This window comes from Cuculus canorus, chromosome 4, assembly GCF_017976375.1.
Source record: "Cuculus canorus isolate bCucCan1 chromosome 4, bCucCan1.pri, whole genome shotgun sequence".
NCBI classification, from domain to species: domain Eukaryota; kingdom Metazoa; phylum Chordata; class Aves; order Cuculiformes; family Cuculidae; genus Cuculus; species Cuculus canorus.
In genome coordinates, this window is record NC_071404.1 from 52,719,189 (window position 1) to 52,861,470 (window position 142,282).

Sequence of the window (142,282 nt, forward strand, 5' to 3'; positions counted from 1 at the left end):
TGAGGGTGCGAGGGCAGCCACATGCTGCTTGTGCTTGTCCTGCCGGAATACCGACCTTGGCAGTGTTGATGGCAGCCCCGTAGCCTGTAGAAAAGCCACAACCGAACAAGAAGACTTTGTCCAGAGGTGCAGCAGCGTCTATCTTGGCAACAGCATACTCAGGGACCACGGTGTATTCTGCAAAGGTGCTGGTCCAAAAGAAGTGGTGGATCTGCTTTCCTTTGCAAGTGAAACGGCTGGTCTTGTCAGGCAGCAGGTTTTGGGATTGTGTGAAGCTGTTGGGAGGCGCATGAATTTGTTATTCATCAAATAAAGCATCTGTAGGGGTGTCAGACTTATTGTCATACAACCAATCCCATTTAGGTGTGGGGGAAGAAGGATCAAACTCACTGTCCCCTCAGGCAGTAGTTGGATTCAGGATTCAGGCAGAAGCTGCATTCCCCGCAATGTGGTACGGCAAAGGGGATGACTTTGTCTCCTGGAACAAAGCAGATCCCTGTGAGGTGCCTCTTGCTCTGCAGGCCCTGAGGGTGCTGCCAGTTGGAGCGCCTCTGGTGAGCTTTCCAATGGCACCATCCCACCACAAATCGTCTGCTTTCTCTGCTGGGGGAAGATGCCCAGAGCCCCTCTTGTGTGCTTGAGGAACAGATGAGGGAAGAGAAGGAATGTGCGCTTGGGTTTTTGAGGCAGACACGGGAGCGGTGGTGAATTTCTGATCTCTGGGCAGCCTCATGCGCTTTGAGAGCGGACTCCTGGGTGCGTGTTTGTGTGTGCGTCTTACCTGGTTTCACGGAGGTCACGCCTTCTCCAACGCTTTCCACAATCCCAGCTCCTTCGTGGCCTGGAATGACTGGGAACTTCGCACCAGGAAAGGTACCTTTCAAAACGTGGTAATCCGTGTGACAGATGCCCGTGGCCACGATCTGTTTTAAGAGGAAGGAGGAGATGCTGAGCTTTGGAAATGGTCTCGCCTCTGTTTAACCCCGTTGATGGAAGGAGTTTTCTCAAGGGCTGCCCTGGACAGTGATGGCCCGTTGGTAGACACAGGTTCCTGCCACACATATTCAAGGTGTAGCCACAAGAATTCCAACCAGGGAGAAAAAAATATGAAAACATGGGTTTTTACCTTGATACGGACTTCACCTGCCTTTGGAGGTGCAACCTCCACCTCCTCAAGAGAGAATGGCTTGCCCGCGGCCCAGATGACAGCAGCTCTGCATCTGATAACCTGGAAGCAACAGAGGGGATTACGCTGCATGGGAATGTTTTCTTTTGGTGCACGTCCGGGCACGGTCGTCTTCCAATCACCTAAAGAGGGCTGCAGAGCGTGTGTCTGTGCACGCTCGAGCGTGCGCTGCTGGAACTGCACAACTGCCCTGTGCTGTTTCCTGGAGACTTGCTGGGTGGGTGGGTTTTGGTGGGAGAACTGAAGGACAGGAATACTCAGCTGTGCGTGAAGCCGAGTGATGTTCAATAAATACTGGTGCAGCATGAAGCGTGAAATGGAAAGATGATGTGAGGAGTGCAGGAGGGGTAAGGCTTGTGTTTTCCCTGGGAGTGTAGTCCTTGAAAGCCCGACCTGCCTTGCCTTGTGTCTTTGCTCTTGGTCCTGTAAGGTGTAGGGCTGAAGGTACCTGAGAGGGGTTAAGGCTTGGTCTCTGTCTGTCTGGCATCTGGATCATTTTTTTCTTTGCCAAAGGGATGATTTGGAGTGGTGTCTCCCAAACCCTGATCCGATCAACCCAAAGCTGTTCTGATGTCAGCAAAACGGAGCTTGCAGCTTGAAAGGGGTTTGGCGAGGGACAAGGTTGAATGTAGGAGACAAGTGGCTGCAAGCCTGCACCTCAGAAGAGCCGTGTTTCCCTGCCACAGCGGGAGCAAAGAGCGGGGCTGAGCAGGAGGGTGTTTTTCTGAGCGGTCCCGTTGAGTGTGTTCATTGCTGAGCTGCTGGGCAGAACAGGAGAGGAACGCACTCCGTAACGCAGGTACGGGCGTGTGCAGTTGTGTGAAAGCAGGAGCCTGTGTGATTCCAGGGGGTGTGGGTGGGACAGGGGAGCAAGGTCATAGGAAAGAGGGGGAGCAGTGGAGGTGCGCAGGCTGAGTCATTTGCAGCAATGGTCCCCAAGAGCAGTGCCCCTCGGAAAGGAAGGCGGGAAAGGAGTGGTCCTTACTTTTCCAGAAGTGGCCATGTGGTCTCAGCAGGGCTTTGCTGTCGCTGCAGCAGGCTGGAGGAAGGGTGCTGCGCGTCTGGCCAAAGCTCTGTGTTGTGAAATGGCCCAGCTGCGGGGTCGGAGGCACAGGTCAAGCGAGAGGCAGGGAGCGCGGAGGGGGGTCCTGGTGCGGGACCGTTGCTGGAGAGTGAGGAGCAGAGATGAATTTGTGTCCTGTGCCAGATGCTGAGGAGCTGGATAGCGGCAGGGAGGTGCCAAGAGTGGCAGTCACTCTCTGCACTAGTGGCTGGAGTCCTGTGGGAGGCTTTTATCATGGCCTTCAGGCCATGCCCTGCCCTCCCTGCCTGAAAGATTCTTGCTGTTCAGCAAGATTTTTCTTCTCTGGTTCCTTCCTGCAGGTGTGGAGGGAGGAGATTTGTGGCACTGCTGGGACATCATCGGGTCCACTTGTTGCCAACGGTCAACATTTGACCTGGCAAGAGTTCACACCAAGGTGTTTCCAAAGGGATTAAAAATTAAAATAAGTGAAAAAAAAAAGGAGAATAACAACATGGTATGGTGTAGAGACACACCTGTCCTTCTGATGTGCAGCTGAACCGTCTGCAGTGTTGCAGCTATGTTTTTCTTATTTATTGCAGGCTCATATGGGCTGAGTATGTCAGGAAGGGGGACTTTTCCAAGAACCCATTTGTTTCTCTCTCTCATCTGTAACCAGTTTTGGAAGGAGGTTCACTTCATCCACCTTCCTGTTTCCCAGAGAGGTGTTTTCTGCGAAAGGCATTAGTCAAGGTGCTATACAGGAGATTGGGTGAGTGGGACCCTGCTGGAGGTCCAGCCGTGTGTGACCCTCAGTTTTGGGGGATTTGATGGAAGGGCCTGGAGTATGAGCAAGAGTAGGTGCATTTCAGCATCTCTTGCACAGTGTTTGACAATAATCCATATCGTGCCTTGCTCTATGCGTTCAGGTATCAGACACATTTTAGTAACTGCTCTGTGAGGTCAGATGTTTGTACAGAAAGGCACAGGCCTGAAGGTCTTTTCCTTCATCTTTGTAGCCAGTGCCTGCCCCAATTTATGTATTATTTTCATTTCCTGTCTGTATCAAAGGGATGGAAAATTGGGAAGAATATTTTGACGGAAATCACACTGTGCGGTGGACTGTGAATTGCTCTTGTGAGAGCTAAGTACAAATCTTATCTTTTCCCCCACCGAGGGTAGGTCAAACCCTTTAATAGTTTTTAATTAAAAGGCAAAGGCAAATATTAATGCCTTTATTAATGCATGGGTGTTAAATTTTTGTCTTTAGTGTAATTTGGCAGCAGTTTCAGAGACAACCATTGCCTTTCTACTATGAAGAGTAAACTTGCATTTTGTAACAAGATTGAGAATTCACTCTTCTTTAAGGTGCCCGTGTTGCTTTAATTTCCTACAGGACCAAAATATTGCATAGCTTGTACAAAACAGGGAAGGGGAGGAGGCAGATAAAACAAGGAGAATTAGATCCACCCTGACATACAGTACAGTGAAGAGATGTAACAAAAACAGTGATAGAGCTCTATTAAACATGTACAATGGATTCTGTTCACCCCAGTGAAGGAGAGCGGCTGAGGGATAAAATGTGTTAGAGAACAGGAATCTTACAGCAAATTGCTGATGTTGAGTTCTTGCTATCACAGAATCGTAGAATCCTAAAATATCAGGGGCTGGAAGGGACCCATAATGATCACATCCGTGCATTTGCTTTTGTGCACAGGAGAAAGTAAGTTGCCAAGCTGTTGTGGTCCTGATAGCTCCTACAGAATTGCGCTTGTGCCACGTAAGGAGGAATTTTGCTTCTTACTTTCTGAAAGTCTAGGTGTAGTCCCTCTAGCACCCACATTTCCATACCATGGGGAATGCATAAATGCACTTGTAATTTCTCTTATTGATTCCCATTTGTCTTTTTCTCTGCAGATTTTGCCCAGAACAGAGCAAGGTGAGGAAAAAAGGCAACAGACCGAGCTCAGGAAGAGAGGATCTGAAGAGAACAAATCTAAATTGAAGAAGGGAAAATTAGGAGAGATAAGGACAAAGTAATGTGGTAAGAAAACCTCATGCATAAATGAAAGAGACTGGAGTGACAAATTTTAGCTGAGAATAACGTCATGTAGCAAATCCCATTGTGGTCCTGGGAGTGAGACCAGACTGCAGCAGCAGGTTCACCTGTCGTTTCCCTGCAGTACGTGGGTTGATGTTGCAGGGATCACCCAGCTGAGATGGGGGCAGGGACGGGTGGCCATAGGTGTGTGGGGCGGGTGAAGGCATGGAGCAGCAACAACAGAAGGGGCAAAGGCAGTTGCTCGCTGCTGAGGTAAGGTCTGCGATGGGAGGGCCTGCGGTAGGAGCAAGAGCTCCTCCTGACCCATGGGACCTCTGTTGAGAGAGTGCACTGCCCGGGATGAGTTTGACCAAAACTTTTTATTGGCAAAAGCTTTTGGTTCAAAGAGGCGTACTTCGGGGTCTTGGCCAGGCGTGGAAGCGTTGTCAAGAGGCAGCGGCATCACCGAGTTCATTGTTCTCATCTCCTTGCCCCTGACAAAGGGAGATGCTGGGCGAGAAGGGTCTGTGTCAGGAGAGTGTCTGCTGTGCTGGTTCCTCTGCTGGATGTCGCGTGGCTGTGTCCTTCAAAAGAGCAGGACGCTGCGAATACTGAGAAGTGGAAAGGGAGGGAGGAGTTAGAGGTGCTGTGTCTGGGGGTGTTGAGGAGCAGGCATCAGGCATTTCACAAACAGAGATCTTCAAGGCAGAGATCCTCAAGAGGGTGTTTTGACTCTGATGTTGTGAGCAGGTCTGAAGGAAGAGCAAGAGGAACGGGGAGTAGAGGTGCTAGAGGTTTATATTATGAAAGAAAGGAGTAGTTGGGCAGCAATGCCAACAGTGATGGGATGGGAGGCATGTTAACATCAGAAGATTTAAACTCTATGGACATAATGGAGTTTAAATTCCACTCAGTGAAGATAAACTCCATTAAGCTTTCTCAAGCAAATACCGCTTCTGACACGTGATGTTACTGTGAAGGGATGTTTGCAACACATGCACATGCAGATAAATAATTTGCCCTCTGGCTCTGTGCACAGCTTACTCATAGCCAGGCATGTTTCCAAATCTGATAATGAAGTAACTCAATTGTTCAAGCCAAATTTTCCATCCCAGTGTATGATGGTGCAAAATCAAGACATGCTTTCCACAAGCTTAAATGTAGGTATACACATTAGATGTGTGCTATACATGTATATAAATATATCCATGCAGCAAAATCACCGAAGTCTACCCCTACTGGCTGCTTGGAGTCCATATAGTTATTGTAAATCATTTGCCAGTTGAAAGAGGCTTCCTCCCCCCGTCCTTTTTGTTTAATACCATGACAAAAATTAGCAGGTTGATTATTTGATCTCAGGTTTCTAAGCTTCTAGAAGGAAATCATCATTTCATCTCTACATATACACAGAGAAATTCAGATACCCTGACTTGTTTCATGGCAGGAATCTGTTTCCTTTCTTCAGTAGGCAGAGGTATTACTTTTTCTCCTTCATATCACCTTCCATTTTCAGGATAGAATATGCATAGAGAGTAGTAGTTTTAAAAACCTTGATGATGCTAAAGGGATCGGAAATTCAGTGACAAGATAGCTAGATGATCTCCACAATACCAGGTTATTGTTGAGCGATCTGTGGTACTCTAGTCATTAAGTTGTGGCCAAGCAACAGATTCCATGAGAAGAGGCTGGCAATTTGTGGTGTTACTGTAAAACAGGCACCCAAGGTGATGGGTGTTGTCTGTGAAAGTTTTAATTTTCCCCAGGGTTAAGTACTCACCAGTAACTGCAAGCTCCTGACAGTTCCCATGGGACCCATGACAGAAGTCTTTCTGGAGAAACATTGTTTGAATGCTCCACTGCCCAATCTGTATTCAGTCTTTTGCCAGTTATCACTAATCTAGTAAACAGAAAATGAGACATTGGAAAGACACTCACTGGATTTAAAAAGTGTTGAGTGAGATACAATGTCCAAGTTTTCGCCAGCTGCTGAAATAGATGCTGCTTCACAGTGACATGTTTTTTTGGGGTTTTTTTTTGGACTATGGGATTTAGCAAAATATAAGTTTATGCTAGAAAATTTCATTGATCTTACACTTCTGGACAGTACTTTAGTGGAATTACTAAAAAAAATAAATTCAAGTATATTCCACAGGGGACCATAACATGGAACAATATTTCCATTTAGGATGTAAATAGAATAGTGGAAAAAATTTTTCTCATTTTGTATTTTACTAGGCAAATTTGAGAAAATCAGTCCACAGGGTATTGGCTAAACCAAAAAGATGGATCAACATCCTACAATAAAATGTATTTAATGTTCTCCTTTCTCTAAAGCTGTTGGGCACAATCCATAGTATATTCAGCTCTACTATGTGACTTTGCTGTTGGAGTAGAGAACACTCATTAAATGTGCAGATAGCAGAAGAGTCACAAGTGCACTGAAAGAGAGGATTAGAAAATTATTCTGACAGTTTAGGGCAATGGTTTTAAGGAGTTTGGATGCAATTGAGTGCAGTGATCACCTTAGGTTGGCAAGTTATAAGTCAGTGGCAGTTCTGCAGAAAAAAAGGCCTGCAAAGAATAGTGGATGTCAAAGTGAACCTGAATTAGCCATACCCTGCAGTTTGGGGGTAGAGGAAAGGGAAACACGATAGTGGCTGTGAAACAGGAACAGAGTTGATGAGAAGTAACGTTTCACTATGGGAAGGGTGATGGGTATGGTATAATAGAGTTTGATGGAGTTTGAAATGGTAATGGAACAGATCATCGTTGGAGGACTTTGAGTGCAAATTATCTCTCAGGAATGATACACGGAGTTTATCCCGAACTGGGTAAAAAGCTAAGCTACATGGTCTCTCAAGAGCCATTCGAGATCTGTTTTCAGATTTCATTACTTTCATAATCTTCTTTTGTTGTTGTCCACCACAGTGGATTGTGGTGTTTAAAACACACGTAGGATGTTAAAAAATCGCACATTTGATCAGTATCGTAGGAGATTTGCTTGCAATATCATTTCATTGATATGAATGATATGGCTAGAAGTGAACATCGCCACCAGTTTCTTTAAAGTGGTGGTGGTGTAAATAACTACAATCTTAGGATATGTTGGATTTTTATGGGAAGTGGATGGTAATTAGAATGTTGGTATTGTCTGACAGAGTATTTGGCATGGCTATTTAACATTTGTATAAGTCAGAGCCCAGAGTGTTCAACTTAAAATAAATGCCAAAGGGCTATTAAGATTATATAATACATTTACACAGTATTAGTTTACATGGTTCTAGAAGCAAAGATAGACATTTGTGTTTGTGTTACTTCAGCAATGTGAAAGATGTAGAAAGGAGACACTTGACGAGAAATGGTGTATGACTGTCATCTCTCACATATAATAAAAGAGTAGAGTCACAAATACTCAAACAGAAAATGAAAATAATTTTAAGTGATGGTCTGTTCGGAGCTGGGTAATCTCTACATTTACCTCTAACAATGTTCGGTATGCCAGTGCTTTGTGAATATGTAATGGTGCAAAGCCATACCTGCTAGGATATGATCTAGTTTCCCTTCATAGCAGAAATGCAAAGAGTGTCTCTGAAAGTGGTGCCAGTTACACTGAAGACAAAAATATAATGCTGAGTCATTAATGATGGCATTAATATTTGTGTTTGTCTTTTAAGTAAGAATTATTGAAGGCTTTGACCTACTGCAGGCAGGGGAAAAGATAAGATTTGCACTTAGCCCTTGTAAGTGCATTTCAGTGTCTCTTGCATAATGTTTGACAATAATCCAAACCCTGACTTGCTTTCATCTTTGTAGCCAGTGCCTGCCCCAGTTTGTGTATTATTTTCATTTCCTGTCTGTATCAAAGGAATGGAATAACGGGAAGAACATTTTGACAGAAATCACACTGTGCAGTGGACTGTGAATTGCACTTGTGAGGGCTAAGTACAAATCTTATCTTTTCCCCCACCTGCAGAAGGTCAAACCCTTTGATAATTTTTAATTAAAAGACAAAGGCAGATACTAATGCCCTTATTTATGCCTCAGCGTTAGATTTTTGTCTTTAGTGTAAGTTTCAGAGACAATCTTTGCATTTCTACTATGAAGAGTGAACTTGCCTTTTGTAGCAAGATTGAGGATTCACTCTTCTTTAAGGTGCCCTGTTGCTTTAATTTCCTTTGGGACCAAAGTATTGCACAGCTTGTACAAAATGGGAACGGGAGGAGGCAGATAAGGCAAGGAGAATTAGATCCACCCTGACAATGTGTACAGTAAAGAGATATAACAAAAACAGTGATAAAGGTCTGTTAAACATGTACAATTGATTCTATTCACCCCAGTGATGGAGAATGGTTCACCCAGGTGAGATGGGGTCAGGGACGGGTGGCCATAGGTGTGTGGGGTGGGTGAAGGCATGGAGCAGCAACAACAGAAGGGGCAAAGGCAGTTGCTCGCTGCTGAGGTAAGGTCTGCGATGGGAGGGCCTGCGGTAGGAGCAAGAGCTCCTCCTGACCCATGGGACCTCTGTTGAGAGAGTGCACTGCCCGGGATGAGTTTGACCAAAACATTTTATTGGCAAAAGCTTTTGGTTCAAAGAGGCGTACTTCGGGGTCTTGGCCGGGCGTGGAAGCGTTGTCAAGAGGCAGCGGCATCACCGAGTTCGTCGTGCTCGTCTCTTTGCCCCTGACAAAGGGAGATGCTGGGCGAGAAGGGTCTGTGTCAGGAGAGTGTCTGCTGTGCTGGTTCCTCTGCTGGATGTCGTGTGGCTGTGTCCTTCAAAAGAGCAGGACGCTGCGAATACTGAGAAGTGGAAAGGGAGGGAGGAGTTAGAGGTGCTGTGTCTGGGGGTGTTGAGGAGCAGGCATCAGGGCAGGCAGGTGTGCCTGAGGACTGGCTGCCTTCTTTCTCATCCAGCCTTTCCTAAGTCAGCTGCGTGAGATGGGAAGCAGGAGGGCACCCTTCAAAACCCTGCTGGAGGGAATCTCTCAGGAGCTAAGGCACCTTGTCCCTCCCCAAAGGTCTTGTTCTGCCGCTGTAGGACACGGTCTTCCTTTGGCTTTTCTGCAGTTGTTGCCAAGGACGCCCCTTATTCCACATTCTCCTCTGCCTGTCCCGTGCTTTCAAACAGTGCCCTGAGATGCGGTGTCTGAGGGTCTGTGCTGGCTTCAGGGCAATGTCGGGGCTGTGGTATCTCTGCTAAGCTGAGCCATGGGCAGGAGGGTTCCCTGTGCTGAGCGCGGGCTCTTCCCTCTGGGCTATGGCAGATCCTCCCAACACATGGCTCTGGTCGCTGCATCCTCAAAAGGCTCGAGTGCTTCTTGCGAAGGCACTATTGCCTGCTCTGCTTGCCAGAGTGTTTGGTCTGGTTGAATTTTAGGTGGAGGTGGAGTTTTCTGTCCCTCGCTCCCGCTAGGCAGGGCTCACCTTTTTCCTGCTCGTAACAACTCAAATCCCTCATTCACTTTAGCAATCGGCAGCGTGTGCGTGATCAACAAGTCTGAGTTGATTTTCTTCTCCAAATAGCTGGAAACTAATTTGGGGATAGAATCTCTCATCCTCCAACCTAGAAATGGGAGAAAGCACCTTCAGTGAATAGCTGGAGAAATGCAGTTTTGCTAAGGTAGTGGTACCGTGTGGGTCAGGACTGAGCAATCAGTACTGGTGCCATTATCTTGTGAGAAACTTTTCTCTGCTTGGGAGCTGAGTAGGTTTGCGTAGGCAATTCTATGTGTTGAACTCTGTGATAAATTACAGGTTTATTGGCATGTTTTCTACATATCTAACAGTGGAGGTGCAGTGCTTCTGTTCAGTGGTGTTTTTCTTGAAAGCTCTCTCAAAGGGCTTCCTGAGACATTGCTGAGTTTGAAATATTCTTGGTGAACAAGAGCTTAGTGAATAACCGCTGCGAGGAGGTGTCTTTTATTCTATGGGTAAGGATATTCCTCAGATGAGGAAATTAATTTTGCAAAGGAGAGTTATTCAAATGTGCTAAACAGTACCTTTTCCACTGACATTTGGAAACTACAAATGAAAGGAAAAAGACTGAAAGGTCTAAAATGTTTTCTTGTGTTTCATACCTCCAAGCAGAGTCCCCTTCCAGGTACGCCCAGTCAGCAGAAGCATAGGGTCAATGGAAATTACTGAATCAGGAGGCAGTTCCCCAACCATCACGCAAACGCCAGTGTTCATGTTGCAGGAGGCCAGGGCAGCAATCTGGTGAGACAGGCAGGTGAGTTAGAGAACGCGCTGATGAGTTAGTCAGCAAAGTGTTCTTTCTGTGCAGTTGTCTGCCTTTTGCTGGTAACCTGAAAACACAGACTCCCTTCTGCAGCAGAGGAGGAGAACTCAGTGCCCGTTGTGAGACACGTACACAATTTTCTCCCAAGGCCAAGAGACTGCCTTTCTGAGGAAAGATGTGCCCGGCAGTGCAGGCAGCAGGCAAGGAGCTGCCTGTGGGAGTGCCTTTTTCCAGATGGGAGCCTGTGAATGAGCAGTGAGGGAGGACACGTGCTGAAATGCCACCTACCATGGTATCTGGAAGCCCAATGGCCTCAAAGGAATAGTCCACACCATATCCGGTCATCTCAGTGATCACCTCCTGGATGGGCTTGTTGAAGTCCTGAGGACTGATGCATTCGGTGGCACCCAGCTCCTTGGCCTTGGCAAACTTGTCCTTGTTGATATCAATGGCGAAGATGCGGGAAGCTCCAGCTGCCTTGCAGCCTATGATAACAGAGAGGCCGACTCCTCCAAGGCCAAAGACAGCGCACGTGGAGCCTGGTTTTACCTGCACGACATGGGACCCTGTGAGTCTCCAGTGTAATGAGGAGGGTTGTGTTTGCAGAGGGCTGGTGAGGGTGCGAGGGCAGCCACATGCTGCTTGTGCTTGTCCTGCCGGAATACCGACCTTGGCGGTGTTGATGGCAGCCCCGTAGCCTGTAGAAAACCCACAGCTGAGCAAACAGACTTTGTCCAGAGGTGCAGCAGCGTCTATCTTGGCAACAGCATACTCTGGGACCACGGTGTATTCTGCAAAGGTGCTGACCCACAAGAAGTGGTGGATCTGCTTCCCTTTGCAAGTGAAACGGCTGGTCTTGTCAGGCAGCAGGTTTTGGGATTCCGAAACTCTGTTGGGAGGCGCATGAATTTGTTATTCATCAAATAAAGCATCTGTAGGGGTGTCAGACTTATTGTCATACAACCAGCCCCATTTAGGTGTTGGGGAGGAAAAGTCAAACTCACTGGGACTTCAGGCAAAAGTTGGATTCAGGATTCAGGCAGAAGCTGCATTCCCCACAATGTGGAATGACAAGGGGAATGACTTTGTCTCCTGGAACAAAGCAGATCCCTGTGAGGTGCCTCTTGCTCTGCAGGCCCTGAGGGTGCTGCCAGTTGGAGCACCTCTGGTGAGCTTTCCAATGGCACCATCCCACCACAAATCGTCTGATTTCTCTGCTGGGAGAAGATGCCCAGAGCCCCTCTTCTGTACTTGGGGGAGTAGATGAGGGAAGAGAAGGTTACAGCCAGTGCAAGGAATGAGCACTTGGGTTTTTGAGGCAGTGACACGGGAGTGGTGGTGAATTTCTGATCTCTGGGCAGCCTCATGCGCTTTGAGAGCGGACTCCTGGGTGCGTGTTTGTGTGTGCGTCTTACCTGGTTTCACGGAGGTCACGCCTTCTCCAACGCTTTCCACAATCCCAGCTCCTTCATGTCCTGGGATGACTGGGAAATTCGCACCAGGAAATATACCTTCCAAAACGTGGTTATCTGTGCCACAGATGCCCGTGGCCACGATCTGTTTTAAGAGGAAGGAGGAGATGATGAGCTTTGGAAATGGTCTCCCCTCTGTTTAACTCAGTTGATGGAAGGAGTTTTCTCAAGGGCTGCCCTGGACAGTGATGGCCCGTTGGTGGACACAGGTTCCTGCCACACATATTCAAGGTGTAGCCACAAGAATTCCAACCAGCGAAAAAAAAAATATCAAAACACGGGTTTTTACCTTGATACGGACTTCACCTGCCTTTGGAGGTGCAACCTCCACCTCCTCAAGAGAGAGTGGCTTTCCGACCGCCCAGGCGACAGCAGCTCTGCATCTGATAACCTGGAAGCAACAGAGGGGATTACGCTGCATGGGAATGTTTTCTTTTGGTGCACGTCCGGGCACGGTCGTCTTCCAATCACCTAAAGAGGTACTGCAGAGCGTGTGTCTGTGCACGCTCGAGCGTGCGCTGCTGGAACTGCACAACTGTCCTGTGCTGTTTCCTGGAGACTTGCTGGGTGGGTGGGTTTTGGTGGGAGAACCGAAGGACAGGAATACTCAGCTGTGCGTGAAGCCGAGTGATGTTCAATAAATACTGGTGCAGCATGAAGCGTGAAATGGAAAGATGATGTGAGGAGTGCAGGAGGGGTAAGGCTTGTGTTTTCCCTGGGAGTGTGGTCGAAAGCCCGACCTGCCTTGCCTTGTGTCTTTGCTCTTGGTCCTGTAAGGTGTAGGGCTGAAGGTACCTGAGAGGGGTTAAGGCTTGGGCTCTGTCTGTCTGGCATCTGGATCATTTTTTCCTTTGCCAAAGGGATGGATTCGGAGTGGTGTCTCCCAAACCCTGATCCAATCACCCAAAGCTGTTCTGATGTCAGCAAATACGAGCTTGCAGCTTGAAAGGGGTTTGGCCGGGGACAAGGTTGAATGTAGGAGACAAGTGGCTGCAAGCCTGCACCTCGGAAGTGCCTGTGTTTCCCTGCCACAGCGGGAGCAAAGAGCGGGGCTGAGCAGGAGGATGTTTTTCTGAGCGGTCCCGTTGAGTGTGTTCATTGCTGAGCTGCTGGGCAGAACAGGAGAGGAACGCACTCCGTAACGCAGGTACGGGCGTGTGCAGTTGTGTGAAAGCAGGAGCCTGTGTGATTCCAGGGGGTGTGGGTGGGACAGGGGAGCAAGGTCATAGGAAAGAGGGGGAGCAGTGGAGGTGTGCAAGGCCGAGCCATTTGCAGCAATGGATCCCCAAGAGCAGTGCCCCTTGGAAAGGAAGGATGGGAAAGGAGTGGTCCTTACTTTTCCAGAAGTGGCCATGTGGTCTCAGCAGGGCTGTTGCTGTCGCTGCAGCAGGCTGGAGGAAGGGTGCTGCGCGTCTGGCCAAAGCTCTGTGTTGTGAAATGGCCCAGCCGCGGGGTCGGAGGCACAGGTCAAGCGAGAGGCAGGGAGCGCGGAGGGGGTCCTGGTGCGGGACGGTTGCTGGAGAGTGAGGAGCAGAGATGAATTTGTGTCCTGTGCCAGATGCTGAGGAGCTGGATAGCGGCAGGGAGGTGCCAAGGGTGGCAGTCACTCTCTGCACTAGTGGCTGAAGTCCTGTGGGAGGCTTTTATCATGGCTCTGCCTTCAGGCCATTCCTTGCCCTCCCTGCATGAAAGATTCTTGCTGTTCAGCAAGATTTTTCTTCTCTGGTTGCTTCCTGCAGGTGTGGAGGGAGGAGATTTGTGGCACTGCTGGGACATCCTCGGCTCCCCTTGTTGCCAAGGGACAGCATTTGGCCTGGCAGCAGTTTACACCAATGTGTTTGCAAAAGGATTAAAAATTAAAAAATGTGGAAAAAAAAAAGAGAATAACAACATGGTATGGTGTAGAGGACACACCTGTCCTTCTGATGTGCAGCTGAACCATCTGCAGTGTTGCAGCTATGTTTTTCTTATTTATTACAGGCTCATATGGGCTGAGTATGTCAGGAAGGGGGACTTTTCCAAGAACCCATTTGTTTCTCTCTCATCTGTAACCAGTTTTGGAAGGAGGTTCACTTCATCCACCTTCCTGTTTCCCAGAGAGGTGTTTTCTGCGAAAGGCATTAGTCAAGGTGCTATACAGGAGATTGGGTGAGTGGGACCCTGCTGGAGGTCCAGCCGTGTGTGACCCTCAGTTTTGGGGGATTTGATGGAAGGGCCTGGAGTATGAGCGAAGAGTAGGTGCATTTCAGCATCTCTTGCACAGTGTTTGACAATAATCCATATCATGCCTTGCTCTATGCGTTCAGGTATCAGACACATTTTAGTAACTGCTCTGTGAGGTCAGATGTTTGTACAGAAAGGCACAGGCCTGAAGGTCTTTTCCTTCATCTTTGTAGCCAGTGCCTGCCCCAATTTATGTATTATTTTCATTCCTGTCTGTATCAAAGGGATGGAAAATTGGGAAGAATATTTTGACAGGAAATCACACTGTGCGGTGGACTGTGAATTGCTCTTGTGAGAGCTAAGTACAAATCTTATCTTTTCCCCCACCGAGGGTAGGTCAAACCCTTTAATAGATTTTTAATTAAAAGGCAAAGGCAAATATTAATGCCTTTATTAATGCATGGGTGTTAAATTTTTGTCTTTAGTGTAATTTGGCAGCAGTTTCAGAGACAACCATTGCCTTTCTACTATGAAGAGTAAACTTGCATTTTGTAACAAGATTGAGAATTCACTCTTCTTTAAGGTGCCCTGTTGCTTTAATTTCCTACAGGACCAAAATATTGCATAGCTTGTACAAAACGGGAAGGGGAGGAGGCAGATAAAACAAGGAGAATTAGATCCACCCTGACATACGTACAGTGAAGAGATGTAACAAAAACAGTGATAGAGCTCTATTAAACATGTACAATGGATTCTGTTCACCCCAGTGAAGGAGAGCGGCTGAGGGACTAAAATGTGTTAGAGAACAGGAATCTTACAGCAAATTGCTGATGTTGAGTTCTTGCTATCACAGAATCGTAGAATCCTAAAATATCAGGGGCTGGAAGGGACCCATAATGATCACATCCGTGCATTTGCTTTTGTGCACAGGAGAAAGTAAGTTGCCTAGGCTGTTTGGTTCCTGATAGCTCCTACAGAATTGCGCTTTGTGCCACGTAAGGAGGAATTTTGCTTCTTACTTTCTGAAAGTCTAGGTGTAGTCCCTCTAGCACCCACATTTCCATACCATGGGGAATGCATAAATGCACTTGTAATTTCTCTTATTGATTCCCATTTGTCTTTTTCTCTGCAGATTTTGCCCAAGAACAGAGCAAGGTGAGGAAAAAAAGGCAACAGACCGAACTCAGGAAGAGAGGATCTGAAGAGAACAAATCTAAATTGAAGAAGGGAAAATTAGGAGAGATAAGGACAAAGTAATGTGGTAAGAAAACCTCATGCATAAATGAAAGAGACTGGAGTGACAAGTTTTAGCTGAGAATAACGTCATGTAGCAAATCCCGTTGTGGTCCTGGGAGTGAGACCAGACTGCAGCAGCAGGTTCACCTGTCGTTTCCCTGCCGTACGTGGGTTGATGTTGCAGGGTTCCCCCAGCTGAGATGGGGGCAGGGGACGGGTGGCCATAGGTGTGTGGGGCTGGTGAAGGCATGGAGCAGCAACAACAGAAGGGGCAAAGGCAGTTGCTCGCTGCTGAGGTAAGGTCTGCGATGGGAGGGCCTGCGGTAGGAGCAAGAGCTCCTCTTGCCCCATGGGACCTCTGTTGAGAGAGTGCACTGCCCGGGATGAGTTTGACCAAAACTTTTTATTGGCAAAAGCTTTTGGTTCAAAGAGGCGTACTTCGGGGTCTTGGCCGGGCGTGGAAGCGTTGTCAAGAGGCAGCGGCGTCACCGAGTTCGTCGTGCTCGTCTCCTTGCCCCTGACAAAGGGAGATGCTGGGCGAGAAGGGTCTGTGTCAGGAGAGTGTCTGCTGTGCTGGTTCCTCTGCTGGATGTCGTGTGGCTGTGTCCTTCAAAAGAGCAGGACGCTGCGAATACTGAGAAGTGGAAAGGGAGGGAGGAGTTAGAGGTGCTGTGTCTGGGGGTGTTGAGGAGCAGGCATCAGGGCAGGCAGGTGTGCCTGAGGACTGGCTGCCTTCTTTCTCATCCAGCCTTTCCTAAGTCAGCTGCGTGAGATGGGAAGCAGGAGGGCACCCTTCAAAACCCTGCTGGAGGGAATCTCTCAGGAGCTAAGGGCACCTTGTCCCTCCCAAAGGTCTTGTTCTGCCGCTGTAGGACACGGTCTTCCTTTGGCTTTTCTGCTAGTTGTTGCCAAGGACGCCCCTTATTCCACATTCTCCTCTGCCTGTCCCATGCTTTCAAGCAGTGCCCTGAGATGCGGTGTCTGAGGGTCTGTGCTGGCTTCAGGGCAATGTCGGGGCTGTGGTATCTCTGCTAAGCTGAGCCATGGGCAGGAGGGTTCCCTGTGCTGAGCGCGGGCTCTTCCCTCTGGGCTATGGCAGATCCTCCTAACACATGGCTCTGGTCCCTGTGTCCTCAAAAGGCTCGAGTGCTTCTTGCGAAGGCACTATTGCCTGCTCTGCTTGCCAGAGTGTTTGGTCTGGTTGAATTTTAGGTGAAGGTGGAGTTTTCTGTCCATCGCTCCCGCTAGGCAGGGCTCACCTTTTTCCTGCTCGTAACAACTCAAATCCCTCATTCACTTTAGCAATCGGCAGCGTGTGCGTGATCAACAAGTCTGAGTTGATTTTCTTCTCCAAATAGCTGGAAACTAATTTGGGGATAGAATCTTTCATCCTCCAACCTAGAAATGGGAGAAAGCACCTTGAGTGAATAATTAGAGAAAAGCTGTTTTGCTAAAGTAACGTTTGTAGAGTTTGCTGATGCCAATCAGAGTAGGAGCTCTCCTCTGAGGAGAATAGTAGAGCCGAGCAGAGACATTCCTTCTCCCAGGCTGTGCTGACCTGTTAAACATGTTTGAAGATGTGCCCTTTTAACCGTGGTACCTCCTTCTTGGAATGCATCAAATTAAAAGAATGAGACTCTAAATGTGAGGAAGTCCCGTCTTTGAGCTGGGAGTAGAGGTGGAGGGAGTGAGGAGGTCCCTGCGATGCAGCGTGCCCTCTTCTGGCATAAGACAGAAGCACTTGCATTGCAGTAAATGCAAGCTGAGATCAGTTGTGGGAGGGTTTAAGGTGAGTATGTGTGAGTGACCACCTCTGAAAGTCCAGGTAGTGGGTTTGTGTGCAGCAGAGTGGCAGGAATGAGAGAAAGCAAGAGGATAGGAGAGGGAGGCATCTTGTAGTGGAAGGAAGAGAGCATAGGTGCAACAGGAAGGTGTTAGTGGAGCAGCAAGGAATTGCTCTCGAGGAACCATGTATCATCTTCCTAGACATACTGCAGAGTCAGACCTGAGTGACGACTTGTGAGAAAATTTCCTCTCCTTGAGGACGAGAGTGGTTTTGTGCTTGTGTTTCAGTCTCCAGTTTGCATAGGCAGTTCTGTGTGTTGAAGTATGTGAAAGAGTTACAGGTTTATGAGTGTGTTTCATGCCTACCCGTGCAGTGGAAATGCAGTATTTAGTTGTGGTTTTGGTGTTTTTTTTTTTTTTTTTTTCTGGAAGAACCCTCTTAAAGAGCTTCCTTGTACTCTGCCGGTCTTGAAATATTCTTTGTGACCAAGGGCTTAGTGAATAATGACTGTGAGGAAAAGTATCTTTTGTTTGACAGCTGCGGGCATCACTCAGATGAGAAAACTCATTTCCAAAGGGAAAATTATTCGTATGCCCTGAAGGGTACCTGTCCTACAGACACACTAGTGACAAGCGGCATGGATACCGCTGAGGGACTGAACAATTTTTTTTTGGTGTTTTCAGTGGTAATCTCTCTTCCCACATCTCTCAAGTCCCTGAACCTCAAGGCAGGGTCTGTGGAATGAAATCCCTCTCATCAGAAGTGAAGATCAAATTCAAGACCACCTTGGGAATCTGGACCTAGCTGAGTCATGGGACCTGGCAAGATGCTTCCCACAGTCGTGAGGGAACTGTCTGATGTAGTGGCCATGCCACCCTCCATCCCATTTTAAAAGCTGTGGTGGTCAGGAGAAGCCCACATGACTGGAGAAAGGGGAACACCACATGCATTTTCCAAAAGGGTGAAAAGGAGGACCCTGGCAACTACTGACTGGTTAATGTCAACTCTGTGCCTGGTTAGAAACATATGGGAGACAGGGAGGTGACGTGTCTCCGTTTGCCTGACTAACTTAGTGGCGTTCTACAATGGAGAGGACTGCATCAGCAGAAAAGGGAAGAGGTCTGGGTGTCGTTTCCCTCAACTTCTGTAAGGCCTCCGATCCATTCCCACACACCATTCTTGCCACTAATTTGGAGGGATCTGGGTCTACATCCAAGTGAAACCAGTAACGGAGAGTGTCCCTCAGGGTTCAGTACCGGGACCATGCTCTTTAAAATCTTTGTCAATGACACAGGCAGAGATTGAGAACATCCACAGCAAGCCAGCAGGTGTGGCTGCCTTGAGGAGTGGGCCCCAAAGGATGTCATGAAGTTCAAGAAGGCCGAGTGCAAATACCAGCACCTGGGTTGGGGCAACCTCCAGTACCAGTATAGAGAGGGGATTGAAGGCAGTGAGAGCAGCCCTGCAGAGAAGGAACTGGGAATACTGCTGGATGAAACATTGGCCATGGACTGGCAATGCCCAGAGAAGATACTAATGCCCCATCCGTGGAAGTGTTCAGGGTCAGGTTGGATGGGGCCTTGAGTACCTGATCTAGTGAAAGATGTCCCTTCACAAAGTAGAAGGGTTTAACTAGGTGGTCTGCAAAGTTCCCTTCCAAATCAAACCATACTGTGATGCTATGATTTGTAAACTGAAATGAAAGGAAAAGACTGAAAGGTCTAAAATGTTTTTCTATGTTTCATACCTCCAAGCAGAGTCCCCTTCCAGGTACGCCCAGTCAGCAGAAGCATAGGATCAAGGGAAAGTACTGAATCAGCAGGCGGCTGCCCAATCATCACGCAGACACCAGTGTTCATGTTGCAGGAGGCCAGGGCAGCAATCTGGTGAGACAGGCAGGTGAGTTAGAGAACGCGCTGATGAGTTAGTCAGCAAAGTGTTCTTTCTGTGCAGTCGTCTGCCTTTTGCTGGTAACCTGAAAACACAGACTCCCTTCTGCAGCAGAGGAGGAGAACTCAGTGCCCGTTGTGAGACACGTACACAATTTTCTCCCAAGGCCAAGAGACTGCCTTTCTGAGGAAAGATGTGCCTAGCAGTGCAGGCAAGGAACTGCCTGTGGGAGTGCCTTTTTCCAGATGGGAGCCTGTGAATGAGCAGTAAGGGAGGACACGTGCTGAAATGCCACCTACCATAGTATCTGGAAGCCCAATGGCCTCAAAGGAATAGTCCACACCATATCCGGTCATCTCAGTGATCACCTCCTGGATGGGCTTGTTGAAGTCCTGAGGACTGATGCATTCGGTGGCACCCAGCTCCTTGGCCTTGGCAAACTTGTCCTTGTTGATATCGATGGCGAAGATGCGGGAAGCTCCAGCTGCCTTGCAGCCTATGATAACAGAGAGGCCGACTCCTCCGAGGCCAAAGACAGCGCACGTGGAGCCTGGTTTTACCTGCATGACATGGGACCCTGTGAGTCTCCAGCGTAATGAGGAGGGTTGTGGTTGCAGAGGGCTGGTGAGGGTGCGAGGGCAGCCACATGCTGCTTGTGCTTGTCCTGCCGGAATACCGACCTTGGCGGTGTTGATGGCAGCCCCGTAGCCTGTAGAAAAGCCACAACCGAACAAGAAGACTTTGTCCAGAGGTGCAGCAGCGTCTATCTTGGCAACAGCATACTCTGGGACCACGGTGTATTCTGCAAAGGTGCTGGTCCAAAAGAAGTGGTGGATCTGCTTCCCTTTGCAAGTGAAACGGCTGGTCTTGTCAGGCAGTAGGTTTTGGGATTGTGTGAAGCTGTTGGGAGGCGCATGAATTTGTTATTCATCAAATAAAGCATCTGTAGGGGTGTCAGACTTATTGTCAGACAACCAATCCCATTTAGGTGTGGGGGAAGAAGGATCAAACTCACTGTCCCCTCAGGCAGTAGTTGGATTCAGGATTCAGGCAGAAGCTGCATTCCCCACAATGTGGTACGGCAAAGGGGATGACTTTGTCTCCTGGAACAAAGCAGATCCCTGTGAGGTGCCTCTTGCTCTGCAGGCCCTGAGGGTGCTGCCAGTTGGAGCGCCTCTGGTGAGCTTTCCAATGGCACCATCCCACCACAAACCGTCTGCTTTCTCTGCTGGGAGAAGATGCCCAGAGCCCCTCTTGTGTGCTTGAGGAACAGATGAGGGAAGAGAAGGAATGTGCGCTTGGGTTTTTGAGGCAGACACGGGAGCAGCGGTGAATTTCTGATCTCTGGGCAGCCTCATGCGCTTTGAGAGCGGACTCCTGGGTGCGTGTTTGTGTGTGCATCTTACCTGGTTTCATGGAGGTCACGCCTTCTCCAACGCTTTCCACAATCCCAGCTCCTTCGTGGCCTGGGATGACTGGGAACTTCGCACCAGGAAAGGTACCTTTCAAAACGTGGTAATCCGTGTGACAGATGCCCGTAGCCACGATCTGTTTTAAGAGGAAGGAGGAGATGCTGAGCTTTGGAAATGGTCTCGCCTCTGTTTAACCCCATTGATGGAAGGAGTTTTCTCAAGGGCTGCCCTGGACAGTGATGGCCCGTTGGTGGACACAGGTTCCTGCCACACATATTCAAGGTGTAGCCACAAGAATTCCAACCAGGGATAAAAAAAATATCAAAACATGTTTTTTTACCTTGATACGGACTTCACCTGCCTTTGGAGGTGCAACCTCCACCTCCTCAAGAGAGAATGGCTTGCCCGCGGCCCAGATGACAGCAGCTCTGCATCTGATAACCTGGAAGCAACAGAGGGGATTACGCTGCATGGGAATGTTTTCTTTTGGTGCACGTCCGGGCACGGTCGTCTTCCAATCACCTAAAGAGGGCTGCAGAGCGCGTGTCTGTGCACGCTCGAGCGTGCGCTGCTGGAACTGCACAACTGTCCTGTGCTGTTTCCTGGAGACTTGCTGGGTGGGTGGGTTTTGGTGGGAGAACCGAAGGACAGGAATACTCAGCTGTGCGTGAAGCCGAGTGATGTTCAATAAATACTGGTGCAGCATGAAGCGTGAAATGGAAAGATGATGTGAGGAGTGCAGGAGGGGTAAGGCTTGTGTTTTCCCTGGGAGTGTGGTCCTTGAAAGCCCGACCTGCCTTGCCTTGTGTCTTTGCTCTTGGTCCTGTAAGGTGTAGGGCTGAAGGTACCTGAGAGGGGTTAAGGCTTGGTCTCTGTCTGTCTGGCATCTGGATCATTTTTTCTTTGCCAAAGGGATGATTCGGAGTGGTGTCTCCCAAACCCTGATCCGATCAACCCAAAGCTGTTCTGATGTCAGCAAAACAGAGCTTGCAGCTTGAAACGGGTTTGGCCGGGGACAAGGTTGAATGTAGGAGACAAGTGCTGCAAGCCTGCACCTCGGAAGAGCCGTGTTTCCCTGCCACAGCGGGAGCAAAGAGCGGGGCTGAGCAGGAGGGTGTTTTTCTGAGCGGTCCCGTTGAGTGTGTTCATTGCTGAGCTGCTGGGCAGAACAGGAGAGGAACACACTCCGTAACGCAGGTACGGGTGTGTGCAGTTGTGTGAAAGCAGGAGCCTGTGTGATTCCAGGGGGTGTGGGTGGGACAGGGGAGCAAGGTCATAGGAAAGAGGGGGAGCAGTGGAGGTGCGCAGGCTGAGTCATTTGCAGCAATGGTCCCAAGAGCAGTGCCCCTCGGAAAGGAAGGATGGGAAAGGAGTGGTCCTTACTTTTCCAGAAGTGGCCATGTGGTCTCAGCAGGGCTTTGCTGTCGCTGCAGCAGGCTGGAGGAAGGGTGCTGCGCGTCTGGCCAAAGCTCTGTGTTGTGAAATGGCCCAGCCGCGGGGTCGGAGGCACAGGTCAAGCGAGAGGCAGGGAGCGCGGAGGGGGTCCTGGTGCGGGACCGTTGCTGGAGAGTGAGGAGCAGAGGTGAATTTGTGTCCTGTGCCAGATGCTGAGGAGCTGGATAGCGGCAGGGAGGTGCCAAGGGTGGCAGTCACTCTCTGCACTAGTGGCTGGAGTCCTGTGGGGAGGCTTTTATCATGGCTCTGCCTTCAGGCCATGCCCTGCCCTCCCTGCATGAAAGATTCTTGCTGTTCAGCAAGATTTTTCTTCTCTGGTTCCTTCCTGCAGGTGTGAAGGGAGGAGATTTGTGGCACTGCTGGGACGTCCTCTGGTCCACTTGTTGCCAACAGTCAACATTTGACCTGGCAAAAGTTCACACTAAGGTGTTTGCAAAAGGATTAAAAATTAAAATAAGTGTAAAAAAAGGAGGATAACAACATGGTATGGTGTAGAGACACACCTGTCCTTCTGATGTGCAGCTGAACCATCTGCAGTCTTGCAGCTATGTTTTTCTTATTTATTACAGGCTCATATGGGCTGAGTATGTCAGAAAGGGGGACTTTTCCAAGAACCCATTTGTTTCTCTCTCTCATCTGTAACCAGTTTTGGAAGGAGGTTCACTTCATCCACCTTCCTGTTTCCCAGAGAGGTGTTTTCTGCGAAAGGCATTAGTCAAGGTGCTATACAGGAGATTGGGTGAGTGGGACCCTGCTGGAGGTCCAGCCGTGTGTGACAGTTTCACACAGTTTCAGGGAACTGCTTCTGTGCTTTGGAAGATGTCAGCCTCAGGTATGTTTTTATGAAGCTGCCTGGAGAGGTTTGTGTTGGTGCTTGTTACCACGTGTCCCAGCCTTTTCTCTATCCTTGCCTGTGGGGTGAGGGGGAAGTTTGTCAGCAGCACTCGCAGTTGGGAAGCCAAACTCCTAGCTTGCACATCTCTTGAACCCATCTCCATCTTCAGCGATGCAGACAGGCAATACTACCATGCTGCAGCAGCTGGCTGACTTCTGGCTTGGGCATGGTGGCCCTGTGGTGTGACAGTGGCTCTGGCTGCTGAGCAGCATATTCCCAGCCTTGCTGGTCAAGCCCAATTTCTGGGTGATGATAGTCAGGTGCTGTTGCGCTCGTGTCATGGAGGTGAGGACCTGGCAAGTGACCATGGACTTGTGGATACTTTTCACCTGTATCTCATGTGCACAGGCAGCATGAACAGTTTTTCCTAGGAAACCTACTTTTCATAAGTTTTTTGCACTCCTTTGGTCGCCTCCATCAGACTGTGAGCATTGGTGATATATAATTTCCCAGGAGTAAGGGTTTTTAGAATGAATTTTCTTGAATTTTTCAGTATTCGGCCTGGTATGCTTGCTGCATTAAAAAAATTAAATCTAGCATGACTTCTGCTATGATTTCACTTGTCCCAAGTAGCTGAAATCTGACAAAAACATGCTGTCTAGACCTGCACAATCTCACAAATTCATCTTCAGATAAGTGTGGATGGGGATAAGCAGGGAGAATTACTCTAGGACAGTATGAACTATTTGTTGCCACACCATCCTCACAGTGAAAAAATTCTTCCTAATATCTAATCTATATCTCTCCTCTTTCAGCGTAAAAACATTCCCATCATCGTATCGCTGCACTCTCTGATAAAGAGCTCCTTCCCAGCTTTTCTCTAGGCCCCCTTTAAGCACTGGAAAGCTGCTTTAAGGTCTCCCCAGAGCTGTCTCTTCTCCAGGTTGAACAAGCCCAACTGTCTCAGCCTGTCCTCATAGGGGAGATGTTCCAGCCCTCTGATCGTCTTCATAGCGCTCCTCTGGACTTGCTCTATCAGTTCCACGTCCTTCCTGTGCTGAGGACTCTAGAACTGCCTGCATAGGTAACCCCACAGAAACGAATGGCTGACATTTGGGTTATAACTGCCATGTCAATTTATTGTGTTATACACACACACACGTTTAAAGATCATCATCTGTTGTTGTGGTTTAAAGTTTAATCTCTTGGTAAACTTATTCTCAAATCATTAACCTAGCTGGGTCACTCAAGGTCTATTTGTGCTGACAGAAAGAAGTAGATCATCATTACCGCACAGTCCCCTTACTTCACAGGCTCTTCTACCCAGCTACCGTGCACATGAGTGCCTGTCAGACCTGAGTAGATAAGTAGATAAGTCAATGTTGATCATGTTCGCCAACATAGAAATAGCTTCTGGTCCTGTTTCCACATTACAAATGCATAAAGCAGTAAGATGCTCTATTGTTTGATTTCTTGCAAGTTGTTACCAGCCACTTGCTTTTTCCCATTTAGTCTGTATTCACACTTAAATGTTAAGAAACTTCCTCTTTATTTAAGAGAAACAAATGGCAATACTTGATGCACATTTGTATTTCTTCACATTGTTTCCTGAGTATCAGATGCACTTGTATAAACTGTCCAGAGATCTAAAATCATGCTGATAAAACAACTAACACATGCCAAGAAAGAGATACAAAGTTAAAAAAGCAACCGACAAACAAATCACAACATAGAACATCGCCACAGCAGTTTTATATCAAATGCTTGGAAGTGTTAATTTGGTAAAATATCCAGTAGTGAGATATTCTCCAGTACTTAAGTTTATGATTTACTTAAATATCATTTACTGAAATTATTAATTCAAGCACATGGTCACCATAAATTTTAATCTCTGCAGTAACTTCCTTGCCCATCAGGTAATGGATTAAGGAGTGATTTCATTGCCTATCATGTAATGGGATGCTAAAATTATTCAGGATGGGTACATAGTTCTCACCTAGAGTTTAACTATGCTGAGCTGCGTGTACAACCTAAGCTTGCAGTGTTATGAAGGCCCAAAATAAGTTTCCTTCATTTTTCTTTTATCGAAGATTGCCTACTATATGCCATTTTAAAATTTCCAAACCTTTCATAACACCTCTGACAGCAGCAAGTCCTGTAATTTCTAACTGGCTATTAAAAGAAAATTGCAGCACAACACAGAGCAGTTAAAGCACGAATCAGGTGGAAGAGGTAGAAGGATAAAGAGGATTTCATTTATAAACGCTGAGCTTGAAGTCTGGGTTTTGGGCTTGATCCTTTTATTCAAGGGCAACAGTGGTAGACCTTGCAGAAGCATCTTGGATTTTATTTCATATTGGTTGTGTTGGAAGTTAATGAAGTTTGTACTGGTGGTGAGCCATCTGCTGTTTAACGACTGGGAATCCTAAACCAACAGGACACTGCGAATACTGCAATATCAAATGACAAGTTAGTGACTGTAGAAAAAGCCGTGTGCCAATATCAGCAAAGCATTGCTGTTTTCTCTGAAAACCTTGGCTACTGCTGTCAACCATTGTACTCCCCTCCTCACCCCCTGTCCCAGCTTGCGGCAAAATAACAGAGCAGATGCGCAAACCTTGCTGCAGATGCAGAGAACAAAATTCGTGCAAGACTGCAAAGCCTTCACAAATGAGGCCCGGGGCTCCTGGCAATTCATTGCCAAATATAGCCTGGGAAGTCCTTGGAGAGGAGCTTAGACACATCTTTCCAGTTACAAATGGCTCTAAAGTTAATCTCTGATTGGTACAGCTTCTTCTGGGCTGAAACGCTGAAGGGTTTCACTTAGTAAAAGTGGTCAGCTGCAACATTCCGGGTTGACTGTCAGTACTTTAGCAAAGCTGATGGCGTCTCAACCCTGTCCCGTTTCTTGCACTAAAATCTAAACCTAACATTTACGGCACATCGGTTGAAAAACCACATGTGTGCTGCATAGTTAGAGCCTGAGAACACACCTCTGTTACATGTTTTTTATATTTAAAGCAAGGCACTCTTACAGCTTGGTGTTCCCAGGCTCCCTTTGTTGTGTGCTCTTTTTCAATGAGTAGTGGGCAAAGTGGGTTGTGTGGTCTTTTTGACTTCTCCCACCCAGAATCTTTGTTCAAATTAAAACCTGAAAGTTCCTCTGCAAGGAAAGAAAGGGCCCGCGGCATTTCAAAAGCTAAAGCTTTGCTGTTTTTTTTTACTACAGTTGCAACCCAACGACACACACTGGGTGAGATTAAGGGGCATGGTGGGTTGCCTTCCCCATTCTCTGCTGAGAAGTCATTCTCTGTGTTACCGTCCAGCTCTTTGAGGTTATTTTATAGAGGCTTTACAATCAAACAATGTTTACCTCTTCCCTGTCCTGAGCAGATCAAATCCTTCATTAATTTTACTGAAAGGAAGCGTGTGCGTTATTAAGGGATCCAGAACAAACTTTTTCTTCATGTAGTCAGCAACCAGTTTAGGGACTGAATCTTTACTCTTCCAGCCTGAAAAAAACCACAGACAATGGATAATGAAACATTAAATATTTATGAAAATAGATAAAACTCATGGCAGCTTCAGTTTTTCAGTGAATGTTCTATAGCAGAGTAAGTCAATGAAACGCATTGCATATGCATATGCAAATGCAGCATATCTTTGCCTTTGAAACACAGAGTGTCAGTAGGAAACACAGGACAAACTGCAGCTATTCTACACATGACAAACCCAGCAAGTGCTTCACTGGTAGGAGATGAATTTTCTAGCATTTCAATCTTTACAGAATACAAACTTCCCCCCCATTAAATACTGTTTCAACTTGTCTGTTGTCCACTAAATCACGCATCACACAAAAGCCAGAGTACTGACATCTCTGTTGGTAACAGGAAGCTTGATTGCCTGGTTGAAACTGGAAAGGCTGTGGATATGTGTGTTTACAAGCAATACTAGATAAAGCTGGTTCAATAAAAATATGCCCTGTCTGAGGAACCTAATTTGTCTCTGCTATTTTATTCAGGTGTCTGTCAAATACATCAGAGGGACTGGTTGTGAGTGAGAAAACATGTTGTTGGAAATAAGTCTTCTGTGGCCTTCAGCTTTGTGTTGAGTGAGCTAGCGCTTGCTGAATGTGGGACTGCTGAGAGCTCAGAAAAGAGAAAGAACTGGAAAGAACTGGAAGGGACTGATGGTAGCTTGCAAAGAGCTGAGCTGGGGTCTGACTCCCAGTGTCCTTTAGGGTGCTGTCTCCTGTTCTCTCTTCTCTCCCCCTGCCCCACTTCTGTCTTTCTATGCCTCTCACTCTCCACTTTGTTCTTCTCCTCTTCCCTCTCTCCTCTCCCTCCCATTATCTTTTCTCTTTTTCTGTCCTTATCCTTTTCTCTTGTCTTTCACCATATCTCTTTTTGTCTTCTCTATTTTTCTCTCTTCCCTTTCCCCTCTCACTCCTTTTCTTTTTCTCTTCTACCATTCTCTCTCTCCCTTTCTTTTTTCTCATTTTTTTCTCTCCTTTTTTCCCTGTCTCCTTTTTTGTATTTTTATATCTTCCTTTCTCTGCTTCATCTTCTCTTCCTCTTCTTTCCCTCTCTCTCTCTGTTTTTCTCTTCTTCTTTTGCCCTTAACAGTTCCCATAATTAATTCCCTTTGTCCCTCTTTGTCAGCCAAATAGCTGTTAATACTACTACTGCAAATACTACTTGCAATAGGACAATCTAAGCAATGAATTTAGATATACCTCATTTCATTCAAGATGACTGACAAGTTTCCCAAGCCAGTTAAAACACATCTTTCCAAGTCCTTACCTCCAAAGACAGACCCTTTCCAGGAGCGACCAGTGAAGAGGAGCATGGGGTCAAAAGTGATCTTTTCAGCTGCAGGGGGGACTCCCACAATCACACTGACTCCGTAGTTGTATTGGCAACAGGCCAAGGCTGCACTCTGCGTTTGAAATAGGGGGACAACCCAGAGTCATAAAAGATCTTATAGCGAGCGGCCTTCCAGTACCTGAAAGGGGCCTACAAGAAAGCTGGAGAAGGACTGTTCATGAAGGCTTGTTGTGATAGGACGAGAAGGAATGGGTATAAACTGGAGAGGGGTAGATTTAGGCTTGACGTAAGGAAGAATTTCTTCACCGTGAAGGTGGTGAGACACTGGAACAAGTTGCCAAGGGAAGTTGTGGCTGCCCCATCCCTGGAGGTGTTCAAGGCCAGGTCTAGTGGGATATCCCTGCCCATGGCAGGGGGGTTGGAACTGGATGATCTTTAATGTCCCTTCCAAACCAAACTATTCTATGATTCTAAGATGGGCACAAAAGTGCAAAAATTCAAAAGACAAAAGATTCCTTCCCCTCTCAGGGCTCAGCTTGTGATTATTTTTTTGTAACTGAAACCACAACAAACAATTTCCATTGTATCTGCTCACACCATTGTATCTGCTGTCATGGGTTGGATACATCCTAGCTTTGTTCTCCTTTCCCATTTTACCTTAGTCATTAGTGATAAACCACTGTTGAAATAGATAGTGGGCCATGTGAAATTTAGCCACCGTAGTTAGGCCAGGGGTGAAGTTCCATTTCCTAAGTCTTTGAGCATGCTTCTGTCCCTTCATCTCAGTGGTAGATAGCTGGAGTTAACTGGTCTGAAGTTAGCCTGCCACTTTACCAGTGGCTCTTAGCTCCTCAGCCCTGGTGCTTAGTGGGATAGTGAAGAGAGAACTAACAAGCCAACGCCTCATTTGACCACATCTTTTGTTTGCATACCATGCTTTCAGTACGCTAACAAGCCAACACCTCATTTGATCACGTCTTTTGTTTGCATACCATGGTTTCAGTACGGCCAATGACCTCAAAAGAGTAGTCCACACCCTGGCCAGTCATTTCAATCAACACTTCGTGAATGGGCTTCTTGAAATCTTTCGGGTTGACACAGTCTGTGGCTCCCAGCTCTTTGGCCTTGGCAAACTTGTCACTATTGATATCAACACCAATGATGCGGGAAGCTCCAGCTGCCTTGCAGCCTATGATAACAGAGAGGCCAACTCCTCCAAGGCCAAAGACGGCACAAGTGGAGCCCGGTTCTACCTGTAATAACCATATAAACATGGCATACTGTTACAGTCCAAGTAAATAAAGTACAATGCATTTTCTGATTATCAACATGTTTTCACTTAAGCCACTTGTCATAATCTAGAGATTACCTGCTAAGAAGGAATTTGCACACCTACTAGTGCAGTAGCCAGTTGTACTGTTCTAGTCCTACGTGTGGCTAAAATAAATTGTTCCTAAAATACATTTCTGAGACAAGTTTTTCATTACACATCTCAGCCTCAGGTTTAAAGACACATTTGTTTTATGATGCTTTATATGCCAGTCATTTTAAGATCTGTAGCGTCACTCCACTGGAGACAGTGCCAGCTGTAAAAGCCGCATTCATGTATTGCTACAAATTATCGGGGTTCCATATAAAGGCTTCCATGTATTCCTAAACTTAAATTACAATAAAACAAATCAGCTCTGTTGTAACATATTTCTAGCAATTATAAAGCAATGAGAAAAAATGTAATAGATGGTATTAAGTATTTTGACTGGATTCTGAATTGAAGAGTTCAGAGTACCTCAGAGACACTGAAGTAGGCAGAGGACTAATATCTTCTTTTCACCCTGAACTCAACAGTGTCCGTACTTCCTGTCTGCCATGCTGATGACCCACTCGCAGGCCACACCGCCTTGAATGGACCCCATGAGATACTAGGAGCACCCACCACGAAGCTTACCTTGGCAGTCTGCACAGCAGCCCCATAACCAGTGGAAAATCCACAGCCAATTAGACAAACTTTTTCTAGTGGAGCAGCAGAATCGATTTTGGCTACAGCGGTTTCATGCACGACTGTGTATTCAGTGAAGGTACTTGTACCTATAAAATGGTGAATTGTTTTTCCTTTACAGGTGAATCTAGAGGTGCCATCAGCCATTAATCCACCAGCTGGACCAATGCTGTTTGAAAGAAAACCAGCAATAATAGCAAGTGAAATATGTTGCACATGATCAATTTTGCAGAAATAAAAATCAAATAAGGGTTGTAGGTAACTCAGGAAAACTCACTCGCTTCTACTGCACAGATTACCCTTGGTGCTTAAGCAACTGCTGCACTCCCCACACTGCGGAACAAACAGTGGAATAACCTTGTCTCCTATAAATAAAACAGTGATGACAGAGAATTAAAAAAAGCAATCAAGAAGCATGCAGGTAAAACCATAAAGCAAATTTATTTAATTCCTAGGCAAATGTGCACTAGGAGTGCAGTGCTGGTCTTATTTCCTTCTGCTGCTCTTGGAAGACAAACCATCTCTCTCTCTCTCTCTCTCTCACAAAGGACATCATTAGTGCAGAGTTATGAAAATGAATTTCAATATGCAAAATCCCTGGTGTCTTTCATAGAACTGAGTCTGAGCTATGTCATAAAATTATGTTAGCTACTGACATTCCCAAAGTACTCATTCAGCAGTTTATTGCATTGTCTACTTAAAAGGAAAATACTAATACATAGATAAAGAAATAGAGATAAAAACTGACAGCAACTAGGACAGGAAGCTAGTGTCCCAAGATAACAGAGCTGTAAACCATACAAAGAATGGGAAATTAAGCATTAATTTGCCAGACTTCTTGAGTATCTTTCCTATTTGCAGTCCTATTACTCTTGCATTGAAGTAAAGGCAGGTAAAATATTTTTCACAGAAGCAGTGGCACATAGAAGCTAAGACAACAACCTGTAATTCTTTAGCAAAATTTCATCCACAATGGGATATGAAAAGATGGACATGAGGTAGCAATGTTCACTTGCAGCCTAGAAAGCCAACCATATCCTGGGCTGCATCAAAATTTGCATGGCCAGCAGGTCGAAGGAGTTGAATCTGCCCCTCTACTCTGCTCTCGTGACCCCACCTGCAGTATTGCGTCCACCTCTGGAGCCATCAGCACGTGAAAGACATGGACCTGTTGGAGTGGGTGCAGAGGAGGGCCACAAAAATGATGGAACACCTGTCCTATGAGGACAGGCTGAGAGATCTGGGGCTGTTCAACCTGAATAAAAGAAGGCTCTGTGGAGACCTTATTGCAGCCATTCAGTACTTAAAGGGTTCTCATAGAAAAGATGGGAACAGACTTTTCAGCAGGGCCTGTTGCAGTAGGACAACGGGTAATGGTTTTAAACTAAGAGAGGGCAGATATAGACCACGTATAAGGAAGAAATTTTTTGCAGTGAGGGTGGCAAAACACTGGAACGGGTGGCCCAGAGAGGCAGTAGATATGCCCTCGCTGGAAACATTCAAGGTCAAGTTGGATGGGGCTCTGAGCAACCTGATCCAGTTGAAGATGTCCCTGCCCATGACAGTGGAGTTGGACTAGAGGACCTTTAAAGGTCCCTTCCAGTCCAAACCATTCTATGATTCTATGAATTATATGATAAACAAAGTAGCATGTATCTTCCCAGTGCTATTTTTTACTGCTGTGCATTTTTTACAACATCAACATATGGTAAGTCTGTAATAATTCCTAAACAGAGAATCCCTAATACAGATAAATTTGTAATTTGGCAGTTCTAAAATGTGGCTGATTTTCAATGTACTGAAAGTCAAAGGAAATCTTTGATTTGCAATAAAAAAATGGAAAATACCGACAGAACAGAAAATGCCCCTACCACCTGAACTCTGAGTTAACTTAGAACTGTGACATGGGTTTAGTAATCAGTCTGCTAAACAAACTTTGCACATCTTGGACCCTTTTTCAGAACTTGAAGGTGTAGATTAAGCCACATCCAAAAAATGAGAGAGAGTTTGTGTGTTTTTTTTTTTTTTTCAGGCCTGATGTTTCAGTTCACATCAAAACACATGGCAGCTAGAATTAGACAACAGAGTGGTTTATAAACCCTGATGTAGGAGAAAACAGAGCTACCGCTGAAATTTACAATACACATATTGTTCTGGAGTTAAAGAAGAAATCACTAATAAAACTCTTATCATATATACTTGGAGACGTTCAAGGCCAGGTTGGATGGGGCCTTGGGCAGCCTAATCTAGTGAGAGGTGTCCCTGCCCATGGCAGGGGGGGTTGGAACTCGATGATCTTTGAGGATTCTTCCAACCCAAACTATTCTATGATTCTGTACCAGCCTGCTTTGTACAGACTTTGTACTTGTTGCCAGTAGGAACAAAGGCACTGGAAGTATGGAGGTGTTAAAAGTGAACGATTTAGGTATTGTAACATGCTGCCTAGACAAAATGGAGCATTTCTATTCAGATTCTGTCCGCAGCATATTTTGTCTTTATATCTCAGCCCTTGTTAGAATTTGTTCAGTCCCATAAAAGTGTGTAAAAAATCCCATTGAGTCTTGCAGCAGTTGAAGGAAAATCAGCATCTTTCACTGACTTCTCTATCTACCTGCTGTGGTTCAAAGAGGGTGTAGCAAGAGGAGCAGCTGATCCAGGTAGGTGTCCTCAGAGGGATCCAGCTTTCAGTGAGCAGTGCTGGCTCACCTGCCCTAGTGCTGCAGGCGAGGAAAGCCTGCGGCAGGGTGAGCACTCCAGTCATGCCCCAACACGTTTCAAGGGAGGTAATTGAATCAAAACACCTAAGTTCTGCTCTGCTGAAGTCAATGGATTGTTTAGCTGCCAGGAGAACTAAAAGAAGGTGTTTTGACATGTTGTCTAGCACTTTGCTTTGCCCCTGCGGTAAGAGTAGAAGATGAATATACCTGTATTATTCTGTAAAAATATGTAAACTGTGTTTAAAGAACCTACCGATAATAGCCGATTCCCCATGACCAAGAGCAAAGAATCTATGTTCTTAGTCCAATGATAGGAAAAGCACTATATAAGTGGAAAAACAAGCTGAAGATGTTTTTGCTAGAACCAAAAAAATTGAATAGAAAATCTGAAAATAAATGAAGATTAGGAATGCAAAATAAGTAAACAGCACAGTGTCCTTTAAGTATCCTTGTAAACACTCAAAGTTAGAACATCTTCCTCTGCAATACAAATACACATGTAATCATCTCTGACTTAAACAGGAGCCTGGAAACTCATTACAGGGTTTGTCACAGTGCTGTTTCCTACCTGGTTTGATTGAAGTTACTCCCTCCCCAACACTCTCCACAATACCAGCCGCTTCATGCCCAAGAATTATTGGAAAAGGCATAACCAGTGCACCAGTTATCACATGGTCATCAGAGCGGCAGATCCCAGTTGCCACAATCTGATTTAGAGGAAAGAGAAGAATATTTCAGGATTTGACTACGTCATGTCATATATAGAATTGAAATTGCAACATATATTTAGAGATATACCTTATATCAGACTAGATACAAGGAAGGAAGTTTTTACGATGGTGACGGTGAAACGTTGGAACAGGTTAGCCAGAGAGGTGGTAGGAGCCCCATCCCTGGAAATATCCAAGTTCAGGTTGGACGGGGCTCTGAGCAACCTGAACAAGTTGAAGATGTTCTTGCTCACTGCAGAGGGGTTAGACTAGATGATCTGTAAAGGTCCCTTCCAATCCAAACTATTCTATGATTCTAAGTCACTTGCTTCCCTCTAAAATCACGTATCCAAACAATAAACATACAGCTAAAACACTTCTGGCTTTGTGATTTCAAATTTTCATGGTTTGTATTAGTCTTTAATCTACAAAGCAAGGCTCCTTTGTGAATGTTTGCTTGCACTACTGCACTCAAGGAGTCTCATTGACTGTCTGGCAGAATCAATGTTCTAGCAATATAATTACATATAATCAGAATAAATTATTCCTAATATTTATATATAAATACATATATATATAAAGTATATAATAGCATAGAAATATTACAAAATGTGAAAATATAAAATAACTGTCTCATTATGTTGCTTATAAAATATATATATATTATATTACAAGATAGATATATACGTTATAGAAAATATACAATATCATAATACTATATACAATGACATTACAATTACCATGTGTTATTTGTATTTTAATATATATATGTTATATATTAAAACATTTAGGCTACACATAGTATTTTCTATCACATTTTGCATTTTCTTGCAGGTAGCACAGCAGTATTTCTTTTGAAACATTCAGGTATGTCTTTACAATTTTTATTCTGACAAATGGAGTTATCAGCCCCATGAGAGGGCTCTCCTCATTTGTATAACATCTGAAACTGCTCTAAAATGAAAACAGCTACTGAATTCCACTGAAAACTTCCTGAAATGTAACAGATATTCATTAGCCAGTTAAAAAAAGAAGCACCTAGCCCCACTGAGCTATTTCCTAGCACAGATTCAAAGTAGAAGAGAGATTCTTGCTCTCTGCTGCAGGAGATTCAGATATTTGCCTTGTACTGTAATTGGAAGCACAGGTGTCTTAATAAACCAAAAGAAACTCCAATCCTGAAAAACTTCCTTATGGTTTTTTTTTTAACAAAAAAGAACCTTATGATCAAATTCAGGATCTGAGGCGCGTTCTGTAGGAGCTCAGTGAACGGTATCTACTCCCCTAGTGAATGTTTTCTGTCTAGAACCTAAGAATCTACAGAAATAATTCTGACACACAGCAAGATAGAATGCAATTTGTAACAGTTTCCTGAAATTTTATTTTTAATACCTTTATGCGAACTTCATGTGCTTTTGGTGGGGCAACTTCCACTTCCTCAATAGAAAATGGTTTGTTGGCTTCCCACGTTACTGCTGCTTTGCATTTAATAACCTGCAAACAGAGCAAAGGAAAAGGGAGTGGCACTTGCATTTGCAAATAAGCACACAGACAGATTCTTACATTTCTACGAGTGAAACTCCTGCTTCTGTTTGGGGGAGGAGAAGGAAAACTATGAGAAAATAACCCCAAACAACAAACCAAACACAAAACACAACACAAATCCCAACACCAAAGCACAGTGTAAGCCCATCCCCCCCAACGCAAAATCATGTCTTACTTTGTTTACATTTCTATCATATAAAATTTTCACAACATATATCTTAGTCTCATAGGATAACTGGATACCTGCTCCATTCTCATTGCTCCTTTTGTTCTCGAATTGTCCAGTAGCAAACATTGTTCAAGCACACAAGTTATTTTCTAATTTCCTTGGATTATTTTTGCCATATTAGATTACCGGAGTGCTTTTGTACCATCCCACTAAGTGATGCCATATATTAGGTTGTGGTAAAGTCTGCATCACCTTTAACTGCCTGTGTCAGGAACTCACAAAACTGCTAAAAATGGAATTCAGAGCCATAATAGAGGCTCATGAATGTTATCTTACAGTACAAGTTCAGCCATAAGGTGATGGCTGAGAGGGCGCTTGTGTGGAATGATGTAGCACTATGCACACATAATCTTGAAAAAGCAGCAGTGCCTTTAGTGCAAAATTATCCATGCTTAGGTACTTTGCTTCTCAAATGGGCTATTTAACTCAGAGGGGGTTGCTCCCTACACCCGAGACAGCATCTTTTATCCGTTAGGCTGAAGTTTGTCCATTATCTACACAGGCTTTGTCCAGGCGCTGCTGAGCCTCTGGGCTCCTCTAATCAGCTGCTACTGAGGGGAAAATGCACTCAGAAGACAGAGGCGCATTGCCCACTCCTCAGCCCAGGCTCTCCGAGAGCAGGTAATCCCAGTTTCCATCCTGCAAGCTCTCTCCTATTTTATTCACGGATAGTGGGGGCTTCTCTGTCCCCATGGTCATTGCTGTTCTTCCTTGGTGTTCTCTGCCCATCCCTGGGTTTTAAACGACTCCAGGCCATGGAATATGATTTTCCATGTCACCCTTATGGGCTACACTCTATTAAGTCCTCAGTCACTCTATTAAAGTCCTACTGACTGCAAGCATTCAGGTGGCATTATCTTGAGGGGGAAATGGAGGCAATGCAAGAAGTTTGGCATGTGCAGAATTGTCCTGCATGGCTGGGGTCCTGGGACTGGGACAACTTAACACCAGCATGCTGCAAAGTTCTCAGGGAAAAAAAAAAAATAGGGAAACTTTTTAGTATCAAAGCTTTTGAAGTAGAGTAAGGAATAACATCTAACTATCAACAAACTGTCAACTGGTAACAAAGACACTAATACTAGGAAGTAATACTAGGAAACATTTAAGATCGATATGATATGATATGATATGATATAAGATATGATATGATATGATATAAGATATGATATGATATGATATGATATGATATGATATGCACACTTTCAGCAGCCAGACCCAGAGTGAAAATGGGCATAACACTTTGAAAAAGTTTACTCAAGAGATGTTTGTGGTAAATTTCATGTTTCATACGTCAAATGGAGGTGTGGTTAGAAATAAATTCACAAATGAGGTCAAAGATCACATTTTAAAGGGCCACACTTTCAAGAAAACTTACATAAAAAAAGGGTTTATGTAACGATTTCACAACTTGCACATGCAAAGCACGCACAGAGTTTAGACCAAAGACAGGTAAGAACTGTGGATTACTGCAAACGAACAAATATCTCCTACAATTAGACACGGGTTAACTATGTATTGTTCTGATGGTTGTGCTGCTGTGAACTTTTACCAACTTTAACAGGATCCCATGGATGACTATTGCCAATCGTACGCTCTTGCCTATTTGATCTCCTATTTGATCTATTAAGTCAAACATTAGCTGGAGTCACAGGGCTTTTCTGCTTGTGTGTTCCACCAGCCTTACAAGTTACTGCAGCAGGGGGAGGGTAGGTGTAGAAACACACCTATTTACAGAGAACAAAGATTATGCTGCTTATCACTTAAACTGCATGATAACTCACACATTAGTCCAAGACAAATACAGTGAAAACAAGGCAATTCAGTTCCATTGCAACACTTTATCTACCAAGCTCAGTCCAAAGCTAGATAAAGGACTGAACTTGGTGAATCTACTGACAAGTGAACTACAATTATTTTTACATTTGTGGTATCTCAGAGTTAAACAAGGCATTATTTTTTCTTTTCTCTTCTTTTGGTTTTAGAATAGTGAAAGTATCTGGCAGTAATAGCAAACCATCCAGGCACTTTCTCAAGGCACATTCTAGCAAGGTGTATGCCTTTAGTTGTTTTCCATCTATGGTTTCCTCTCTATCGAGCTCCCTTGCATGTTTGTGGGTGTATGTTTGCATTTCTCAAGTAGTGCAAAAAGCAGCGTATACTGACCTCAGCACTAGTATTAACCAACATTTTTCTTGTCACTTACTTTCTAGCTAAGATGTAAATACTCATTTCAGCCCCCGCTTAGTACTGCACTACATGTGGTGTTCATTAACTTAAGGTCGAGACTTGTTACATGCATATTCAAATTTAATGACTGTCCTACCATCAGCACAATTACACCCTGAAATTTAACACAATATTAACAGTATGTCTTTTTTTTTTATAGAAAACAAACCAATATGAATTATAAAGAATCTAAAAATAGTTTAAACCACTCTAGGATCTCAGAATGGAGACTGATACAGCTGATAAATACATTGATCTGAAAGCTTACTACATCATAACATATTTTAAATGTCTAATCAGAGATTAAAAATAGTTCGCTAATCCTGTGGAGAGCTTATTCTGGTGCTGTTACCTCACGTTGCCTCCACGCTTAAAATAACCAAGTAAATTACTGCCTTGGCAAGCAAAACAACCATTTTCTAGGAAAGCACAGTGATCTGCAAGTAAAGGCAGCTCTTCTGTACCAGCTTCCTCCTAAACTCTCCTCTGTGCCATACCACTAGTACTTATGGTGTCTCTGCAAAGAAACTGCATTTAAAAATGCATTACACAGCTGCAGCGAAGAAACTTCTAATATAAACTTTTGCTTACTTTGCCTGCTGTGCTCATGTTGACCGACTTTCCTGTTTTGAATCTTGCCACCACTGATTTCTGGCGCCAAGAATTCAGTCAGCTGCAAAACAATCGGGTTGCTGATACAAGTCCTGTCCAATACACTGGAAGCCGATCTCGTGAAGTGGTCCTTTAAGTGCACTGCTCTGAACTTTTACCCAAGCCTCCCAGCTCAGAGTCCCACCCCTTAATCAGCCAAAGTGGTAGAATGAAAATAAACCACCCGTCTGTTGAATCCTCTCTCTTCCCAGTGCTTCTGTCTTGCCAATTCCTTTGTCATGTTTTTCCTCACTCTTTTCACATCCCACCTATGGTTGTCCTCAACATCATGGGAAGAAAGCAAAAGCGCTGACTGGAAGTTGTCCCTTGTTCCCACATCCCCGGGAGGCTGCCCTCCAAACCTACTGCTCTCAGTGGCACTGTAGGTGCAGAGAGAAAAGGGGAGAGTGGCTTTTGAATTCACATTGGCAGGAACACAGTGAGAACAAGAAGGCTTTGCTGATTTACTTTGTTGACACTCACTGAAGCCCTGCTGACATGTTAAAACATGCTATTGTGCAAGCTGCTTAAGAAACACGCTGTCTGGCTGCACCTTGGTTTTGTAGTCCAGCTACTTATTAATCTGATGGAATGACTTCCAGTGAACAGGATGATTTGCTGATTACACCTTGCTGCAATCTCCCAACCACTTGCCGCTAAAAGAAAGTTTGCCCTTTTCAGCCAGTAGGTTTGACTCTCTGCCATATCCCCTTTCATATTTCCTGCATCTGACACTTTCTTTTCAGGTTCATCAGGCCATAACTTCTTTATTGCCTTTCTAATATCTAATAGATGGGTATAAAGGTCTCTGGATGCTTTCTGCTGTTCAGCAGTTGCTCAGGATTGTTGAGTAATAGTTCTGGCACTACCTGAAAATTTTCAAAGCTCAGCAATGAATATCAGAGCTTTTCTAAGCAAAGAAATGATACCTGATGGTGAAACACTGTGATCATGTTCTTCTAAAGCCTCTGTGCAGCTTTTCTTTTTAATATTCTGTTCTCCATCACCTTGGTGGCCACAGAACAAATTGACTTAAGCTGTAACAAGGAAGATTTGAACTACACTTCAGAAAAAAACTTTTTCTGGGCACAGACAGCAAAAATACAGATTGCTTGGAGATGGTGTGGCACCATCATCTTGGGTATTTGTGAGACCTGGTCAGACAAGGATGTCAGAGCTAATCTTCCCTGGGGACAGCAGGGTGAAGCAGAGTACTTCCCTGCCTATTTTTCTACAGTTTTGTGGAAAGCTGAAGCTGGGACTCAAAGAAGGATCTTTGTTTAAGATACGTTTGAGAGCACTGCATGTATCAGAAACTAATTCCTTGTCTTTTCCTACCATAAAACAGTACAGCAATCCATCTCCACTTCCAATGCAATACTTCAGTTGGCCTTTACTAAAATATGCAAGTGTGTTTATCTTGAAAATCTTGAGATTAATACAGCCGGGCTTGTAGATTGCAAACAAGGAATAAATTTGCTTTCATAAGTAACCTGCCACAAGCTAAAACATGAGAGTACCAACCAGTGCTATAACTTTCATACCTTCCTGTTGAGCCCAAACTACTGGATGGCAAAGATGGTATAGATAACTGATGTGAAGAGATAGATTAGAGTAAGTTTCAAGAGTAACTTAAGATCCTCCATTATGTCTAAACTAGTGGACTCAGGCACAGTTTCCTATTATTTTTCCATTTCAACCTCAATTAACATTTGGAAAATGTTTTTCATAAGGCAACAAAATATTTCTAAAAGAGCTATTCTTTTTAAAACCAAAAAATCATCTTTGTGTTTTTGTAGCACTAGAGTGGAAGAAATATGGATCAAGGAAAGGAAAGTATGAAAAGGCAAAGGGCCAGAAATACTGGCAGATTCTGATATCTTAATAATACTTCATCTTTTCAGCTTCCACTGAAGTCAAAAGGCTGCGCTGAATGAGGGGACTGTACAGTATCCAGACCTCACAGAACACATTACTTTGGCAACTAACACTGCTGCCCTTCACTTGACTCCACCCATTCTCCCTTTTTGCTGTTGTATATGTTATCATATCTTTATAACACACTGTGAGTTGTTGTCTTGCAGCACCAGCAGCAGTACCTCTTTCCACAGGCATACTAGTTACACGATTAGATTGAATTTCCCAGTCAATTAATCTATCCCTCTGCTTTGTAAAAACCCCAGAGGTTTCCCAAATGATCCCTTTCCTCAATTTACCAAAGAAAGTCAAGCTGGTTGTACTGCATCTCATGAAAAACCCTGCCTCAGAACCTTCCTTTCATTTGCCGTATTTGGATAAAGACAATGCTGCACTGTGTGAGATCTTAATGGCAGCTCCCTTTTAACGAGTCCAGCTGGCTATTTGCTTAAGTTACTTTTATAGCAACTACTTGTAGATCCCAAACAATCATAAAAAGCTGCAATATGCTGGAAAAACATAGTTTGCAGCTTGCACTCTGTCCTGTAGGCAGACAGTTGCGGTCCATTTTGTTGTCATAGGTTACTAAAAAATAAGTGAACAACGGTATGAAAGATTTCTACTTTGCAGCCTCTTCCACACCCTTTGAATTTCTTGAATTCTTCCTTCCAACAATGCCCTTCTGTCTCTTACACGCTGTAGAAAAGATACAGGTATTTTCTGCTAACTATCGCTTTCTTGTGCTTTCCCCCCGTCCATAGACACAGAAGATACATAAGGAAAGAAATCTCAGTTTCAGCCCAACTTGATGGCTTTATTTAAAAATAATCAACGCAGGTGATTTTAGTAACAAAGTACACATCTTAACACATGCCCCAGCTGTCCTGGTTCTTTGTCTCCCCATGTGTGACAACTCAAAATCAGCCCATGCTTCATACCTTTGTGCCTTGATGACAACCCTTGCGTGACAAAATCCCCTGTTTGCCCCTAAAATCCCCCAAACATACTGCACCTGCAATTACTGTATGTCGTACTCTGAGGCTGCTAAATAACTAGTGGGATTCTAAAAGTATGTTTCACGAGACAGAGTACCAAAGAAAATCCACTAAACAATTTAGTAAAGAAAACCCTCCCTCATTAATTTAATTTTTAAAAACTTGAGTTGGATATAGTTAGTCCTTTCTAGGTAGCCACCATAAAAACATAAGTAGGGTTATGTAGTAAATCAGAAGCCCCAGAAAAAAAGAAAGTATTTTCTCCTCCTACAAGTTACCTTATACACTATTTTGAGTATTTGATCTTAAGTGTACGGAGGGAATATTTTATGGTAAATACTAGACATTTAAAAAAAAATATAAGGTTTTAGAAAAGCTGGCCTCCCAATTAACTGTATTTTTTTAATCAAAGTTATAAAAGTTGGCTGAGAAATACAAATACAATCAGGATGTTACACAGAGTAGTGTTTTATTATTTTTAGTTATTTCGGTTTTATTATTTCAATTATTCAATCAATCCACTACAATCAAAACCAGAAGATGTGTATTTTCACTTTTCCTATCAAGAGATACAGGTATTTTAAATTTGAAGAAAAAGGTTGATCTTGCCATAAGCTATAAGCCATTGCTATGAACTGTAGCTTTCACCCTGCTTAATCGTGCACATGATGCTTCACAGGTGACAAACACTGACCTTGCCTCGGTTGGTTTGTCAGGGCATAGAATGACCTTAACGCAAGACCTTCAACTCTGGAATTTACGCTTTTTGTTTTCAGATGGGCCAGCCTCCTCATGTCTGTTGACCTTCTGTGAGCATTGCAGAATCTCTTCGTTCACTTGACTTTTTCCCTTAATCAGGTTTAATTACGGAATAAAAATGTAACTTTGCAAAACGTTGAGTTGCTTAACAATATGTCCTGTCCTTTCCCAAACCTCTTCTCTCCACGTAGTCCTTAAAGTATGCTGCTTCCCAACCCCAGCAGATAACTGACAAGCGTTAACTCCATTCACAGTCCATCTAGGCTCTTGTAGCCAGCAGTTCTTACAAGTGAATGTCTTATGTTTGACGAATTTGTTTCTGGATCAGCACAAAATTGATTAGCTAACCTCTCTGTGTGACACTTGCAAGGTGCCTTCAATAAACCACCGTTCTTAGGATGTTCCAAATCTTAGATGTTATGGTACTGAGTATCCTAAGCACCTGCCACAGGTAAAGAACACTGTGAACATTAGTGACTGCTTTAAGAAAGGAAAGAAAACACCCAGGCTGATGGTAATAAAAGCTTCTAGTTGATTAGTCGACCTCTAAAGCCAAAATCTGGGACAAATACCAAGTATTAAGAGACATGGACTGCCTCTCTGCATACACAACCCTTAGTAAAGATAGAAACCAAAAAGGCCTGGACATCTCCTTTGCTATCATCACTTGTCCCTGTACTTCTCACCACAAGTCAGAAAGCAATCCGCTCCCCCTGCTTCAGTATCGTCTGTTACTATAAAAAGCAAAGGGTGGATGTGCTCCAGAGCAGAAACTGCAAGGAAATAAAAGCAGCTGGAAAGCACACAGAAACAGCATTGGTCACCCGAGGTAACTACTTAGGAGTGGAGAAGTAAGTAGCATGCTTCTACCCTCCTGTGCTTATGGCTTCTCCAAATTCTATATAAAAAGAACAAGAAAAACAGTACCTGAAGTTTCCTCAGTGTGCCATTTGCATCAGCAGAAGAAATAGTACTTCTAGAGATGGGCTTCTGTTTCAGAAGCTGACCCTGTATATTTTCACCAAGATATATACCTGGCAGCAGCCAAAAAAAGCCCCAACTTGCTGATATATGGCCAGGTTTACAGTGCAGAAGGCACAGAAGAATCATGAAGGGAAAAAAAGTCTCTGCTGAATTCCTTGGGGACTGTTAGAATAAGTAGATACTGCGTCAGGATTAGTATTGGCAGTTGATGAGTTTGTGACATAACTTTTGCAATAAGGGATGACAGGTGACCCAGGACCAAATCAGTTTTGAATAAAACTTAATTTCTTGCATCTCGGAAGGGATCCCTTTGAAGGAACAAAGCAAGACTCCTCCTTTCAGGCTGATCACTCAGCATACAATGTGCACATTTCTGTGTGTCTGTGTGTGCATATATATGTGTATATACATAATCTACCGAAGGTAAAAATATAGAACACAAAAACCAAAGATGTATTTGTGTCTGTATCTCTTTCTAGAACCTGGTAACAAAGACAAGCTGACCACAGCCAGCAAAGACCAAAGTCTTACATGGCTTGGCCAGATTCACTTGGCGGATATCTTTGTACTGTCAGAAGACTAATTGTTAGCTGTAACTACTTTCTTCTTAATATTTGTCTTAAGTCAGATACTAAACAGAATCAAAGTTCTGAAAATCCTCAACTACTTAACAGTGCTACTTCGCTATGTTAAATCCAGTTCGACTTGGGTTAACGGTAAAAATTGTGGTTCTTTATAAAATTCCTTTTACTCTGTCTAAAAAAGGAGGATTCTAGTTCTTCTTTGAAAGTGGTAACATTAATGGAAAACCAGAAGCTTTTTAAGAGAGGCGGAAGAATGATATTTATCTCCTGACTGGCATTGCTCAATGAGAGTGCTTCACCCGATCTGGCCACTTACCAGATTTTATCTGAAACATCATCACTGTTCAGGTTGTGGGGGGTCACACTGTCCTCTGTAACAGATGGATTATGGCCCTCTGCCATCTATTGAGGTATGCCAAGTTTATTCACTGTTTACTTACCATGTGATAAGCCCTGTATTATCACAGATTTCAGTTTTGATGTCTCTGTTTTCCATGCTTCCAGCACAGGCTGTCCTAGGACATCACCTGATGAGTTACCTGCACGTGTTTAGACACTACCCTTTGGTTTTTTTGCACAGGATTAAACAATGCTTCAGTGCTGTAAGAAGCATCTTTTCAAAAGAGCCCTCCTCTGCTGGGAGCACAGTCATCCCTGAGCAAGAAGCTGATAAAGAACATGTGCTGACTGGGAACGCCACAAGCAACTCATCTGCCAAATGCTACCATCCAAAGTTTGAGTGTTTCATGGGAAGGGAGCCAGGCACTTCACAGTCTACGGCATGTGAGTAGAGGCTCAAACTGCTGTATTACACAATAGCAGAAGAGGAACCTGAGCTGTCAAAGGTGCGGTTGGGTTTCAACCAGGGCAATGTGTCATCACAGCCAGGTCACACAAGGGCAATGAATGTACACTTGAAAGGCAATTATTTATTTCCTTTCTACTTACAAGATTCCTCCCCACTAACTGCCCTTGCATCTTCATAGCTTTTAGAGATTATATGCTCACTAGACATCTAATAATTTCACAATCATCAGCAATTATTCCACCCTTAAGCAGCATTCTGCAGTGGTGGTTGCACAGCACTATAAGCATGGATCTATTGTTTTGTGGAATTCAAACCCTATAACCCAAAAATGAGTTATAAAGCAGGTATGTTTATTTCCAGCGCTGGGGTGCAAGGGGATTCTCCTCCTAGCTTGCACACTGCATAACTTAACAAACAGCTACTCATAGTATAAAGACATATCTGCTTTTGCTCATCACTACAAAACACACTTTCCAGAATTTTCTTCAGATTTCTTAGGCATCTCAGCAAATAATCACATTAATGTACTCCATGAGGTAGTGAAAGCAAACAAAAAAGGAAAGAAATACACCATCTTAGAGATACCTAAAATACAGCTTGTGCATCTTTGTAATTAAAAATGCCCCACACTCCGGTATAACATAACATGTGTCTTACGGCCTTTATTTTTCAACTTGAGAAAACACTCTGCATGTTGATTTCCAGAAGGATGTGCAGATGTTCCTGGAAAGATTCAAAATAACCTTACTTCAGCTGAAAAGGCAAAGGGGAAAAAAGACATAGCTTTCCATTTCGGCACTCTCTCCTTTACTTCTCAACATCATAACCAGAACTGGCAGTCTCAGACTGCTAAGAAGGAGAGTGCTGAACCAAAAAGAGGGATGTGTGGATCCCATGCATAGAACACTAGAGCTTGGAATGGAGATGGTGTCAGGCAGGTTTGTAATCAAACTATAACTGTATCACTTTCAGCTCCATAATGTCACTATGCTTTGCTTGCAAGCAACATGATCATATCCAATGAAGATGGGAATAAAATTCGCTTTATTTCAAACTGCTGGGAAAAATATCAACTACACAACAAACGAGGACAGGAAAAAGCCTCCTCTCCTCACATTACAGAGATTCCTTAGATTACTTATTGCCAAGGGTTTTACTTTTGCTGATACTGCTTTGTAGAAGCAGTGTGCTGAGGTTTAGATCCAACTTTGCTGCTATATTCATAAATTCCAGGAAAATGTTTTTTCTACAATAACTCTTTAGTCTCAAGCTGCAGCTTATCTAATCACTCGTCTCTTCTATTGTGACTGTATGAGAGCTGAGGGATAAGTTAGGATTCCAGTACAAATGGTATCCCAAGGAGGATTGCACTCTAGAAAAATGGAATGCAAGTGCCTGCTGCACTGGTATTTCACAGCAGAGGGCACTACGAAAAGGTTTTGCAGTAACGATGCTAAGGATAAGGACTCACTTTTCTCCCAACCTTTCTATTTATCTGGCAGGTCTATCTAAATGTGGCTATTTGGTTCCTGAGCAGGGTATAAGACCATGTTTTATTTTTACTGTTCACTTATACATGCAGAACACAGTTCTTCAAACTGCATTTTCTGTGGTTTGGCTGCAAAATAACTACACAAAGGACAGATAATGCCATATAGTAAACTACTCTTTCTTAACAGCTGTTAAGTGTCTTTTGCTTTTCCTCTGCATCTACAAACAGAACCTTCTGCCAATCACATTTTGATTCCTTGGCCTTTAATAGACTGGTAAAGCCTGCAAATAGAGAAATGAAGAGTGGTGACTCAGCAGCACACTACAAACCCATGATGGAAAAGCAAACAGACCACAGAGGTCCAGATTTAATCCCCTCCTCGTCTGATTTCCAGTAGTAGCCACCTGTCATCACTTTCATTCTCATCCAGTGTTACTCATTATGCCATGGGTATCTATTACTATTCATTCTCGTTGACTCTATATTGTAACAATTAACCCACACAATTAACCAATAGGTGGCCATATTCAACAAGGTTTAGATGCATTTTCTGCTGCTCACCCTTGATGGTGACCAGTGTTAGCCACATCGGCTTTAATTGCTGCTTAAATGCAGTCACGCTATTCCTTTACGCATTGTTCTCTGTTTTGGAAAAGCTTTTGAAAAAACAGTTCTTTTTATTGATTTCAGGTCACATTCACACTGCCTGTCTAGGATCCCAGTCACCAAACAGCATCGGGACTGTGGATGTTCAGAAGTGCTAACTTTTGTCTTCACAGCAGGACCCAAATTAGAATCATAGAATCATAGAATTCAGTGACAATATGATAAATGACATTTAAAAACTGAATTGAAGTTCTCTAACAGCTAGATACCTAAGACCCTCTGTTCTTGCAGCCATTCAATTGGTCTCTCATGATATGACATTCACGTAGATCTTCTCCTAACTGGTGCACCTCAGAAATATGGCAGGGTGAAGGGTGTGTACAACTGCCTCTACTTCTTTCTGGAAAGAACACAGCAGCAAGAGGTACTGATTTCATCTCATCACTAAAATCTCTTCCTACAAGTTATACACAAGCTAAAACTTCTTTTGCCAATGAACCTTGAGATTTGCCCTTATCTAACATATCTCCCTCACTCTTTGAAGGCTAAATCAAGTTTTCTCAGACTTCTCAGCTACCAGATCCCACTTTTGGATCCTCTACCCAGTCGGGGTAAGCCTGACACTGTCAAGAAACACCATCATCACCTCTCTTGTCCCTTCTGAAGCACACAGAGGTAACAGAAGTCAGTCTCAGAGCACATTATCATTTTAACAAAGCTATTTGTGCCACCTCTAATGCTACCAGCATTTACTATTGTTTGTAGCTACTGAAGGAGTGGGTGAAGAGTAATTTTAGATAAGAACAAGAAGGAAAAAGAAGAAACCTCCAAAGCAACAGTTGCTGCTTTTGAGAAGGATGCTTCTTTGATAAAGAGTGGATGTGCTTCTATACTCTCAGCTGTGGATGGAACAAAGCCAAACCAGTCTAACATAATCCTAAGCCTAGCCTAGTAATACACAGCTTTTTAAAAATACATGCTTTCCAGAAGGGAAGAAAGGATGTCTTTTGCTCTCGACACTGAGAAACAGAGGTCCAGCACAAGCAGACACGCTCTTACAGGGAAGAACTGCACCTGAGAGAGTACTATGGAAACAAGAGACAACCCTGCCTTCATACTCTGTCAGAAGTTTCACCTCTGGGGCTCTGCCACAGCCACCCCCAAACAACAGATATCCCCTTTCCTGGGGAGGCCCTCCTGTTCAGAGCAGGTGAAGCATCTCCCAGTCATCTTCACCCATAGAAATATGTAATCTTAGCACTTATATGATAAAGATATCTGTTCGGACCCCCTATTAAAATAATTTCTTTACCTTTAGTCCTCAAGCTATTCATCCAAATCATGCTGCATATGTACATGAGAAGTGAGCTAAATGAAAACAAGGAGAGTGGCAACACTTTTTGGCATCAGATTCACTTTTTTGTGTGATTCAGCCAGGCCTCACAAAGAGCTTTAATGTGCGGACTTGAATCTACAGTTTCAGAAGATGTATTGGGGTAAGAGCAGGGGCACATACACACGCACACACATTATCTGCAGAGGTGTAAGCCGTAGGCACTGGGAAAAAAAATAGACCTTGGATTTTCAAAATCTGGCCCACAGAGTGACTGCAGATGTCTTCTTCGAAGCAAGCTAGAATTTGCTTCCATATCTCTCCTTATTAGCAGAGAAGCATTCGCAAATTGTAGTATTCAATAGGGAGGGCAGGGACATGGATGAGATGGGATGACACCAAACAAACATTAAAACCATCATGTAAACCTCAAGCTATTGAGGCCAACAATTACAGAAATGTATCTGGCCCTTTTTCAGGTCTTGTGAGTGAACTGTGAAAGCAGGAGAAATGGGGTTTATCTGTTTTAAACATACCTCTGTCAATTTCTTCTCACAAAACCAGAGAAAGGTGATAAACTGACCCTACTTCTATTTATTTCCAGAGTAAGATTATTCAGTGCACATAGACTAATTCAAAACATCTGGCTGTTTGTCAGTCCCCATTTCCCACTGCAGGAGAGGACTATCTCAAGACCTGGGGGGCAGTCTCATCTCTGCTTTCTCTTGGTGCTCACTCACTCCTGCACATCACCCGGAGTGATCGTCACTCAAGTCCACTTGCCAGCTGAGACCACAGATGCAGAAACTCATCTGTACGAAATGATTTAAATGAGTATCGATTACCCAGATATGTAATTGCATATTGTCTACCTAGACAGGCCTTCGACACAGTTTGCCACAGCATTCTCCTGGAAAAACTGGCTGCTCATGGCTTGGACAGGCTGCAGTAAGTGGGAGCAGAGCTGCGAGCAGGAGAGGAGCTGGCAGTGCTTTGAAACTTCCCTTGTGTCTTAGGTGTAAATGCTACAAACCAAATGGGAAAACAAGTGAACTGGAAACCAAACAGCAGGGTTGAGTGACCACACACTGAGTGAGCCGTGGTAATGACTTGTTGAAAGAGCCAGACACTTCACCAAATGCTTCTGGGCCATACTCAGATTGCCTTAATCCTAAATAAATCTCTTCCTTGAGAGTTTCTTATCAGCTATCTCTCAGCATCACACTGCATTAGCCGGTCCTAAAAAACTCAGTTACATCTCAGAGGCTCCCTACTGAACAGAATCGAAATGAAAGCAACCATGTTAAAATAGTCTTTCAACAGCATGGTTACACTTCCTCCATGAAGCTGACAGGTTACTGAGCAAACAAGTTAAAGTCAGAAGGGCCATAGTTTGCAGGGATAGTTACAATCAATTGCATCTTCTTAGTCATTTCCCTTCCCAAAGCATCTGTTACCGTATTTGCTAGATGTCTGAAAACAAAGCTCCCTCAGGGAACTTTACCCCCTGTAGTAGTAAAGGAAGAACAAGGCTATGCTCAATGTGTGAATCTCAAGATCAGAATGAAAATCATCTATGTTGGGAAGTGCCTCAGATACACAGTAAACTGTCGATCCAGCCTAAACTTTGCCATTCCCCAATACTCATGTTGCTCAATCAAGTTTTCAACCTAAGATTAAGTTGTGCACGTATCCTCTGACATCTTCTGTATTGGGTTTGCGTGGCGGGGTTTTGGTAGCAGGGGGCTACAGGGGTGGCTTCTGTGAGAAGCTGCTAGAAGCTTCTCCCATGTCTGACAGAGCCAATGTCGGCCAACTCTGAGATGGACCAGCTGTTGGCCAAGGCTGAGCCAGTGATGGTGGTAGTGCCTCTGGGAGAGTGTATTTAAGACATGGAGAAAAAAACACCTCTACAACAGCAATTTCAGCTGGAGAGAGGAGTGGGACTATGTGAGAGAAACAGCTCTGCAGACACTGAGGTCAGTGAAAAAGGAGGGAGACCAGGTTGCCCAGGCACCAGAGCAGGCATTCAACTGCAGCCCGTGAAGACGATGGTGATGCAGGCTGTCCCCTTGCAGACCATGTTGACCCACCATTGAGCTGATATTCACTTGGAGCCTGCAGAGGACTTGGTGTCAGAGCAGGTGAATGTCCAAAGGAGGCTGTGACCCTGTGGGAAGCCTGCACTGGAGCAGAGTCCTGGCAGAACCTGTGGATCCACGGAGAGAGAGAGGAGCCTGTGCTGCAGCAGATTTGCTGGCAGGACTTGTGACCCCTTGGGGAACCCATGCTGGAGCAGTCTGTTCCTGAAGGACTGCCTCCCGTGGAAGGGACGCATGCTGGAGCAGTTAATGTAAAACTGCAGAACATGGGAAGGACTCACATTGGAGAAGTTCGTGGAGCACTGTCTCATATGGGAAGGACCCCACACTGGAGCAGGTGAACAGCATGAGGAGTCCTCTCCCTGAGGAGGAAAGAGCAGCAGAGACAAGGTGTAATGAAGTGACCACAACTCCCATTCCTCATCCCCCTGTGCTGCGTAGGGGAAGGAGGTAGAGAGACTGGGAGTCAAGCTGAGTGTGGGAAGAAGGGCAGGGGGAATCAGAATTGTTTAGATTGGTAAAGACCTTGAAGATCAACAAGTCCAACCATTCTTCCCCAAGCCTGTAGCGTTGCATGGGGTTGTTGTGACCAAGTGTGGGACCCTGCACCTGGCCTTGTAGAGCCCATACAGCTGGCCCTGACACAATGACCCAGCCTGTCCAGATCCCTCCACAGAGCCTTCCTTCCTTCAAGCAGATCAACACTCCCATCCAAGTTGGTGTTATCCGCAGACTTACTGCGAGAGCACTCAATCCCCTCCTTCAGATCATTGATAAAAAGATTAAACAGAACTGACCCCATCACTGAGCCCTGGGGAACAGCACTTGCGACTACTCACTGACTGGATTTAACTCCATTCAGCACAACTCTTTGGGCCCTGTCATCCAGCCAGATTTTTACCCAGCAAAGGGTATTCCTGTCCAAGCCATGAGCAGCCAGTTTTTCCAGGAGAATGCTGTGGGAAATGACGTCAAAGGCTTTACTAAAATCTAGGTAAACAATACCCCCAGGCTTTCCCTCATCCACTAAGCGTGTCACCTTGTCATAGAAGATCAGGTTACTTAGGCAGGACCTACCTTTCCCAAACCCATGCTGACTGGGCTTGGTCACCAGGTTGTCCTGTACACGCTGGCACTGAAGATGATCTGCTCCATAACCTTCCCTAGGTCAGGGGACAGGTCTGTAGTTCTCTGGATCCTTCTTCTGGCCCTTCTTGTAGATAGGCTTCACATTTGCTAAAACCTCCAGTCAACCAGGACCTCTCTAGTTAGCTGGGACTGCTGACAGACGATGCAGTGGGTTGGTAAGCACTTCTCCCAGTTCCTTCAGTACTCTTGGGTGGATCCCATCTGGCCCCACAGACTTATGCATGTGTGGATGGAGAAACAGGTCACTAACCACTTTTCTGGGTACCCAGAGAACAACTGGTCTTACTATTAAAGACTGAGGCAAAGGCGGCATTAAGTACCTGATCCTTTTCCTTGTCCTTTGTCACTATGTTTCCCTCCACATCCAATAAAGGCTGGAAATTCTCCTTCGCCCTCCTTTTACTGCCAATATATTTATAGAAAAAATTTTAATTGTCCTTTACCTCAGTAGCCACTTCAAGGTCATGATGGGCTTTGGCCTTTCTAATTTTCTCCACATGTAACCACACATCATCCTTATAGTCCTCCTGAGTTGCCTGCCTCTTCTTCCAAAGGCTATAAACTCTCCTGTTTTTCCGTAGTTCCCACCAGAGCTCTCTGTTCAGCAATGCTGGTCTTCTCCCTCACCTTCCAGCACACATGGACAGCCTGCTCCTGCACCCTTATTGACTTTCTCCTTGAAGAATGTCTAGCCTTTCTGGACTCCTTTGCTGGTCAGGACAGCCTCGCAGGGGGCTCTTGTTGATCAGTCTCTTGAACAGGCCCAAGTCTGTTCTCTGGAAGTGCAAGGTGGCAGTTGCGGAAAGTGTTTTAAGATTTAGTTGTTATTTCTCAATATTGTACTCTATTTGATTGGTATTTTTTCCCCAAGTTGAGTCTGTTTTGCCCACGATGGCAATGGGTGAGTGATATCTCTGTCCTTCCCCTGACACATAAGCCTTTTGTCATATTATCTCTCCCCTGTCCAGATGAAGAGAGGAGTGACAGAGCAACCTTGGTGGACACCTGGAGTCCATCTGGGGTCAACCTACCACACCTTCCCTCAATCCCACCTGTCTGCTTTATCAGTGACCTGGATTCACTAGCAGGAGAAGCTGAAGCAGATTTGTACAATTATGTCAGTGTGCAGCAGGGATGGAGAAACTCTTTAGACCACTCCAGCAAGGCAGTTGCACTTCAATGTCATCTAATAAAATTAGATGCCCCATCTTCTGAACTGTCACTTGTCCTTATCCCCAACAGCTGAGAGTCTGCAGTCTTTCAGATCTGTCTGCTGCTACTGAGAAGGTTTGGATAGTACACCAATTTAAATGGTCATGCATTCATATCGAGCATTTCTAAATGCTTCACGAAGTGCTCAGGTTACAAACCCATGTTCCTCTGCCAGTATTTATTTCTACCCTTCTGCAGAAAGGTTATCTGGTCACTGCAGATCTGGCCCATTCAATAAATATGTTAAATCTTTGCATTGTGCAGTGAACACAGAAATAAGTATGAGTTATAGACTTTATCGCAGTAACTAAATATGGGCATGTTTTCAGAGCTTTCTGAAAAAAACAAAGAACTGAGCTCCAGTAGCTGTGCCACCATTTAAAACATTTCAATAAGCTGTTAAGAAAAAGAATAAAATGCATAAAAAGAACAACATTGACTGTCATCAACTTTATTCTATAACTTATTCACCGCAGGTAAGTAAAGAAACATTTTAGTTCTACCTGTCAATGGCAGGAAGCCCTGAGAAACACTAGCAGTGAACTCCAAAGAAAATAAACCATGAAACACATCTCAACTGCACAATTCAATCCGGGTGAACTGTCTTCCCCAAACCACCCTCCACCAGTTTCATAGTAAACGACAAGAAAAAACATGTAACACATATTCCCTGCATCGAGATAACAACAGATTAAAAATACTGAAAAGCTGAATTCCAGGTGCAGGATGTCTGGAGGCCACTCACTACAATTAAACAAGTTTGAGAGCCACACTCAGACTCCCATGGTTTCAAACAAATCCCACAGACTTCTCATCACTTGACTGTTTTCAAAGTTTCCCATTGCTGCAGACATAGGAGGTTTGACTTGGGAAGTCTATGAATTTTGTGCCAGATACATCCAGGGACATGCAGGGTTTAAAAACAAGACAGACATCAGAGTATGTATTTCTGGATTCAAGTGAAATACAGACACAATCCATACTTTTAACAGAAGAGGCTTTTCTATGGTTATTTAAAAAGTATGCAGCGAAGTGCACTGAGTGTCTAAAGTCATAACCAGAGACTAATCACCATCTGAAAGCACTAATTACAGACGGAGGAATACAAATGCATACAAGCTAAGTCATACTTGTATCAGGCCTCTGATTCCAGCTCAGTAAAGATCAACAGTTACCAATGACATGTTCTTACACTCTTCATCCAACCTGTGTGAAAGCTACACTTGTTGAGAAGCTGCAGCTACCTGACTAGTCCCTGAAGAAGAAAGGGATGGAGCAGTCTCTCAGGGGTGAAATGAAGCCACACTTACAAGCTCTCCATTTCAATACTCTGCAAAAGCATTTAAGATAGTTAGAAATAAGTTGAATCAGAACTTCCAGCCAAGACTGTGACTATGAATTTTGTTATTTTTAAAGAAAAATATTTGACAGACAATTCAATACATACATAACCACCTGAAGGAACAGATACGTGTCTTGAAAGAAAGAGTTCCTGTGTCTTCTGGTATTGTTCTGAGACCAAATTTTGCTAAGAGGATCAAGAAGTAACCAAAGGTGATTGTGTCACTTCAACTCAACATGCTCCACCTACCAACCAAGACACAAAATTTGCAATTGTGCAGATATTCATCCCACTCAAACTGAACTATAAAGCTTAACTCAACGCTTGTGTTTCATCTACCCACCCCAGCTAATCAAACATGGTATATCAATCAATGTGGCTCAGCTGACAAAGGCAGTTCAGTTGCTTGTGATTGTCTGTCAACATGCTCAGGAACATTACAATTTTTGTTCATTTTGAGTGCTCATGCTCACTTTGCAATAGGCACTAGTGGTACAGGTTTTAAGGTCACAGGAACACTTGTCATCCACTGCTTTAAAGAAAACTTAGAGCAGAAATGGAGAAGAAAGCATACATTAAAAAAGTAACGACCAATGCTCTTCGGTAATACACCCAAGTAAAAAAAATAATATTTTAACATTAATAAAATTAAATAGCTTCCTTGGGAAACAAAACAAATTCAGCATTTGCCTTTTTTTTTTTTTAAAAAAAAAGCTATAAATATTGAAGTTTCAGGGTAAAAAACCCTGCATTTGTCTTTCCCTTCATGTCCAAACAGCTCTGGGCCAACCATGGAACTACTGAGCACTGAGATGATTCAGTATCATAAGGGCAGCAGATGTTCTTTGGAGTGTAAATACTTCATGTGCCAGCTTTATCCCATGAACTGCAGGTCTTATCTTTCCCACTGTCTCATTCTGAAGCCTAATTGCTGTCCGAGTCATTGTCTTCATCATCTTTTCCAGACAGAGCACGTTTGGAGGAATCATTGGCTTCTCCCAAAGGAACAGCCCCTTTCCGCTGTGGCAAAATGCTGAAAAAGGCCTCCTTCCAGTCTCTCTTCTCCAAGTATGCAAGGATGATCTCAAACACTGCAATGTCAAGAAAGACCATAAGCTTTTTTTACAGGCAGATGAGTGAACTGTTATTAGGAACACACTCCCAAATCCATCCTTACAGAGGTTTACATGCATTCGGTTGTATCATCTTCAGAGTAAAGCTCATACAGGCAGAAGCAGACAAGGCAATTCTGCTACTGTTGCAGTCTAAAGACAAGCACACTTTGAATCTCCAGTTGTTTGTTGGTTACTACAACAGATCTTTTCTACAGTGGCTCAAGTTTGAATTAATTTCTTTCAGGGATGGAGAGAAATGTCTCCCCAGTACTTCAGGTCTTACCCATGCCTTCTATACAGGTACTAATGCTTTCCCATGCTTGTCAGGAATACTGCTATGGAAGTACTTTAACAATGACTTTGTCTCCTTCCCTAACATATGGACAGCCTGAAGTCTTCCTAAAACCTGCTACAATTACTTTCTTTTTAATTTCCATCGGCGCTTATGGCAAAAGTCCTTAATAGTCTCCAATTCTATGACCCCTTATTGCTGTTTGTAATATGCTAACCATATAGTCACCCTATTCCTCCTATTTCAGCTCTCAAAACTTTCCCTGACTGACAATAGCTCCAAATTGCATTATATGCAAAATTCACTGGCAAATTCCTATTTAGAAAAATCCCAGGCTATCAAAAAATCCTCCCAACACAGACTGTGGCTCAGGAGCAGATGGGTAGGCAGGAGGAGGCCCTACGCCTGCTGAGTAAGACAGACTTGGATGACAAATCTGGGACACAGGAGTGGCTCCTCAAACTTGGGGCTACAGGAATAGTGCTAACACTGTCGGAGAATGCCAACTTCAAAGAATGCACCCAGCACAGGCGTTCTCAATGCCAAGCAACACCATATGAGAAAGGATCAAAGGAGCTGAAAAAAAGCTTTACAGAGAGTTAGGCAGACGTTCAGAAAGGGAGGAGCAGAAGGAATCACATACTTGCTAAGAGTCAAGTTACAGAAAAGTGTCACATTTATTACAGGTTTCCTGGGTCCAGGTTTACTGGACAGCCAGCTGCTCTTTGTGACACAGATATTGAAGAGTTGGCCATTTTACTAAGCAGGTTATTCACCTGAAACATAATGTGAAGGTAGGAGCTCTCAAAAAACTGTATTAATATCACTCTAAGTTACTACAGAAAGCATCTATGGCAAAAACACTGGCTTAAGAGACAAGAAGAGTATATGGAACACAATTCTTCTCCTTTGTTTTGAAACTTCCCTTATCTGCATAGTAAAAACAGAACTGATGGAAAAATAGCGGCTTCCATGGGAAAACAGGGGCTTCTATGATGGGCTGCAAAAGCAAAAGAACTATCATACAAGGGCAGAAAAAGGCAGTGGGAACAGTTGGCAGATGTCATTGTAGACTGGAACAGAGCAATATGGTCCCTGTAATACACACTACAAATTATTAGCCTTGGGATACAAGCCTGAACAGAAGGCAAAAAGCTCTCTCAGCTACACTTACAGTTGTGTTTTGCAATATAGTGTTTTACACAGATCTCAAATCTTCCATGTTTTAAAATTCTAAATAGTTAAAAAAACCCACCTCATCCTACACCTTGTCAGTTTTGCAGCATCAAATATTTCACACTATTCTCGTTTCAGATAAAGCAGAATTAATTTTCTAACTTTTCAGCTAAGGTTTGTCTAAGTACCTTCACTCCCTGAAAGTTAACTTCATGTTTTTTTCAGATAGTGTCTGTCTCTGTTAGTGATAACATTTAAAATTTGTGATTACCACCAAAATAACGGAGCACTGGATTGCAGAAAGGACTTATTCCCATGGATACCAAGGCCACAGTCAAGTTGGTAGAATGCCCTGTGTCAGAGGGGCAAAGAAGAGTTGCACTTGCAGGAAGGGGCAGACAGGACAGGTGATGCCAAACCAACCAGAGTATTTCATTCCATATATGTCATACTATGTATAAAATGGATGGATCATGAGGGTCAGGCCCTCTTATTTGATGGTTGGCATCTAACACGGACACCGTCTGCCCTTCTGCCTCTCAGTCTTGGATTTGTGCATTACTGAATCCAGTTCTTGAGCTTAGATCCTGTCTGCTGCACAGTCCAGACTAGGACCCCTTCCCCTGTGCCTGCTCTGCAGCATCACTGGTGACATAATTCTTCAGGGGGGTGTTTGATTTTATATATTTGTATATATTTTATTATTTTCATTTTATATTTTAGTATTTTAATTGCTATTATTATTGTTTCATTAAAGCTGGTTTAGTTTTAGCTTCCAAACCACAAGTCTTTCTTTCCCCTTTTCCCAGGGGGGCAGGAGGGATTGCGATCGCAACTGCTCACACTTGGCTGCTGACTGGGCCAATGTGGGGGCTAAACTGTGGCAGACATATATGTATGTTCCACATGTCATTTAACATGGCAATACAGGCACTGCACTGCCTGTGGAAATACAGGAATACATGAAGAGAAAAGGATTATAAATAAATAAGTAAAAAGCAGCAAGTGGATTCAGCTGTTAACGACATCAATCTCTCACCAACAGAGGGCACATTTAACTAAAGTTCTTCAAAGGCTGACAAGGCAGTTAGTTCATTAAGAGTCTCTTCTTCTACAGGACTTTCCAAATGCACATCTATCTAAAGTAGTTCCACGGGGACTGGGCAGGTCCCACAATCTCATCTGCTGAGCCCATACGGCAGTCTGCCAGCTTCAGCTTCTGCACTGAGGGTGGGAACCCACACGCCATAAGAACCAAATCAAAACAGAAAGGGTAAGCAATTACACATTTAGACAAAGCAGGGAGGTGGATTCTCAGCAAAATACAAAAAATCCTTCTCACCTACACAAAATTTACAATATGTAATTTGAGAGGCAGCTTGATTCTGTCTACCTTACTCATACCAAGTTGCACCTCCCCTGAAAGCTGTCTTTTGGATTTAGGTTGTAAACTATTAGGGTTGGAATGCACACCAGGGTCTAAAATTACAACTGGTAAAGGCACTTCTGCTTTTGGTAGTGGTGGTTTTTCCTCCCCAAAAACCTTAGGCAAAATACTATTATCGTATAATGTCTACCTTGAAAAGGATCTTTGCGTTAAGAGCCTTTCAGCTGCAATTTGAAAATGTTTTAGAAGGGCAAGGGAAGACAAGCTCACACAAAATAAAATTTTGCCAACTAGCTGCAGTGGAATCAGAGCCTAAAAGTCTGGCACAAGAGCCATGCACAAGACCATAAAGCAGACAAATGAAAGCCTCAATATAAGTGGTCCAGTTCATACTCAGTGCTCAAACATGTAGAAGACAGCCTCCAGGAATGTTGACGCTAGAGGTCAGTATAAGATTATTGCAGGAAAACTCCAGTAGAAAGCTACAGCCATCATAACTTTTGATGACTAACACAAAGTCCTATTCTTGTCAACATCAAGGAACATGTAAAGATTAGAAACATGTAAAATCTTACATATGTGGAGTTTGACATCTTTTATTTCCAGTGATGTACTATATTCTGTCATGTTTAAATAATCTTTATTATCATGCAAACACACACCTCACCAATCAATGGCATTCTAAGAAAATAAAGTTATCACCAAGCAATGCATTACATAATAAAATAAACTGGAAATAAAGCAATGTAAGACAAAACAAAAGAACCCAAAGTAGGGCAAAATAAAGACTTGGACACTGTGTCAAAAATTTCTATAAAGGTCTGAGTAGGTTCAATTTTGCACGCATATGGGTTTACTGACACTGAAAGATAATCTAATAATTAAACCAAAAGTTTAATAGGAGTAGGATTCAAGAATTGGTTAAGTAATTGCATACTTCTGTCAGAGACAGGAAATCAGGTAAAAATACAGTTATGGAAGCTCAGCAGATGGAGTACTGCTGACATTAAATGAGATGAGCCTACAGGTGCCTAAGCACTTGCTGTGGAACAAAGCTGTCCTAAGAGCTAAAACATCACATACATTTATCCTCCCCAGGAAGGGATGCAAGGGCATTTTCCAGCCTGGGACAGTTTCCAACATTTTACTTATACAATAAGCCTGGAAACAACACTAGGGTGGTAAGAATGCAAAGATTACAAGTCAACAGAATAGGAGGTGCACTTTTGAGTGGCTAAGACACTGTCCTTTACTTTTAACTGTATCTAAAATATTTAAAGGTCAGGGCAATTATTGTATCCCTAAGGCAACCAGATTCAAGAAATATCAACATAATAAAATAAGAATTAGGCATCTGCACCACAATGCACATTTTGAGGGCTTAAATGCACATTTTGTGATTTAAAACTTACCATGATTGACAGCTAACACTTTCCGACTGTTCATCTTGACAAAGTTTCCAAGTGGGAGCTGTGCATGACAAATTCCCTGCTCTACAGCCTTTTTGTAAGTAATTCCCTGTGGTAAAGACATCGAAACATCTGGACTGAGAATCACTATTTCAGATCGGCCTGTACAGATGATTACTGCAAGTACCAATTTCTGGCAAGAGTTTTTCCAAAGCTGACATGATCTTGCTTTAGAAGATATTTACAAGAAGAAACCCCAGTTAGACGGTATCTGCTTCAAGGGCTACTTCTAGAAAACTTAACTACTTTGAATATATGTCACACTGTGATGTATGGTCACAAAAGGATTGTAAACAAAACTTGTTCATGCAACCGCAGCTCTAGAACTCGTCATCCATAGCCTGGTTTAAAGGCAAGTTTATGCTTAAGTACAAAGTTACTCAGAATGCAGTAACCGGGTATTTTTTGAGAGGAAGAGTAAAGGAGTAAGAAATTTTGTCTGCTTTCTTAAACCTGTGCCCAAGATGGGGAAAAAAGCCCCTTTAAAATTGAATAAACATTAAGGATTAAAATCCACCTCATTTCTTAACGTTGTTTTTGATCAAGTGCTTTAATTTCCCAGCTGAATTCTTTATGACATTCCAGGTCCACACAGCACGATCCCACATACAGGTATGGAACCAGATCTCTAAGGCATTTGTGTTACTTAGCCAAGTTCTCCTGATAAACAAACTTATTAAAAAAGGACATCCATGATTCAAGTGCTCTTCATCTATATTTGGACACATGAACATACAAGTGCATGCACACACACAAGTGCATGAACAGAAACCAAACCCTTCTGTCTGAAAATACAGCTCGCGGTAAGCTGAGCAGTGTTATTAATTCCATTCCTATATTTAAAATGAAAAGATAAAATAAAAAAAACCTCAGCATGTCTGCACTCTGGAACACAAGCCACTGATACCATGACAAGGTTTTTTTTCCCCATTTCTTCAAAATTTTTTTGAAGTCTTTTTTGAAGTTTTCTTGTTACCTGTTTTTGTTAGTTTATACATGAGTAACATTAATGTCAAATAAAGTGCCAAAAAAACCCCAAACTCAAGAGCTGTAAAGAAATGGACCCACAGTTTACCTTGTGGTGATTGTGATCCACCAGTCCTCCAATCACATAGGCTTTCTTCTCATCAAGCTCACTGAGAATGTCTGGAGAATCTGAGGTAAGATATACTAGGTCTTCTTTCTTTATTAGCTCAGTATAGTGCTCTGTTCTAATTTGGATATCCTCAAAAAAAGGTAAGTAAAAGAAGTTACATTCAACTGATGAATTGCTGGGCAAGCTTTACAGACCCAAGATGGAACCAGCAAAAATAAATCCAATAGGATGCAGTCATTCCACATCCCTCATTCATGTTTAGTTACGTAACATAGTGTAGATTGACTTCTGTATAAATAATCCACAGTCCCTACAGCACTGATACATAAAAACCATCAGGAAATTTTCTGAAACTCCAAAAGAACTTTACAAAACCTTAAGTCCTTGCAGTTCCCTTTAAATGTTACCATATTTCTCCTAGTGATCCAAATAATTTTCAAGTCCACCTTTCTAAAAAAATCAAAACCAGACGTAAATGCTTAGTCAACATCACTTGTTTGATAGGTTTATGCTATGCCTTTGCAAAGCAGCTATCGCACAAGACATGCTGAAAGTACAAGTGTTTTTATTTATGCAAAGTGCTCTTCTTTTAAAGTTCTTGGAATTCTGGTTTAACAGGGAGTTGCAAAGAAAACACCAGCATGAGTTTGACCACAAGACAAGCTAGTTATTTAAAGAACACTTCAGTGTTGAGAACATAAGAAAGTCAAGCTGCACACAAGAGTATCATGTCATGACTTCAGAGTCTTATTTTTTGCCAAGAAAAAAAGGCAACTGTCAAGACAAATGACAGTCAGAACTGCCTAAATCAAGCAATCTATCAGAGAACGGAATCCGTTCAATAAAAACAGGTGAAAACCAATATGTATGGAGTTTTTCAAGGAAAAAAACCCCAAATCTTGATTCAAGACAAGCACTCTTTGGCTTATTTAAGTTAAATTTCAAACACAGAGTTCCACATTATTTCTACTATCCTATTGCCCCGATGTCTCAGGAAAAAAAACATGAGGAAAAAGCACAGGTCCTTCACAACTAACAACCTAGTTAGCAACTATAATCAAGATTTCTTTTTCTCATTTTATATAAGTAGACAATTATTCACCTTCCAGTTCACCCATCCTTTGTCATTTTCATTCATGTTACTTTTCAACTGTCCCCCGTGGCTGGTCAAGTAAAACTTCAAAAAGAACAAGAAATACAAAACCATGAAATGTTAATATGCCTACTTGTTTCCTCTCTATGCAAGTATTTTCCTACCCTTAGCTGAAAGTGGTATTTAGATCACATTCATACACTCACTACATAAAAGACAAATAAACACTTACAGTCACTTTTTCTTTGCCCACTGTCACAGATAAAACTGAGTATCAGTATTTTAGTATTTTAGTGGCACCCCAGTATCTGGCACTCTTCATTCGCACGCACATCGTTTTTCATATATATGAAGAATTATATAACGAGTGGGTTGAACATTAATCTATTACAATAGAATTAATTTTCTATGAAGAAGAGGCAGCTCATTTTTTTCTACTATAGTTCTCCTCACTTGGGTCACAGCTGCCTTTCTCATTTGCTCTGTATATGGCAATAGTTAGCACCCAGTTTGTTTAAACTTACCTGCACAGGATGAAATGCTTTGCGGTTTTCTGCATAACACCTCTGAATTTGCTTGTGAAGCTTCTTAACATCCTGCATACAACACAATTTGTTTTTACATAGTCCTTCAGACAGACCACCACCAAATGCTTTACCATGAGCCAGTCACAAGCTAGAGAGAAAAAGGAAGCTTTTAACTGGCAAAGCTTTTAACTCAGGACAGCAGACCCTGAGAGAAAAAACTGACATTGTGAAGGGATTACGCTGACAAGGAAACATATGCATCTTCCACAAAAGTGTATTTAGGCACCTCCATGCATGTGCGCGATTTGCACTATTCTAGGAAACAAACAAAATGAATCAATAAAAATCTCAATGATTTAATTACGTATAATAACATACTCAAAATTAATCTGAGGAATCAAGCAGATTTACCACTGTGACAATACTCAGTCTTTTGCTCATGGGAAAAGCCTGAGAATATACAGTTAATATTTAAGAAAACTAAATATGCATAATTAGCCTGAAGAACCCCAGAACAATGCAAATAATTGAAGGGCTGGCTCCAGCATTTTGAACTGACAATCTGGAGAGCAGTTAACTAGCACTACTTAAAATGCAGCAGACTTAATTTTTAGCCAATTATGAGGTTTTGTAAGGTACATTACATAGCTTAATTCTCAGTGCCCTCAAAGCAGTGTTTTGTTAACATAACTGATTCCCATTTTAAAATGAAACATTATTATATTGCTTTGATTCATGTAGGGCTTTGAGAATGTTTTGGTATCTCCAAAGGACTTCAAGTAAACTAGACTTTATCAGTACAATATTGTAATGCAAGTTTTTACAGACACCTGAGAAAGCATCTAATTAATCCCACTGCTAAAGGCCACAGCCATCTTCACTTACAATGCCTCATCCTTCCTAAAACACCTGCAGAAGTGTCAAGTTTTATATCAGGCCTAACAGGGGCTCTGTTAGGAAAAAGAATATTTGGAAACGAGGAGAAACGAGGAAACTTGTTCTACAAAGGATAAAGCTCAGCGGGAGACACCCAGTCAGCATCTCCAAAACTACGAAGGAGGTCCTCTAGTCTCTTCCGGGGCACCGGAACCAAGTTCCAAAACACCAGCTGGAGCTTCCCCAAAATTTTATGGTGAGCAGCACCAGCCTCCATCATGGCTACAAATGCACTGCAATACACTCAACAAGCCTCAAGATGGGCTTTGCAAAAACTTGAATTCAAGCAGTCTTGCAGGGCAGTGAAGCCCCTGACAGCAGCAGAAGGAAGGGAAGAAGTCTGCCTCAGAAATCGAAGACAGGAGGCTCTTAGAGGAGGCTGCAGATTAACATACTTTCCTCCTAGAGTTAAAGCCATTTTGATCTAAAAACACTGCAACAAGCATCTTGACCACTGGCTGGGTATCACAGAATCACAGAATCACAGAATCACAAGGTTGGAAAGGACCCATTGGATCATCGAGTCCAACCATTCCTAACATTCCCTAAACCATGTCCCTAAGTACTTCATCCACCCGTTCCTTAAACACCTCCAGGGAAGGCGACTCGACCACCTCCCTGGGCAGCCTGTTCCAGTACCCAATGACTCTTACTGTGAAGAATTTTTTTCTGATATCCAACCTGAACCTCCCCTGACGGAGCTTCAGGCCATTCCCTCTAGTCCTGTCCCCTGTCACTTGGGAGAAGAGGCCAGCTCCCTCCTCTCCACAACCTCCTTTCAGGTAGTTGTAGAGAGTAATAAGGTCTCCCCTCAGCCTCCTCTTCTCAAGGCTAAACAACCCCAGCTCTCTCAGCCGCTCCTCATAAGACTTGTTCTCCAGCCCCCTCACCAGCTTTGTTGCTCTTCTCTGGACACGCTCCAGAGCCTCAACATCCTTCTTGTGGTGAGGGGCCCAGAACTGAACACAGTACTCGAGATGCGGTCTCACCAGTGCTGAGTACAGAGGGAGAATAACCTCCCTGGACCTGCTGGTGACCCCATTTCTGATACAAGCCAAGATGCCGTTGGCCTTCTTGGCCACCTGGGCACACTGCTGGCTCATGTTCAGTCGGCTGTCAACCAGCACCCCCAGGTCCTTCTCTTCTGTGCAGCTCTCCAGCCATTCTTCCCCCAGTCTGTAGCGCTGCATAGGGTTGTTGTGCCCCAAGTGCAGGACCCGGCATTTGGCCTTGTTAAACCTCATCCCATTGGTCTCATGCTGATCATTGTATCATTGATCTCATGGTATCATGCTGATCTTTCTAATATTTACTTATCCTGCAATCATCTCACCCATTCTGTCATCCATTCTAAAATTGGAGAGATGGGCTGAACAGCATCCTCCCATCCCAACTGCCTCTCATGTGACTGAGAAAATAAAAGCTTAGTATACTAATAATGCGCAAAATTCCGATTTCCACAGATAAGTTACCAGCACAGTTGGGAGCCTCAGGTACACTTTGGAAGAGAAAGTAACTGGATGTGGCATCTGCAGCCCCTCTAGCAAAGTCATTCTGAGGCAAACTGCATCTAACTTCATGGTGCACATAAAGCATAAACTGTTTCTATATTCCTGTTTTGGCAATCAAAACAACATATCACCTCTCCGTGAAGGCAAACAAAACCTTTGACAAGCTTACATAAATGTACATTCCAAACCCTAAAAAGTTCAGCAACTGATGTAAGTGGGTCTTGGGAGTCATCACAATCTTAAACATGCTAACTGTCCTCTGAAAGCTGCTCTCCAGTTTTTGTACTCTAACATTGAATCAACACTGTCACTGGAGAATCTTTCAACATTTGTTTGTAATGGATAAGTTTGTTTCACCTTTAGCACCATCAAGTCATCAAAGCTACAGTCCACAATGAGCCGAAGCGTACTAGGAACAACTTCCCTTCGCATACGCTTTCTGTCATTCCCTTCGTTATTGGTGTCCAATTTTGACTGACGTTCTAGTCTTCTCTTTTGGCGTTTTTCTTTTCGTTTCTGCCTAAATAAACAAACAAAAAAATCTGCTGAGGTACACGTTAAGCACATAAATGCATACTCTTATGATCAAGGTGGTTGTCCCATGGTTGCAGTAAGTTTAAACTCTTCCTGTTGCTTGCATTCACGCTAGGCTGATACCAGCATGAAACACGTAACCCGTCTCTATGAAGTTCTGTATACACCTAAAAGACCAACATCTAACACAAATTCAACGAAGTCAATAGTGGGAGTCTCTTAGATTTAAAGGTGCTTTAAGTCAGGTCTCAAAACAGAAAACAAGCAAAAAGATTGACAAAATGTACCAGAATCAGTACATGGAAAGCAATTTACCTCCTGTTTCACTGAACAGTTTTTCAAAAGGCTTCTTAAAGCAATTGTTTCTTTTCCTGTTCCCGCAGATGGCAGCAGGCAGTTGGGAGATCAAATTTCAAGAGACAGTAACTTCAACAGCCACTGCCTTGGGAAAGGAACACTTTGCACTCAGCAGGACAAGGATAAACCATGACCAACTCATTTCCAGATAGGCTTTCTCTCAACAACAGAATAATATAGCAGCTCATCGTCTTCCAGAACTATTTTAACAGATTCTAAGTCAAGGTAACTTACAGCACAACTTTTCACATGGCAAAAGAATTTTTTTTATTCACACTCTTGTCTAAGATTCACAAGTCCGACAGCACTATGGAAAGACAGCGCAGCCCACTCAGAAAGGAACAAGGCCACACATTACTTCTTCCTTCTGACAAACCAAAACCATGCAAGTTTGAATCCCTGCTGACATCTTTCAAGTTAAGGAACATTTCCAGTATGAAGAGAGGATACTTATCTTTACAGCTTTTTCATACGCAAATGCAGTACCCTGACTACTGCTTTAAACAGAGCTGGGAGAAAACTGGTTCAACTACCTAGATTTGGTAATTCATGCAAATTCTACTTACACATTATCATTTTTAACACTAAATACTACATATGGTCCCAGGAAAGCTATTTTGCCAACCATACCTCCGTAGATCTTTCTGTTCTTCCCACTGTTTCTGCTTCAATAGCTTCTTCCGTTGCCTCTTGGACAAAGGCTCAAGACATTCTTCCTTGTCTGAGCCTCCCTCCTGTCTCTCTACTGGACTGTCACTTGACTTCACATCAGGAACTTCAGGGAACACGGTATTTTCTGTTGGCACCTCTAGACTTTCTTTCGGCATTTCTGACGACATTAGCTTTTGGCTGGGTTTAATGATTTGTTTCTCAATACGTGATAAACATTCGTTAAAAGCAAGCTTTTCCCTCACCAATTCTGTAAGAAACAAAACAATAGTATAAGTGTTATTAACAAGAAGTTCAATTGGAACAAATGTCACTCTACAGCAAAAATAAACAAAAATTAATAAATAAGATGTGGCCTTTTTTTTCTTTAAAGCTGGGTTACTGGCTTTGAACAATAACACATAAAATACTAGAGAGATTATGGCCTGCATTCAGATGATGTCTAAAACTCTGTCCGCTACATCTGCGGGTTTCAACAGTTTCCAATTAAAAACTGTGAAAACACAACTGCATAAAAGCAGGAAATCATACCAGATTAAACATTAAAAAAAAAATATTAGCAGTACTACTATGTGTACACAAACTATTCTCAAATATACACACCGAAGAAACTGTAGAGGTATCTTGCAATATAACTACGGCAGCATGTTAGAGAAATACATTAAAGAGACTAAAACCACTTTGGAGGGGACAGGGGGAAGTGTGAACAAGATGTATCCTACCAAAATTGACTTTTATTTCTTCTGAGAACCAAAGATCCTGGCCAACCACTGATGACGGACACTGTTAGCAGGCAAAGCACAGCAAATAACTTGAACAGACTAAATTGTTACTCAGCAAAATGATCTGCATTCCAATCAATTACAATTGAACTCTCTCCTATTCAATGGCAAGTACTATCTTTTCCTACTAGTAGCTCCCCTGTTTGCAACAGTGGCATTGTTTTCCAAAGATAACTACTTCACTAGAGAGTCAAAGTGCAGAAAAAAACCAGCCCCCAGGTTCTTCAGGAACAGAAGAGCTGGGAAACATACAAACCACCAGAAAACCAGAAGCCAGGCTGGATGGGGCCTTGACCAGCCTGATCCAGTCAGAGGCGTCCCTGCCCATAGGGGAGGTGGCTGGGGGGTGGGGTGGAACTGGATGATCTTTAAGGTCTCTTCCAACCCAAACTATCTGATGATTCTATGACGTTGTTGGTGTCCGTTATCCATTAAACTGTCATGTTGGGCACAGCAGCTGTGAAAGCTATGGCTTCTGCATACGCATTCAGCTGTCCCATGGGAAGAGGGAGAGTTTCAGAGCAGGGGTTGTGGAAGGGAAGATGATTCAAACTTAACTGTGGACCGTTGCTAAAAGGTCTTCTATTACCCCTGCCAGCTCCGCTCTGGTTCTAGCATAGGCATCCGTCCTGGCTGGATACTAAGTTGGACTCAATGATCCTTGTGGGTCCCTTCCAACTACGGACATTCTATGATTCTAAGTATTTTAGCTCCCGGACCCCAGTTTCCCTGTCTGGGCTGTTTAGCCAGGGGTGGGGATGCTGGCGGGTGCCAAGTGGAATGGAGTGGCCTTGTGTGGGGTGTGCACGCCTGCAGCCACTGCAGGGCCCGCAGATACCAAGCTCCATACACACATCTCTGTGCGTACATATAGACACATGCAGATAGAATCATAGAATGGTTTGAGTTGGAAGGGACCTTAAATATCATCTAGTTCCAACCCGTGCCATGGGTAGGGGCATGTCCCACCAGACCAGGCTGCCCAAGGCCCCATCCAGCCTGGCCTTGAACACCTCCAGGGACGGGACAACTTGTCCCAGTGCCTCACCACTCTCATTGTGAATAAATTCTTCCTTATGTCTAGACTAAATCTGCTCCTCTCCAGTTTATACTCACTACCCCTCATCCTGTCACTACAAGCCTTTGTAAAGAGTTCCTCCCCAGCTTTCTTGTAGCCCCTTCAGGTACTGGAAGGTCGCTACAAGATCTGCTCAGAGCCTTCTCTTCTCCAGGCCGAACAAGTCAAACTCCCCTCCCTCAGCCTGTCCTTGTAACAGAGGATCATCTTCCAACTGTTTCAACAGTTCCATATTCTTCTTATGTTGGATTCTGGAACTGGACACAATGCTCCAGGTGGGGTCTCACAGGAGCAGAATAGAGGGGCAGAAGTACCCCCGTCGCCCTGCTGGCCACGCTTCTTTTGATGCAGCCCAGGACACAGTTGGCCTTCTGGGCTGTGAGCGCACACTGCCGGCTCAATGTCGAGCTTCTTGTCAACCAGCACCCCCGAGTCCTTCTCTGCAGGGCTGCTCTCAATCACATAATCGCCCATCCTGTACTGAAACTGGGGATTGCCCCGATCCAGATATGGGACCTTGCACTTGGCCTTGTTGAACTTCATGAGGCTCACAAAGACCCACTTCTCCAGCCTGTCCAGGTCCCTTTGGATGACACCCCATCCCTCTGGTGTGTCCTTCAAAAATCTTAATTCACAGAACTTCACAGAATTCTGGTTTGGGTTGAAAGGGACCTTAAAGCCCACTCACTTCCAATCCCCGCCACGGGCAGGGACACCTCCCACTAGATCAGGCTGCCCAAGGCCCCACCCAACCTGTGTGTGACCCCACAGGCGGCCACTGCCCCACTGCCCCCACAGAGAGGAAACCCGCGGCCCCTCCTCCCCCCTCAAGGTAACAGACAAGGCGCGCGGAGGGAGAGGGATGGAAGGAAGGCGCAACGTACCCGCGAGCCGCGCCACGCGCAGGACAGGGAGGGGGGAGGAGGAACAACCACCCCCGAGCGCACGCGCGCCTCGCTGCCCGAGCGAGACTACAAATCCCGGCGAGCCGCGGGCGGCGGTCACGTGGCGCTGCCGGGCCCCGCCCTCCCCACGGAGTTGTTCGCGGTGGGGGTTGGTCTCGCCCCTGTACCGCCAGGCCGTGTGGGGTTACACTGGTTGGTGTGTTCTGGGTTAGCTTTGGCTTTAGCTGGCTTCCAGTCATAGAAATCATAGAACGGTTTGGGTTGGAAAGGATCTTAAAGCCCATCCAGTTCCAACCCCCCTGCCATGGGCAGGGACACCTCCTACCAGCCCAGGCTGCCCAAGGCCCCATCCAACCTGGCCTTGGACACCTCCAGGGATGGGGCATCCACAGCTTCCCTGGGCAATCTGTGCCAGTGCCTCACCACACTCACCGTGAAGAAATTCATCCTAATGCCCAGTCTAAATCTTCCCCCTTCCGATTTAAGGCGATTCCCCCTCATTGTATAACTTCATGTGCTTGTAAAAAGTTCCTCCCAAGCTTTCCTGCAGCCCCTTCAGGTACTGGAAGGTTGCTACAAGGTCTCCTTGGAGCTTTCTCTTGTCTAGATGAACAAGACGGACTCAGCCTGTCCTCGTATGGGAGGTGCTTCAGCCCTTTGGTCTTGTAGTCCTCCTCTGGACCTGTTCCAACAATTCTATATCCGTCTTATGTTGCGGATTCCAGAACTGGACACAAGAGAGGAATAGAGGGGTAGAATCCGCTCCCTCGACCTGCTGGCCACGCTTCTTTTGATGCAGCCCAGGATACAGTTGGCCTTCTGTGCTGCAAGCGCACACTGCGGGCTGATGTCAAGCCTCTCATCAATCAGCACCCGGAAGTCCTTCTCTGTAGGGCTGCTCTCAATCCCATCATCCCCCATCCTGTACCGAAATCAGGGATTGCCCTGACCCAGGTGTAGGACTTTGCACCTGGCCTTGTTGAACCTCATGAAATTCACACAGGCCCACTTCTCCAGCTTGTCCAGGTCCCTTCTGGTGTGACAACTGCTCCATTCAGCGTGGTATCAAAGCTACAACCATAACAAATGCACTTGGGGATTGGTCCTGGCTTGGGTGGCCTTTCATTTTAGCCTCGTTCCTTGCAGCAGACGCTGACGAGCTGGGTTTGGCTGTCAGTGTCTGCCACTCTCGGCTCTGCCATGGCAGCGGAGCGAGTGACGTGAATGTGGGTGCCGTGGTCAGGCTTGAGGGACCTTTAGGGCCTGACCTCACAGGCAGGTACACAGATGAGCCGACTGATTTGAAACCAGCTGGAACACACACTGGGGTGCTAATGCAAATTGTGAGGAAAGCTGCACTCCTCCCTTAGGGTTTTTGGTGGCTCCATGGGATTAAGAGGGAATAAAAGTAAGAAAACCTTTTTTTTTATCTGACGGTTTTGATGACACTGCTGAGTTCACACAGGGGCCAGTGAAGTATTTTTAAGTGGTGACATTCCTCAGAGCAGATTTCCAGCTCCAAAGGTCTCCCAGCAATGCTGTGTTCCCTCTGCCCTCTAAAAAGGGGTATGCGCCTTCACGCTTCAATTTTTAAAGTCCTCCACCAATTAGCATTTTAAACTTTAGTGTCAATGGCGACGTTCTTTTGCCTTCACACAGCTCCATGAAAGAATGCTGCCCTGGTACAGGAGTCAGTTCTGGAGACTGGGATTATAATATATGAGAAAAATATATTTTGGGAAGCCTAAGTATGTAGATATCTGTTTGCCCCTGGTTAGTGAGGCACATGAAGTTAGCAAACATATGAGTGTGTGCTACCATAATACCCTTTTCATTTGCATGAATGTTTATCTCAAATTTCATTGGTTCCAGATATACACACTCTTTCAGTTTTAGTGCTGGTTTCAGGTTTACCATGGCTATGTTAAAGTCACAAAACTGTATAGTGTCACTATAGTAAGACACTGACCTCTAACTGCTGTTTATATTTAATATTTGCTGTAATATTCGATTTCATTTGTGATTCCTGTTCCCCATGTTACCTTAAAAATAGCTAGATTTGCATTTGCTTTTGCTAGTATCTATTTAAAACCTCACTTGTGTTACTATTAATACCTATCTTTACACACCAGCATCACATATGTCCAAATGTGCCACTGTCCCCATGAAGAAGCCTTCATTTTCCTTTGGTCATTAAAAGGCTGCAAACTGGTTACCGATAGAAGCCCATTTGCTTGTTTGATTGCTTTTTTAGAAAGATGTGTTTTTTTCTTAGAATGAAGAAACTGCTTACAGATTTTGGTTTATAAACTTATTTTTCTCCTATTTTGCTTTCAAAAGTGGACGATTCTTGTGTCCTCAAACACCAATGCAGGATAATGCAATGTTCTCTGAAGTCTGTGAAGTGCCAAGTAATGACAAAGCAAAATGAAGACCAGAGCAGCTGGTAATATTGAGAAAGAGCTGTCTAACTGAATTTCATTATTTTGATAAATCCATAACATGACTTCTCAAGATGCTCATTCAAATAGTGAGTTTCCCCCAGCAACAAAACAAACTAAATACCCCATAGTTTAAAACTGAACATTGAAGCTTTTTGTGCAAACAGCACTGTGAATCAAGAGGCAGAGTATGGATAGAGGAAAAAAGATCCTCTGTGGAGGCTCAGGTGTGGACTGAGACATCACTCCCTGTGGGCCAGGTCTGATTGCGACACCCTTGAGGCAAAGCTTAGGACATGAGTGACAAGCAAAACTCACCTTTAGCCAGTGGCTTGGCTGTGCATGTCCCTCCCTCTGTCCCCGTGGCAGAAATGGGGGTTGTCTTATTCATCGAGAGAAACAGTAGGAGCTGGAGCACCCAGAGACCACCTGAAGGTTAAAGATGGACTAGGGTGCTTTGATGCACATAGCAGAAAGTTTGAGTTGAAAACCAAGATCTGCACACTATTTCTCTTGTGAAGAGGAGACAAAACCATTTTGTTGACCTCAGAGGATGTGAGGAAATCTCATTAGTTTTATTAGGTGTATAAAGATACGAAACTTATAGTTTGGACTCTGTAATATGTGCAGCAACAGTAATACTTTGACCCCAGCACATATGCCAGCATGGCGTGAAGTGAACATTAGAGGCTGATCCTGCAACCTCTGCGTGTAATGGACTTTGGTGGGCGCAACACTTTTTTCACTGGTGTAATTGACTTCAAGGAAATCACTGCTGATTTACTCTGGGTATAACTGAGGTGAGGCTAAGGCCTCCTGTTTTAAAGACGTTTGAAAAATATACCAAGTATGTGTTATAAGTATGTATGTAGGTGTATTTATGTATCTGCACGTGGAAATATGCGTACACTATTTCTCTACATCGTGGCTACATCCTTAGACCTATAAGTGGCACTACTATACTGGTGTCCAAAGAGATGTACTCATTTAACAGATCTGGCCTCTGATCTTCTAGTATCTAAGAGAGGCCTTTTACAAAATAACTTTATTTTGAGGAAGAAATAAATTTCCTGTGTCCCAAAAGCATAAGAAGCTGACAATTGCTCTTCTTCAGGTTTCAGATCAACATCAACTCTTCCCTGTGAGTGAAGCATGAACACTGCATTTCCAAAGCAGGGCCCATACCTCTGATCTCTATCTCTCTCCAGAGTTGGTTTGGCACACAGCTAGTGTCCTTAAGTTTTTCAAAAAAGCACAGAAAGCCTGGCAAGGCCCTTGTTCACCAAACACAGCAAAAGGATCAGCTGGATCTCCTCTGACTCAGCCTCTTGAAGTCAGGAGCCTGTCACAGCCTGTGCTGGGGAAGCAGTGTGAATAACCACCAAGTGGGAAGACACGGTGGCGGTCCCCAGGGTTTCCTGCTGATCTCCTCCCTCTCATGTGCATACACACACTACACATGGAGAAATCTGGAGGGACCTTCAGAAGATGCAGAGAGATGAGTGCCAGTGAGGAGCATCTGCCTGTACCTGTTGTTTCCCACTGCTGGGTGACATTTGACATCCATGGTACTCTTCTTCTCTTTTACCATAGGGCAACAAAGAAGGAGGTGTTTATATCACCTAAGGCAAAGATAGTTCTCACCTTACAATTCTTCACTAATACAGAGGAGCTGCTTGTGGAAATGGGGTGCTGGGAGCAGCTAAACACAGCCTGGGGCAGCACTGGTTCAATCAGGGTGTTCACAGTCTTAAAGCCGCGTCTGGAAGTGGAGCTAGAGGGCATAGTGATGGCTCATGGGCATGCCTCCTCTACAAGCAGAACCACATCGTCCCTCCCCACATAGCCTGGGAGGCTTTGTATGCTGGGGGAGTGTTCTCTCACTGTCTGTGACATCCAGTGGGTGCTGAGGAATGGGGGTGACCTACTATCCCACTGTCACCTGAGGGACAAGGAGGTCCTTTAGTGAGCCCTGTGGCCTAGAGACTTAGTGTGAGATGGCCTGGGATTTACTCTCAGAAGAAATGGGGAAGCACGTGGGATAGTCAGACAGGGGCTTATCGGCAAAGGTGGTGAAGTGAGCATGAGACAAAGGGAAAACAGAAGTGAGAAGTGGGGCTGGATTTGCCCTCCTCCTAGACCTAGCCAAGCAGGTAATCTTCACTGAGGTGGGACAGAATGGCTGGTTTGTCTCATCTTTTCAGTCTCTAACTTCTGCCACTCCAATGATGTGATTGATACACGGGCTGGGGCTGCTGAAAGAAAGAGAATTTATTTTTTGTGATACCAAATAGCAGGAACTGGCATTGCATCTGAGTCTCTGTAGCAAAGTAGCATCGCTTTTTGGGAGGACGCTGAAAAATCCCATGTACTTCTGCTTCCAGGAAGACTCTTAAAAAGTGTCTGCCTCTGGGTCTCTCACAGAGTTGATAGAACACAGTGGAGACAGTGACAGGATCTGGCCCTGGCAGCAACAGGCCTGAATGCCCTTTCGTTCATACAGAGGAGGAGTGGTAGGAGCTCCCTGTTCTCCTGGCACTGAAAGTGGGCTCAGAAATATGTCTGTGTGGTCTCAGTATTCAAAAATGAAAGCTGAGGCAATTGATAAAATGGGGTAGAGACCAGCAGTTACCTTAGTTCTTAATAATTAACTGGAAGTCCTTTGATGAACTTAGTACCTGAGTGCGGAATTTGGAACCTGACCTTTACTACATCTAGATAAACAGTGTGGCCACCCAGCAGCTCTCTCTGCAAGCGCCTATCCACTCTCAGCAGCTCACTCCTTGGAGGCTCTTACACTTCATGCTGCAGTCAGGGGCTTGGGGGAGTGCACCATGATTCTTCTTACTGTGCTGTTCCTTTGCATCATTTCCACCTACTCAGCCTCTGTTAAAGGTAGGTCTGTATTGGGCTTGGTTCAGCTCTTGACTCAGCAAAGGTGTAATCAGTGTGTGTATGCAGATCTGTTTTGCATAAAAATTGGTCGTCTTTACTTGTCTGTACCTATGTAGTGCAAAATGCAGTTGGTGATCACAAAGACTTAAGTGCTTGTAGCATTCATGTCAGCAGAGGGATGGAACAGACAATGTTTTAAGGTGCACAGGGCCAGCGGTGTGAGCCAGGAGACTGGGGATCTTGACCTTGCTTAGTCAGGACATGCTGCGGGGGCACTGACTTGAAAGGGACTATTCACATGCCCAAAAGTTAAACACACGGAAGTGCTCTGGTGGAGCAGAGTCGGGAAGGGCTCAGGGCTCTCCAGATTTCAGCTTTGGAGTAGACTCAGCTACCGCTGAGGTCAATTATAAGTGTCCCATTAATTTCATGAGGAACTTGCTCTACAGTAAGTCGTGAAAACCTGGATGTCTGCACAAGCCCTGGGAGTAGGGCCTTACTCAGGTGTCCTGACAAAGCCCAAGGGTTTCAAATCTAGAGACTACTTGCTTCAGTAGTGCTTGCTTCCTTCCAGTGTATGAAGGAAGAAAAGATGTCTTTAGTGGTGGCACTCCATGTACAACCTGGCATTAACTTCAAGCAACCTTAAAACACATGAGCTGACACCTAGTTTTTAGTTTAATGAGGGTGTCCTCATCATGATGAGGAGCAGAGAGGGCATGCCTTCCTAGGTTAAACTTAAAAAGGCTGTTGAGGATCTCTCACGGGTGCCTCCACCTGCTCCCTGCACGGGATCCAGGACACTGTCTCTGTGTAAGCACAGAGCAGCAACTTTCTTCCATACCTCCATACCCTTATGACAGGAGTTATAAAGCAGAGAAGTTTGCAGGCAGTTCCTCTAACTATGAGGGCATTTAATGAGACTGCCAAATAACATTTGTGGCTAGATACCAATGTGCCACATTTCTGGTGTCTGCTTTTCCCAGCTTTCTTTTAATATCAATTAAGCAAAGCTCCTTCTTGAAGTGAAGTAGTATTTGCTTGTCACTTTACATCCCCAGGGTACTGAGCAAGCATTTTCTCATTAATTAGTCCTCTCTTCAGCTCTGCTAGGTCTCATCTCTCCCTTGTGCAGAGAGATTAAGAGCTAAATTACTGGCCCAAAGGCCACTTAGTGCCTCAGTGACAGAGCTGGGATTAGGATGAGTGTTTTACCTCTCTACCAGGCCATGCTGCCTTTAGAAATATTGGACGAATATTCTTTTCTTTTAAGTCAGCTAGATCAGTGCACGTGAAAGCTTCCTCCTGCAGTTCCACTTGAAAAACATTTTCAAAGAAGCAGATGGGTTTTGCTTTTTAAAGCTATCCGGTATCAGAAACAGTGGCAAATATAATTTATGAAGGTAGAGCCAGCAATTAGTTAGAGACACACATACTGTGCATGCCATGTGTATTAATAAAAGGCACAGGACTTGACAGCTGTCTCTACTCAGGCAGTGTAACCTTCTGTATTATACAGTATCATGATTTAATTATAGACTTGGCATATTACCCTTAATGACAGACACTTAACATTACCAGTCAAACTATGTGTTATGCACTCCACCTTGAAAGCAGGCACTTCTGGCCCCAAGAGTGCAGCACCGATTGCAGTCTTTATGTCTATCTTTTCCCCCTTATCAGTCAGTGGGACATTTGCCATCATCTGAAAAGGCAATGGCTGTATGGGCAGCAAGGATCCCAATGCTGTGCTATGAATACAAAGGAAAGAGCTTCTGCAAGCAGGGGTGGTGGCGTTAAGAAACGTTTCTTACAGAAAGGTGTTCTTTTTAAATAGTGCTGGTGTTTTCTTCATGCAAGATGGCATGACAATTTAGGTCCACTCTTTGAATACTGATACTGGGCAGTGACATTGTATGTCTGTCCCTCAGCCACCAATATACCTCTTGCCTCTCAAACTGACCAAGCTATTTAATCATCTCTCTTAGCTTCCCCATTTCCACTGGAGTATGTGCTAACTCTTTGGGACTGTCTTCAACACTGCCTCATCCCTGCTGCTTCTCTTATTATGACCCACTGCTGACCACCCTTTTCCATCAGTGAAACAAGCCTTGCAACTAAAGGCATCTTCTGCCCTGGCTCTTGCAGCATTTTCCAGATATGAAATGGTGGAAGCTTTCAGAACCTAATATTCCTCTAGCTCCCAGAAATACTTTCCACTTATCTATCTCTTCCATGACACTTTCAAGAAGCTTCTGCACCATTGGCTCATCTGTTTCCTTCAAGAGAGAACAGCTCTTCTGTAGGTGGGGACTAGTGAATGTTAAAAGGGAGGAAGAGAGAAGGAACTCCTGCAAAAGGAAAAAAAGATGTGGGATGAGCTGTGGGAAAATGAAGAGGATAGGTGAAAGGTGCTTTTAACTGAAAAGAGAGAAGGAGCAAAACTACAAACATTCACCTTAAGTAACATGGCACATGTTTCTCAGCACCTAGATAATTTTTCCTGGTTGTGCTTTTCCCTCACCTTTTATCTTTAGGTGGGACTGTGTCACCTTCTTTGTTTAGAAAGCACTTAGTGTGTGGCATTCCTAAAATCTCAGCCGATACTAAATCAATAGGACTGCCATTTCTACTGCAAATGAAGGACATTTCTAACTAAGAAGCAACCAGCTCTGAGGTCCTGCAAGGAACCAGGGGTGTCCCTGAGAGGAACAGCCATCTCTGGGCAGGCACTGAGTACCCTCTGCTCCCAAGGGCACCGTACCTTCAAAGCTGATAGGAGCAAGGAGAGTTGGGGAAGTGACTAGAACATTCACAGTAAACTTGACGGAAGGGTTGTGTGCCTCTTGGTGACTGTTTTTTGAAGCAGAGACACAAGACATGCGAAACCTGAAGAGCTTAGTTATACCAACATTAATACTTCATCCTCCTTGTAAAAAAATCAATAGTCAGAGCTTCAAGCTCTCACATGCAAACAGACTGCGCCCTCTGGGATTACCAATGTCTCTGCACTGCATCTCCAGCTGGCATAAAGTGTCAGTCAGTTTAGTTCTGTGTAATTTTGCCAATTTATGCAGCTTGCAGACCAAACTTCGTGGGGTCACCATTTTTCCTCACGGGAAGATTCCTTGAAGCTGGCCTTAGCCTACTGCTATGACATCTGAGTGAACAGGGGAAGCAAGTGGGCAAAACCTTAAAAAAAGGGATATTTGGACTCTTCAGGCACATATCTGTACAGCTGTGTTGAAACTACTCTGTGCACCTACCTAAATGGGATTTAAAATCTGAGAGTGAAATAAGAAAATACCTTGGCTTGCCTTTTTGCCAGTGCAGTGATTTGAAATTTAATTAGCAGAGTCAAATAAAACACTGAAGTACATGACGTAAACCAAGATAGCCTGTTGATTCTCTGCAAGGGACTTCGAACACACTGATGACATTGCAGCAAGCTCAAGAATTTGTCTGAGATGTTCTGATAGATTTTTCTTCTTCTCCTCACCTCTGCCCTTGTCATGAGACTGTGATGCATCTCTCTGAGGACAGCACTTTGCTTTTCTTAGATTAGGTCAGTTGTGAAGTTTTTGTTTCTGCTTTGCACCTCCCAAACTCCATGAAGAAATCCCAGTGGATTTAATGGTGTAGCATTCAGGTCCAGGAGTCTAGTGCCATGCTGCTTACGAATAGCACCTAAGGTCACTGTATGTGTATTTACTTTGCAGAGGTAACAGCAGTTTGTGTACAGTCAGCTTCTCCCTTCTCTTCTCTCTACAAACTGATTTCACCAGTTTTTCTTGTCTGGAAGAGACCTTTGTAGCCATCTACGCCAGAGGAGTACTGAAAATTATGTGTACCGTTTGTGATAAAATATTTAAAGGTTATTCAAGAAGAAACTGGTTTTCCTTAGCCACACATTTCAGGGGTATAGTCTTAATTCCTGTGCCTGAGGCTGGGTAGAGAGTTGTGACACTGGTGCCCCACATTCCCCACATGGCTGTGCATTAAAGAAGAGAAAGGGAAGATAGGAATGGATGTGGTACTAAGTAGTTTTATAAAGGAAAAATAAAGTAATTTGTTTACTACAGATTTTATTTACACTAACAAGAGTGCAACTGAACCCCTAGGGAACAGTCTGTCTGAGTTGTTGTTTATGCAGATGGAAATGGCACCATAAATTGAGTATGCAAGCTATATTTATGCTAGAGTTCGGCTTTTATGTCAGTTACAATACATCAATTAACAGCAGAGGCATAGGGATGGGGACAATTATTTAATTTAAAGAACAAGGGCTTAATTATTTAAACTCAAAAGTATTTTCCCTATGTCTTTATTACATTCAGGTCACTCCTCAGCAAAGCTCTCAATGCAGTGGTTCCCAATAAACGTACAAGAGATGCAGAGGTCAATTTCTGTGGGCTCCAACAAATTACACCAGTGCATTTCAGATTGCTGAGCACACAAATTGCATGATGAATTACAGCACTTTGAGTTGCAAATAATTTTGAATTAATTTCTAATTCTAACCTTCCAAAGTAAAGAATTTGACTGTCTTTTATTTCTTCAAGTGTAGAGCCAGAACAAAGGGTTTTGTGGACACATCTGTCCTAAATATCTGATATAAGTGTCAACTTAATTACAAACAAATCCCATCCACTCCAGTAGACAGCCTCTGTAATCAAAGGTAGCAGGATCTTTTGTGGCAATTAAGTTTTAATTTTTATAAAGGTGTTTTTTAGAGAAAATAACAGATTATATGAGTTGATAAATTCTAAACCACTTTGTTTTTGCTTTCCAAACAGGGCACACTACTGGACCAAGCTTAAATAATGACAAGCTATATAAATTTGCATATTCCACTGAAGTGTATGTTGATCAGGTGAAAGCATCACTGCAGAAAAGTGCAGGCTACCGGATTTCTTCTGGTGTGGATGTGAACCTCTTGTGGAGAAATCCTGAAAATGATGATGACCAGTTGATCAAAATTACGGTAATCAATGTCATCAGACAACTTAAAACATGCCCAATCTTTTCTGCATTCATCTAACTGCTAATTTAATCTTGAGGAGCTTGTTTTCAGAAGATTAGCTGAAACTTTTGTTCTTCTCTAGTCTCATCCACTAAAACCAGCTTCTTTGATAAGTTGATTCCTACAGAATAGGACTTCATAAGAATATAGCTGACATCATAAGCCATAACTTCAGAGTATCTGCTATATTTTGAAATCGCTTCATACAGATTCTACAGCTTCAGACAACTGGTGTGCATGCACCTGCACCATGCGCCTGCCTGAGGGGCAATAGGTTGTCTGAAGTCCTCTGTTCGAGCTGCAAATTATGACATTTGCTAAATACAAACTGGGTTTGGTACTTAGCTTTGTGGTGAGCTTTTCTGCCACTTATTTCACCAGTGGTGCGTGCCGGTTTCTTTTGAAAACAGACACAGTAATGATGAGAGGTTAATAATCAGAACAGAAAATGAAGAAATGAAAAAGATATATTAGGTGATTTAATCTATCCAGCCTACTCTAGACCAATGCTAAACTGCTCTCTATATGAATTTTCTCTGTTTTTACTTTACTAGATAAGAGATGTTCAGGTTGAAAATGTGAATGAACGACCAGCTGCTAAAAACATCTTCAAAGGAAAAAGCGCAGAGAAGATCATCGGGAAAGACTATCTGAAAGCTTTACAAAGGCCAATAGTTCTTGAGTTAGTCCGTGGAAAAGTAAGAGCCTCATCTTTTAAAATTCAGTCCCTGAGGAAACCTGGTACAAATCTTTTCTTATAGGCTTGGAGAATTTACCAATTCACTATGCTCTCAGAGTTCTTAATATGGCGTCATGGCCTAACTTCCTATACAGGGCACAATAGTTTAGAACAGATGGTAATTTACCCGTACAAGAGGCCCTTCCAGCCCAAGACTCTTGTGCGTTGAGAACATCAGGTGGTATTGAAGTAAACAGCAGACCGGCCACAAATATGTGGGCACACATGCAGATATATGCACAATTGCTGTGTAAGATTTGTATTGTTGACTTCAGTGAGGCCAGGATTTTATCCATGGCAGAAAAGATATACAATTTTGGTCATGAGAGAGGTTATACTGAGTCTGTGAAGATCAGTGTTAATCACTTTAAACCCTTAGCAAATGCTTTAGCATGACTGTTTTCCCCACCTCTCTGGCTTGCTTATTTACTTCAGTGTCACCAGCAGTTTCAGTGGTCCCATATTAATGAACTTGGTAGCAAACGGCCTTTCATGTACTCCTCTACTGGGAACTGTCTCCAAAAATCAAAAGAGAAGTAACAGTGAGCGGGTATATCTTGGTGTGTGCCTGGGTTTTACCGCTTACCCTGAGAGAGTAAATGAAGCACTGTCCCACTGTAGGAGGACCCATGTCTAACCCAGAGCTCTCAGAGTTCCAATCTTGCTCAGGAAGGGTATCAAGTAAACCTATCTCCTCCTTTATTTCCCCAGGGAGCTGCTGGCTTGTCCCCTTGCACTCAACATACTACTCAGGCAGCAGCAAGACTTGAGCCATGGCAGCTCCTGCCTCCACTCTGTCCTTCTTCACACTCTCATTACTTGTGGATGGACCATTAGGCCAAGAGACTCACTCTCCCCTCCACAGCCCGAGCAAGTGGGCAGGTGGGACGTGGGCAGACGGGCAGTGAAAAAGGGGGAAGGTTGAAGGTCACACTCCCTTTTCTCTTCTGCGGAGCAGAGGGGGCTGTGATACCCTATCCCAGCAGGATCTTTACCTCCTGCTGTAAATAGGCACTGAGCACATACCCTGGCCGTCAGCTCAACCTAATGAATTGCAGCTGCTATCAGGCCTGCTCAGTAACTTTAAGACTCAGCCTTGTCATCAGTTTTACACAACATAAAAAGAAATAGCACTGACTTCCAACTGTACACATCCCTAAATGAGGGCAGAGGTACCAGAAGAGCACAGTCAAAATACGTCTCCTTCTAATACATTAAGCAGTACACACGCTAGAATTCAGATGTAGTATTAAAAACTTGAGCTTTTTCTCAGGTAATAGGGTCTGTACATTCCTTTTAGGATTTCTCTGTGGTGTGATACTTTCATCCCTGGCACACCCATTTCACTTTCCAGGGTTGCCCTGAGATAATACACTGATTGTACTTAGAGTTCCTGAAAAAAAGTGCACTTTTAAAGCACCACGAATGCAAAGTGGAGGTGCAAAGTCTTGTTACCAGAGGAGAGGCTTAAGCACAACAGTTGACCCTGTAGTGCAAAGGTTGTGATGTGTTTGACACGTCATTTAAGTCATTCTGACTAATTTATCTGTGATTCATTCTAGGTTTTTGTAACCTGTGATTAAAGTGCAACAGATATTTTGCCCCCATGGGGAGGAATTACCTGAGGATTATGCAGAAAAATTAGCCACTTGTGAAATGATGTAAAGTTTCCTATTTCCTTTCTAAATTCTCTCTAATTAACAGGAGGAAAGAAAGGTGCTCACTGCACTGAAAATATACTTAGGTAGAGCTGAAGCCCCAAACGTGTTTGTACTGTTATCAGCAGGCCCTGCAGCCTGTGGAGTTTGCTTGAATAAGGGCAACAGGTCCAAATTCAGCTCCCAATCAGAAAAAAAGTAAAGAGAGGTTTTCCAGAGACAATCCTCACAATTCCTTTGTCATTTAACCAGATTTGTTATATACTTGTTTTTTATTTCTACAGGTCAAAACCTTCTACTCGTATCAAAATGAGCCTGGTTTTACTCAAAATATTAAGAGAGGTCTGGCTAGCCTTTTCCAGCTGCAGCTGCATTCTGGTGCTGTCCGTGAGGTATGATGCTATATCTGGCGAGATAATTATCATCAGAGAAGGAGGCAGACCATGGTCTTCTCTGAAAGGCAGACCTGTGTCTCCCGCTGACTTCAGAAGGAATGACCTGTGACAGAAATTAGCCCTTTGATCGCATTTGAGGTTCGGGATGTAAAGAAACTTGTCTGAATATTTGGTGACAAGTCAAGTTGCTGCAATTAATGTAAAGCATTTATGAAATCCATTTGATTTAAAATGCTTTTATCAATTCAGCAGAAGTTGGTAAGAAACCAACTTAAACCAGGTCACTATAAAAGAAATTGTATTGATGTTTAAAGTCAGTTGATTCCCAAGAGCAATTCAATGGATTAGACTATTTTAAATCGAACAGAGTATTCACACGAAGTTAGCAGTTGTTTAGCTGCATCCATTTAACCTGCATTACATTGTTAAATTTCTACATCTGTCTACATGAGCAATGCTGGAATTTAACTCAAATTACTGAATATAATGCCAGCCATGAGATGTTTCTTACATCTTTTCTTTAAACAAACTGTTACTTTCTACCATCCAATGAAAAGCACCCCTGCCCATACAAAGCAGGTAGTTAGAAGCACTGATACTTTCAAAGCTGGTAAATACACCAAAACAGTGCAGCATCTCAGGTACAAGATTCCAACACTGGAGAAAAGTACTCAGGTACAAGATTCCAACAGTCTTTGGAAAGTGTTCTGGGATGCCAAAGATAAATTCAAGAAATTGCCCTAATCTAACTCTTTTTTTCCAAGGTGGATATATCTGGGAAATGCAATACTACTTACCATGTGCGGCAAGATCAAGTTACTAAAGTAAAAGCCCTTGACTCCTGTGAATTAGAAAACCAAGGATTTACCAGCCACAACCAGGTATGATTTCTTTAGCAAAGTAAAATCCATTATGCCTATTTAAAATATATTCCTAGTAGCTGTTACTTGTTTTCTCAGAAGTCCTTTCTTGCATTACAGAAAGCAAAATCTACATTTCCATTTTGTAGCATTCCAGTACAAATTTCATGCATAGTACCCATGGGGAGAATGGGGAATGGATTCTCCTCTTCCGTAAACCACCTTGGCTTTGCTGACATTGAGTACTACACACCAATTTTTGGATCTCGTCCATAACATGTTTTAGTTTCTATGCAGATTTACAGCACTTTTGTCGTGGCTGTACTGAAGTTTTAATCCATGTGAAACTTCTTTATTCTTTGGAGGTAAACACTAGGTACAGTCACAGTCATAGTGACAACTGTAACCTTTTACTCAGCTGCTAAGTCACAGCATTTAGTGTACACAGTAAAAGCCAGGCAACATGCTGACTCCTGACAGGAGCCTGGTCAGGCTTGTCTGGAAGGTCAAAGGCTTTCCCAATGCACAGGTGTAATGTAGGAAATGTGCCGTAGGGGTAACTGAAGCCCTACTGTATGGCCTTAATGGTCCTCCACTACTAGTGAATGCCCTTCTAAGTGGTTACTACTGAGTGCAGGCTGGATACATGCTTAAGGCATTGGGATTCTCCATGTGCGTAATTGACCTTTCTCAGCTCAAAGAAATACAAAGGTAGCACATGCTCTGTTAATAAAATGCCTTAACACTATGACTGAATTCCTGATTTTCACACCTGCCACAAAGATTTCATCTTGTTTACAAACACATCAAGCACAGTGGCTAGTTCTGCTTCCCAGGTGTGATAAGGTCAATCTCATTTACAAGACATTTCCCTTCTGATTTTATTTAAAATGTATTTTTAACTAAGTGTAGTATGAGACATTTTCTCAGTTGCAGCCTGCTCCATAACTTCCTCCCCTCTCCCCTCCTTTTTTCCCATGGTACTTATTGAATTTGAAACACATCATGCAGAAGTGAATGGCTTCTTGTCTCAAAAAGAATTCTTGAAAACCTAGTTCACAGGTTTGAGATGTTGTCAACCCACATGCACTTTTCTCATTAGTCTCTCTTTCATTATGAGTTTTGCCTTGATTTGGAACTGAGAGCTCATTTCCTATTCTGTTGTGTATTGGTCAGCCCTTTTTCTGGTTTATTTTTTATTTATTTGCAGATTTTAGATGTCAGTACAAAAGCCACATCTGCCACAATTTATGTGCTGGAAGACAGTTTCATAAAATCCATTAAGGCAGAAGAAAATTATGTTTTCCTTCTGAATTTCCGGCGAAAAACAGGTGCCAAAATAGTTTCAAAGTAAGTTGGGCAATTTGACTGTCATTGATGATAGCAGGACTACTGCTTCAAGTCAGGTTATATGTGCATGTCTTATAGCATCAAGATCTAAGGCAGTAAGCTCTCCAGGTAAGGGTTTAGGTTTCTTTTGTATCCATATGTTACATAGTCCAACTTTGATTAAGGCCTCTACCGTACTACATACAAATTAAATGAAAACAGCTGGAACTGGCAGAAACTTGTTAGGCATTTATTCTGTTTCTTCTTAAGAAATACTTCCAGTGGATCTCCATTTCTAGTATGTGAAGGTTCAGAAGTACAGAAAAAAAAATCTGCTGCATACAAAGCAAGCAGCAGAGCAACCTAGGTCTGTGTTAGCCTCCGGATTCTAAAACACTGACTGTTTGGAAATATTCATACAAGAGAAATTATTCAGGCATCTCCTTAGAGTTATGATATTAAAAAAATGTACATTCGAAATCTCTCTTTCCAGATCTTCTCATTAACCAATATAGGAAAAATGTCAGAATATATATAGTTACTGAAGGTTGTTTACTGGGTACTATAATCCATACTTTGGCAAGCCTATTATTTGGGTATTTTATGCCACATACCTCTATCGTAATTCTGCTGGTATCAGATACTTCTGTTACCTTAAAGAAGCCATAGACTTGCCATTCTGAACATTTTAAAATAAGACTTCAATAAGTCAATGTTATATATTTTTGATCTCTGGAGGGTTTGTTTGGGTTTTTTTTATCTTGCCATATCTTGCCATGATTTCTGCATTTCTGCTGTAGCAGTTGAGCTCTAACAATGTTTTCACTGTATGGATCCACAGGCAGAGGCTGGAACTGAAATCAGTGCAAGCTGGCCCTGGACTGATCGCTGGGAAGCAAGTCGCCGGTGTTATCAAGACCTTGGACCCCAGTTATGTTGCTGTGCCACTAGTAGCAGAGCCAGTCAAATCTGAATGCAAAAAGTGTCCTTCAGTAAGTAAACATGGGCTCATTGGATGCCAGGTTGGTTAGCTGAGCAGAACAAGTGTGAAGTTTCTGTCCAAGTAGCCCCCTAGGAGAGATCTAACATAGCTATATAAAACACACTGTGGAGTGGGGAGGAAGGTAGTCATGCAATGGTGCTCCACCACGCAAGGGTGTTTTAAGATTTACCTTTAAAAGTACCAACCTTTGCTCTGTTTCAAAGATTGAATGTGGAGTTTCTCAAGCCCACTAGAAAATACAATATCCTAAAGTTTTATCTAATCTTTGGCACCCTTGAGTTGGCAGAAGCTTATTTCCTCTGGGTAACGGAGCGGGAAACTACTTTTAAGGTGGTCGTCCATTGTTTACAAACAATCCTGTCATGTAGGAGCTGAACTACTCCTAGAAATTAAATGTAGTTAGTCATTCTTTAAGCATTTGTTGGTTGTACACCCAGACTCTTCTTACTGCCTGACTCTGAAGGAAGTCTTTTATTTAAAAGATCTTATAGATATTTTGTAAGCATAAGATGGGGCTATAAGATTCTTGGCAAGTCCAAGACTGTTCTTATTCTTCCTGTGGAAAAAAATACTATCTTGTTTTTTTATAATTAACATATCTGAATATGGATAACAGCTTGATGCTGTAAATGCATCATCTTTTGTTTTATTGGTGCTATACATCATGAACTAATATAAATTGCTACACTGATTGTTAGCAAACAGTTTTAATGCCATTACCATTGCAGAATGAATTCAGCAGTGAGTGAGAAGTTTAAAGATTGTTACTCTCAGCCGGTGTTTGCAAGCAAGATAAGGCTTCTACTCAGCTCATCTAATTTTAATCCTCCAGAGATAATCCTTATGAGCACAAATACTTTTATTATACTGCAACTTGTGCTAGTTATTTGGAAGTAGCATTGCACTGTAATATTTTGTCCTGTCTAATGCTTGTTGAGCTGCAGAGAAGATGAAAAAATACGTTGGGGTAGACGAAATGGGAATGATGCTGCATGCATGCTGGAGCAGTTCAGAGCAGGGAACATCAAGGAATCTTAAACAGAGGAGGGACAGGTGCTTTCTCCCTGACTCTGCCCATCAGGATTTGTGCTGACCAGTTTGTCCCTTGGAACTGAGTTTTTCATAATAGTTACAGAGATAATTTCCAGACCCGGATAACGAACACAGGGTATAATTCCAGAGCACTGTCTGGGGACTGAACTATGTTGTTATAAACCTAATGGCACGATGAGAATGAAGTCCCGATTTCTCACTGTATTTTACAGTAACTGCTATGAAAAGATAGAGTCTATAAACAGAACACTGTATCCAAAGCAGCAACATAACATTCAGTACTTATATGTCATAGTATACTTTAGTGCCATGCTGACATAGTATGCCCTATAGTTTTATGTTTTCAAAACTCTTTTAAAATCGTAACAGGTCTTATCTCTGTCTTTATGAATTAGGTAAAATAACTGTTACTATCCCCACTTTACAAATGGTAGCACTAGCTTCTGTGAGGTTATGGTCAACATTTATGTTTAAATTTAGGTCTACATTTCTATGTGTAGGTGTGATAAAACATACTTTTTTCAGAAGATCTCATGGTTCTTACATTTACTTTTATGCTCATGGTTCCTCCAGGAACAGATGCTTGCCCCTTCCATTTGACAGTGAGTTTGTTCTGTCTTGTGCAGCCAACTTTCATGGGTTGGTAAGGCAGTTGTCAGGCACTGACATTCAAAACCAGCTCCTGTTCAGTTTAGGACCACTTGATTTGGCTTGAATTTTCCTAGAGTGTCCACAAGACCTCTGGTCTGATCCCTCTGTCAGAGAGAAAGAGATTCATGTCCAAGCTCAGCTGAGTTGCCATTTGGAAATGCATGCATCTGTGCCTGAATCCTTAGGGTATTCAACCCAAACTGCCTGATATTGACCTCAGGCAAATGCAGTGAATGCTGTTTTTTAAAGTCATGGTCACTGCAGGAGACAGCAGCTGCTCCTTGTCACAGTTGAATTAACCATTCAAAAGAACCCCCCCAAAGAGGAAGACTTGGTTTCCACTCCCTTTTGCTTGAGAAGGCTGCAGCTCACATCTCCCACCTTGCTCCTCTCTAGTGTATGGGTTAAGCTGACTAAGAGCAGCTCACACAGCTGGGCTTCTGCACAGGAGAAAATACAGGATTAATGAGGTTAGAGATTTTTTTGCCAGGCTATGGTGCAACTTCAACAGGTGGAATAGAAAGTGCCCCATATATTTACCCAATTTCAGCTTATAATAGCCACACTGACCTTGGTGCTAAGCACTAATCACCAGTTGAGGTTAACAGACCCATCTGTGCCTCAGAACATGAGCTCCTCCCAGCTGGTCATTAATCCTCAGGAAATATCCTATGTCTCAATCATTGTTGCCTAATTATTGTTTGTTACAGTTGATGGAAATTACACTCTGTACTGCTGAATGATATTTCTATTTGCCAGCAGGTTCAAGTGTTATTGCCTAATACAAAACCCATGAAGAGGGGAAGTATTTTAGTAAAGGTCAAATGGGTGCTAGTGTTATTTCCCAGTTGGGAAAACTGCAGTAAACGTTGCTGCAAAGAACCAAGGAATGTTCTCGATAATTGGAGATAACAGAGGCAAAGGCAAATGAGAGAGGAAAGGTCAAAATACCCACACCAGTTTCGTACGGGAGTGGATATGGAAGGACAGTAAATTTGCAAGACAAGAGAATTCACTGTATTCCAGCAGTAGAAATACTCACATTCTGTTCCAAAATAGATTGCATTTAAGGCAATACACGTTATCTGGAAAATACTAAAATGCTGGAAGAGAGAGAAAGCTGTAAAAATGTTTCAAACATCTTTTTGTTGGAATATCATAAACCAAATCTTTAACTAAAGGAACAGCTTTCTATTGGATTTAACCTAATATAAGCAATAGCTGGTCCACATATCTGCATTCAGTAAGTCTGATTTTGAGAAATTAAACAATCTGAGAGATTTGACATAATGTGAATTATTTTGCAGCTTTCTGAACACTGGCAGACCATCAGAGAACATATGTATCCTGAAAAACTTTCCAAAGCTGAAGCAGCAAGAAGCTTTCTGTCCTTCATTCAGAACATCAGAAAAGCTACAAAAGAGGAGATACTGCAGGTTATTAGAAGTGAAAATAATGAACTTCTGTAAGTCACCATGAACAAGCTTTCAAAAGGTTTAAGTTACTTGAAACTGCTGAAGAGCAAATGGCACGCAAACAGATTCAGTTCATGAGGTGATGTCCTAGCAATGCAAAACCAGTATTCAGTATTGTCTACAGAAAAAGGATACACCTTTTTAAAAGCTGTGTTTGGTTTTGTAATATAATATATTTGCAGCACACTCTTCAGCCACCAAGATTGTATCTACAATGCAAGGCAAACATGCTTTGTAGCTTACTTAAGGGTTCTCAACCCAATAGCTTGACCTGAAACACTGTATAACTTGTTCTTGACTTGCCCATTTGTTTCCTTCAAATGGCAATACAGCAAAGAGGTTGGTGGTTCACCCCTGGATATTGTCCTCATACTAGAGTTTGGGTGTGAACAGTATGCGCACCTAGACTTAGGAGTTGAAAAGCATTTCCAAATCCCACCATACAGTCAGGATCTTTCAAACAAATTATAGCAGTTCTTAACAATAGGGATAAACCTGAGAGTAACTCTGTTAGTGTAGAAGTCTGTTTTCTAGTTGCCATTGTATATGTAGAAATAAAACACTTTTTTTCCATTGACTATCTTGCCCTGTGAATTTTAAGATGGTCTGGATGGATCTGGGTTTTTTTTAATGCTTTTTTGGTCCAGTATTTGCATAAATTCAAATATTATTATCCATGATATAGATAATTTCTGGAGTTCATCTGCCATTTTGAGCTGGAAGTATTCAGGGACAGAGTTTTTTCCAAAAAGAGTAAAAAATTCTGTCTCTTACATGCAATGAAGAGATCTTTCAGCATATTAACTTCTTTAATTTTATACAGCAAAGTCTTTTCAGTATTTTTTAGCTCATTACAATGATACGTTCATTTCCACTTCTTTATAGTCCACAGGTAGTGGATGCTGTAACATCCGCTCAGACTCCAGCATCGCTGGAGGCCATGCTGGAGTTTCTTGACTTTAAGGATGCAAGCACTTCAATTCTGCAGGAGCGATTCCTGTATGCCTGTGGATTTGCTTCTCATCCCAATGAAATGCTCCTGAAATCTTTAACTGTAAGTCAATGGACAAAACAAATACAACTGATTTAATACTCTTGAGTCTTCCTTTCGTCAAGGGGGAAGAGAATAAGAAACAACTGATATTATTTGCAGTTTTATCCCTTTATCTTTATCCCTTCTATGGTTTCCTTTAAGTCTGCCAGTAGCATATAGCTTGGAAACAACCAAAATTTATAAGTCCAGACAGAAAGTCTATTTACTTTGTAAAATGTTACCAAATTTGGTACTTCAAAAACAAGCATCATTCTGAGTGTTAGCAAAATAATTTGAGGATGAAAAAGTTTATCAGAGTCCTGTAACCATTTAATATTCCTTTTTTTTTTTTAAGAAAACAACAACATAGCTTCATAAACAATCTACTGTTTAAGACACTGATCGTCACTCAAGGGGAAAATGTTTTAATGTAAAATGACGGAGCAGTGCTATGCTTAGCCTGAGCCTGGGCCATTGCGGTCATCGCTGCCTGTGCATTGCACTAGTGTTCACGGGCAATGAGGGAGGGTCTTCAGCCCACTACAGATTGTGGTTCATCGTATTTAGACAGAGAAACTAATAGCGTTGCTTTTTCATAACAGGCTAAGTTCAAGGGTGATATCGCAAATGAAGAAATCAGGGAAACTCTTGTTATTGTCATGGGAGCACTCATCAGAAAGCTATGTGAAAGAGAAGGCTGCAAGCTTCCAGTGAGTATTTGCTGTTCACTGCTGGCCAAATTCTGGTCTGCAACACATGTGAATGATGCCTGCTGCTGTTCCTAGGAGAGCATGAGAGACAAGGGCAGCATATTCCCCCCTCTTTTAAAACAAGCCCATAAATGCCTGTGTTTGATGGAGAAAGGATTTTTTTTTAATCAATGACATCTACTTAGTCAGCTTTAGGCTTTAATCTGGTTTCTTTCTTGTGAATTTCTCTGAATTTCTCCCAATTCACCTTTGTTTGACAGAACTTTTTCTCACTGCCTAGTCTGTCAGCAGTGGAAGTACTGTGCTTTGTCGCCCAAAATCTTTGCATGTCCTCAGAGAAACCCTGGGGGACATAAGATCTATTTAATATTTGGCGTAACCTTAGGTTATTTCAGCTCTGTGAAGAAAACTCATTGATCAAGGCTATCAACTGGTCCATGGATTGAGTAGGTGCTGATGATAGAGGAAGAAGATGATAAGGCAAGATGCTGCAGCCTGCTGGATCTGTGCTGTTTGGGATGGCAGCACTCTGCTGAAAAGGCACACAGCACCTGAATGGCCTTTAGGATTCCCTTTTTCCTTCACCTGTTTATTGCCAGGCACCTTTATAACATTATATTATGAAGCACTAAAGAACAGTTCCCTTGTCTTTTTTGGGGGGAACTTGTTGGCCCCACAAGTAAAACCTGTGAAGTCCCTGAGTCAGGGCAGAAGCAGCCAGCAAATGATAAATCTATGGATTAGGTGTCACTGTGGTTATAGTCACTTTGGTTATGCTTGAAGGAAGTAATTGACATACAGTCTACAAATTACACCTTTTCTAACCCTATACAATGATGCTTTGAAACAAAAACGTTCTAAAACCCAGCCCTGCCCCTCCTGTTTCTGCAGGGGGAAAACGTGGATATATCATCACCATTTAAACATACTGTTGATTTTCTTTAGGCTGTTGTGGAAGCCAAACGGCTGATTCTAAATAGACTGGAGAAGGCTAAGAAAGATGACAATGTGAGGATGTACCTGCTGGCACTGAAGAATGCACTCCTTCCAGAAGCAATTCCACTGCTTCTGAAGTATGCTGAGTCAGAAGAAGGGCCCATCAGCAATCTTGCAGCTACTGCCTTACAGAGATATGATCCTTCTCTCCTCACCAAAGAGGTAAGAAACTATACTGCCCAAGAAGTGCCAGAGACAGTATTAACCATAAAGTATAAATTAACAGAGTTTATTTGTTAGTTCTGTTCTTTTTAACGACGTCCCACGTATGTCTTTTTTTTCTCCTGAAAGTTACTATACACACTTCAGTTCTGGCCAGAAAACATTCTATGGTCCTGTTTGCCAAATCCCAGCTCCCAGTCTGTCAGTGCTAGTGAGTGTTTGGCTCCAGAGTCACCCACAGCCATTGAAGGTGGCAGGCAGTCAGCAGGGAAAACCGGGCTCTGTTCACAATAGCATTGCATCTCTGTAATGTGCAGGAGATGTTAGGAATGCGTGGGTACCTGTGAAACCCCTGTTCTTTCTTATGCTTTCACATAGGCAGGGAGAACATATGAAGTAATAGAAGGGTAAAAGACCTAGGACAAGAGGAAATGGCCTCAAGTTGTGCCAGGGCAGGTTTAGACTGGATATTAGCAAAAAATGCTTCACCAAAAGGGTTGTCAAGCATTTGAGCAGGCTTCTCAGGGAAGTGGTTAAGTCACCATGCCTGGATGTATTTAAACACATGTAGATGTGGTGCTTGGGGACATGGTTTAGTGGTGGATCGGCAGAGCTTTGTTGGGGGTTGGACTTATTGATTTTAAAGGTCTTTTCCGACCTAAATTATTCTGTGATTCTATGATTCTGAATGGCTTTCCATGGACTTACCTGTAATGAAGGTGTGTTGCAATCTTCTCAGGGATGTGAGGCCACCACAGGCACTATCCAGAAAATTAAAATTAAAAGATTATTAATTTTTAAAAAATACACATTCCCTTAACAGTCAAGGAAATTTCTCTCTTGACCGTATCACTGCCACAGTATTTGATCTTTGGGCTCCTACTTATTTACAGCCCTGCTGTGAAAATCAGTGTGGAAGGCTGTATTTGGACTGTGGCTACGAGAACATGACAAATGCACCACTTGCCCATGTGGTCACCGAGCTATACACGTCTTGTACATGCCAAAAGGACCATGAAAAACAGGGTGCTGAAAATACATCCTTGTGCATTAGCCCTAGCTATGGAGCTAGCTTAAAATGATACTATAAATGAGATTCCAATCTGTACTTTGCCCAGTAATCTGTATGAGCACTAACTGAATAATCTGTTTCCTGACCAGGTGAAGAAAACAATGAACAGGATATACCACCAGAACCATAAAGTCCATGAAAAGACAGTGCGAACCACTGCAGCTGCTATCATCTTAAACAGTAACCCATCCTACATGGAAGTGAAAAACATCCTGCTGTCCATTGGTGAACTGCCTCTGGAAATGAACAAGTACATGCTTTCCATGATACAAGATATACTTCACTTTGAAATGCCTTCAAGGTACATTAATTTCAGTATAAATAAATACAGCTTATCCTTACTGCTTTGCAGAAAATGAAAGAACACACAGGTTCTCATTATTTAGTACTGTAAAATTTAAGGAGAATATAAAAGGATGCCTGATTTTTGTGTCACTTTTAAGTATTGATATTTCAGAATAAATCCCTGCATTTCAATGCCATTCATTTAATTGCTCGTCACATCTTCAGAGTTACAAATAAGAATTAGGCATCTAACTTGCATTACTGTAAGAAATGTCATCTCTTGGTCTTAATTCCCTCAGTGGGGCCCTTGCTATTATATTTTAAGAATCAGTGAACAGAAAAAAATTAAACATCACAGCACTAGAATGAAAATAATCAAAATATCTCTTCTCAACACAATTAATTTTAAAGCAAGACCTTTGCTTGCCTTTCTACCCATGACTGCAGGGAGTAGCTGAACTTGGAAAAGAGGCTCTAGGTTGGGGTAGATTTTTAGTGGGAAAATGTGACTGTTTTTAAGACCCTCTCTCCTACTGGGAAATTCACCCTCTCTCAAATTTGATACTCTAAGGAACAGTAATGCGTTTGGTAAGGTAACATTTTTATCTCTATGTTTTTGTTTGTTTGCTTGTTTTGAAATACCACAGCAAAACAGTTCGACAAGTTCTGAAGGACATGCGTGCTCATAACTATGATCGCTTCTCCAAGATGGGCTCTTCCTCTGCCTACTCTGGCTATATTACACGTATGTAACCATGAAACTGCCTTTTAACGCTGCTTGTATTCTGAAACATTTGATTAATCCTCTAGTTTAGTCACAGGTACCTTCTTTCTTCTTTTATTAAGGTGGTCCTGATGTATCATCCACATACAGCTTTGACATCCTCTATTCAGGCTCTGGCATTTTAAGGAGAAGTAACCTGAACATCCATGTTTTTGACAGAAGTGCTGAACTTCATGTCAGCCAGGTAATTTCCACACAGTACATAATAAATAAGCCAGGATGTGGTCCTCTTCTTATAGCTTCCAGATCAATTCAGCTAATGCTTAAAACCATCAGGTTTGCTGCACTTGGTAGAGAAAAAGCCATTAAAAGAAGAAAAAAAAATCCCCAACAGCCAATGAGACACGTCTGCCCTAACCAGTAGACAGATGTTTTGTTCCATATCTTGTATCAAGTTCTCTCTCTGGTTAAAGCCTATACTGTTTATCTGCTGCAATCAGTAAAAGATTTGTGAATTTGTAAAATCAAGCCCTGTGTTTTGGATATATCACAGAATGGAATTAAAAGGAGTAGATCAGAAGTATGAATCAAAGAGATTTAAATGAGTTTCCTCTGTTTTGGGCTTTTCTTAATGTTGGCAAGTATCTTCAATATTGTAATCCTCCTAAATTTCTGCAGGATGAAAAATCATGCAGTGGAACATCTTTGGCTTTTTCTCACAAATGTCTGTGGAAATGGATATGAATATGAATGCAGGAAATTTTGTTTGAAAGAAAAGTAGGTTCAGGATTGTGATCTGCATGAGGGCAAATTCTGCCTGCATCTGAAGGGAAAAAAATACACCATGGCACTATTTTACTTTCCATTTTTCTAGCTGCTCTACGTATTTCACTTAAGTCTTAACTTCATACCTTTTCACCTACAGCTACATAAATTAGAATTAGGCTCTTGGACATCAAGAAAATGTGGAGGGTTCTTAGCAGCCTGGGGTAGGCAGAGTTTTTGCATTGATTCTGTATCACTGTTGCTTTTTAGGTGGTGATTGAAGCTCAAGGTCTGGAGTCCATAATCGCTGCCACTCCTGATGAAGGCGAGGAAAACCTGGACTCCTTTGCTGGCATGTCAGCCATTCTGTTTGATGTCCAACTCAGGCCAGTTACATTTTTCGAAGGGTACGGTGATTTAATGTCTAAAATGTTCTCAGCAACTGGAGATCCCATTAACGTGGTGAGAGGACTCATCCTCCTGACAGATTACTCACAGGTACTAATAGGAAACTGTTGGCTTCTTTTTCTGTCTCTTAAGCACAGATGCTCCCTTGCTCACACTGTTACTGTAAGACATTTTATTTCCTTTCTTTTCAATGTTGATAAACTTAATCAATGTTACATAGGCTTCTTTTACTATAGGACCAATAGAAAAGTGATAGGTATTAAAAAGTGGAATGAAATTACATTGAAAACAATCTAGAACAAAGGTGAGAGAAGACACACATAATTCTAGAAAAGAAAATGATACTGAATAGAAGCAAATCCAACTGAGTTTCCTGCAGACAACTCATATTGCTGTCAGCTATAGCTTCCCCTCCCACAGTTTCTTGTAATACAGTATTGTTCCATGTGACCACCTAAGTTTTCCTTTGCACATATTGTCCTGAGACCTTACATCCAATTGGGCAATAACTATCAGGTACTGAATGAATGAATCACTGGTACTTCAAACCTTCAAAGAATAACGCTAAGAGATCCAAATTTCAAATGCTTATGGCTAGGCAAAATCATAGGAATTAAAATAAGCGTTACACAGTTTTTATGCAACTGCCACCCCAAAATAGTCTGTTAATTTTATGGTTAAATACAGACTCATAAACAAATATAACCTGCTAGATAGTGTATTACTGGAGGATTAAAGATCTAGACACCACTCTGAAAATTCAGGGCCAGCATTTGGTTTAACATTTTAATTCTTCCTAAGCAGGGGTCTCCTTAGAACCTGTGAATTTAACAGCAGCACTCAGCTCATGAAACATCTACAGACTCGAACTTTACTTTTTGCTTTTCCCCTTTAATCCTTGGCAAAAGAGAATGCCAAAAGCAGATGATGAGAAAATCCACTCTGATCAAAATTACACAGAAGCACACCCTGCACATGACAGCTGTCCCCGTACTGAACCCAGCTCAGCCCCTTTATAACAGTATTATAAATCTAGAGGGCTTCCCATATAGTGCACAAATTGGCAAACTAAAGCTCATTCCAACTATGCTTTACAGTTCACACACAGATTACGGGCAAAAACTTTACCATGACCTATTTAACAAACAGACTGCAGAGGTGAAAAAGATAATGATGTCCAGCCCTGAGCATATGAGCACAGTGTTTACAGTACTAAATGTTTCCAACTGCACCAAGCTCCATGCATACCCTGCCTGAATCAGCTGGCTGGTAACCCTGAGAGCTCTGCCAGCCAGCAGCTTCTCCACTCCTCATCTTTGGAGAACCTCACAAAAGTCTGGGTCACACCAGGGCTGGGTCTGTGTGCCATTTTTAACAACATCAGGGTGTATGATTTTTGGTTAGTCACTGACTCTCTGGAAGCCTGGGCAGCACTGAGATGAGATGGGGCCCCACTCTGCTTTCTCTGTTGGCTTGCCGCTAACGCAGCTGCTGCCTAAGCTCTTTGGGACTCAAGCAGGGGATGCAACCAAAAGCATGTGTTCACAGCCAAGAAGGCACTTGGTCTTATCTCTAGACTCGACAAAGGCAAAAGTTGTTTAAAGTGCTGTTGGGCACAGCTTCAGGCTGAGCTGCATTTTAAACACAGCACATATTTCTAAGAATGGTTTTACAGCTACATTCCAGGTCAACGTCAACATCAACATGATTTGGGCACTTTGACATAATCTAGTTAACTGTCATTAGAAATGCTTTCACCTGTCAAGTTCTTGAACTGTGATTACAACTGTACCAGAAAACACTGTCAGAATGGAAGTGTGAATGGTGTGAGATTGGCACTGAGGAAAAACAGTGCAAGGAGCCATAATTAATCCAGCTTCTTGGTAGCTGAGTACTACCTCCAGTTTCCCTGGCTGGCCTTGCCCAGAACATAAGCCCCTTTACAAATTCATACTGTAGAGAGCCAAGCCAATTGTGGATTAATCTTCTTTCAAAGTAGAAAACTAGGCATGGGAAAGAGTATCCATTCTATGGTACTAAAACTCAGTGTGCCACAGCTGTCTGCAGTATGATTTCATAACGGGCAAAAAGCAAATGTAAGTTACAGACAGCACAATTGAAATCAAACATCAAAAGGATGACTTGGAAGCCAAGACTGGAACTCAAAAATGGGGCAACGGAATTGTCAGACAAGATCTTATGTGCTGCTTGGGTTACAATTTTTGCATTGGTGTAGCCTGATTTCGAGAAAAAATATTTTTAAATATTAGCAGAGTTCTGCTCCCCTATTGCTGTTCATAAGGATCATTTTGCACAGAAAGACCAAAACTGAATTGTATTCAAAGTGCTGTCAAATATACCAAATAAGTGCTCCCCTGGAAAATAGCTTCCTTTTATTAACTTGACATTTGCAGTAACCACAACAGGCACATTTTGTAGAGGTGATTTCCATGTTAATAGTGAAGAAATGCTTCTAAAGCTTACACTCCTGCCCACTACCTGTAAGGTCTTTTCCCACTTAAATCTACAAACTGAAATCAGAGTATATTTTGCAGCCAGTACCAGTTCTCACAATGTTGATTGAGGGCTAAGAATAACCATCTAAAAGCTATAATTCTCTCTGTAAAATAAACAGCTCTCATGAAACTGGTTTTGAGACTCCTAAGGCACCTGCATTAAAGTTCATTAGTGTTAATGTTTCTCCTAGGCAACAAACCTGCCAAAAGCACAGAGAAATTAAATACTGTATCAATAGGTCAGAGAAACCATTTGAAAGCCTGACCCCGGTGGAAGATAGCCGGTTCCCAAAGTGCCTGGTTCAGCCGTCCCTGCATTGCATTACAGTAGCAGTCAGTGCAGGACACTAACAAACTTTTTTTTTAATTGAAATACAGCACGTTTCAGCATTTTAAACAGTAACAAACTACCAGTTCTGAGCTTTTGGATCACATTCTCCACTACGAGTAACACACAAAGCTTAAAATAGGAAGGGAAAGGAAAACACTGCCCCTGAGGAGACTGGGTCTCTGTGATTTACACCTCCCATCATCCTGGACTGGATTTGCACCAGGCGAAGGACAAGACTGAGCTCTAAATAAGGAAATAGATGAGCTAGTGAAACAAGTGCTCCTTAGCTTCTCTGCTGGTTTCAGTGACAAACCTGACTTAATTCTAGATAGCCTTTAAAGCCTTAAACTTAGCCATTGCAAATCAAGCCTGCTCTAATATTAGATGCAATTTGACAATGCATCTAAAAATATCTGCTCCTCCGGTTGTGTGTACATGTCTTTGCCAGAATGTATACTGTTACTTCTCACTCATTAACAGCTACCACACAAGTCAGTCCAAATTAAAAGCAAAGTAAAGTAAAACAAGCTTTATCTCCACACCTAAACAGACTGGCGAGGAAAGTATTACTTGCCCCACTGCAATCAACAGAAAATCTGCCTTTGATTTCAGAAAGACCACAATTCCAACCCATGATTTTTACTTCGGTGACACTAAGAAATCAGAGCACAACACAACCACACTTGCTGGGGTGTGCTGGATTTATAAGCCACAGCCAGACCACTGCGTTCTTACATTCAATCTCAAGCACACCTCACCGGCAGCTGACAGCCAAGTTGGTTCTGTCAAAGAGATTGTTTCAGAGATTATTTACCCTAAGAAGTGAAGTAACCACATACAGCCACCGGAATTATCCAAGTCCTTGGTTTTGGCAGGAAAACTTTAATGCTCTGAATAAAAAAGACTAAATAAAAAAAAAAATAGCCCAAATGGGGCTCCTGTAGGGATTTGAAAGCCAGACTATCTCTGCTTGCTTCTTTCTTAAATCTTGGGACAGCATTAGCTGGAACCACTGGGTTACTGAATAGCTAAAAAGACAAGAGAGACTTTTAAGGTAGTCTAGACATGAAAAAGGGAGAGGAAATTTGGTATTCTCATGTCCTACAAATGCCTGTGGCTTTACAAGTGCTGAGAATACCACAGGCACAGAAACATGGTGAGAGGGAGAAAAATGACTGGAAGTGAGGAAGAAGAGTCCTGTATGTGACAGACATGATCAAAATAAACTTTTCCCAAATTAATGGTTCTTTTAAAACACTGAATTAATCCACTAGTTCTTAGGGAAGCATGACAACTATATAAAGTGAGTTAGATTGCCAAGCTGAGTGAACCTCAAAATCTTGGCTATATGTCAAAACTAAAAAGTAGTGAGCTGCCATGACCCTGAGCCATATTATCACTTCCGAAATGGACTCTACATGATGTGTTTCCAGTCCAGTTGTCGAGGATTCAAGAAGCCATGAACACACTTGATGGTTAATGGAAAATGCATTAGGTGAAAATTCTTAATGGCAATTAAAGTGTGTTAGCTTATAGGTTTGGCCACCCAGCCACTGAAGACGTAATTCCTGCCATACAGTGCATTTGAAGCCACTGCACGACTGCTTGCACCACTTTGCATCCTACTGCCAGTATGGATCTGCCTTCAGATGTGCTGAAGAAGCCACACTGCACTGCACCATTGCTGGATCTCCAGTGAGGAGTTTAATCTAACTTAGTTCTGTGAGGCTTGTGTAATAGCTCTTGGAGACAGACACCATGATACTCCTTGCAGTCATACTCCTTACAGAAATTGTGCCAGCTGGCACATAGAGAAGAAGGGAAGGATGCAAGGCGCCTTGCCTTAGCCTCATCCAATTTTCTAGGGAGCAAGGTATATCAGGGTTGTTCTGTCCACCCTTTCAGAAATGTCTTCTATTCGTTTTTGTTCCTGCAAAATGATGAGTGGCATGATCAGAGTACAGAAGTGAGTAAGGAAACCACTGAGGTCTGCAATCAATAACAGGGGTGGTATCTGTGCTTTCTGATGGCTCTAGGAGATTCAGCTGCAGTCTGGGCCAAGGGCCAGCACGGAGTTCCTGGGTGGCTTGGCCATTGACATCTCAGGAGGGATGGAGTTCAGCCTGTGGTACAGGGAATCCAAAACCAACGTCAAGAACCGGTGAGATGCTCCCATTGTGCGCTACAGCTCTAGAGAGCTCAGGCTCCTGAGCCCCGGTAGTCTCAAGAAGAAAAATTTAAATATAAAAGACCTTGCAGATGAGTTAAAATTAAACAAGTTACATGCATGGGAGAATATTTGTACTTTTCCTTTCCACCTGAGTACTACCAATGTCTTCTTGTCTCATCTGAATTTATACTTGAAAACAGACTCCTTTGAGGGCAGCTTTTATGTATGGATGATAGGACTGTTTGCAATTAATTTTTCTCATTCTTAATTTGTTTTGAACTAGTTGTAATGCCGGAACTTATTTGCAGGGTCGCCGTGTTTACAGTTGGTAACATCGAGGTGGATTCCTTCTTTGTAAAAACTGGTATAGAAACCACTTTGGAAGTAGAAACAACATTAGACTTCATCTCCACGGTGCAGTTTTCACAGTACCCATTTTTAGTCTGTATGCAGATGGACAAAGTCGAGTCTCCATTCAGGTAAGATATAAGAGCACAAAACTTATGAGGTAGCCTTCTAGCCAGCTGCTGAATCTCAAACTTTTGGTGTTCACCGCCACAAGAGATTAATAGAGGCCAAATTTCAGTCAAATACGATAAGGTGCAATGTAGGCTGTTATGCACACCAAACTCTGCTAACCCATTCTTCCCTGTCTCTCACCTCTGAGATTCAGAAAGGACCTTTTTGAAGACAACAGCTTGCTCTGAATGTGCACTTCAGGCTGAGTTTCTAATTTGATTTTGTAAGTAGAGAGGAGAAGGCTCTGAGCAGATTTTATAGCAACCTTCCAGTACCTGAAGAGGCTACAGGAAAGCTGGGGAGGGACTGTTCACAAAGGCTTGTAGTGATAGGACTAGGGGAAATGGCTATAAACTGGAGAAGGGTGGATTTAGACTAGACATAAGGAGGAATTTCTTCACTATGAGAGTGGTGAGGCACTGGCACAGGTTGCCCAGGGAAGCTGTGGATGTCCCATCTCTGGAGGTGTTCAAGGCCAGGTTGGATGGGGCCTTGGGCAGCCTGATCCAGTGGGAGATGTCCCTGCCCATGGCAGGGGGGTAGGAACTAGATGATCTTTAAGATCCCTTCCAACCCAAACCATTCTATTGTTTCTATGATTCTGTGATTTTAAGTAAACCAACTGAAACAGCAAGACACTGGTGCCCTTGCATACAATTGGTTCTGATGGACCTCCATCCTTGTCAGCAGTAGTTCTCTGTTACACTGTTGAGAGAGGAACGGCATAGCCATAAACTAGAAGTGGAAAGTTTTCTTCATCATCTGCTATTTACTAGTGTTGGCAAAAGTTCCCGGTGTGTTAAGTTCTTGCAGGCCTTGTGTTCTATCATATTTTACTAGGACGCTAACTTTCCTGAAGGCTAAACAACTGCATAATAAGGTAAAAAAGATGCTCTCCAGTAGCCAAAGAGTAGTAATTGCATTGCCATGTGAGAAGCTAGGTTTACTACTCCCTCCTAATCCCTATTTGTTAGGACCTAAGGGCGATGACATTTGCAGAGCCTGTGCTAGCTTTCCAGTCAGGCTTTTCTGATCCAAAAGATGGTGAGCCTGAGAGGAACTAAAGAACTTGAGGATCTCCAGGAAATCCTAAGGAAACAGTATCTGTTATTCTGCAGATTCCCAAACATTTTCTGATTGTACATACACATTGTGGAAGTGCAATCTTGTCTGTAGGTAAAGTGTTTATCCAGAACTTTACCTACAGGGTATGGATTTTGCAGAAATTTGCTAATGCCAGACCACCATGTTGTGTCTCTACAGGCGTTATGTGACGAAGTATGAGAGTCTACGATCTGGCAGAAAGTACACTGCAAGGAGAGGGAAAGCAGAACTGTTGGCAGGTAACGAATACCCTCTCCATCAAGAAAACTCCAACATGTGCAGGAAAGTTTTCGGCGCAAAGTCTGATTCCTCCAGCAACTGGTTTTGAAACGGGCACCCAAGCTTTTGCTTTCCTGAATCCACGGCTCCCTCACTAGCTTAGGCTTGCACGCACTGTGCTAACTTGGAGCTTAATCTTGAACTGCTGCAGTTAATGGGAAATTTGCCATTGATTTCAACAGGCCAGGATCAAACTCTCAGTGCGTGCACAGTGTTTACATATTAACCTATATTTAAGACTTTTGTAGACAAAATGCTAAGGCTAAAGACCAATTTGATAGCATTCCATGCACTCCCTTAAGGGTGATGCTAGTTCTTTGTTTTTACTTTTTTTGTGTCGAAAGCAAAACTAATCCCTCATTTTTCTTTCTTGGGAAATGCAGAAGTCCATGTTTTTAACATGCGGAGAGAACAATTAGGATGTATAAAGAAGATTATTTATGAATATATTTTAAAGTATTTAGGTGTTTTAGGCCCATGACCAATCCTTAGTCAAATATTCAAGTACAATTAATATCTAAATGGGACCATGAATTCCTGCTTACTCAGTATTGCCAGTTTACAAAAAAAGCAGGTTTTATTTCACATGATTTTAAGGATTTTCCCTTTTTTTAGGTAGTCAGAGCTTGATTATTATTATTATTTATCTTTTGGGTTTTTTTTTTATTAGCTGCTATAGTTAAATACAATTGATTACAAGTGTGGAGTAACAGTTCCAGAAGTGCTTACGGTTGCCTTAATCCTGTTTCCATTGAAATCAATGGTATAATTTCTGTAGTATCACCAGGAGCAGAGCCAAGACAACATTGGTTGCTCCTGAAAAATTGTGTGCCTGTGTGTAATCAAGGCAGGTGTATTTAAAAATGAGCACCCGCTAAGGCCATTCTGAACTATGATGACAGAAAAAGTCCAGAAAGAAATCCATTTTGAATACATAGTCTAGCAAAGCCTGTGCAGAGCCAGAACATTTTCTTCTAGGTAAGTTAGGTTCACATTTCAATGCAAAAAAGTAATCACTACTCATATAAGTCCTCTGTTTAAAATGACTTACACCTTTCTGCTTGTTCAAGCAGTGTCTTCATAGGAACTGTGTAAAAAAAATGCAGTTTACATTTACAACAGCATTGCAGATTAAGAAAGAATGGACCTCATCCCAGCTCAGCTGATCTCTAATGTGATCCATCTGATTTAAGTTTTATAGGGCAAGGTGGGTGAGTGCTGGTCACAAAAAAAGTAAAATAAAAAGCCAGTAACAATTGTTTTTCAAAAAAACAAGACCAGGCATGAAAAATTCATACATTGTCACCAAAAAAAAAAAAAAAAAAGTATTACAAGAATTAAAAAAAAATCCAAATCTTTTTGTGTTACGAAAAAACAAGAGTGCAGAAATCTGCAAAAATCAAACTATCAATGGGATGAAACAGTCTGCTTGTTGTCTTTCCTGAAAATGCTGACACACTTTAAGTCAAAGAATAAATAAAACAGGTAAAAATACAGTGTGAAAAAATGTGTTGTTTTCAGTCTTGTTTTTTCTCCATTACCTCCTGGGTTGGGAAAGCCTCTCTTTGGAGAAGGAATGGTGTTGACAGGGGCAAGAGGAACCATTTCATTCACTACCACACAGGAACCAATAATGTAAGTTGGACACCCACTTGTCATGGGTTCCCCTCTAGCCAGGAGATTTGCCTGAAGTGCCCACCAAAATCCTGTGCCCAGAGGAGTGGTAAGACGTAGGCATTCCTCTTCAGTGTTGACACTTAACCTGAAATGAGTTAAGGCCCAAGCGATACCAACACTGCTGGCAGGGACACCACCCTGTAAAATAACGTGGTCAGCACTGCCAGCAAACCTGCTCTAGATCCTCAGCCTTAAATACTCTCTTTCACCCTTCTGCTGCAGATTTTATGCCCTGTCCCCAGGCATTCCTCCTCCCTCAATGAGGGGCGGTTTGTCCCTCCTCCCATCCAAACCTCGCCGCCTTCTCCCCAAGCACAGTCCTTCTGCTTCCAGCAGGACACCCACGAAGCTCCCTCTTTCCCTCAATATCCATGCTCAAAGTCTGCATCCTCTGTTTTATAGACACCATTTGATACCTCCGCTACTGTTTCAGTAACTGAAACCGAACACAAGCTTTTACATTTGTTATTACTACTTGCTATTTGTGCTGTACAAAACAAAAATAATGTCAGAGCTAAGTGTTGACACACCTAAAAGCAGCAGTCTTCTGCAGTGATCCGACGCCCTAAATATAGCATGTGGACAAAGAGTGGCTCAGAGAAATAGCTCTTCACTTGTAGACCATTGAGATATCAACAGATGACGACCTCAGCCCCACATCCTAGTTTACATCAACGATCTGCCATGACTTCACAACCCGAAATCGGAATGAAAAGTTTCCAGATAACGCAATTCACGTCTGTATTATCTGTGTCTGGTATTAGCAATCCCACTGCAAGGTTTAGCCCCTCTCAAACTTATCAAATCTAGGAACATTCTGAACGTGTGCCTGTAAAACAGGGCCCTCTGGCACATCAAAATAATGTGCTTCTTTTGGAAAAAAGTGTAACATAGAATATTTTCTCATTATGAAAGATAATCCACCTATTGCCATGGATCTGTCCAACGACACCAAGATCGCTTCTCTTTCACATGAAACGCATCTGCACTGCTGCAAACTTTGAGAATGGGACAACCAGCCTGCAAGGGCAATTTGGGGACTTCCGCAGCTTTGACAACATCCCTGGAAACTAAATCAAACACAGCGCCTGAAGCCCCTGTGTTGCTCCTTCAGAGTGCTATGTGTCCTAGTGGATACCCCCTAGTATCACAGCAAGACCCTTGCTTCTGAAGCCATCTGACCCTAACAGCTGGACATAATGGGGATTCCAGAAGGGGTTTATTCCAACAGCTGGGCAACGGAAGGCCACGGCTTCCTTATGTGGGCTCCATAGCTACAGAAACAACAAAACCGACCATCTTCTAAAAATAAGGTGAAATCAATACATTGCTTAAGCCTGCATTTGAAGTGAAAACACACTTAAGAGTTACAACCAAAGCAAACACTGTGAGCATTTATCAGATCGGTGGGGGCTAAACACAAACATGCAACATATTTTTAATAATGGCTACTACGTGTACTTTTAAATAATCAAAACTGGTAGCAATTAAACAATAATTTATACGTGACGTTTAGAGAAGCAAACAAACGCTCAGTCTTTTCTAATCGGAAGCCACAGAAAGAACGCTGCAATGATAAACCAGCTAAGTCCAAAAAGCAACCCACTTGCAAAAGAGATTACAAAATCCTTCCCTTGAACTTTCAAGAGGTGCAACTTTTTAAGGAGTGTTTTTCATCTACTCTTCAAAAAAATATTCAGATTCCAGGATTCAGTTTCTCTCTCCACTCCTAAACATATTCTGGTGCAGAAATCACAGAGGACTATAAACATCATTGGTTTGGAAGGCAGACCTCCACAGGAGGTTACGAATTAAGCCACGAGTGCAGTACAGGTGAGCAGATAGGGAGACTAAACATCACTATTTTTGTAACACTTGCCCATAAATAACTCCTAGTAAAATGATATCTTCCTACCGATAATGGACACCAGCCAGAGCTGCCTGGGTGTAAATCAGCACGATCTCTCAGAAGAGCCTGCAATCATGCTGACTGCATCTTCCTTTCCTTTTGTTAGCGGGAACAAGACCATAATTCTAATTATTTGGCTTTCAATAAAATTAATTGACACTTGGTGAAAGGTGCAAGGTTTAACGCACATGCAACAACTTGTGAAATACTTAGTCCGGATTCCCAATGAATACACTACTTGTAAAGCAAACTCTAACTTACTCGCAGTATCTGGTAGAGAACTTGTCTGGCTACACAGCATAGAAGGAACTGCAGTCCTTAAGCAGGGATACATTTTAGGAGTAATAAGCCCGTGTAACACATGCAGCAATTGCACCTTAGGACACAGGAGGATTTGTTAAAAATAGCAAAATAAACACAAACCCTGGTGAGGGAGTTTTTAACCACATTTTAAACTTGAATTGTGTGCCTTGTCCAGCAGAGGTCAATGGACAGCGGAGCAGTGGCAGAACTGGGCTGGCAGGTGCTATTCTGCAGTGTCAGGTTGGAATTTGTGAACTAGATGATGGGTACCTCAAAAATAAAACAGCTGGACAGCCTAGGGATAGAGTTTGGGTTTGGCAAGCAGATGACTTGTTCTCAATAGCAACAATCCAAGACTACAGCAACGATGAAGTACACGGGTTTTTTTGTTTGTTCTTTTTTTTTTTTAAGTGCTTTGTTTTATCCTGGGTAGCTTGCTTAGACCTGACTTCAGGGCATTATCCGTTTCTTGCTTTGCTGTGTTCGCACTCTCTGTGACTAAATGTGCTGCATTCTGGTCTCATCATTCCTATCAGTCATGTCCTGAAGACTACTCAGAGTCTAAAGGAATGCCTCTGTTATCACTCGTTCTGCACAAGAGGGAAGGTAACTACACAAAAATACAACCAAGCAGGGAACTGCAGGCTTACTTGCAGTGTGTCTTTTACTGAAAAATACATTTTATTTATCATAACATTCAAAAAAAATCCGAACATAATACAAATGCTAACTCATTCAGTTACAAACTTTAGTACTCAGCGGGTTCAGACAGTCCGTTCTCACATGGCTGTGACGTTCTGAAGCGTTCCCAACATGCAACGCGCTGTTAGTGCAATTCTCAGAGTGACTCCACTGTCCTTCGATCCCAGGCTCACGGCATCCTGCAGCAGCATCACTTTGGGCTTTGGCTACGAACTTGCCATGGTGTTGTCTACTTTGAGAGCAGCTCAAAGAGTCAATTTTTCTCCAGTTATATATCTTCTTTTTTTTTTATCCCTCCCCCCCAGTCAACAATCATCGACACAAGGCGTTCACAACATTTTCCCCTTTGCCTTATAGCCCACTGCTTTCTCATCAGACATACCACCCACATCCTCTTAACAATCACTATCCTTCACACTTGCAGTTTTAAATATCCTCACACTGATAACTAACCCCCTTAAAAAAAGGCAAGAAAAAGAAAAAAAAAGAAAAAAAAAGAAGAAAAACAACAACAATAACAAAAAAACAGGAAAAGGGGAAAAAAACACAAGCATCTTTAAAAGTATGTTTTCTCGGGTAGCCACAAGTTAATGGTAATTTAGAAGCATAAGGAATGACGCTTTGGCCATCAACACTAGAGAGTAAAGGTAGCTTTGAATGCAGACAAGGGGAAAAAAAAAAAACCCCACACAACCCATAAATACATTTTAAATCATTCACCACGAGATTCACCAAGGATTAAATTTAATTGAGTGAAACCAACCCCGTTGCAAAAGACCAGAACAATACTTGTGCATCACTGCAGTCCCGCTCAAACTTCTAATCGGATCCTGACCTAAAACATGTGGAAGTGGCCGGCTGTGGCAGACCCTGAACCCTGACGGCAGGGCTGGAAAGGAACTTAAGTGTTGCACAGGATTTTGCCCTGCTTTGCACATGAGGTGAATTTCAGCTGTAACATACTATGACTGCACCATAAAACATATAATACTAGCAGCTTGTGCACCCTGACGTGGAGGGCTTGACTTTAATCCAAGATATGTGGTTACACATTACCCCATCAGCTGGAAAAATTCACCACTGGGTATACAAGGAGAAGCACCATATTACCGGACTTTTTTTCTGGCGACCTTTGGTGGCATTACTGGCTGGGTCTGACTAGACCAAAGCCCAAAGCTCTGGTTTTATAGGTATAAAGCGAAGAGCCTGGGACTTGGGTCTGCAAGGCACTCAATGCTCTGGGCCAAGTTCAGGAAAGCACTGTGTCGATGGGTGAAAAACCAAAATAACTGCGCTTCCACTGAAGTTCCCAGGAATCTGCTGAGATATTTGACGTGAGAGACGTGTGTGAAGGCTTTGCTCGACTGGGTCTGTGAAACAAGACTCCTTGCAGAACTGACCCCTTGATGGAGTCTTTAGTAACAGACAAAATAAAGGAAATACTTTTTGTCATTAGGATTGACACGTTCCACTGAAGAAATCTCCCCTGAGAAAATAAATAGCTGTTGGTATTGCCTCATTTCATTGCTTTCGTCTCCACAGGCAATTAAAAAACCCTGCAAAATTTTCCTCCCACAGACACATGTTGAAATCCTGGGCACTTGTTTTCTGCGTATTTTTTTTCCTTTCAAGTACACCAGGTGAAACTGTAAACCCTGAGTTTGTGTGTGCAAACCTGTACCTTGTAAACTGCAACGTGAAACTTCGCTCTGAGCACCGATATAAGAAAAGATAGGACAGAAACATTTTGAAACACGGATGCTAGGATTATCGTGTACATACCACACCCGTGTATGGCACAGTGGACAATCTACTCTGTTACCTGCACCGTCCTGCAGTCTGAAGTTGTGTTTTGTTTAACACCGATACTCTAGTCATAAAGTCTATGGACTTATCAGTCGTGGAAACGGTGAAGAAGCATTCATTTTCTTTAAGAGGCATTCAGCCTGAATCCTGGTAGGAAGTTAAGGCTTGTAACTGCCGAGCGTACAGCCAAAGAGAGGGATTAAGCTAACGTGCTATATGGCCTAGCTGGGTGTGCCAAGCTCTTTAAAAGGGTTAGAATAACACTTTTTCATTGGATTTCCACATGGATGAAGATAAATGAGAAGATAAATGTTAAATCACTCACTATCTGTATACTTGCAGTGCATTTCATCCTGAGGGCAATTTCAATTTGTGCCTGTAAACAAATAAATAGCATTGAAATACAGTCTCATACGTATGGTTAAAGACAGTTGCAGCTGAGTTTTCTTTACCTTACTAGTTACTCTGGAAATGAAAACCTGGAGCTTTCTTTAAGAGTGGAAATCCCTGAAATTTCCTTAGCAGCAGGAAACCTTGAGAACAGGCACGGGAAAATCTTGCCTGTTGGCAAATGCTTAAGTACAGACTTTCGGCTTTTGCATTTAGATTTTAAATTTCTGACCTGTTACCTCAAGAAAGCTTTATGCTAAATAATTTAGGCTTGATCTTACATCTATTAGCTTTCCAAAGTGCTGCACTGAACTGGAATTTTGGGCAGGGAACACATTACTGTATTTTAGTTTTACTGTCATGATAACAATTCTGTTCTGATACGACAAACTGTTGCTGGCGACAGAAGAATCCATTTGAGTTTGACATATCAACACACATATCACTGCATTTTGAATAATCTTGTTTTATATTTTCTTGATCAAAAAGGAAATACTTTCTTAGTAAATATGTATAGCATGGATGTAGCCCTCAGATAAACCTGCCAAACAACAGCTAAAGAAACAACTGCATATTATTGGGGCAGTAACATTAAAAACTCCTCTCATAGACGAATCACTAGGATTACATTTTCAGCAGTGTTGCAATTTAAGGAAGAATTTAAGGCTGTAGTCCTAAAGAAAAAAAAATAAATATTGTTCTCTCCTTTAGAACCAGAATCTAAAAATGTGACATTCCATTTCTGGCTTTTCAGTATTTAAACACTGTTATAATTAAGGCAACTTGTGATGTTCTACACAGTACAGTGGAACAAACAAAAGATGAAAGCAATCAAATGTGTTTACTGGCAGTTACACAATCTGTTTTGAACCATGCCAAAAAAAACCCACTAAAGGTAATCCTAACACTACAGATCTCTCTGTTTGCAATGCCAAGTGCAGAAGTGCAGAGTACAAAATAGACATCCAATCGCCAATTGTCACTGAAACCCGTGAGGAAGACCCTCATTTACCGCAGTGGGAGAGAGCTGAAGGCTTTATTTTTATTTTTTTTGAAGAGCTGCTGGGCTGCACTGGATCATCACAACATATTCCAGCGACCTGGACAAAGCTGTGCACTGATCCGCACTGTAACATTGCTGCATTTACACCCTGTATTTTACAAACAGCTGCAGTGGCACTACTACCGCCAGCCACCAGCACAGAGGCAATGCCTAAAGCTCGCAGACTGGCTTCAATATAAAAACAACTTTGCAGAAAACAATGCAGTAATTTAGCGTTGCTTGCATAATTAAATGCACGTGGACTCCAAAACTGGGGGGTATTTAGGAGAAAACAAGAAACTTACACACTTGTTTTGTATGATGAAGCAAAAAAATGAGAAAACCGTAGAAGCAGTTTATAGGATGAATGTTTAGGGTTACCAAGTGTATTTCAGCTTTAAGGAGCATGATTCTTCATAATTAGCCCTGTAAAAAAACCAAACAAACAGAAAAGCATCATTAATAAAAAGTAGATTGTCAGAGAGCTGCCACAACCATTTGAGCAATCTTTACTGCTCCAGAGAAGTGCACAGTATCTCCATGGTTGTCATGCTATTCTTGCTACTGATTTCCTAAGCTACTGCCAAGAATCAGACAAGAGTGCCTGACTTTTTAAAATGAGTCAGTAGTGGGGCAGCCTTATTTTTTGAGCAGACCTGATCCTTGCTGCTCAAGTTGTGAAACGTGTGGTGCCTTGCAACCCTGAGGTTCCTCGCGGACTGGTTCTGGGGAAGTCCCCCCACATAAGTAGGAAGCTATTCATAGAATCATAGAATCATAGAACAGTTTGGGTTGGAAAGGACCTTAAAGATCATCAGGTTCCAACCCCCCTGCCATGGGCACCTCCCACTAGATCAGGCTGCCCAAGGCCCCATCCAACCTGGCCTTGAACACCTCGAGGGATGGGGCAGCCACAGCTTCCCTGGGCAACCTGTGCCGGCGTCTCACCACTCTCATCATGAAGAAATTCCTCGTCGTGTCTAGTCTAAATCTGCCCCTCTCCAGTTTATACCCATTGCCTTTAGTTCTATTACTACAAGCCTTTGTAAACAGTCCCTCCCCAGCTTTCCTGTAGGAAAGTCCTTCAGGGACTGGAACACAGGATTCCAGATGAGGTCTCACGAGAGAGGAATAGAGGGGCAGAATCCCTTTCCTCAACCTGCTGGCCACGCTTCTTTTGATGCAGGATACGGTTGGCCTTCTGGGCTGCAAGCGCACACTGCCGGCTCATGTCGAGCTTCTCACCGACCAGCACCCCCGAGTCGTTCTCTGCAGGGCTGCTCTCAATCAATCCACTTATGCTAAAGACCTGAGCACTTTACTTACCACCACAGCATCCTGTATGGCATATGTAAGCAAAAGTGAAACAACGTGTCATCATGTGCTCTGAGATTAGAGGAGTCAAGACTCAAATACTGGCCCAGCGAAGCATCCCAGGCAAGAAGGGTAACTAAGCTAACACTTAACTTTCATTGGTATCAAGGCTAAGTGCTATTAAAATGTTTCCCAGACGCTATGGACTTGAACGCAAGCTCAGGCTTATTTCCATTAGTAGACTGATTTACCAGATCAAATGCTGCAGCCCTTTTAATTCCTGGAATATTCCTGTATTTCCCAATAAATCAGAGAGGTATTTTACTAAATTTTGAGTGAAGGCATCAGTGTAAGCAAATTCTACGTACTGCATATTTCACTTAAAGTTGACTTTTGTCCTTAATAACGTAGAACGTACGTTTTGCTGAATAGGGAAAAATATTAAAACAAAGTTCAAAAATATCTATTTATAAGTGCTTAAAAAAGTCATTCATACATGCTATCTACACAAAAATGATTTTTAAAGGCAGGCATAGATTGTCTGATGGCAGGTAGGAAGAAACACAATGATAAGTACATTTGCATACTCTGGCGACAGAACTGCTTACGTCTGGCTTAGCCTACTCTCACCACAAAAATAAATGCCCCATGTATTCCTGTAACTATAAAGTGGCTCAAGTTTAGGCACATGTTTGAACACAACAAGGAAAAATGGCCTTCTAATATCGGCAGTATAATTCACTACCGTTACTTTCTACTTTGGTAGATTATTTAACTAATGCAAGGCAGAAACTTGGAAAACAAGTGGAAATAGATACAAAAGCTAAAACCACATTTTTCAATCATTCAGGCTGGGAATGAGCTCCCTTCAGGCAGTCGCTCACAGCCTGCGTTCAGATGCAAGCAGAGATGGCAAGTTTACTGGAACTGAAAATTAGCAATAGAAGTTTTTCATATTAAGGAAGGAGTGCAGCAGGCATGAGCTGTGTTCCTAAAAGTTCACCAACTACTGTGAGTGAAGCAGAGGAGAGAGAAAAGCGACTTTATGGTATCTGTCAGGAACATGTACATATTCTCTAATATTTGCTATATATATAAAAAAAAAAATTAAGAATTGTTCAGCAATAGCACCTTGGATTTTGCCAGAATCCAAAGCGATAGGATCCATTTTCCCCCCACTGATTATGCAGAGGAAAGCACTAGCCACAGACAGAAGTGCTGGGAGAGCAGCAAACGTGAGGAGGACTCCGTGCCAACAGCGCCAGGGACATCACACCCCCACCAAAGCTCCCAGTCAGCTCTGTCACGCTGATCTCCAAGAGGTGTCAGAGACCAGGATGGAGCAGTCTTTGACACAGTGACACAGTTTGTGAACGAAGAAAAAAAAAAAAAAGAAAAGGAAAAAAAAAAAGAAAGGAAAAAAATTCCAGCAAAGAAGGCAGGAAGAGTTTATGAGCAGTACATAAGGAAGTACATGCATGGAAAGAGCATTCATTCAGCTCATTTTGACTAGTAAAAGAATGGAAACTGGGAGAGGAGAGGAGAGGAGAGGAGAGGAGAGGAGAGGAGAGGAGAGGAGAGGAGAGGAGAGGAGAGGAGAGGAGAGGAGAGGAGAGGAGAGGAGAGGAGAGGAGAGGAGAGGAGAGGAGAGGAGAGGAGAGGAGAGGAGATCCACAGGGACATGAAAGCTGTTTAGATGAATGAAAAAGCTGAGTAGGTACAAAGACAGAATAGAGTAACAGGAGGGTGGCTATAGAAGTGATTCTCCTCTGGCATATGCCTTATTCTCCGCTGACAGATACATAAATAACCAAAATCTGATGACAAGACAAAAGCATCTTGCAGCACACAGTTAAAATTATTTGGTCTACTGGTCTTTGGAACAGATTGAGAAAAAAAGCACACACTGCATCCATTATACACCAGCAGGACACCCGCCTCCGCAGGTCTGAGATGGCAGGGCAGGTGCATCCCTGTCCGTATTAGACAACATGCTTCTCGTCATCATTAATGATGAAAGATGAATGTCTTCCAATTGTTGAATGACCTTCAGTAATGAGTGTGAAAATTTCCACATCACTGATCTCTTGGGGCAGCTTTCACACCTGCGAACAATGGTAGAGTTCCAACATAATGCAAAAAAGCAGAGCATCGATGCAGTTATTAATGCCACCAATAAGAAAGCACCGTTTGCCAAGAGCATCACCCACCACAGCGATGCTGCAGGCACTGATGGCAAGCCACGTGCATGACAAGGCAGGATAACCTCCGGGAAATGAGGGGCAAATCACACCAGGACACATGATGGGTTTCATTTTTAAAGACTGAAATAAGATCAAGAAACTAGGAATTTTTAGTTAAATAGTTGCTGTAAGATCGAAATAGCCTTTTCAAAACCAGCAAGCGTCTAAAATGAAGTCTCACAAATAACTGATTCCTTGTGCCAATGGTCTGAATCCAGCCTACAGGCCAAAAAGATTGACTGAAGTAGTATGGCAGAGCTCTTGATTAACAACTTGGATGAGGGGATTGAATGCACCCTCAGCAAGTTTGCGGATGACACTAAACTTGGAGGAAATGTTGATCTCTTGGAGGGCAGGGAGGCTCTGCAAAGGGATCTGAACAGGCTGGACCAATGGTCTGAGACCAATGGGATGAGGTTTAACAAGGCCAAGTGCAGAGTCCTGCACTTGGGGCACAACAATCCCGTGCAGTGCTACAGACTGGGGGAAGAGTGGCTGGAGAGCTGCCGGGCAGAGAAAGATTTGGGGGTGTTAGTCATATCAAAAATGATGTGGCCAGCAGGACCAGGGAAGGGATAGTCCCCCTGTACTCAGCACCTTGAATACTGTGATAAGTCCTGGGCCCCTCCCTGTAAGAAAGACATTGAGGCCCTGGAGTGTGTCCAGAGAAGAGGAACGAAGCTGGCAAAGGGGCTGGAGAACAAGTCTTGTGAGGAGGGGCTGAGGGAACTGGTGTTGTTTAGCCTGGAGAAGAGATGGCTGAGTGGAGACCTTATTGCTCTCTACAACTACCTGAAAGGAGGTTGCAGAGAGGTGGATTGATCTCTTCTCTCAAGTGATAGGAGAAGAGGGAATGGCCTCAAGCTGTGTCAGGGGAAGTTTTAGACTGGACACTAGGAAAAATTTCTTCACAGACAGCATTATCAATCACTGCCAGAGGCTGCCCAGGGAGGTGATTGAGTCACCACCTCTGGAGGTGTTTCAAAGGCGGGTAGATGAGGTGCTTGTGGACATGATTTAGTAGTAGATAGGTACAGTTGGAGTTGATGATCTTTAAGGTCTTTTCCAACCTAATGATTCTAAGATTCTATGATTAAATCCGTACTTTGCCTATCCTGAGTGAACTTGTAAGGGACAATGAAAACAACTTCATTTATACCCAGGACAAAAGAATGGCATTTCAGAGATAAAACATTTACGAGCAGGTAAGAAGTAAGCACATAAAAGATTTCAGTAAGGTTTCATTCAACAAATAATCTCCTATGTTGTAGTAGATGATGCAAATCAAAAGAACTATGGAAGAAAAAAAACACAACCCAAACACTGAAAGAAAAAATTTACCCTCAAGCACGTGACTAAACTAAACTCAGAGCAAACTGGTGCCAAACCCAAAACTCTAAGTGTCACCGCTGTTTCTCTTTGCTTCTTGATATACACCAAGAACAAACTCCGTGAGTCTTTGGTAAGCCACAAAAGACTTTGGTACCTCTGTCCAAGACTGCATTTGATAAGACAAGTTGTGTGTTTTAGAGCAAGAAGCAAAAGGCGCAGGAATATCCATCCTGAAGGCACTTCCTTAACATTTCAGGTATTTTAAAGTAAAGTGTCACTGTTCCTTGGTTATTTTCTGCAAGATATCCTGCACCCTAGCTTTGGCGTGTGCCACACGTCCAGTCCCCTTCCCTCCTCCTTGCTCCAGCCAGGCATTCGGTGCCCCTGCACGCGCATCCCTGAGTTTGGAGGTTGGCTCTGTGTCACAGCCTTAGGTAACCAGACACTGGAGGGACTGTGGCAGGTCAAGATTGGAACAGCCGTGAGAAATCGTGATTTGCAGTGGTGCCCGCAGGCTCTGCTGGAGCTCTCCTGCAGAGGAGGCAGCTGTGGGCGCCTTTGCCAGCAGCCTCATACCACTGCGGGAGCACATGTAACCTCCTCCCTCATCCTTCCAACGAGAAAGACCCCAAAAAAGGGTTTGCCTCGATCAGGTCCTTCTGCTCTTCCCGAGGACAGGGAGAACCCGGGGCTCAGGGCAGAGGGTCGGGTACTTGCCTTCCCCTGGGAGGAAGAGGCAAGAAGTGAGAAAGGGGGGATGCGCTGCCAAGGTGCAAGGGCTGCTTGCAAGGTGGGTCCAGAGGAGGTGCCCAGTTGGACTCCCTTGGAGGAAGGGGACCCCACTGAGATGGGCCCCCCCAGTCACGTGCTGCACAAATACAGGCTGTGTGACAAGCAGCTATGGTGTGTTTCTATGGAAATTGTCTCTGGGCCAAAAAAAGGGGGGTATTTACCTGCCCTGAGGGATATTGAACTGCACCTATGGGCGCATGTAGCCTTTGTGTTTCTAGCTTATGCTTATATTTTAAGTCCTGGTGAGGGTCTGCCAGTGGACGCTGGCGCCTGTTACCTATCCCCCTCGAGGAGAAGCTGTGGCATAGCTCCACTGTGGCAGGTAACCCCGTCAGCCACCGCCACGCCTGACGTCCCGCACCCACTCACCCGCGCTGTTCACCGGTGCTCCACCACGAAGCGCATGGTGGTGCCATCAAAGGAGGGTGGTGCGACGATCCGCGGGCCAGTGGCGGGGGCCGTGATGCTGATGACGGGCTTCGCTTCAGCTGCCCCCTGCTGCGGTGGCAGCGGCCCCTTGCTGGTGGCCACGTAGTAGGGGCTCTCGGCGAAGGCTGCCTCCGCTGCCGGGCTGCCGGGCTCTGCCGGGGCGCTGGCATCGCTGCCCGGGTGGGACAGCGGGCGTTGCAGGGTGCCAGCAGGCAGCACGGCGGCGGCGGGCAGGAGGCCAGGGTAGAGCATGTACGTGGCGCCGTACGCCCCGGCGTTGAGGGCGAGAGGCGAGAGGGGCAGCGGGACGGGGGCGACGGGCGGCTGCTGGGGCACCGGCACCTCCACGTACTGCCCGGTCTCGGGGTCGAAGAGGCGCCGCTTGAGGGGCTGCTGCACCGGGGTGTCCACCAGGTAGCACTGCCCGGTGCTCACGTCCAGCAGCACCTTGCGCTGCGTCTGCGGGAAGGGCTCCCCGGCGGCGGGCGAGAAGCAGAGCAGCGGCAGCGGCGGGCGGTACAGCGCGGCGGGCGGACCCTCGGCGGGCGGCGGCTCCGCGGGGCGCTCCCCCAGGGGCTGCGGGTTGCACAGCGCCGACACAGCGCTGGGGCGAACGCCGCCTCCTCCTCCTCCTCCTCCTCCGCCGCTGCCGCCGCCCTCGGGCCCCGGGGAGCCGCGCGGGGCGGGCAGCGACAGGTAATTGTCCGGGGCGCGCTCCGCCTCGGCCGCGGGCAGCCGCGGGGCAGCCGGTCCCCGGCGGGCGCCGTCGGAGCGGGGCTTGGCCGGCGCGGGGGCGGCTCCGCGGGGCTCGGCGCGGGGCTCGGCGCGGGGGGGCGGCGGCAGGCGCTGCCGCTGACGGGCCAGACTCTCGAAAGCGGCCGCCTTGGCGGAAACCTTGTCGGCGGCGATGCCGGAGGCGCGGCGAGGCGGCCTCTCGCCGCCCGGAGCCTTCCCCGACGGCTCCTCCGGTTTACCCGGCGGGGAGGCGGCGGCGGCGGGGCTGGGGCGATTCCCGGCGTCCCGCTCCTGGCTGGCGATGAGGGAGAGGACGTGGCTGTCGGTGATGGGCAGCGGGTCGCTCTTGCGCTTCCACTCGCGCTTGTTGAAGCTGTAGAGCTCCTCCATGCTCCGCACCGCCGCCGTCAGCTTCTCCAGCGCGTTTTGCACCGGCGCCGCCGCCTTGCCCTCCTCCCGCGGGTCCTCCTCCGGGCCCCGGCCCCTCTCGGCGGGCGGCGGCGGGGGCTGGTGCCGCCAGGGAGCCGCGGATTTGGAGACGATCTTCAGCACGGCCGGCTGGCGCGGGTCGCTCTTGTTGGGGGCGATGGTGGCGACGGGCAGCCGCCCCGAGGTGCGGTGCACCAGGACGGTCCCCTCGGGGGGGCAGCCCGGCGCCCTGCCCGCCGCCGCCTTGGTCCCCCCCTCGACGGGCTTGGAGCCGGCGTGGCCGAGCGCCTGGCAGGTGATGACCACGGGGGAGAGGGACCGGGGGACGCCGGCGATGACCAGCTGCTGCCGGGGCTTCTGCTCGTCGGAGGCGACGCTGCCCTTGTCGCTGCTGTTGTCGCCCGAGTCGCAGCTGTAGGAGCTCTTGATGAGTTTCCGCACGTCCCGCACTTGGTGGAGGGCGCCCTGGGCTCTGTGCTTGCTCTCCCTCACGTCTCGCACCAGGAATTGCGGCAGCTTGTCGTGGCCGTCGCCGGGCTTGGGCGGCTTGGGCTGCTGCCCTCTGCCCTCCTCCGGCGGGCGGGCGGCGATCTGCGGCGTCAGCAGCTGCGCGATGCTGAAGGCGGCGTCCCGGGGCGGCTGCAGGCTGCCCAGGCTGATCTTGATCTCGGGGGCTTTGGGCTTGGCGGCGGGGGGCGAGGAGGAGGAGGAGGCGGCGGCGGCGGCGGAGCACTTGGTCGCCTTCTTGCCGGGCTCCTTCTCCCGGAGGGTTTGCTGGATGGCGGGGACGAAGAGGCGGGACATCTTGGTGGACTTGCCGGCGGAGATCTCGCCCAGGTCAGCCCGCCAGTCGTGCCTCGGGGAGAGCTTCAGCTTCCCGACGGGCGCCCTCTCCTCCTTCTTCTCCGCCTCCCGCTCCTTCCAGGACCTGAAGGCGCTGTTCTGGCTGCGGAGGAAGGTGGCTTTGATGGCCTCCGAGGCGCTGCGCTTCACCTCGCACGGCTCCTCGGACGGCGCTCGGTCGCGGGGCGTCGAAGCCTTGGAGGGCGGGGAGCGCCCGCCGCCCTCGCCCGGCTCCTCGGCCGCGGCGCCCTCCGAGCCTCCCTCCGAGTGCCGGGAGCTCTGCGCGCCGCCCTCCGGCTCCCGCCCGGCCCCCGGCCGCGCGGAGGAGGTGTCGGTGATCTCTCCCCGCTCCATCTTGAACTCGTGCTCCAGCTGCATCTTCTTGGAGATGACGTTTTTCAGCAGGCTGGAAGCGAACCTGGACTTCTTGCTGGACCCCCCCGGGTCCCCGCCGCCCGCCTCGGGGCCATCGCCCAGGTCCAGCAGCGTCACCACCCTCGGACCCGCCCGCAGCCTCCGCGGCGCCTCGACGTGAGCGATCTCCCCGTCGAGCTTGCTGACCACGAACTCGAGGGCTCTGCTCTGCGAGCGGCCGGAGCGCAGCAGCCCGGGCTCTGCCCGCGGCCCCAGGCTGCCGCACTTGAGGTCCAGGTAGGTGGACCAGCGATTGACGCCCAGCGCATTGTCGGGCAGGGAGGCGGAGGAGGCGCGGGAGCCCGGGCGCAGCGTGTCGAAGTAAGGGTAAGCCAGGCTGCGGAAAGCCCTGGCCGTCAGGTTTCTCACTTCTTTGTCGGCATCGTCCAGCTCGCTGACGGCGCTGGAGGCGCCGCTCGAGTGCTCGCCCGCCCTGCCCGCCCCGCACCGGGTCTGCAGCCGCGCCGGCACCGCGATGAATTTTTTCGCCTGGTCGCGAACCGCGTCCTGTTTGAAACCCGCGTCGCGGCCGGGACCCGCGGGGGCGCGGTGGCTCATGTCGCCTTCATGCTTGGCGGCGAAAACAGTGCTTTGATTTCCGCGCACGTTGCTAGACTCATTTATAGCCCGGGAAGCGGCTTTGATTGATAGGAGAAGCTGGGCGGCCGGGCTGCCCGGCTGCTTGGAGCGGCTCTGCCCCGACCTGGCGCGCCTCTCCGCGCCGGGGGTGTCGCGTTCGGAGGTGAGGCTGACGATCTCGGTGCTGCTGGTGTTGTCGATGCTGTCCGTCTGGTTGTTGGGGTCGCTGGTGGTCGTGCTGAGGTAGCAGCTGTTCTCCTCCTCCTCCTCCGTCGCCGTGTCCCCCGGGGTCTCGTCGCTCCCGAAGGAGGCGTAGTCCACGAAGGAGTAAATCACGTTGTTGTCCTCGAAGTCCCAGCGGGCGGCCAGCCCCGCGTCGAAGTCCATGTCGTGGTCCACCTCGCTCAGCTGGATCTCCTGTGTGCTGATGTAGTGCGCCTCGTCGCGGCCGGGGGGGACGCCCGGGGGCGCCGCCGTGCGCCCCGCTTTGCCCTCGTCCTCCTCGCTTTCGAACCCGAAGGAGGACGAGGACGTCTTGCTCTCCGTCGACGCCGGGTCTCCCGTCGCGGGGAAGCCGCCCGCTTTGCTCGCGGGCGAAGGGCAGGAGGACGAGGAGGACTCCGGGCAGCCGCATCCCGGGGAAGGCGGGCGGTCCCCGCCGCGCTGCGAGGATGCCGGTCCCGCCGCTCCGCCGGCATCCCCGGTGCCGCCGGCCGCTCCTCCCGCGGCGGGACCGGCCTCTCGCTGCTCGCCGCCGCCCGGGGCCAGCTCGGCGGGCTGCCGGCTCTCCTCCCGGCGCTGCGGCGAGGCGCGGATCTCGGCGTACGCCGCCTCCTCCCCGGTGCCCGCCGGGCTCGGTTCCCGTGTCGCCGCGCCCTCGGGGCCGGCTCGGGGCCCGGCGGGCGAGCGGCCGGGCGCGTCCATGCCGGGGCCGTCGGGGCGGGCAGTGGCCGAGCGGCGGGCGGGGGCACGGGGGGGCCGCGGCCGCACACCCCGCCCTCCCCTCCATCCTCCCTCCCTCCTCCGCATGGCATCACCGCCGGGGGGCGGAGGGGCCGCGCCGGATCCGCTGCCCCCGCACCGCAGCCGGTGGGGGACAGCGGGAAGACCGGGGGCGTCATCCCGGGATGGGTGTGGGACAGCAGCCAGACCCGCTTGGTGGCCGGGGCATCATCCCTGGAAAGGTGCGGGACAGTGGCCAGACCTGCTTGGTGACCAGGGGCATCATCCCAGGATGGGTATGGGACGGTGGAGAGACTCACTTGGTGACTGGGAGCATCATCCCAGGATGGGCGTGTGACAGCAGCCAGACCCGCTTGGTGATCGGGGGCATCATCCCTGGAAGAGTGCAGGACAGCGGCCAGATCTGCTTGGTGACCAGGGTCGTCATCCTGGGAGGGGCACAGGACAGTGGGAGAGACCCAGTGGGGGACTGGGGGCATCATCCCTGGAAGGGTATGGGACAGCAGAGAGACCTGCTTGGTCACTGGGGACATCATCCTGGGACAGGCACGGGGCAGTAAGCAGACCAGCTTGGTGACCGGGGGCATCATCCTGGGACAGGCACGAGACAGTGGACAAACATGCTTGGTGACCAGGAGCATCACCCTGGGATGGGCGCGAGACAGCGGCCAGACCCACTTGGTCACCAGCAGCATCACCCCGGGACTGGTGCGAGACAGCGGACAAACAAGCTTGGTGAGCAGGAGCATTGTCCTGGGATGGGTGTAGACTGGTGGAGAGACCCACCTGGTGATTGAGGGCATCATCCCGGGAGGGCGCGGGACAGTGGAGAGACGCCCTTGGTGACCAGGGGCATCATCCAGGAACAGGTTAGTGGCCAGACCTGCTTGGTCACTGGGGATATCATCCCAGGATGGGCGTGGAACAGCAGCTAGACCCGCTTGGTGACCAGGGACATCATCCCAGGACAGATGTGGGACAGCGTAGAGACCCACTTGTTGCCTGGAGGTATCTCGGGAAGGGTGTGGGTCAGCGGCCAGACCCGCTTGGTGGCTGGCAGCATCATCCTGGCATGGGTGTGGGTAAGCAGCCAGACTGACTTGGTGACCGGGGACATCATCCCGGGAGCAGGGGGGGGACAGTGGAGAGACCTACTTGGTGACCGGGGGCATCATTCAGGGATGGGCACGGGACAGTGGACAGACCCGCTTGGTGACTGGGGACATCATCCCGGGAGCAGGGGGGGGACAGTGGAGAGACCTACTTGGTGACCGGGGGCATCATTCAGGGATGGGCACGGGACAGTGGACAGACCCGCTTGGTGACTGGGGACATCATCCCGGGATGGGGGCGAGACAGCGGCCAGACCCACTTGTTGACCGAAGGCATCATCCCAGGAAGGGTGTGGGACAGTGGAGAGACCCGCTTGGTGGCCAGGGACATCATCCCGGGACAGGCGCGGGATAGTGGAGAGACCCGCTTGGTGACCAGGGGCATCATTCCGGGCCAGGCATGAGTCATTGGAGAGACCCACTTGGTCACTGCGGGCATCATCACAGGACAGGTGTGGAACAGTGGTTAGATCCTCTTAGTGAGTGGGGACATCATCCCAGGACGGGTGATGGACGGTTCAGAGACTCTCTTGGTCATGAGGGGGCATCATTCTGGGACAGGCACGGGATAGCAGCCAAGACCTCCTTGGTGACTGGGGGCATCATCCCAGGACGATTGCGGGACAATGGAGAGACCTGCGTGGTGACCGAGGACAGCATCCCAGGACAGGCACAGATCAACGGACCAACCCGCTTGGTGACCGGGGGCATCATCCCAGGAGAGGCACAAGTCAGCTGCAAGACTTGTTTGGTGACCGGGGGCATCATCCCAGGACTGGCATGGGTCAGCGCGCAGACCTGCTTGGTGACCAGGGGCATCATCCCGGGATGGGTGAGGGACAGCTACCAGACTCGCTTAGTGACCAGTGGCATCATTCCAGGACTGGTGTGGGGCGCTAGGTTTTTTCCGAGATGAGCGTCGATTGGCCAGTCCCAAGGATAGTGGACTATACATAGATCCAGAGTCACTTAATGCTGATCGAACAGATGACTATTTTAAACACCTGTGTTTGCTGGCATAAAGGCGCCCCTTGGAAGGGGGAGGGTCTCCCCTGCCTGTAAAGGTGCTACTCCTCCACTCCCAAAGATGCTGCTGCTTGCTGTCCACATTCGCTGGAAGAGGCAGCTCCCAGGGCACTGGTTGAACTGCAGGCTTGCCTGCACCAGCCGCGCCCTCGTCCCACATGCAGCAGCTGCTCAACAGCTTTGTTCTTCCTTAAACTATCCCCATGCTCCCCTTTTCCCCACTTGCAGAAGCAGTGTTGCAGAGTGGCACCCTGTCAATGCCGACCTGGCCTTGCACCTTCGCAGCGATCCAGAGAGCCATCGGTCAGGGGATCCAAGCTGCCTTTTCCCAGGAAACACCAGTTTAGACATAACTAAGACCTGTTAATTGCCATTTCTGTGGCACAGCTGAGCTTTAGTGACTGTGGGCTTTACTGAGCGGCCGACAGGATGACACATCAAAAGTCACTCCAGAGCCATGGAAGAAAAAGGCAAGCTGTTAAATACTGAGGAGGAGAAATGGAGGAAAGCGAGAAACGTTGAGGAGCAGCCTTTGGGTGTATGGTGCAGGTAGTGGCCTAAATTTACAGCTTAAAAAACAAATAGGCGCTGTGTGCCTGTGTGAGCAAGGCAGCCATGGCTCTGGTAATATCCAACATTAGGCAGGGGAGGGTTGTGGAAACCTGGAAAGCAAACACTGGGATCTGTGCCCCTACAGCTACATGTGCTAGCATGGAGGTGACCTTGTGTGGCTCTGCCAGGGACGTAGGAACTGAGAGGGGATGCGGACACCATCCCAGACCTCTTCCAGCACTGTCCATGTTACGCAAGGGTAACGTGTTTCCCAGTGCTCCCAGCTCCTTACCCACCCCACACAGCCAGGCTGCTCTGCTGCCATCCTCCCCATGGGATTGCAGTGTTCCTGCTGCCTGCAGGAAAAGTGGCCTTTGTCCTTTACTGAACATAAGCATAAGTTTGTGAGGGTCCTTGCAGCAATGGAGGGTTTCGTATCCCATTTTAAATAAGGATCTCTTTGCTTCTTGGAAGGAAACGAGCGAGGTGTCTCCAGCTCTTGGTACCCTGCATAGATACATGGTAGTTTTCCTCCACAGAGCTGTGGTAAATGGTATCAGCATTCCCTAAAACCAGCTTCACCAGGCTTTGTTTTCCCTCCATACACATTTTAGACTTGTGACTCTATACAAAGCATCCATAACAAAAGCGTAGCATTACTAGAGAAAGACAATATTTTAGCACCTTATTAAAGTGGGACAAGTGGCAGTGGGACAGGAGTCGATCCTCTAATACAGTCCTTTCCAAATACTTGGGATGCAGAGGCATCCTAAGTTTTAAGCCCTGATCATGCATTGTACTAATATTTAGGGGAGTGCTGACAGCAGTAGCATCCCTGCCTCCTGCTCTGCCTCTCTTCTACCAGATGACTCCTCACAAACAAGGTCTCCACGCGCTGCCACCCTCTGATCCCCCAAACCAGGGTTTTGGCTGTGATTCTCCAACATCCTGCTCTCCTTATTTGGTTTTCCTGCATTAAGAATACACAATAAATCAGATATTTGCTCCTGAAACCTGCACAACTAAAAGTAGTGGTATTTTTTTTTAAGTTGTAATGGTTGTTCATATACTCCTGCCAAGATCCCCAGAAAAGATTCCCACCAAAATGAGCATTGAAACTTGACTCTTTATTTATCTATTTCCATGGCCTAGTTTCCAGCTATAGTCCAGAGATTTTTTGTTTGTGTTGTTTATCTTTGGTGATACCTTGGACTGAATCTACTCCGTCTTATGAAACCAGAAGATGACTCTCACCACTGAGGCTGAGACCGTAATGGAGCATTCCTACGTGTATGCTTATAACATATCTATATCTCTACCGCAGGGAATCTATGCCCTGATGACAAAAATACGTACGTAAAATCCACACCTGTTCTTCCCCACTTTCTGTTCTGGCTCGCCCCAGAGTCCTGAGTGCCTTAGGCAGTCAGATTGGTGTATTTCCCATGGAACTAAGAGGTCGCTACAGTGTACAGAGCCACCCAAATCCTAATGCCCTTTGAAAAAAGTGGATCTGTAGCGTCCAGCTTAAATGCTCTAGGTGTGCATGTTAGAGGAGGGAGAAAAAACAAGAAGGGTCCCATCGTCTTTGATTGTTTTTTTATTGTGTATCAGAAATTTCTGCACTGACACAGTGCCAGCCCCTCAGAGGTGCTTTGCTGCGAGTCTGGCCCCGACCGAAGTGTAAAATTCCATGGGGGTTTAAGCTTAATTCCTTCTCAGTCTCTCCTCCTAGCTACCTTAGTGTCTTCTTTTGCAGAGCCTGTTTTGGAGGTGTCTGATAACCCCATGCATCGTGTACAGTGACTGCAGTGACTGACTGCCCAGGACTGCTCCCCTGCAGGGCTGCCTTGAGAAGGATTGAAGTTCTTCAACAGCTTTGCAAAGGTGTGGATGTTTGGTTTGTTTCTCCAGTTTTTCTCTATCTGTTACTGTTGCCTGACAAACCCTACAGCAAGCAGAAGTGAAGCAATAGACCTGTTTACTCCCATTTAAAACCACATGGGAAAACTGTGGCTCCATCACGCCTTCTTGCAAACAGGAATTTCTCACTGTATGCTGGCAAGACATCTCCATTGATAAATAATGAGATCAATGTGATTTTACTTAATAATGTTGGATAACTAACCCATATCATCCTTATGATCCTAATAATATTCAGTTGAGGTGTTTTTTAACACAAATTACTCTTTTGTGTTTTCCACCTTTAAATCTGTCACTGAAGCTACCGATGTCTAAGATTTATGCATCCAAATCTATCATGGAGTGTTACTGAAGCTATCCTGACCACACAAAATCTGAGTGTTTAATGCCATTTGCAACATAATAGGTACTCTACATTTCAGTGACATACTGTTAAAAATTTAACCGCATTCTGCCCCTTGCTAATATAAAATTAGATCAGACAGGTAAAGGTGATGGGCAAAATTCAGGTAGGCTGAATTATATGTGCACCTTAAAATACATCACTCATGGAAGTAGCAGGGAAGTGAGATTTAAAAGAGATTTGAGAAGTGGCACTTCAAAGCAGAATAAAGACATTAGGGTTGAGGTTAATGAGACTGTAACTATATTCTGCATAGGAGACTGCATAAGAACTCGTAGAGTTTTTAATTCTAATTGAAACAGGGACAGAAAAGTGAACAACTGTTGGAGGAATAGCAGAAGGGTAAGGATTTAGTTGACCTTTCTCTGACCAGGGAAAGGGAAAATATTACTCTGTTAATTAACAGTAAGAAATCTTTATACTGTGTTACAAATTTTAATTCTTACAGTGTTTTAAAAAACTGATATAGGAATAAAAATCACAAAGAAGTTAATGGAATCGGACCAATACAGAAGGAAAATCAAAAATACTGTTTGCCCAGAGAGGACAGATGCGGTTCCAGTAACTAAGGTGGCCTGCAGAAGAGGTTACATTTCTCATATGGAAAGAAACGATGGCTTTTGCAGAAAATAAGGAAGCAGCAGAAGGATTCTGCCGCATTCTGTGCACGCAGCAAAAAACTTTGTTTTGCTACAGTTTCAGAGAAAGATGAATGATACGGTCACAGGGAGAAGCTTTAATTTTGGCTGACGGGTCTCTTTTGAACAGCGTTTGAATACTACAGGATTCAGGTTTTCTCTCAGTACTTTGTTGATAAATTGTACTTTGTCAAACTAAGCTTTGTGGGAGACATCATCTCTGAAATCAAAGCGAATAAATACTTGGGTAGAGTTTAGATATGTGTGTTAAGGAGAAAGGAAATTTGGAAACAACACCCCGATTTGCCCTCAGGACTAGTACCCAAGAAGAAGGGAACAAAAGCCACTTCTGGAAGGGAGAAGAGAGGGGCTTGTGGTTTAGCAATTAATGGTGAAGCACATTATAAATCTCCTAGTGGTACCAGATATATTGGAAGGAAATACAATACCTTCACACCACTTTGGTATGGAAACTTTCTAACAAACTCAAGTGGAAATAAAGTGAGATATTTTGTAGCTTGCACTGAAATGATGTCCCTTCTGGGATTTAGCAAGGGCTTGGCTGACAGAGTACTGAGTCCTAAGTGAAAACCAACACCTGAATGGGTCAATCCCTTCTCACACAGAGAAGACTACGCCAGCTGAGGGGATTGTTCCTTTTCCATCCTGAGCCTGTTGGAAGGATTGAAGAGCTCTTCAAAACATTCAGCCTGCAAATGTAAACCATATGCGGTCTCCTTCCTGGCAGACCTCTCTCTTTTAGTGAAAGTCAAATCTTTCAAAGGAAAGAAACTCTGGAGCTGGGTGGATTTCAAGACCCCAACCTGAGTGCTTGAGTTTGCAGGTTTCAAGATCCTTGGAGTGGCCCTCCAAATGGGAGGCCACTTTTCCTTCTAGGATGAGACAGGATCATGTTCTGGCTATTGCTTTACACTCCATAGTGCGCTTCTGTGTAACTGAGATACTGTGAGAATTGGTGACTGAAATGCTTGTTAAATGACAAAAAAACCCCTCCGGTCTTTGCTATAACAGCTCCTGCTGATGCCTTACAAGGTCTGCAGAAGATGCATATATTTTTAGAATAGACACCTCCCCATGCTACCCATTCTCTTCCAGACCCCAAAATCTCATGCCAAAACAAACAGGCAGGAACGTAATCCCAGAATGAGCTTAGATTTCTTCGATACTTCTCAGTCAGGCTGCAAATACAGTCTAAATACGAGTTTGTGTATTTATATGGGGAGTCTGCTACTCAAACAGAATAAATTAAATACTTGCTGAATTTTGCATGTGTCAGGTTAGACAGTGTCTACAATGTCATTGATACGAGCTAATGTTCTGGTGGCTATTACATGGAGACAGCAATAGCACATGCAGACTGCAGGAACGTGTTGAGTAAGACTATTTATAAACACATTATTGCCTTCTTGAACATCCTGGCAGGTGCCTGTCTGGCCTGTCCTGACAAATTTCTTCTTGCAGAGATTCTACAGCTTCCACAGGCCGTCACCTCTCGTACCTGATTATCCATATACCATCAGAAAGATGGTCCTCTGATCTGTCTGACTCCTCTTTGCTGTAAAGCCGTTATTTCTGCCATGGATGGAAGAAGAGATGATTCCCATTCTCTGTGCTGCAGCTTTTTGCATATCTTAGGGTGATCAGTATGCTTCCTTCAATGTCCATCTTTTCACGAGGCTTGACAACCCTAATTCACCCGTGGGACCTACTTGCTAGAGCTCCCATCACTGCTCTTCAGACTTCATTTACTGTATCTGTACATGCAGTGCAAAGAAGGGGCCACAAGATGCAAGTCGGAGCTTCACCCTGGTTAGAAAAGGGGAGGAATGACTTTGTGTCCTGCCTGTACACCCCTGAGTTACTGCCCTTTTGATGTTGGCATGACCATGTCCTTCAGCTTCAGGCCTCACTGTGAGCACATGTGCCATTCTTCCTGCATTTACTAATGAAAATACTGAACAAATGCAACCGTGCTGACCCATATAAGTTCACTACTAATAAAAATGTTGCGGTATTTGTAGCTGACCTTCAAGCACGATCCAAGCAGTCATTTCTCACCTCATAGCTTCACCTGTGCAGTGCTTCCCTAGCTGGGTAAAAGAAGAGTATCATGTCATACCGAGGCCAAACGCCATTTCTGCCTTCTCTGCAAAGCCCATTGCCCTATTTTAGAAGGAAGTTAGTGGGGCTCATCAAGAACAAACCGTACCAAACTCATGTTGGCTGTTATTTGTTACCTTTTAAGGGTCTACAGATTGCACTTTTATGCCAGTATTTCTCCAGGAACTGATGTTACAGCCGCTGATCTCTACTTTGCTGCTCCTTCCCCTAGGTCTCTTTGAGATCCTTCTTCCATGGAACGTCCTCTTCCAGGCTGCTGGGTCTGTTCGAGTCTCCCATCATGGGCCTGCCTGTGGAAATCAACTTTCCATAGTGACCATATTCTTTGTACAGTACTATCAGGTAACCCGAGAACTGCAGATGTATCTGATCATTGGAACTGTGGAAACGATTGCCACAAAACCTGAAACCGTGACCTTTCCTTGAGGTGTTACCAGCCAAGCTGGTGGCAGGACAAGAGATGTGATTTATGACCATTCATTAAAATTACACAAAACTGAGTATTTATAGAGGCAGACTTGGGCTGAAAGGTTCAGGCTGAGAAACCTGTCTTCTTCATAGATCAAGGTGTTTGGACATAGGAGAACAAGGAATGAAGCAGTATGAATATAACTGGATTGTATTTTTAAATATTTTTATTTTGTTTTATTAGATCTTAAAACACACTATTATTTATATTTAACATTTTATTAATTTTCCCATAGCTTATTATTTAATTAATATATTTTATGAAATATGTTTTCTATTTTAATCTATTTTAAATAAAATAATCTATTTTTAACTGGCCAGGGGCCATCACATGGAAACATGAAGTAGTACCATTGTTTTTCACTTACTTCAGAATTAGAAGCTCAAACAGCTGGGATGGATTTTATATTGGATAATATCAGCACTTTATGCAATCAACTGCTTTGCAGAGGGGGTTTGACTTCTGGTGACTATTTGTTGTTGTAGAAGAGCTACTACAGATGTACGCACACTCAAGCAGTAAATTGTGAATCTGTTATCATGAGACTGTACCATGAAACTGCCTGCTTTGGAGAGCAGCCAGCACCAGATTGGGATTAATTTGCTCGCGATGTTCAATAAATAGTGTACAGAGGGCCAGGTGAAAAGCGATCCGTGGTGGTTATGCACACCTCCCTTCCACAGGGCCTATCTTTGGTCACCGAGCTGAAGTTCGTGCAGCAGACGTCTTGTGGGTATTTCTCACCAGGCTTACAGTAAAAGCCAGCTAAAGTGCCTCCCACCGCCTGGTGATGAAAAGGAGGATCAGGCAGCCCTCGGATTGAAGCCTGTTTTGGGCTGGAGTTTCTATATATAGGGGACCTCAATAAACACCGTGATGAACTGCATACAATGCGCCTGCCCGGAATTAAGGTCGTATACTTTTGTATATGTCTCTCCACTGCCTCGCTTAGCTTGCAAACTAAAGAATTGCAGGTGGGAAGCTGGCTACATAATGAGCTCCAACCAGCTCCAATCCAACAGATCCCTTTAGCCAGTACATGAGGCAACTGCAGGGGAAAGTAAGAATGAGATTTCTAAACCCAGGTGTAAAACCCATTGTGAAGGTCAGGTTTATCAGGAGACCATCCCAAAATGCTAATGACATGACAGTTTTATGAGGCTGGAAATTGATAGCTTGGCTGAAGACGAGTAATACTAGAACAAGGGATTTATTTAAATTGGAATACTTTTTTTTTCATTTTGAATTTTGCTCTTGATCCTTCTAAATCCCACTGAGAAGAGAAATCCTTACTTGTATAAGTAGCCTCCCCCCCCATTCAGCTGAACAACTGAGGTAACAAAAGTTTGTTTATGTAAGTGAAGTGTTTTTCTGTAGCCTTATCTTCCCAAAGCTTTAAATGTTTTTCTGTGGTACATGTAATTTAAAGTTATACATATTTTTATGTCTGTAGTTTGCAATTATATATATAAAACATCAATTCTTACTAGCTAGCCTCAGAAACAGAAACCGTGAGAGTTGTTGCACAAACTTGAACATAGGTTTAACTCAGAAAAAAAATCATTTTTCTGTTGTAGTACTGGAGGACAACCTGGCCAGAAGAGCTTATGGTCATACAAGAAAGCTGGGGAGGGACTGTTTACAAAGGCTTGTAGTGATAGGACTAAGGGCAATGGGTATAAACCGGAGAGGGGCAGATTTAGACTACACTTAAGGAGGAATTTCTTCACCATGAAAATGGTGAGGCGCTGGCACAAGTTCCCAGGGAAGCTGTGGATGCCCCATCCCTGGAGGAGTTGGAGGCCAGGTTGGATGGGGCCTTGGGCAGCCTGGGCTGGTGGGAGGCGTCCCTGCCCATGGCAGGAGGGTTGGAACTGGATGATCTTTAAGGTCGCTTCCAACCCAAACTATTCTATGGTTCTATGATTCTATGATATGTGCACTTTATAAGCGTAGCCTGCACAACCTTAGCCATGCACCCTAAGAACAAGCACTTGTGTAAGTAACAGCACAGCTGGCTATAAGCATATAGCCAGCACAGCAAAAATACTTTTTCATTTGCAGTGTAAAAATCTCTCTTCTCTCAATACTCTTTCTTCAAAAACAGTGTCAACACCTGGTCTGGTTTTTGCTTTTTTCTTTACTTTGACCTAATCATTGTGCAAGAGCTAATTCATCCTCTAGAAGACTGCTGACTGCTGGACGCATCTTTCATCAGCTGAGCAGTTCTTGTCATGCTGAAGCGTACAATATTTTATGTATTGCTACGTAAAACACCAGTATCAATAATATAGATAGATATTATGCTATAGCATATGCTATATTGCAAAACGTATGTAAAACATGCAACATCTATCTGTAGCTATGCTAGGTTTTTGCTTATAAGACATCCCTGTTTCTCACAATTCCTTTAATCAACAGTGATTTATGAAATATAGGAATATTTTAAACATAAAGATTGTGTATTCTCTTTTCTCCAAGCAGTCCAAGCTTCTCTGACTACATCTACTACCTCCCTTTACCACAGTATTTTGAAAACCCAGGTGGTGTTTCAGCACCCTGGAGCATGGGGTTTAGTAGGGCTCTCTGCACCAAGCACACAGGCCAGGTCCTGCGAGGTGTTGAGCGCTTCCCAGGGAGCGATGAGCTCTCTGAAATCCCTGTGATTTTGATCCTTGGGCCAAGCAGACACTGACCACATCTCCTCCGACACCCTACAGTGAATCCTACTCTCCGCAGCATGTGCCAACCTCGTCCTCCAGTGTTGCCTTCATGGAGGTTCTCAATTAATAAATTGCTCATCCCAGTAATGAGGCAGGGTGCTTTGAGGTAAATTCTGTCTGCTGTGGAGACCGCTCTGCCAAAACGATGATGTATTTGTCGACTTTCTGGCCAGAGCACGTTTGCACACAGCTCATCAGCAAAGAGGGTCAGCGTGCAAACCTGCTGGGGCAATGAGCTCCCTGTCCAGCCTGGTTGGATGCTGCAGAGTGTTTCCCTTCCCTCAGCCTTGGCCAAACCAACCCCATTGGGCAACACATTTCCTCCAAACGAGCCTCTTCCGCTCACAGGCTCTTGCAGTTGCCAGGTGGCTTCCTATCCTTCCTGATCCACTGGCATACAGCAGCTGGGGAATCGTGTAAGTGAGCATGGATCATTTTCTACTTTGAGTAAGACTTTAAGTTCAGAGAAATCAGAGAGGAAAGACTGGCCCATGCTGTCTGGGAATGGTTTCCAGCACATCCCTCAGCCCCCATGAATTGAGACTGACAAAACGAACATAATATAACAAAACAAAAAGCCCCTCTGCTTCAGAAAATTTAAACAATAACAACTCTTTCTCCTCCACCTCTTCCAGCTTAAACTGTTTGCTGAATTAAACCCAGGTCTGAAGTGTTCAGTAAGTAAGTGACCAGCTGGGAATTTGATTTGGCCACACTCTAGTAATTGTTTTGTTTCCTATACTATTAGTACAAACCTAGATGACATGAAAGATTGCTACACAGTGACACAGGTAACAACTCTGTTAGGTGGTCTGTTAGTGTCTCGGCACTGGTGAGACCGCACCTCGAATACTGTGTTCAGTTCTGGACCCCTCACCACAAGAAGGATGTTGAGGCTCTGGAGCGTGTCCAGAGAAGAGCAACAAAGCTGGTGAAGGGGCTGGAGAACAAGTCTTACGAGGAGCGGCTGAGAGAGCTGGGGTTGTTTAGCCTGGAGAAGAGGAGGCTGAGGGGAGACCTTATTACTCTCTACAACTACCTGAAAGGAGGTTGTGGAGAGGAGGGAGCTGGCCTCTTCTCCCAAGTGACAGGGGACAGGACAAGAGGGAATGGCCTGAAGCTCCGTCAGGAGAGGTTCAGGTTGGATATCAGAAAAAAATTCTTCACAGTAAGAGTCATTGGGTACTGGAACAGGCTGCCCAGGGAGGTGGTCGAGTCGCCTTCCCTGGAGGTGTTTAAGGAACGGGTGGATGAAGTGCTTAGGGACATGGTTTAGGGAGTGTTAGGAATGGTTGGACTCGATGATCCAATGGGTCCTTTCCAACCTTGTGATTCTGTGATTCTGTGGTTGCTGCAGGGTAGCGGGTAGCACAGAGGTGCTTGAGCTAGCTTTAAATTGGCGAGCTGGGATGCTGGCCACTGCTTCAGCTGCAGAAGCTGAGAGGTTAAGTTAGGTTGGGATGTCTCGCCTTTAGGTAACCCTTTGTCTTGTCACCACCTCACAGTCCCCTCTGCAACAGCAAAGGCCCTAAAGTGCCCAAACCTGAGAACATGATCCTCGTAAGAGAGATTTTCTTTGTTTTAGCATTTGAAATGAAAAAGAGAATAAAAATAAACAAAAAAAAGAAGAGAGACTGGATTTTTTTTTTTTCACAAAAGCTGCTTCCCACATGCTGCTCTATGCTTCAGAAGATTGAAACACTGAAACTTTACCTAAGTTTTATCCCTTTACAACTAGTTTACGTATTTCCATTCCTGTTTCCTGATCCCACCAGGACTACACACAGATGGGAGAAAATGCTTCTAGAATAAGACTCTTCCCCAAATTTTAAAGGACAGAAAACAAAACCAACAGCAACCTGTCTGACCACCTAAATCCAAAGTAATCTGATACGAAACAAGCAGGCAACATGCCCTTCGAAATCTCCTAGCCTAATTTTTAAGGCAGAAAAGACTCCAGGGAGAATCCTTCACTTTAATGCCTGCCTGGCAAAAACATTGATGCTCGCTGATCTGGAATTCATCCCACTTCATACCAGGAACTTAGTTGAGCCGCTCAGACCAGGAGCACAGGCTCCTTATACAGCCAGCAAAGGGAGAATTCAACCCACCTGAATTCCCAGTTGGTCTGTCATTAGCCTATGGTAATTAGCTTCTTACTTCAAATGTGTCACTTTGGTGCATAAAGGCATGTAGCACAAACTTCCCCATCTGGCTACAACGTAATTGCCTTGATTCCCATTTACAAGGAAAAGCAGCAAATGGGATTTCCAGAGGGACTGCTGTACTGAGACTTTTCTTAGGGACTCTGAGGGGTACATGATGTACTGGAAACTTACTACTGGGTTTCAGTAAAAAGACTGATCAGACAGGTAGCTCCATCTGAACTGGGATCAGTGGTCTCGCTAAGCTTATATACCTAAATGGAAAGCAAATCAAAAGCAGTTTGTGCTTTGGGCTGGTTTTGTGAAAGGCGTTGAACCATTTAGGTGGGTTTGTATGGAAAATAAGTAGTCGTATAAGCTTAGTGCCTGACACCGCAAACTGCACAGCAATGATATATTTAGCTTGAATGAACTGCTGAGCTCTGGTTCAAATGTGTTCAAAAGTGCATGTTCATCTCTGTGTTGGAAAGTGATGAGTCCGCGAAGGTCTTATTCTGGCATGCCAGCAGTCCAAGCCAGTTGACTTTCCATCAATAAGTCATTTGAAGTGAATATAAAGCAGGCAGAAAACACAGAGTAACAACTGGCTGATAAAAGGAAGCACACGCTGATCCTTTGGACAAATCACTGCTCTCAGTTAAAACCTCCAGATCTCCTCCTATGAATATATTGAAGAGGATGAGCACTTAAAAGTGAGCTTTAAGTGAGGTATGCAAAAGTCAAGCACCACTTGATGCTAAAGCCCTGCTTAAGACATATCCTGTTTGGTCTGTGCAGTTGTTTTTAGTGATCAGATATAGCAAAAAGCAGTTTTGAGGGTCTGATGGCAGCCCAAGAAGTGCTGTGCAGCAACAGAGAGAGCCCATAGGTCGAGCTGAGCAAATCAATGCCAATCTCTAATGTACGTGACCAGGTTCTCAAATTGCACGATTTAGTCTGTGGCTCACCAGGAGCAATATAACTAATCACGAATGGTGAGGGGAAAGGCACGATTTATCAGATCCTAACCTAGAGGTTCATGTTCTCTCTCCTTACCTAGAAAAGATGGTCATCCAAGGTTACGGGAGAAGTAGCTGAGAGATCAGCATGCAAAAACTTCCATGGCAGCTGCCTTCGTCTGTTAGGCAGGCTTTTCTACTCCAGAGCAGATGGCTTTGAAGTTGGCACAAAAGCCAAATCGACAAGACATAGATACACGTATAAAAAACTTCTCGCCTCCGCATGCGTTAATGTCCTCTGAAGACAAGTCACATCGTGATTTTGCAGAGAGGTTTCTGGGTATGAATGTGGAGGAAGTTCATTATATTCTCCTTTTTAACAAATCAGTTTGTTTCCAAAGCTTTGTTACTCAGGAAATGATTGGGGAGATGAAAATTTGGTATGGTCACAGTGCGCTGGTGCAAGAGATGACTTGTTTGTCTTCTACTACATTCCACACAGGTTTTATTTTCAGATATCATCTTTATAAATTTAAGTACTATAAGGAGGAAACAAGTACTTAGTAAGAACATATTAAAAATGCACCTGTGTTAAAAGAGCATCTCAAAAAGGAAAACATGAAAATTCAAAGAACAGCTTTTTCTTTGTGCTTACCAGATGATAGCATATGATTGGTTGTGTACATAGAAGTAAAACACACAGAGAAAAGGCAAAATCCTTTTAAAAAGATGTCTGTGTTTTTTTTTTTTGACGCAAAACTAGAGAAATAAAACTGGGCACTTCCCATTGATCGTGTGCCCCTGACATCAGTACAAGATGAACCTTCTCCCATTTTGACCAGAGGAGGAGCTGGCCTGTTGGCTTTACAGCATATCTCCAGATTTACACCATCATGACAACAGAATCAAAGGTTCATTCCAGCTGCTGAACAACCTGCAGCACTGCTCCAGCATTTTCACCAGGCAGAAGATGGAGATTTCCTCCCAGCTGGACATTATTGGACCTCGCTAAAGCAGGAGAAGATTTCAAGTTTGTAAACAAAGAGCAGCATATCAGGCTGGACTTGTATTGATGAGGCAGTATTTTCACAGCTCGCCTCAGCCTGATTTCAAGCATAGTGTGCTGTATTAATGATTCCCATTGTCCCTTGTCAGCTGGACGGGAGTAAAATACAGCTCAGTAGAAGACAGGAAGGTGAAGTGAGACATCTGAAATTTTGTACCTTAAGAACCTGGTATTTTCCACAGACACTTTTTTTTTGGGGGTCACACTAATGCTGACATAAGCGTTAAGACAAGCATGTATAAATATCAACAGATGTTTTCCATACAGCCATGTACTTCAATGGTTACTTGCGAAAATTTCTGTTAGAGAAGTTGGAGCATTAGGAAAAACTATAAAGCAGAGACTCAAAAATAAAAGCCCTGAATTGCTGAGGCTTATTAGAGGATCCACCAGTCATTACACTAATTGCTGTTCTGATCTGACTGTTGGTTTAAAACATGGAACATGGAAGTGTGGAAAAAGCAAGCCGACGGTGGTGATGCTGACAGTAATTCACAGCAACATCTCAGACAAGGTACATGGCACTAGATTAAAAGTTAATCATATTGCCAATCCCGAGCATTTAAAATTCAAATTTTTTTTCAGATTTTTCAAAACAGCATGGCTAGATACACCGGTTTGGAGCCTCCACTGGTGACTCTCAAATGCTACTATTAAAGCACAGGTAATTTTTTAATAAAAGCTGGCACTGAAAAATAACTCACATATCAAAACACAATGCTGATCCTACTGCTGTCATGGCACGGTTGCAATGCAGTTATGGGGTTTTGCTAAAATGAACAGTAAGTACAAAGTACTTTTCAAAGCATTCTTTTCAAAATAAGGCACATTTTGATGAGAGTCTGACTGCAAAACACTCCCAAGGCCACTTTCAGCTAAGTCAGTATAAAATCATAATTATTGGTTTTATCTTTGAAGTTGGGTTTGTTTTATCCAGTCCTGTTTTGTGCCTACAAATGCTAAAGACATTTGCCTAATTTTCAGGGTGATCTGTCTAAGCACTAAGTTGTTCCAGACTGCTTTAATCTGCAGGATGAGCATATGCACCATGCTTGAAGTGGTGGAGGCTGAGCAGTCATTAGCCATCTACAGCATCAAGGCTTTTTAGTAGTGACTGGGAGCAAAGAGTGAAAATGAACGTCATTATCGCTGCTAATGAAGGATGAAGAGCTCAAGCTAGCCATGTGCTAGAGCCCTGAGGAAGGATGTCAAAAACTGGCTAATAAAATGTAGTAAGTGTGAAGTTCATGTGACCTTTCCATATGGAAAGCAAGCTCGCAATAGAGAGCACGATCTCAGAGCTGCCAGATGGGAGGAAATACATGGTGCAATACCTTCCCTGCACTCAGTTAAGCACGTGGAGCAGAACAGAGACTGTGCTTTCGCTAATCTCTTACTACATCTGATGAGCGGCACAGATAACCATCAGGGAAAATATTCCGACCTTCATTAGACATTCGCAGATCCCTGAGCTAGAAGCAGCTAACTTTGCCAGCATCCTGATAAAATTCACCTCCTGCACTTGAAGGCAAGCTAGAACAACATATCCAATTTCAGAATTTCAAGATTTAATTTGAAACACCTCCTAGAAACCAGGTGAGGAGTAGAGTTAGAGAGGAGTTTTACTGCCAAACTAAAGGCACCCAACTGAATTCCTGGCTTCAAATAGCACTGAGTTTTGTGATGCTTGAAATGTAGATTTGGCATTTTGAGAAACACCATGTAGGCTTTTCTGTTTGTCACAGTTTAGCCCCAGCCCGGCCAATTTTGGCAGCTAAAACTAAATAGTTGCAGTCCCAGTTCCTTCCCCCCACCTGCCAAGGGGGAGGGCAATGAGAGGAAAAGACTTGCAGGTTGGAAACTAAACTTAAAACAGCTTCAATAAAATAATTATTAATAGTAATAATGATAATGATGATGATGATGACGACGATGATGATGATGATGACGACGACGATGATGATGATGATAATAATAATAATAATAATAATAATAATAATAATAATAAATGAACTGGCACGTCTACCCCTCGATGACTATATGTCACCACAACTGCTACAAAGCAGCTATGAGAGAAAGGGTCTGAGGCTAGGAGGAAGATGGGCTCAGGAACAGGATTCAAGAACACACGGGTCTGGGATCAGGAGCAAACACATGGATAAGGTCCTCAATGGATATCGGCCAAAGAAGAGAGAGAGACCTTTGTGATCTCTCAAGTTTATGCCGAGTATGACTTACATGGGATGGAATACTCTGTTGGTCAGTTTGGGGCCACCTGTCTTGTCTGCCTCTCCCTGCACCTGTGACCCTTCTTCGTCTTTGACCAACGGCACTCCACTAGCTCAAGGATGGCCTTGGTTACTGTAGGAATAAGTATAAACAATGGCCTTTCTGCACACCAATGCCTCGTGTTATCACTTCTAGTGACAAACACTGTCCGAAAATCATGCAGTTAACTTTCAGAAAATGAAGTTACTTAGACAAGACTTAGCTGAAGTTAGAAGACTCCTGTAGCTCTAACCACAACATTCCACCCCTTATGCCATACCATTTACGATCAAACCATAACACTATTCCTTTTTGTCCACATCTATTACAGATTATAAACTTGAATGGCCATGCATCAAGCTCATGCAGTATCTCTGCACATCAGACGAGCAATTGGCGAGTTACCAGACCTCTGAAATTAAGCATCTCAGCTGTTTTAAGCGGAACAGGTGCCCTTGCAGACTCCCTTGTTAAATGGCAACAAGGGAGATGCACTTAGGGGACCTATGGGGCAGATTGGCACCTGTGGGACAGAAGAGACATCTGCTGTGCCCATATTTTAGCAGCACTAATCCATGTCAGGAAAAGCAGGTTCAAAGCCCTCAGGGTTTAAGTCAATCATGTTGAAATGCCATGCACAAGAGGAAGGGGGGTAGTGGACGTCTAACTGAGGTCTAGGTGGGTTGCGTTCAATCAAGGGAGAAGACATTTGGGAATTGTAAGGAGAGTTAAACCCTTGCCAGCCGTGGCCCACTGCCGTAGGTGGCAAAGGGGAAGAGAAACGGGTTGCAGCTGTCTTGTCTTAGTACAGGAGTGCAGGGTGCATGTACAGCTCTCAGGGAGCAATTTGAGTGGCTCCAGCTTTGGACACGGGAACAGCGTGCATAATGAGACATACACAAGGACACCCAGAACATGCCCACTCTGTGCAGGGCAGTGCAGGTTGAGGCCACTTTGCTGTCCACTCCCTTTCCTAAGGAACTTGCAGAACTACTATATTTCCTAACATGGTTCAACAGGCCAGCCTAGCTGAATAAATGCTGTTAGGACACCATTTAGTGTCTACTGTATGGCGCTGTACATCCAAGGGCATTTAGTAGTATTGAGTTTCTGCATCTCTGAGGTAAAGATATTTATGATCCTTATAGCTCTATGTTGTAAAAATTTTTTTAATATGGTGAAATGCATGCAGAAAGACTTAAATACCAGATTAAGGCTGCAAAACCACTGGCAGTTTGAGCAATAGTATAACAGATGCAAGTCGTCTGAATGTAACAGGACAGACCAGCTTTCACCACTTTTTTGGTGAGAAAAGTTTATGTCTTTGTACAGAAATAACCTTTCGCTGCTCTTTTAGGTCATGGATGTGATCACATTTCATTCATTTCCTTTACAGGTCACAGGGTGGCAAAGATTGCTTGGTGCCTGGCTTCTGTACAGCGAGATGACAAGCTGAAAATCTAGGTCCTCAGCACCTAGACAGAAAGAGCTGTATGAAGCACTCATTGCCCTTGAGTGAACAGAAACTGCAATCACAGCAACGCTCACGCTATTGTTTGAGTATGCAGGCTATACCCCTTCCCATGGAATGGATGTAGGGTGGAGAACAAAACAAAGATTCAGATGGTACAGCAGAAGATGGGGTTCCAGGTGGAGTCCATAAAAGGCCAGATCTTTGTGCGTTCCAGGTCTCCAGAGCCTAACATGGACTGATGGCACTTCAAGGCCCCGCTGATGATTCACGCTGCAAATAAACTTTAGAAGGCAGCAGGTGTCGGTGCTCATCAGGGACGAAGCACAATTGTTTTCTAGTGAACAGAGTAATTTGAAAAGTATTTGTGCCATCTTGCCAAAAACACAAACTGTGCCATGTTTATTTTTAGATGCAGATATCCCTCTGGGAAGAACCCAGAACTGGTTATGTCACACATAAATCAGAGCTACCTGCTGATACCACCATAATGCTTACTACAGTGCTGTATTAAATGGCTGGCTACCCAAATCCAAGGCTACGTTCTTCCTTGCCACATGGTGAGCTATGATGTGCTATTAGGTATCAAAACTTTAATTTACATCTCAAGCTACCTTCTTTCTCAGGGAGCAAAATACTCACTGGGATAGAGGTGTTGGTCAGGGAAGAGAGAATATGTAGGAAAAAGGCTGCAGCCCTCTCCTCCTCTGCATATTTCTATCCCACACTTTCTGCTCCCCAGGGAGTACTTTGCGCTCCCTGTCGAGTGTGTTTATCTTTTCTTTTTTCCCCTAACATTTCTCTTGTTGGGTCAATAATGTTCTGCAGTAGGGAATTGATGTGCTGGCCTCAGGGCTATCAAACTGTGTAATGCAGGGGCTGTATTAGGGATTTATGTGGTTGCATGCTCAATCCTGCTGCAGCAGTTCTGAGTAGTTGTGCAACAGGCAAGCAGGCGGCTCTCTCTAGCCTCTGTGGTGAATTAGCCACTGGAAGGGCACAAAGGTCTGCGCTGGGCTCATCTGAATTACATCTGGTTGTTGCTGAGGTTGTTTTTTCTGAGGCTTTTTTTTTGCTTGCAGTCTGCTTTCAGCACCGTGCAGTGCTGAGCCGTCTTCTGCTCCAGCTGCCAGGCTCCAGCTCCTCACCACGCTAACACCTGCATGAAACTGTGTGACACTGTTCATCCCTGGATCCCACGCAGCCCTGCTGCTCTACATACAAAGGCTGATGCCTGACTTGCTCTGTCAAGTATCAGCATCCCTGTCAGATTAATAGGATTCGTGACAAACAAGGGAATACAACCCCAAACATTTCCTATATCAGCAACAAAGCTTGTACTATACAGCAAACACATGAATCTTGGAAAAGGATGTGTGAATATATGTGTATATGAACAGATAAGGGTTATGTCAAAAGAAGTTTCTGCAAGACTTCCTTATTAATATTTTCTTGTTCTTCTTGTGTTGTATGCTATGGACAGTACTGGTTATCTGTTGTCTCTTGTTTCCTGTCTTAAAAAAACTGTTTGACCCTCATTTTTTTTTCCAAAAAAAGTCATATTACTCAAGGTGCCATGTTCTGCAGTTATGCTTTCACTATCTTCACAAAAAAATAGCATTTTTCCATATTTTCGCTATTTGGAAAATAAGGCCTGCAATACAGTGTGAAGAAGCACTGTTTAATTCATGAAGGCTGTATGTGTTCTGACCACGTAGCTAGTTTTGAACGCATAACATATTACGAATACTTAATCAAAAGATGAGACACAAATCCAAACATATCAGTGGGTAACATTAGAGATTCAATGTTCTGGTTTAACTCAAATGTTGCTGGGGAATTAGAGCTAAGAGCTCTGATGTCATTTTGTCTTCTTGCTCTTCTCAATTTTTATTATAATTCTTGCTTTTTATGGCTACAAAATGAAATAATTACGATTCAGTTACTGCACTGACAACAACTGTTTTGAAGACCTCACGCAAGAGCCTTTGATAGCTGCAGGGATGGTGGGCAACCGCCTTATGGATGGAGGTTGGCCTAGATGATCTCCAGAGGCCCTTTCTAACTTTAATTTTCTTCCAACATTTAAACATGTATGCTTATATGCCAAAAGTTAATACTACCCTTCTGTGTGCCAGTCCATCCAAACAGAAATACCCCCACAGGGCAGACAGGCCTTGGAGGCTGAAATTCCTCTGCTAGATCACCTCCTGTGCCTTGCCAGAGCAAGGAAAGGCGATACACTGCTCTCTAAATACCACATGAGCCCCATCCTTGAGGAGCTTAGCAGCAGTGGCATCTGGGAGGATGGACGCACAGACCTGGCAGCTATTGGGTTGAAATGACCTGCAGAGCCACTTCCTCCAAACATCAAGCCTTCCTTTCTCTTTGTTTGGGAAAGGAGTTCAGCAGAGCTGCTGCTCTGAGTGTGAAATCTTCCAGCATGGGCGGATGCACAGGGTATAAGCACCAAGCAGGGTCTTGTCAACTTGGTTTGCCCCCTGCCGTTGTACACTTCTTGCGTTGACCTTCCCTCACACCACGTCAGTCAGTGGCCTCCAGACCACACTTCTGATAGAGTCTGAGCACTTCTGGCCCCCTCACATTTCTGAAATACTTCACCATTTCGCCCTGGCACATAAAACAACAGAGATAAGCTGTTCGCACTTTGGCTGTTGAGAAAAGCAAGAGCGTTACTTCCATCTGCTAAAAGTGACTGTTCCTCCCAGATCGGCCCTTCTGCAGTGTGACACAGAGAATAATGGGCACTGATTTAGCATCCCATTAAGCAATGGGACCATGCCTGTCCTGCTTCCCAACTGGGTAAGCAGTAAAGATTTGCGTAGAATCATAGAATGGTTTGGGTTGGAAGGGGCCTTAAAGATCATCCAGTTCCAACCCCCCTGCCATGGGCAGGGACATCTCCCACTGGATCAGGCTGCCCAAGGCCCCATCCAACCTGGCCTTGAACACTTCCAGGGATGGGGCAGCCACAGCTTCCCTGGGCAACCTGTGCCAGTGCCTCACCACCCACATGGTGAAGAAATTCTTCCGTATGTCTAGTCTAAATCCATCCCTCTCCAGTTTATAGACATTTTCCCTAGTCCTGTCACTACAGGCCTTTGTGAACAGTCCCTCCCCAGCTTTCCTGTAGCCCCTTCAGGTACTGGAAGGTTGCTATAAGGTCTCCTTGGAGCTTTCTCTTCTCCAGGCCTGTGTTTTCCAAAGCACAGTCCATTTTGGGCCTGTAAACTCTAAACCCAGCAAATTCTCATGTTCTAATATCCACCAGCTTACTACCCACCCAGCACCCAAGCAGTACCTTGCTGGCAGGCTGCTATGCCTGTACCTGTCTCAAAAAGCTTCTCATGGGCCCTACCTACTGGTGTTTTCCTCCTCTTGGATACACTTACAGATACTCATCCGCATGGGGATTTCTTTGTTAAACAACATACATTTTTTTAGCTATAGATTTGCAGTGGAGGCCCAGTTCCTCTACTACAGACTCTGTACTGTTCTGGAGATGCCTTGCATTAACAGCAAACAGCTGTATCATTTTAATTAAACCTAAGGTTAAGATTTTTATTCTCATTCTAAGGAAAATATATATTCCCCACCACCATTCTGGAAATGGTGATACTAATCCCTACTGAAAACCAGAAGCAAACTCATTTTATATTTTTAATGTATAAGTTGCATTAGGAACCTCCAGACTGACACACGTTTACAAATTCCCATTTTGTTTTTCTTCTCAATGACATTAACCTTGAGGAGGAGCAGCTGATTATAGTATGGCCCACAGATATTGAAAGCTATTTAAATATAGTTCGGACAAAGTACTTTCTAGAACTACAACTAGGCTCTGGGCTTTCTTTTTTTGCTGTCTTCCTCTGACCTCTCCACTCCAGTTTTTTTTTTTCTTAGAATCATAGAATGGCTTGGGTTGGAAGGAACTATGAAGGTCGTCTAGTCCAACCCCACTGCAGTAAGCAGAAACATCTTCCACAGGATCAGGTTGCTCAGAGCCCAGTCCAACGTGGCCTTGAATGTTTACAGGGATGGGGCATCTACCACCTCTCTGGGTTACCTATTCCTGTGTTCCACCACCCTCATTGTAAAAAATTTCTTCCTTATATCTAGTCTAAATTTATCCTCTTTTAATTTAAAATCATTGCCCCCCTTTAAGTACTGACATGCCACAGTAAGGTCTTCCCCAATCATTCTCTTCTCCAGGCTGAACAATCCTAACTCTCTCAACCTGTCCTCATAGCAGAGGTTCTCCAGCCCTCTCATCATTTTTGTGGTCCTCCTCTGGACCCACTCTAACAAGTCCATATCTTCCCTGTGCTGAGGACTCCAGAACTGAACACAGTACTCCAGGTGAGGTCTCATGAGAACACAGTTGAAGGGCAGAACCACCTCCCTTACCCTCCTGACCACGCTTCTTTTGATGCAAACTTTCTGAGGGTGCACTCAATCCCAGTGTCTGTGTCATTGATGAAGATATTAAACAATACTGGTCCCAGTACAGACCCCTGAGGGACACTACTTATCACCAGTCTCCATTTGGATATCAGGCTGTTGTCCACTACCCTCGGGATGCAACCATCCAACCAATTCCTGATTCACCAAACAGTCGACCCATCAAATCCATGTCTCTCCAATTGTGAGAGAAGTTGTGAGAGAATTGTGTGTGGGACCACATCAAAGGTTTTACAGAAACCCCGACAGATGCCATCTAAAGCTCTTCCCTTACCACTGATGTAGTCACTTCATCATAGAAGGCCACTAAGTTGTTCAGTCAGGACGTGCCCTTGATGAAGCCGTGCTAACTGTCTTTAATCACCTCCCTGTCCTCCACATGCCTTAGCATGGCTTGTAGGAGGATCTGTTCCATGATCTTCCCTGGCACAGAGGTGAGGTTGACAGGTCAGTAGTTCCCAGGGTCCTCCTCTGAGCCTTTTTTAAAAGTGGGTGCAATATTTCACTTTTTCCAGTCACTAGGGACTTCACCTGACTGCCATCACTTTTCTTCCATCATTCCTT

At 44.4% G+C, this 142,282-nt stretch overlaps 6 protein-coding genes across 8 annotated transcripts in view; 1 reads left to right on the top strand and 5 right to left on the bottom strand.

The window, feature by feature from the left end:
- Nucleotides 1-2,462, bottom strand: part of LOC128852019 (alcohol dehydrogenase 1-like) — a 6,341-nt gene extending 3,879 nt beyond the window's left edge. The window contains exons 1-5 of the mRNA XM_054065253.1: nucleotides 2,172-2,462; nucleotides 1,127-1,228; nucleotides 782-923; nucleotides 391-478; nucleotides 56-275 (exon numbers count right to left, since the gene is read on the bottom strand). Coding sequence (XP_053921228.1) covers nucleotides 56-275; nucleotides 391-478; nucleotides 782-923; nucleotides 1,127-1,228; nucleotides 2,172-2,189 — 570 coding nt within the window. The 5' untranslated portion in view covers nucleotides 2,190-2,462. The remainder of the gene's footprint in view (nucleotides 1-55; nucleotides 276-390; nucleotides 479-781; nucleotides 924-1,126; nucleotides 1,229-2,171) is intronic.
- A 6,362-nt stretch (nucleotides 2,463-8,824) lies between these two features.
- LOC128852022 (alcohol dehydrogenase 1-like) lies at nucleotides 8,825-13,564 on the bottom strand. The gene is made up of 9 exons (XM_054065330.1): nucleotides 13,292-13,564; nucleotides 12,245-12,346; nucleotides 11,899-12,040; nucleotides 11,488-11,575; nucleotides 11,153-11,372; nucleotides 10,772-11,032; nucleotides 10,323-10,458; nucleotides 9,670-9,808; nucleotides 8,825-9,045 (listed from the first exon to the last, which is right to left on the bottom strand). The coding sequence occupies exons 1-9, from the start codon at nucleotides 13,307-13,309 to the stop codon at nucleotides 9,021-9,023; spliced, it is 1,131 nt and encodes a 376-aa protein (XP_053921305.1). The 5' UTR covers nucleotides 13,310-13,564; the 3' UTR covers nucleotides 8,825-9,020.
- Nucleotides 13,565-15,752: 2,188 nt separating this feature from the next.
- Nucleotides 15,753-22,647, bottom strand: LOC128851987 (alcohol dehydrogenase 1-like). Its single transcript, XM_054064668.1, has 9 exons — nucleotides 21,826-22,647; nucleotides 20,783-20,884; nucleotides 20,437-20,578; nucleotides 20,046-20,133; nucleotides 19,711-19,930; nucleotides 19,330-19,590; nucleotides 18,888-19,023; nucleotides 16,614-16,752; nucleotides 15,753-15,988 (listed from the first exon to the last, which is right to left on the bottom strand). The coding sequence occupies exons 1-9, from the start codon at nucleotides 21,841-21,843 to the stop codon at nucleotides 15,964-15,966; spliced, it is 1,131 nt and encodes a 376-aa protein (XP_053920643.1). The 5' UTR covers nucleotides 21,844-22,647; the 3' UTR covers nucleotides 15,753-15,963.
- Nucleotides 22,648-23,227: 580 nt separating this feature from the next.
- On the bottom strand, nucleotides 23,228-67,864 carry LOC104055304 (alcohol dehydrogenase 1). Of its 2 annotated transcripts, XM_054064669.1 has the most exons (11): nucleotides 67,822-67,864; nucleotides 65,039-65,327; nucleotides 63,875-64,037; nucleotides 34,374-34,475; nucleotides 32,840-32,978; nucleotides 29,832-29,919; nucleotides 29,504-29,723; nucleotides 28,551-28,811; nucleotides 27,535-27,670; nucleotides 26,106-26,244; nucleotides 23,228-25,182 (listed from the first exon to the last, which is right to left on the bottom strand). In XM_054064669.1, exons 2-11 carry the CDS (start codon nucleotides 65,245-65,247, stop codon nucleotides 25,158-25,160), a joined length of 1,482 nt encoding a protein of 493 aa, XP_053920644.1. In that variant the 5' UTR covers nucleotides 65,248-65,327; nucleotides 67,822-67,864; the 3' UTR covers nucleotides 23,228-25,157. The 2 variants fall into 2 exon arrangements, with proteins under 2 accessions (XP_053920644.1, XP_009554709.1); XM_009556414.2 differs by lacking the exons at nucleotides 63,875-64,037; nucleotides 65,039-65,327; nucleotides 67,822-67,864 and adding an exon at nucleotides 37,573-37,779 and having other exon boundaries at nucleotides 23,231-25,182.
- A 5,138-nt stretch (nucleotides 67,865-73,002) lies between these two features.
- On the top strand, nucleotides 73,003-101,927 carry MTTP (microsomal triglyceride transfer protein). Its single transcript, XM_009558549.2, has 18 exons — nucleotides 73,003-73,178; nucleotides 77,975-78,162; nucleotides 78,756-78,899; nucleotides 80,883-80,990; nucleotides 81,758-81,874; nucleotides 83,064-83,203; nucleotides 84,024-84,174; nucleotides 87,197-87,354; nucleotides 88,250-88,418; nucleotides 89,000-89,107; nucleotides 90,053-90,265; nucleotides 91,427-91,638; nucleotides 92,270-92,367; nucleotides 92,469-92,590; nucleotides 93,382-93,609; nucleotides 98,403-98,527; nucleotides 98,845-99,015; nucleotides 100,319-101,927. The coding sequence occupies exons 1-18, from the start codon at nucleotides 73,118-73,120 to the stop codon at nucleotides 100,485-100,487; spliced, it is 2,682 nt and encodes an 893-aa protein (XP_009556844.2). The 5' UTR covers nucleotides 73,003-73,117; the 3' UTR covers nucleotides 100,488-101,927.
- Nucleotides 101,928-104,994: 3,067 nt separating this feature from the next.
- On the bottom strand, nucleotides 104,995-119,356 carry C4H4orf54 (chromosome 4 C4orf54 homolog). Of its 2 annotated transcripts, XR_008449560.1 has the most exons (3): nucleotides 114,318-119,356; nucleotides 108,573-108,693; nucleotides 104,995-107,211 (listed from the first exon to the last, which is right to left on the bottom strand). XR_008449560.1 is itself a non-coding variant. In XM_054064626.1 (2 exons), the coding sequence occupies exon 1, from the start codon at nucleotides 118,404-118,406 to the stop codon at nucleotides 114,327-114,329; it is 4,080 nt and encodes a 1,359-aa protein (XP_053920601.1). In that variant the 5' UTR covers nucleotides 118,407-119,356; the 3' UTR covers nucleotides 104,995-108,693; nucleotides 114,318-114,326. The 2 variants fall into 2 exon arrangements, 1 of the variants encoding a protein (XP_053920601.1); XM_054064626.1 differs by having other exon boundaries at nucleotides 104,995-108,693.
- Nucleotides 119,357-142,282: the final 22,926 nt, after the last annotated feature.

Bases quoted from the DNA above. Each gene is read 5' to 3' on its own strand.
- LOC104055304 (XM_054064669.1), bottom strand. From the start codon at position 65,247: ATGTCGTCAGAAATGCCGAAAGAAAGTCTAGAGGTGCCAACAGAAAAT. The intron at 32,979-34,373 runs GTATTAAAAATA...CCTCTAAATCAG, and splicing joins CACATGAAGTTCGCATAAAG to ATTGTGGCAACTGGGATCTG. The intron at 25,183-26,105 runs GTAAACATTGTT...TTGATATTGCAG, and splicing joins CTGCTCAGGACAGGGAAGAG to TATTCGCAGTGTCCTGTTGG.
- LOC128852022 (XM_054065330.1), bottom strand. The intron at 12,041-12,244 runs GTAAAAACCCGT...CTCTTAAAACAG, and splicing joins CAGGTGAAGTCCGTATCAAG to ATCGTGGCCACGGGCATCTG. The intron at 11,373-11,487 runs GTGAGTTTGACT...GCCTCCCAACAG, and splicing joins AACTTTTGCCTGAAGTCCCA to AGTTTCGGAATCCCAAAACC.
- MTTP (XM_009558549.2), top strand. From the start codon at position 73,118: ATGATTCTTCTTACTGTGCTGTTCCTTTGCATCATTTCCACCTACTCA. The intron at 84,175-87,196 runs GTAAGTAAACAT...ATTATTTTGCAG, and splicing joins AATGCAAAAAGTGTCCTTCA to CTTTCTGAACACTGGCAGAC. The intron at 87,355-88,249 runs GTAAGTCACCAT...ACTTCTTTATAG, and splicing joins AGTGAAAATAATGAACTTCT to TCCACAGGTAGTGGATGCTG.
- C4H4orf54 (XM_054064626.1), bottom strand. From the start codon at position 118,406: ATGCGGAGGAGGGAGGGAGGATGGAGGGGAGGGCGGGGTGTGCGGCCG.
- LOC128851987 (XM_054064668.1), bottom strand. The intron at 20,134-20,436 runs GTAAGATGCACA...GCTTTGTTCCAG, and splicing joins CGTGACCTCCATGAAACCAG to GAGACAAAGTCATCCCCTTT. The intron at 19,024-19,329 runs GTAGGTGGCATT...CTGTCTCACCAG, and splicing joins TTGGGCTTCCAGATACTATG to ATTGCTGCCCTGGCCTCCTG.